The sequence below is a fragment of the Nomia melanderi genome, chromosome 12 (assembly GCF_051020985.1).
Source record: "Nomia melanderi isolate GNS246 chromosome 12, iyNomMela1, whole genome shotgun sequence".
Lineage (NCBI taxonomy): Eukaryota > Metazoa > Arthropoda > Insecta > Hymenoptera > Halictidae > Nomia > Nomia melanderi.
In genome coordinates this window covers 588379-710274 of record NC_135010.1, presented here as the reverse complement: position 1 = coordinate 710274, position 121896 = coordinate 588379, and the positions used below count along the sequence as shown (strand labels likewise).

Sequence of the window (121896 nt, the reverse complement as noted above, 5' to 3'; positions counted from 1 at the left end):
GCTCTTGGGCATTTTCTTTACCGATATAGATCATTGCACTGTCTATTCAGCCAGAGTAATAATAAGTCGACTTTTCTAGATTTAAAATCAGTTAGCCAATCCAACTTTCACAAGACTAATAAACAAAATAAAATAAAGTAAAGAAAACATGCTAAAAATAGAAATTTTCTACGCTGTTAAGAAAAAAAAATGCACTGTATTAAGAGAGAACACAATATTTATGTTAATGAAATAATCTTTTAATGATTCTCAATTTATTAAAAATGCTTTATACATTGATTTCTCTCATCGAGTATTAAAGATTTTGTTTGGCTTCATCCTGCTGTAGTTAACACGTAAACTGCTATGCCACTTAAATACAGATAATATACGTAGGTCTCACGCTAGCCAAGCTGACCTTAGATTTAAAAGTGAAGAAAGGCAAGGAGATTCTTCCACTCACTACGCTTAGCACTCGGCATACGCCAATAATAATCCTGCGTCGAAAGCCGAGCGTTGTGAGTGGAAGAGTTCCCTTGCCCCTTTTCACTTTTAAACCTATGGTTGGCTAGTTTAACGTGAGACATGCACTGTAGTTTCCAATGAATCGTGTCATATGTAACATGCGTTCGTGTATACACGTATAAGTAACGACCAGTAAACCATGACTAATCCAAATAGATATTACGAAAGATAATCAACAAGATTTAGTGAGCCTGATTAGTACCGTTGTAAAATACAGCATACACAGTAAAAGACAGAAAATTCAATTAGAACGGGATAGAAAATGATGTCTGCTTATTACCATCAACAAATAATCATAGAAAAATTCCAGATAAATGTATTTTTTGTACAACATTGTACTAATATTATTTAAAAGCAGTATACAAAGAATCGAAGAAGGGTTATTTATAATTCTTGAAACATAAATAATAAATTGTTAGACATGGAAAGTTCTGGTAACAAACCTTCTACATGGACTAGTTTTGTTAATAAAACATATAGACATAATATAGTCCCATTACTTATTTAGTAAATTATCAATAATTATAAAAATTGGCTAAAGATAAATATTAATTTTGTTACTTAAATCGCAGCCTAAAAAATATGTATAACATATTTTTATTTATAAAAAAATTGTTTGGCAATTAAATCTAGAAATATGTCAGATGTTGAAACAGAAATATTAGATAATTACATTTTTCTTCATTAATGCCTTGCATAGTTCATCTTCATATTCACCTTTACAATCAAAAAACAAATCCATAATTTGACCATTGGTACTTTTTTACAATACAACATATTAAAACATTAATATTTCGCCAATTGCTACTATAATATTTTTTTAAAAGTTTATCGACATCAGATAATTTTCTGTTTTTATTTCTATTATTAAGTTCATTGATTATACTCATTTTCAGAAATGTAACTCAATTTCTTCTTTTATATAATCACGTTTACTTACACCTCCTAAATTTAGGAGGACGTAAATATATTTAGGCCATATTATGTGATTTGTGTTAGACATGGCAATTTTTGAAACTATTTTGAAATATTTTATTGATACTTTTATTGCGTGAATCATACAGAGGACAAAGCAAGTTTTGATATAAAATGAATATGACCACTTTTAAAATTAATCCGAGTGTCGACATGTCGGCTTTTGATAACAATTCCAATTTTAAATATAGATTTCTAAAGGGTCTAAGTCGATTTTCAAATTGATTCTTCATGTAGAAAATTCAGAAATCAAGAAAACAGATTACAACAACATTTTTATGAAATAGTCATAACAAGTTCTAAAACTATGCATCTCTACTCATAAAGCAATTTTTACAAAAATAGGATATTAATTTACTTTCCTAGTTACTTCAAAGCTGATGAGATGAAGAATTTTTGTATTTGGCGCTTTCATCAGTGTATTCTTGCTGTCGCACGTGCAGCGCCAGGAGACCGGTGACGTAAGCGATACGACGCACTTTTTTCATTTTCCCGGCCGCATTCTTTGCTTATTCTTTAGAATGTATGTTACACTCTCGAATACGTGTTACGCATTCCTCAAGATTTATAATAAGTTACATAGTTCTGTGAAACAAGTGGCGTGTTTTCTTCCTTTCTTCTTAATAATAGAAACCTAAACTGAAATCTTGCTGAACATTTAGGTATGTTGTTCCGTCGTGGAACAAGGGGCCCTTCGGGATACCGAGGACCGCGGCACGTCGATACACGGTTCTGGTTTATGACACGGGCGCAAACACGATCGAGCGTTCGGGACAGTTGATCCGGGGCCCGGCTTCGGCCATTGTGCAAGTCAGCCTCGCATTTTCTGTCCCGTACAAAAATCGCCCCTGTCATAAACCAGACGAATTCTCGCGCAGCGACGAGGATTACCCGCGGCCATGGGTACGTGCCCGTACTTAGGTAGGCATGTACACATGGGCCCACGTAACGGGTTTTCCTTCGTTGTCTCACCAAATGTACGCGCAACAGCGAGGACTACCTGCGGACAAGGGTGCGTACTCGCATCGGGGTACACCCTTGCACGTTCGTCAAGGTAGCGGTATTTTCTCGCTGTTGCCAAATGTATTTTTTACTCGAAACTTCGTCGATCTCTTGTTCCCACTTCGTCAGCATCCCCTTCCGTACATCCGAAGGAGGGGCAAGAAAGTTGACTTGTGGGTGCAAGAGTTCCGACGAAGAGTAGTTATTCACGAACACTCGCAACGAACACTCGCAACGAACACTCGCAACGAACACTCGCAACGAACACTCGCAACGAACACTCGCAACGAACACTCGCAACGAACACTCGCAACGAACACTCGTAACGAACACTCGTAACGAACACTCGCTAACATCTACAAGAACGTCTGACATTCGAACATCGTCTTGCTCCATCGGTCGAGCCATCGCAAGATATTCGCACCACTGCTTCACCACCGGATCCAGGTGCCCAAAATTAATTTGGCGGGCACTCATACGAATAAAGCGAAACGCGTCAACGGACGAATCCACGTTTAGCTTCACGAAATTATACATATGTGTTTAATAAAAATAGTTCAATTTAAAAGGAAAATGAAATGAAAAGAAACATTTCATTCTGAATCTACTAGTGGATTTATCAATACATACAGATATATTTATTAATGAATCGAGATAAAATATACATATAAATCTTATTCTACATACAGAAATACAAAATATGTAACAAAATTTATCGCAAGTACCTCTACAAATTTCTATACTAAAAAATCTAATACATTGTAATAAGGTTTTCCTTTGAATTTACCTCTGACAAGACACTTAACAATAATCAATCAATCATTTAATCAATGGATAATGCTAGGAATTGGTCAATTTTAGGTCTGGCAGGCAATGAAAGTTTTTTGCAGGACATTGTTCTCCATGTTTTAAAAAATGGAACTGTATAAGTATTTATCTGGGAAATGATGAAAAAGTTATAAAAATATACATAAACTTTGAAAAGTTATTCTTAGTATAACTCGTTAATCATTGCTATTTTCTTTAGATGATGATTGTTCACGATTCAGCGTAAACGTATAGGTTGATTGACCGCGAAAAACGTGCAATGAATGAATAACGCAATTTTATTTACGATAATTTCACAACTAAGCGTATTTAATGAGCTGTACGATAAGCGGATCGTGAGCTAAAGTGATTATGAGCGAATTTGAAACACGTTCGAAGCACGTTTGAGGCACAACATTTTCAGGCACGCGGCATCGAAGGATCTAATAGAATCCCACCACGCGCTGGCTAGAGGTGTGCAAAACATTATTTCTCAAACAATGGTGTATCAGTGAAATAATGATCTAGGAAATAGAATAGTTTTTGAAATACAAAAACAGCAATCTAGAATTCATTCATTATCCTTATACTTACTATACAAACACAGTTCGAATTAAATATTTTCTAGAAAACGAAATAATGACAATTTGAAAAGCGTTGTTTTTAATATTTCTATAAAGTGACAAGAAATGGATACAGTAAGATAGATAAAGAAACAAGACATAATAGGTGTAAATTATTTTTTTACTGATTGAATAGTGGAAGATATTTCAAGGTCAACTACATTCCTTTAATAGAATTATATAATTTTAAATGGACTTGTAGATTTATCTTACAAAGAAGGGTATCGAACCTGGAAATTAAAAAGATTATGAAACTTTTACGTATAAGTACAATAAGTCAATTCTTATACATTGCAATTTTTTTCATAACGAATTTCACATCGAAGGAGCGAAGCCACCTCTCGACGAAAATGAAAATTTTTATTATCTTGAAAACGATCAGAATTAGCGAACAAAAGTTTCAACAAAAAATACATTGCGATTTTACGTCTATAAAGTTGTAAAATAAAATTCTTCAGAAAGTTCAAATTTTTCATAGTGATTGATTTGAAAATTTTGTTTTGCAATTTTGTAGGAGTAAAAGAACAATCAATTTTTTTGTTTAGTTTTTTTCCTATCTCTTACCGTTTTAAAGATAATCGGGAAAGAAACATTTGCATTTTTTGAAAGAGTTGGTTTTAAATCATTGGTGTGGAAGATATTTTAGTTTAACTGTCTGTCCTTCTCCCTCTGCCTCTCTCTCGTAACCTGTTCGAAAGAAATCCATTCTTACCCTTTCTGCGGGGGGTTGGGGGTTCCTCTTCAGAAGTGTCTGCAGAATCCAATAGTGCATAGCAAATTCGTGCTAGCCAACTCACTCTTCGTAGAAATGTGTAAAACAGAAATGCATACAAAGTAAATGCATTTTAAACCTTTTTTAAACTTTGATCATCATTTACAAGCGTTTGATGATACGCAATATTCAAAATTTTTATATCTACATATTCGAGGAACTCTCCTCTATTTTTTATGATAAGTTTTAACTACCTATCGTTTTTACTTTTCACGTAACGCTTGTTTCTCTGAAAAATTTGACCGTTCTTACAGAAACCCATTTGTTTCGAAAACTAGACGTGACCCAGCAATTTGGTTTTCGGATTCGTATTTAGGGCAAGGAACTCTATAAGGACCACCAAGTAGCTATTACAAAACAAAAATCGTGCTCCACAGTGTAATTACGCATTTTGAAGTTTTTGAAAAATGTAGAATCATGTTTTGCAAAATTTTGGTTACCTGCTAGGTGCAAAATTGGACATTTTCCATCACTCTCCTTTTTATCTAATTCCAATTTGTATAAATTACTGTATAAAAATTTATATTTTCATAAAAATTCGTAATCTAAAACACACAGTTATGCAAATATATCACGCAGTTCTTCTGATGAGAGTATGTCATCGATGCTTCCTGTTAATCTCACATTGTCCCAATACGAGATAATGTGAGAGGAATAGCTGATACGTCGATAGTCGGTTCTAATTATGGTGCGTTTGGACCAAACAAACGAATGCTCGCTCGCCTCCCACTCTATCAAATTCGTGCTCGGTTAGTGTAAACACCACCCGAGCAAATGTTCATAGTGAATTTGAACGAATGAGAAAAAATATGAGTTGAACATTTGCCGAACGTTCGGTGAATAATTTACCAAGCATGGATGAATTTTGTCTGCACTAAAGCTAATGCCTTTAACCGGATTATGAGATATTCAAGTACTATTCACCTCTCACGTTACGGCCGCTGAATTGTGACTTAAAAGTGCACAATGGCAAGGAGAGATGTCCACTTCCGGCGCTAGGTCTGGTAGTTATGGCGACTCAGTTTCGGCACGTTTTTGTTATTGACCGTTTGATTTCTTCGTCCCGCGGCTCGGCCAGTAACAAAAACGTGCCGAAACTGAGCCGCCATAACTACCGGATCGAGCGCCACGAGTGGACGTCTCCCGTTGTTCCTGTGTACTTTTAAGCGTATGGCCGATAGAACTAACATGAGAGGCGAATAGTAAGTATTTACTTACTAGTTACTACTTTTATAAAAAAATTGAAAGGAATAGATGTTTCGTACGTGAATATAAAGGGTGTCCATCAATCGGATGCAACAGAGTTTATTTGTGATAAGTTGTAGAAATTGACGGCGCGTACCATGCGTTACTTTTGTACTAGTAGTCCTAGTTATTTTTGTTCATCAAGCGGGCCCTGATCGATGGTAACCTGAAAATGCAGGTTAGGGAATTGTTTCGGGCATGATCCCGTAAAATTCTAAAACAGAATATAAAAGATGTTAAGTAACTGTGGAGGAGAGGTTAGATTGACACACCATGCATAAAGCGAGAAATAGCAGGAAAACTTACAAAAAACCTACATATAAAGAAGGCGGTGATGAACACTAACACAAGGTATACGTGCATAAGCAAAAATAAGGGTCTTTCGGCTGAAAACAAGCAAGAGGGGATGTACTTGTAGGCTTAGGTAAAATCCATTGGCATTGGGACCTTGATTTTGTATGGGATGTTCTCTTCTTTGAAGATGCATGTGTTAGCAATAAGTGGATTTGTGTGTGATGCTGCATTGTATTTATGCAGAAGTTTGGTTAAAAGTGATTTGATGTAGGATTTTTTAGTTGTGGTGTAAATTGCTTTGGTAAAGTGGTCCATTGGTAGGTTAAAGATGGTTTTTAAAGCTTTGTTTTGAATAGTTTGAATTCTTGTGGTGTGGATGTTGATGCCCACCATCCAGACGTAAAATCCATTTGTGAGGACTGGTCTGATACAGGCAGTGTATATTAATAGTTTTAAGTGGTACGGTAGTCTAGATTTGTGGTTTATGAGGGTAAGTGAGGCTCCGAAAGCAGCTAGTGTTGTGATGCACCTGTCATTTACAGCAGCCTTCCATGACAGCTTGTCATCAAACACAACTCCCAAGTATTTGGCAGTTGTGGACCATGGTATTATGGTATCGTTAATATTAATAGTGTATGGTGGTTTTACTCTTCCTGCGTTTGGGAGTGAGAAAAATTGCCTAGGTTTTGGAGGTGTTGAGACTGAGCTTACAATTATAGAAGTAGTCAGATAGCCTATTGAGGTGGGTTTGAAGATTTGAAGCTAGTTGTCTGAGGTAGAAGGAGCACCCATGATGTCATCAGAAAATAGTGATAGTGATGTGTTCGTTTGCTGGGGCACATCATTTATGTAAATTAAGAAAAGAAGTGGGCCTGGGATGGATCCTTTGGGTATCCCAGCGGTAATGGATTTTTTGGTGGATTTGGACTTAGCAACTTGAACATAGAATGATCTGTTGCTTAGATATCTTTTGATTAGTTTAATCAGCATAGGGTTTAATTTATTGGATATTATTTTGAATAGGAGGCCCTGTATCCATACAGTATCAAAGGCCTTATTCAGATCTAGATGTACCATGGCCATGCATCTGTTAGTATATAGGTGGTGGGCATGAAATTGGGAGGCGCGTGTCAGCTGATTGGCTATAGAATGGGAAGATGGGAACCTCAACTGGTTCTGGATTAAAATCTGGTTTTGGGTGATGTGGGTGAGAATTATTGCTCCTATTATCGTTTCAAATAACTTGTATAGAGTGAATAGAAGACTGATGTGTCGATAATTGTGGAATGTCTTGTATTCTTTACCAGATTTTGGTATTGGAATGATTTTTCCGGTTTTCCATGCTGATGGAAAGTAGGAGTTTAGTAGGCAGGTCCAGAGGCATGGTAACTGCCTCAATGTTGATGGATGGGTCAAGAATTAGGCGAGTGAATTTGATATTTTTGTGGGCAATAATGGCCACTTCACTATACCCATCCTGCCTATTTTGCCTTACAGCATTGTAATTGTCAAATTGGGGGTTAGTTGTTAGGTTGAGCTAAGTTTCTTGGATCATTGCAATTAAGATGTTATCCCTCACGTATGTCTCCAGTTCTAGGGTTTTGGAACGCAGGGAACATGCGTTCCATGTAACAAGTCTCCCTAGAAGAGGGAAGTTGAAAATGATATTTAAGGGAATAAAAGCTGTGCGGTTTCACAGAGGACTTCGATTTTTTCAAATACACAGTCTGTCCAAACCCTGGTGCGACAGAACCTTTACATTTTTTTTTCTGTAACACCATCTTATAATGAATGAATGCATTGTGAAGTTTGACATATCAAAAAAGTCCACGTACAACTTCAATCTGCTAGCACCTCTACATCATTTGTTATTGAGGTTACATTTGACAATGCTTCATAGCGCACGTTGAAAAAACTATATGGAGGAAAGGGCCAACATTAAATTTCGCTTTAAGTTATGCAAAACAGCATGCGAAACGTACGGAATGATGAAAAGCGTGTACGTTAGTGATTGCGTAGATCGTGCCTACGTTTTTAGATGGTTAAAAAGTGAGCATTCGAATACCGAAAACAAGGGACTTGGTCCCTTCTGCACGATACTGCACCAGAGCACAAATCCGAAATTTTATGCAATTTTTTGGCCAGAAAAGTTATCACAGTGTTGGAACATCTCCCATATTCGCCAGATTTACCTCCATGCGACTTTTGGCAATTCCTAAAACTAAAATTTGCACTGAAAGGAAATCGTTACTACACTATTCAGGACATACAAAGAGCTTCAACTGCGGTTTTGGAAGCAAATTCCGAAAACGGAATATATGACTGTGTTCAAAAATTTTTAAACTGCGTCCAAGATTTTATTGATTCAGAAGGAGTATACTTTGAATAAAAAAATATAAAAGGACCCAATAATTGTACTCTCACGTTTTTTCGGTACTAGTCGCACAAGATCTTGGACAGACTGTGTACATCAGTGTACGTGGAGAATTAGATATCCACTGCCTTGATGACTGGCCTGTCTTTTTTGAAGAAGCCCATGTAGTTACAGATGAATCTGTAGCAGCTAACAATGCGCCGGAAGAGAAACTTTCGACGCACAAGTGTTCAGTGAGATTTATGGTATGCGCAACGTAAAATGCTGTTTTTGAGAAAGTATCTTCAACGTTTTTATACATTTAGCGGATAGATCCACGTAGCTTTTTCACAACAGTCTCAGCGCAAGTAGACGTCATAAACTGTGGGTCATCGAAAGGGTTGCAGCTCGAGGTGCTCGAGTGAGGCATGCACCTGGACTTCGTCAACCAACGAAAGTCAGAGTCCGGTTACCCGGATCCAAGGCTGCACGCCACACTTAGATAGTTGTAAAATAACTTGATTGTTGGAAGCCTCTTTTCGGGTTTTCCATCAGTCGGCGGAAAGCTAATCGGGTTCCTCCTCATGAAAGAAAAAGTCTTTATAACGTTGAGTCCGTGGCAGCCGCGAGAAGAGTAGAGACAACGTACGATAGAGTTTTGGTTAGCCACACGCTTTAACATCGCCTCTCGTCAATACTTAGTTAGCTAGCATCTCCACACCACTCGACAACTTATGATAATGCTGTGACAGTAAAACTTTGGAAAACAAACATTGTGTTAGATCATCGCAATCACTGTTCTCCCACAAATCCTCCCATATCGGAGAAGGAAGAGGAGGATAGGATTGTATCGAGGGATATGGAAATTCTGGGGTCAGACGCCTTGACAGCCTGGCTGTAACTGATGTTTTTTGGTTTCAGTGTAGGGCTTGGTTTTCCCAGAGCAGGGAAGTTTGGGTTTGGGGCATGGGGAGCTGGTGGGTTGTTTCTGACTACAGACATCATTAACTGTGGGGTATTGTTACGTTTACTGACGTGAGCCAGTAGCCGAAGACATTGGGAGAAGTTTGCGGTGTGAGCTCCACTGTATTTGGTACAGTTGGGGGGTGGTCTGGTTCCTTAAGGCAGGTTCTGGTCTCGTGTTCCGAATCGTATTTAATACAACGGGGATCCTTGTGGCAGTTGATCGAAGAGTGTTCAAAGGCTTGATATCTGAAGCATTGGGTGTAGTTTTTATCGGTTGATAATTTTTGCCAGTAAACTCGATAACGGAACAGAAAACCGATTTTTTTAACGGCTGCTAAGGTGGTGGTCTGGCGAGGAGATTTTGTAAATTGTGTAATTTGGAGATTTTTTTAGGATTTTGAAGATTAATGAAGATTTTTCATTACCGCTGGTGTCAGAATTTTTTTCTGAGGATGAAGGGTGAGAGACATGGCACGTCTTCCGCACATAGTAGGTCGGTATTTTGTAGTTCGTAGTCAGTATTTTTTATGTTTATGGTCTGGCTTTGTACCTATACTGGTTGCTAGTGGCCTGCTGATGGTCGTTATAGCGTGTTGTGTACTTAACTCTTGCGTGGAGACTATAGGCGCAAACCTTACTGTTCCGGTGTCGAGCGACGAATCGAGCGAATTGTGGGGAGAAGAATTCTGAAGTTTGAAATATATCTCCACCAGCAGTCTTGGTTAGCCCCGTGTGTTGACATAAAGGGGATTTCCTTTTAAGGAGGAGTTTTGACGGCTACCACGATTGGCTGAAATCACAGAAAATTACTTTTACAAATCGAGGAATTTTGCAGACTGCTGTCCACTCTATACACCTTTAATGCATTTTAGAAGAGTGGAAGTTGTTAGAGATTCAAAATCATATTCAGGCAGCGGCAATTTCCAGAAAATTCTTTGATGGATCCCATTGTTAAAAGTTCCAAATACTTTGAAGAAAAGTCTACAATGCAATACGAGAAGTCTCAGTCTATCTAAAACCTGTTTAAATTTCTATGCATCCTTGTGACGACAGGGACTGTTTCATTGTTTGTACTTACGACTTTATGTTTATTACTTCCAGGAGAATAGCCTATGGCTTCTCGTAAAGTTGTCTAACACGTGCCGGGAAGTTTCGAACGCAGTGCTAAGACCTTTTTCCTTGCGGGCCCCTTTTCACCAGGAGCATGGCAACATGCACGCCGAAATAAGTGACCTACGTGCCAAAATAGTGTACTTATGCTCGTAGCCCAGTTACTAATCACAAATTTGCTTATTTTAACTGCCAATGCGAAAATCATTTACTTCTAAGATTTTTGGAAATTGCCGAAGACGTTCCCACCTTCCTTATTTGTCAGTGAGGAGAGTTTTTCAAAAACTGGCCGAGGGGCCAGCAACGAAATTCCATAGGCTCAAGAGCATTTCCAAGTGCCTTTATATAATTTTTCTGTAGATAATTTTAGTGACTAAAGTCACCACATAATGAAATTCCAAGCACCAGCAGACAGTCCACTTTTATTTTTAACAATTAATTCGAAGATATTTAGAATTTACAGGAGTGGTTGTTAAATTTTCTACACATATTGTTAATAATGCAGTGGGGTGTTACTCGGGCCGAGCATGAGTGCGTTACGTAGCCTTGAGCTCGCGTAACTGGATTCGAATTTTTATTGACTGACGAAAACTATCGCGCACTTTAGCTAGGTACTTCGAGCTACAGTCCTTCGACAATCCAAGATTTATGGCATCCACTTGCGCTATTGAGGTTTGTCGTAAGAAAACTACGAGGACTAATCTGTCCTCCGAGTAACTAAAAATGTTAAGACTATCTGGCTAAACCCTTCTATGCCAAAAGTTTCTCTTTCGGCACACTGCTAACCGCTACAAAATAAAGATACGTAATTTACTGAGTTAACTACCTTCGACAAGTATACACGCCATCTTAAAATCAAAGTGATAAGATTTCTTTCAACGATCAGTTATTTGTTTTTTGAGTTAAATATGTAATTCTTCTTCCTTTTGCTTCAATTATTCATTAGAATATATTATAGATGCATTTGACTTGCGTTAGACGAATATACATTTAATTCTTTGATTTAATTGCGACAATTATCAGAGATTTTTTAAATTAAATTCCACAGTTAACAGATTATATTGGGATATTTGCCCGATTAAGGAAAGATGAAGCGAAAAAGAGGACGCGGGACAAGATGGGACAATTGTATATTTTGTGTTATTATGCATCCATGTTACTAAAAATAAAACAAACACGTCAATTACATTGAACTGTCCTATATGTTCGGGCCACGGTGTATTAATATTTCTCGCGTTATTTTTTGTAATGACAGAGCGATACGAGTTTGAACGGCTTCAGATTAGTCAGTAGAAGGTATTCAAGAGAAATAGGGCGTGAAGTTATAAAAATTGTATATTTAATAAAATATTATTTTGCATTGTAGAAAGATAAACGACACGAACTTATGGGACGACCTAATACAATAAATCATACATTAGTGATGTGTTTTAAATATTGACATTTATGTAATCGAAAACAAAATTTCGAATGTTGAGATGAAGGCTTAACGCACTTGCAAAATTCATAAGTTATCGATAATAAAGAGTTTATTAACAAAAATATCAAAATAAACTATAACAAGAAAATTTGATATTACGCTATCGTACAGTAATCGCTCGCTCGCTGACTCTCATGAAAATTCGCCTAGTTTATTACTGTTAGATGGACAATTTCTTAAGATTTTCATTTATATGCTTATGAATAATCGTAAACAAATAATAATATTATCATTCATTCAATTTTGATCCCACATTTGAAACAACACGAAGACATTTTAATAACGTCTCTTAATTTCTAAATAAAATATTGGGGATGTAAAACATAAACAAAAAAACATAGTTGATCCGAAGAATCAATACAAAAAGTTGTTGAGAAAATTATAGAATAAAGATGGGATATCGTAAAGGGGCTGCAGATTTGCATGTGCCTAAATCTATATTTAAAAGTGACTCTTTATATAGAAATCCCTCAATCAGCATTTAATACCCGTTTAGGATATTTAAAACTTGTGTTTTTCATTATTATTCTATATGTATGTGACATGTACAAACTTGCCCCACCTTACTCCTATCGCATAAATAACAGCTTTAGTCTGAACTCACCATTACAAAACAAATAAACAATGCACAAATTTTTAAGTAGCATTATGTTCATCAAGCAGAAGATGGAAAATTTTAATCGAGATAAGAGTCTGTGGTTACCGACATACAATTTTGTGCAGTGTAGTTCAAAGACAGTTTCGAATTCTTAAATAGTATAAATGGTATAATTAAAAAATTTCTTCATGAGTTCTTATTTACTTAAAACTTCGTTTGCTCAATTAAATTGGATAATCCAGCTTCTACTATATTAGTATTCACGTACAGTGTGTAAAAAAAGCATTCGTACACCTAGTTTTTTGATGATAACTTTATGCAAACGAATGATACATCGATAAAAATTACTTCCATTAATAGTCTATTCTTAACAAATATAATGTGCAAATTAAACAAGTTTGTAATGCGTAAAAAAAATATTCAAGCCATCCGAAAGTTTGAAGATCAAAAAAGTATTTGTACACATGATTCTACTGCTAAATTCTTAAAAAAATACACGTGTATCGTCAAAACATAAATAAGTATTTGTTTATATAGCGGTCTTGGTCTTCTCCTAGAACCAGTTTGTCGTTGAATTTCACATAGAAATCACAACAATGAAGGAACGTGAAATATTCATATCCATGAGCGACCGAGTTATTTTCCTTCGAGAATGTGAGGAAAATAACTAAAATTCACGGAAAATCAGTCACGGTCAGGTTGACCGAAGATATTATGAATTAGAGAGCGTCAAAGCGTTATTAATGAAGCTACGAAAAACGCATTTGTTATTGCTCGAACATTGTCCACTGATATCGCGTCAACATCTGGGAAGATTGTATGTCCACAAACTATTAGAAATATTCTGTATTCAGCAGGGATATACGGTATAAGTGCGAGGAAAAAACCGTTCATAAGTAAAACAAATAGGGAGAAGCGGCTCGGATTTGATAAAACTTATGTAAATAAATCAATAAAATTTTGGAAACGTGTTATTTTTTCTGAGGAGAGTAAATCTAACATTCTGAATTTGGATGTTTTTCAATTCAAAAATCTATATGGTATGAGATTGCATGGCATACCATGGTGTTGGGAATCTTGTGTTTATCGATGACATGATGAACACGATGAATTATATCGAGGTGTTACGTCATAATTTATCAGAAAGTGTAGCTAAGTTACGACTGAATGATACCCACTACTTTCAACAAGATAACGACCTGAAGCACATCGCTAAAAAATCTAGAGAATGGCTGTTATATAATGTTCCCAAATAGTTAATTGCCATCATCACAATCCCCTGACATTAACTCAGTAAAAAGTTTATGGTACATATTGGATTTAGACTAAGAAAATAAAAATAACAAACAAAAATGATTTACAACGAGTGCTTCAGGAAGAATGGGCAAAAAATATTACAAGAATTAACTAAAAAATTGGTCGAATCCATACCACGAAGGCTACAAGCCATTATTGATGCAAAAGGGATGCGTTGCAAAATATTAATATCAGTGGAACTAGAGAAATTATGTTTTCTATCATAATTACAAGTGTACGAATACTTTTTTGACTTCCACATTCTCATATTTCTTGTATAAATTTTGTCTTATGCCTTATAAAAAGTTTTTAGTTTCCACATTATATCTGTAGATAGTAGACTAGTAATGAAAGTAAGGTTTGCCAATATATAATCCATTTGTAGAAAGTTATTGCCAAAATGCTAAGTGTACGAATACTTTTTTTTACTCACTGTATATTACTTTCAGTAAGAATGCATAATTAATTTTATTTAGAAATCTATCGTTTTCATATTAAATAATCTTCAATTCTTTAAAAGAATTAAGTAAATTAAATATTTAGTAATTATTTACAATACTGATTCCTCGCCGATTTGGATGACCTTCAAACATGTTATTAAGGTCACCAATCTGAACCATATTCCTGTATACATGTTACCACCGCTCGGGATTAATTTTCCAGATATTCACAAAAATATGTCCGGGAATGGGGAGCTTTCGTACTTATTTACAAAAAGTATAACCCGCGTATGACCTTGACCTTAACATATATTGTTAAGGTCATTGTTCTATACACCCAGGACTTTTAACTTTTTAGTAGTGAATATTTGTTCTAAAGTTACGAAACATTAAAGTTTCGCATTACGCTAAAAATTTTCATTTTCATCTTTATGTAATGAAGTTGTGCTTTATAATGTGTGTACTTGAACTTCATTTAGATAATACAGTTTGGTATTATTGTGATATTAGGCATGGGCATTGTTACCATCAAACCCATACTTTCAAATTAATAATAATTTTTATGTTCTATGTTTATACTTGTAAATAACGGTAAACTTAGCACTGATCTATTGCAGGTGTGACTTAATAGAGATGAAGTGGTATTTCACATAATTTCAGGATAAGCAGCATTTTTGATGATAAAAATCTGTTATAATTAGGATATAAATTAAAATTACGTATCTTTGCTCCGTGCTACATAACTTCATATTATTTTGTAGTTAAATTGTTTCCTATCAAAAAGCATAACGTTGGTTTATACCTTTTAAAACATCCTGTGAATATTCTGAAGAACTGACCGTAATTACTTTAATCATAATTTATATTATTTTTCTAGACAAAGATGCGATTCTTCTTCGTTTCGCTTTAGTTTTTCGTTAGAATATATTATAAGTGCATATGTCCTGTATTTCATGAGTATACACTTCATTATTTGATTTTATTGCGTATGCAAGAAGAGGTTTTTAAAACTAAATTCCAGGCTTAACAGGTTAATTAATTTGGCTCCAGGATGATTACCCTCTGCTCTCAACACCATGGATGTTGCTACACTCAGTTCCACAATATTGTATAGCGACCTAAATGTCTCTATTTTTCTTCTTTTGATTCTTTCATTACTATCTCTAAATAACGTAGCGTTTCTTGCTACTGGTGTACCTTAAATTATAGATAGAAGTATTGAATTGCTTAATGTTTATTATCAATAGTCATTTAAATTATGTTAAAAAATACTTTACCACATAAAATTGGAGGAACATTAAATTATAACAGTATATGTTTACACAAGATCGGAACGCTATTTTAATATGCAATAATCATTTTTTAATTACATGATAGCTAATTACTTGGTATGTAACTGAAGAATATATAATGCAACACTTACTTGAAGTACGTGAAATATTTTCCACATTTTCAAAATTGAAGCTTATGTTAATATTTCATTCGCAATTTTTGTTAAGAAAACGATCATTAATTTTATAATGTTTTTCTCATTTTTCAAAATATCAGTTATAAAATTGCAACTTAAGAATTTGTTTCACATTCTCGACACGAGATTTAATATTTGAATGATTAAGCTTTTCGATGACATAATTAAGAACTTCCGTTTGCCTCGCACTTTTTGATCAGTTGTTGCTGTTGCGCATAATACTATGTAATTCTAATCAATTTAGTTAGTTCATTTTACTTATTTTAAAGACTGAACTGCGAATGATATATTTTCCTGAATAATTAAGCTGCCAACGAAAAACTAGTTCCAAACTCGCTTCTAGGAAAAATGTTTAGACTCCTTTGCACAAACCCAGTGTTTTGATTAGTTAGTTTTTTAGTATGAAGATTTAATCCTTTTGTCCCTGAATATATACTTTTTTTTAATATTAACTTTGTGAAAAAAGAACTTACGGTTGCACAATAATCAACCAAAACACATGTACTGACAGTTGATTACCACGTAAGTTGTCAATCATAAGCAAAGATCTCCGTATGACACAATTTCCCTTTATCTATGCGTTTTCTAGCTTTCCGGTAATTTAAAATGTTCCTGGTACCTATGTACACTCCACGACAAACTTATAAGGCATCTTACAAAATCGCGTGTATTTAGTCCTGTAAGGAATGTTTCATCTGCTAGTGAATTGTTAATGTTTACTTTAGGAGATATTCTTTTGCGAAGTATTGAGTTTACCGTTCTCCGAATACATGTACGACCATAGAAATACTTTTGATAACCCGTGACAAATCTATCAGAGAGGCTATTTTTCTTATGGAAAAGCGAAATACAAATTTTGTTATTATCGTTTATTAATAATGTTTACTAACACCTTTGTTTTGTCATTAACGGGTTAATAGTCCTCTATTTCTTGTATATACGTTTTGGGGTCTTCACATGTATATCTCTGGTGAATATACTCCAACAATTCTCTGGTAATATTTAAGTCGGGAGATCTAACGGGCCGTGGTAAAATTTTTATTTTACTTTCCTCAAAGTACCGTTTAACTATACGGGCATTATACACTGCTGGTCGTCGATGATTTTCACATAACCATGGGTATTCATTTTGCAGTTAATAAATTTTTATTCGGTTTTCCCGTAATAGCCTATTGTCGTTCATACCATAATTCCACCACCATCCTTTTGCCTCCTTTGAAACATTATCTACTCCTTTTGTAGGTCGAGAACATAGTAAGGTAAACTATCGACCCCGTCCAAATTCAAACGTTTCTCGCCGGAAAAAATCACTTTCTTCCATTGTCAATGCACACGATGCTCCGCGAACTACAATCTTGTCTACTTATGCTGGGTAACTACCCACCTCTAACTGAGGTGGTTCCTTCATTAGTTTACATTTTTTAATATGTTCAGCTTTTTGTATGATTCTTTGAACATTATGGACGTTGGGATTTATTCCCGCTTCACTTGCAATTTCACATGCTACAAGAGTACGATTCGTGTCGTCAAATGGTAGTCCTTTCTCGCAATGTTGCTTTGGTAGGATCTCCAGGGTGTTTTCTCAATTAATATGTTTTGTTCTTTAAATAATTGAATGATGCATAACTACTTCTTTCAACTAGTTATGTTATTATTTTGATTGAATAATTTTCGTTTTTTAAATTATCAATTAACTTAATTTCGGCTTCAATTAATTTTCTACCGCGTGGGATTTTGAAAACTATACAAAATATTGCAGCAAATGGCAACTCTAATAACAAGCAACTGAGAACTGACACATAAATTTCGATAGAAGTTTACAGTTTTCCACTACTAAACAGCGACTGTCTTATAGTTTTGTCGCAGGTAATCAGAGATATTTTTATAATCGTACAATTTACCTAGAAATCTGTAAAATTTCTCCATCGCCTATGGCAGAGGAAACCTTTCTTTTAGAGCGAAGTATACGTGTTGTAAAGTAATTAGTAAAATGGTCAGTTTCGCCGGGTTTGGAAATATTCCCAGCGATAACGGATTATGACGCACTGTTGCAAAGGTCAGCGACAGATACCAGATACAATAAACTTCAGCCATAGCAGGTAGCATGCCTGAGTTAGCATGAATGCGGAACAATGTGAAAATACCGCTATTGTTGAACGGGATTGTGAGGTGTTTGAAAATAAAGGAAAAATATATTCGAAAAGCTTCTGAAAATTCTGAAGAAACAATTAATGGTTCTTATATTAGTTTCCAGCATGTATCGTGGTATAATGTATAATATGTTACGTCACGTAATAGTTGGCGGACGACATAAAACCTTGCCGTTTTACCAACACGAATACGTTTGTACCTATAATGTATTGTCCATCGTTTTTCCAACACCATAGTCAAAATAAATTATACAGTGCACTCAAAAGATCTTAATTACTACTTTAACCCTTTGATTGCAAAGTAAACACTCATCAAAACTCTTCTGCAGTCGAAACAGTTTTCTTAATTGAACAGAGATTATAAAGTGCAGATAATTTTAAAATGGATTATAGAAATCGATATTTTGAATCATTTATACCTTTAACACTAGGTTTACGGGCATTTATTGTACACTTCATTCTATTATTCCTAAAAGAATTGATGCTCGTTTATTTAGATTGTGAAAACTGGAGATTTGATAGTAGGTAATTGGGGTACATGTCAGTGTGATCGCATCAATCAAAATCGGCGTGAACATTTACAAAATAATATTTCTAAAATCCAATATGCGTCAATTTGACGCGTTCCGTATACCTAGTGTTAAAAATATAGAACCCCTCTAGTTTTTATAATATTTAAACAAAATCTACCGAATATAGACTGGAAGGGTTTTTAGTGGAGACTCTGCAATTCCAGCCCGAGAAAAATAGGTCCGCTAATATCAATCTCTGCTGACAAAAAGGAAAATATTTTTATAGATTGTAAGAAATAACATGAACAAGTGAAGGCACAAACTTTAAGCATGATTCCAAATTAATGGCTTCATGGTTTTTTTAACTAGTTATGACCGTTAAATATTTTAAAGTACCAGGTATTCAGGACAATCACCTTAACAACATATGTTAAAATAGAGTTATATAAAAGTTGTCTTTCCTCTGAATAATCATCTTTTTATTTCTTTTCTACAATTTCAATGTGTGTTTCCATAAAATATACTAGTGGGTTGGAAAGAAAGTAATTTCGGTTTGCACAAATAGATAGCATTATGTTTATTTTGATTAAAATCAGAATTGGATTAAAAAATTTCGTTCTGGAGATTTTTCTCTTAAAGATAATCAACGTTCTGGTTGATCTTCTAAAGTTGATAATGACAAAATGAAAGCCATAATCGAATCGAATCCTCATATAACTGTGTAAGAGATTGCAAAAAGGTAAAATGTATCACACACAGCAATTGAAAATCACATAAGATGTCTTGGACTCGTTAAAAAGTTTTATTTCACACTAGAAACCGAAATTACTTTCTTGCCAACCCAATATATTCCCAAGAAAAAGATTGATATATTACACTACGTGTTTGTCCTTTACTACCACAATTATATCAATTTGTGTTTGGGCCTGAAAGGGTTCAGCAGAATAAGGGGGTCAAAAATGCCCTTAGACCGATTTTTCTCGCGAAAGTTTTCTTCGATAGCTTATCCATAAGAAACATTGTACACCAATTTTCAGCCCTCTATCTCAACCACAAGTTTCTCATTTCACAACGAGACTCGGGTATCGATATAAGCATATTAAATTATAAGCATTTTACAGTAAAATGTAAATATATTCATTATGTTTAAAGAATAAGATTGAATTGTTAGATATATTCAACGTATGTATTTACAAGGAGAATACGAAGTAATCCCCATTAGAGTAAATGAGATCGTTTCCTATTTCTGAAAGACGCGACACTCGAAGTGTTAATTGCTCCAACTGGAATATCAACATAAACATTGCTACACGTTCCACCAAATTAGTAATTCAAATTGTACGTGCAATAATTTGTAACGATAATTAGTACAATAATCGCAATAACATCTACTATACTATTTTCCTACTTGTAGAAGAAATAACTACATACTTGCAATGAGTACATATATTTTACGCATTTACGACTTCAAAAAATATGAAATAGTTAATTTTATTCGACGCTCATCAAAGCTATTTCATTACTTATATGTTTGATTAACTGTAATATTGTTGAATATTTATTTGCTAAATAAATACAACAGAGTTTGAAACTAAGTATATATTTATTAATATGTATTTTAAGAAGGTGATTTACAAAACTGAACAGGAACACTGTTCGTTGCTTGAATGTTTACTGTGAATTACCGAATGACTCAAAAAAAACCTAAGTTATATTCAAACAATCAACAATTTATATAGTCTAAGTTATATTCAAACAATCTCGCAAATAAGAAAATTGTTGCTTTGGCAAAGGTTTCGTAAAAAAATCGGCTAGTTGCTCCTTTGACTTGACGTAATTTATTTCAATTTCCTTTTTGCTTAATTAATTTAAATTTTCATAAAATGAAAGCGTACATCTATTTGTTTCGACCGTTTATGATATTCAGAATTATTAGCCAATGTAATCTCAGACTGGTTATCTATAAAAATTGGGACGTTTTCACAATTTATCTTCAAGTCGTTTAAAATTCGTCTCAATCATGTAACTTCTTTTATCCCGTGAGATAACGCAATATATTCCGGTTCGATGGTTGATAGCGCTACGACACTTTAGCGCTAACTGAACCACGGTACTGGTCCACCATTCAATAAAAATACGAAGTCGTTCCGCAATTTTCGAGACTCTACGCATGCTGCGTAATCAGCATCTGTGAAACCTTTCATTTTGAAAAAACTCCCACTATTTCCGAATATAATTCCCAAATCACGCGTACCTACCAAATATCTTATGATTCTTTTTACAGCTTGCCAATCCTCCTGATCATGAGAATTTAAAAACTGACTCGCGTAATTTAAAGCATAGTCTATATGCGGACGACATACTCTTGCTGCAAATAGAAGTGAACCAACGGCTTCGCGGCATGGCACATTTGCTTCTGTATCATTTTGTTGTTCATTCTTTTGTTTTTTACGCAAATACAATCCTGGCTCAGCAGGTACACTCGATGAATTCGTTTCACTCATACCAAATTTATAGAGCAATTTTTCTATATACCTCTATTGATCCATTTTCAAAATACATTTGGTGCGGTCACGCTAAATCTCTAAGCCTATATACTCGTTCGCAAAATCAACCGTGATTTCAAAATTACTGTTAAGGTAATCTAGCACTTCATCACTCGCACTCTTATTTTCACTTATAATACTGTGGAACAAATTTTGACCTATATCAGTTTTTGCAATAACCACTATGTGAACAAGCAATTTTTATTTGAAATATAAATATAATTCATATATAAAAAATTATAATAAATATATAATTCATTATCTACTATCTGATGTAGCATATTCTAAAGACACATATCATTTTTATATGTATTTTATTTGTTTTCTAAAAGGAAAAACATAATTGTAATCAATTTTTTAAATGGTACATCTAATGATATCATTCTCAGTATTAAATTTGACATAAAAAACTATTAAACAAAATACGATCTACAATGAATGTTTACTGGAAGTATTTTTAAATTAACACTAATGTTCCGTCCGACGCGGAACAAAACGGAGAAAATCCTCGAAGGTTCGTTTATGATATGGACGTGCCAACAAATTTACTTTCGGGATTAGCTTTTTTCGAACTCAGTTTATTTATTTTAGTTACAAGGGGCAATCGCACCCTAAACCATGAGAAAATCATTTAGTTAATCCGCGCATCTCCAGACAATAGTTTTGGAATTTTTGTCGTTCGTACAGACAACCGACCATATCATAAACCGGGAATTTCCGAAGGGTCGACGCGAACCTCGTTCGTAACGGTTCCGCCAGCCATGCGTCAACTTGGAGGAAATTTCCAAGGCATCGGCAAATCTTCGAGGATCCCTCGCACGTGGCCATTGCCCTCACCCTTGCACCAAGAGGGCAGGCCAAGGGGCGTCGTCCAAGACGCCCCCGATTTTTGGAATTATGTGCTGATTGGGTATTTTCAATTTCCCAATCAGCGCACTCGACACAAAACCTGTAGGTGTCGTATAAAAACACCTACAGGATCGCACTCGAGAGGTTTTTTTCACTCAATCGTTCGGAGTGACATATCTCAAAGGTTTTTTTCACTCAATCGTTCGGAGTGACATATCTCAAAGGTTTTTTTTTACGCTCATTACAAGATAAGTCGCTCAATCGTTCGGAGTGACGATATCTAAGGTTTTTTTCGCTCAATCGTTCGGAGTGACAATCTCAGAGGTTTTTTCGCTCAATCGTTCGGAGTGACAATCTCAGAGACTTTTTCTCATTACACAACGTTCAGTCCATCGTTCGGGACACATAAGTCGCTCAATCGTTCGGAGTGACAATATCTCAGATACTCAATCGTTCGGAGTAACGAGATATCATTCATTCATTCAAACAGTAGTCAGTCCATCGTTCGGGACAACTACAACTAGTGATCTGATCTCAACCAGTCGGAGATCAGAATTGAATCAGTCGATTTCTGAAGAAATTCGTAAATCGACGCGTCGCGAGTATTAACGAGACCTAAAGTTAAAGCTGGGATTTACAACCCCAGCCGAGGAATTTAATCCGCGTTAGTATTCGTGTACGTGCGACGTCGCATTTTTCGGTATCTCGAGCCGGATCTACTACGCAACATTTTTGGTCCTTCGAGCCGGATCGTACTAGCCGGAGGTACATATTTTTGGTCCTTCGAGCCGGATCTGTGACGGTACATATTTTTGGTCCTTCGAGCCGGATCTGTGACGGTACATATTTTTGGTCCTTCGAGCCGGATCCTACGAGCCGGAGTTTCACAGAACACATTTTCGGTCCCTCGAGTCGGATCCGCGTTTGTGAAAATACAGTGCATAAGTGGATCCAACGGAAGCTGTCAACCGTCCGATTCAAGGTCTGACGGCGAGAATCCAGATTGGACGAACGACACGAGTCCAAAGCAGCCGAGCAGCAGGCCACAGAGCGAGGAACGACGAGTCCAATCTGTTGCGGGAAGTCTACGAACAAACACGTCCTCCGCATCAGTCAAGGTAGGCTCGTCAAGATTTACCGATCGAATCCTCTCGTACGATATCCTTGATTGCACTTTCCCACGTCTCGACTTCTTACCATCGAAATGGCGAACGCGTCAATGAACGAGTCGAGCGCAAATCAAGCACAAACGGTCCGCCTACTAAAAAACAAACGCCGCGCGTTCAAGTCGCAAATTACGTCCCTTAACAACGCGCTAGAGACGTATCAAGATTCCGCGAAGGAACGCGTAAAACTCCGTGAACGCGTCGAGAGGCTGCGAAAGCTTTTCGATAATTTCAACGACATCCAAGACCAGCTGGGGCTCATCGAGGAGTTCGAGCAAACGGAAGCGGAACGAGAAGCGGTTACAGAGCAGTACGATGACGTCATCGCGACGGCCATCACGATGCTACAAGACGCGGAGCAAGCAGGCAGGCAACCACCAACGGCGACAAGAAGCGTGAACGATTCTCCCGCGTTGTCAGCCTCGTCGTCCGCGATCGGGGTACACTTGCCGAAAATCGAACTGCCGAAGTTCGATGGCCGTCTTGAGAAATGGGTCGCATTCAAAGACGCATTCTCAACGATGATACATTCGCACCCGGGGTTGACCGATATACAGAAGTTGCATTATCTGCGACTTTCTCTATCCGGCAAGGCTGAATCCGCGATCGAGTCGTTTACGATCAGCGAAGACAACTACAAGGCAGCGTGGGATCAACTGATCGAGACTTACGACAACACGAGAGCACTCGTGCTGCAACATTCGGCGTTGCTTCGCGATACCCCCGTAATGATCGACGACACAGCCGAATCGATCCGCGACTTGATAAACCATATGCAGTCGCATATAAGATCGCTACACGCGCTGGGAAGATCGTGGGAAGATATCGCGAGCGATCTACTAGCCAGCATCGCGATCTCCAAAATGAGTACGGGGACGAAACGAGAATGGGAGCAAACTTTGTCCGACACGACGATGCCGAAAATCGCTGACATCTTTCGGCATCTCCGTAACGCGTCTCACCGATGCAGGACCGACGATGCGCCCACGAAGCCCCCAGTCTCGATCGCGAATCGTGCATCTCCGGCAACCGTCGCGTCATCGCAACAACCCGCAAAAGGGACACCGGGATTCCCAAGGAAAACGGCTGCACCTCCCAGGAAGCCGTCATCGCCGCGGACGGCCAGGAAGCAAACTTTCGTGGCAACGACACAATCAAGCTGCAAAATTTGCAACGCAGGTACGCATCGGGCGTACCAATGCGCCAAATTCCTTGACATGACGGTAACTCGTCGCCTTCAGGCAGCACGCAAGGCAAACCTTTGCCTCAACTGCCTCCAAGGAGACCACACCACCGAAGCCTGCCATGGAGGAAATTGTCGAGTCTGCCATGGGCAGCACAACACAAAGCTCCATCGGGATGCATCGCCGAAGGAAGAAGCCAGGAAAACCTGACTGCGACGGAAACGTACCGGACGGACATCACGACGACGACAAGGCGTTTCATTCATATCCGACGGGAAAAACGGATTGCTGGCAACAGCAGTCGTGCAGGTATTCGACAACGACCGGCAACCCGTTCAATGTCGGACGTTGGTTGATACCTGCTCAAATGCGAATTTCATAACGGAGGACCTCGCGAAGAAGCTACGTTTGCCGTCGAGTCGGGCATCCGTAGCCATTCAAGGCCTCAACCGAGTCAACACCGTATCAAACAAATTGGTATCCACAACCATTAAATCGCGGTTGTCCAATTTCCAGCGGGCACTAACGTTTTTCGCGATCCCGCAAATTTCTGAACGGGTGCCGGACGTCCCGTTAGACCGATCAAGGTTGCGTATACCGGCCAACGTTCCTCTGGCAGATCCATCGTTCCACCAACCAGGAAGGATAGACATGCTGATCGGCACCGGCCCAGCACTGGCGTGCCTCAGCATCGGTCAAATCGACCTTTCCGATCGAGGTGGACGCGATTTGGTTCTCCAGAAGACGCAACTAGGTTGGATCATCGGGGGAAACGTCCCAACCGTCGCCGCCACACGCACGACCCGCGAGGCCTTCGTCGCGAACCTGAACTTCAACCTACAGAAATTCTGGGAAGTGGAAGAAGGACCTCAGAGTCGACATTTATCAACGGAGGAGCACGAGTGCGAAGAACATTTCGCAAAAAACGTTCGACGCGACCATTCCGGACGATACGTGGTTGCGTTACCGTTTAACGAAAAACGGGAAGAACTCGGCGAATCACGCACGCGGGCCCTGCATCGTTTCCGTTCGCTTGAACGGAAACTAGAACGGGATCCGGAATTGGGGGACGAATACACCACGGTCATGAGGGAATATATAGCGCTCGGGCACATGACGCAGGTAGAAACCTTCGACGCACCGGGCTTCTACCTGCCGCACCACGCCGTCGTAAAACCATCGAGCACGACGACTAAGGTACGCGTAGTATTCGACGGGTCTGCAAAGACCAGTAGCGGAATATCATTAAACGACGCGCTAATGATAGGCCCTACGATACAGGACGACCTCTTTTCCCTACTCTTGCGCTTCCGGATGCATGCGTTCGTCATAACCGGGGACATCGAGAAGATGTACCGCCAATTCCTCGTTCGACCAGAGGATCGGGCTTATCAACGCATTTTGTGGAGAGATAATGGTTGCATAAGAACGTACGAGATGAATGTGGTCACGTTCGGACTATCATCGGCTCCATATCTCGCCATCAGATGCGTTCATCAATTGGCAGACGATGAGGGCGACGCATATCCGGAAGCAGCAGAGATCATCAAACGAGATCTGTACGTCGATGATCTCCTCACGGGCGCCGACACAATGGAGGAAGCGCGGCACATTCAACATCAAATCGGCGAGCTTCTTCAACGGGGTGGATTGAACATTCGTCAATGGGCGTCGAACGAACCCGCCCTTCTTAAGGGACTCCGCGAAGACCAAATCCACCCGAAGATCCTCGGCGATGACACAACGATGAAGGCGTTGGGAATATCCTGGGACGCCAGGAACGATGCGATTCGTTATGCGGTCGAAATTCAAGTCGTTGGCAAGGTCAGCAAACGGACCATCTTGTCAACGATCGCCAAAATATTCGATCCATTAGGACTTCTTGGACCCGTCACCATTATCGCCAAGATTCTAATGCAACGTCTATGGCAATTGAAGATCGACTGGGACGAATCGCTTCCCGCCAGCCTTTACACGGAATGGACCACATACGCAGCGCAACTCCAAGAACTGAACGACATCGAATTCAACCGCTGCGTGACCCTGAGGAACCATCAACGTCTCGAACTCCACGGATTCTGTGACTCCAGCGAACGCGCATACGGAGCCTGCGTGTACGTACGTACGATAGACGCTGTAGGACGCGTCGAAACACATCTGCTCTGCGCGAAATCCCGCGTTGCACCACTCAAGACGGTTACGCTCGCGCGTCTAGAGCTATGCGGCGCCGTGCTTCTAGCGTCCTTAGTCACCTCCATCCAACGGGCGATTTCGGTTAAGATCCATCAGACATTTTTGTGGACCGATTCCACAATAGTGTTGAATTGGATCAACACTCAGCCCTGTATGTTAAAAACATTCGTGGCCAACCGCGTGGCCGACATACAGGGCAAAACCGAGATAAACACGTGGCGCCACATCAAATCGGAATACAATCCGGCCGACTTGATTTCAAGAGGACTAATGCCCGCTCAATTCGTTCGAAACTCATTGTGGCTCCACGGTCCGGACTGGCTCGCGACGGAGCAAGCAAGATGGCCAATTTCGAGATACACGGTCTCGAGTGAGATACCCGAAACGAAAGGGGTGACATGTCTCGCGAACTCAACCGTTCGGAGTGACGAGATTCTCACTCGATACTCGTGTATCAAAAAGCTCACGCGAATCGTCGCGTATTGCCTCCGTGTTCGTCACCGCACCGCTGGTCCGCTTACCATCGAGGAAATTCGTGAAGCCGAACTCCGCGTCGTCAAAATGGTCCAATCCACGGCCTTCGAAAGGGATATTAAGGACCTGGAATCCGGAAGGCTGCACCCCAAGAGCCAACTCCGATCCCTTACACCGTTTCTCGACGAAAAGGGATTATTGCGCGTCGGCGGACGTCTGCAAAGGTCCGAGTTACCTTTCGCAAGGAAACATCCAATCTTACTACCAAAGGGTCATCACGTGACGGACCTAATTATACGCGAGACGCATGTGCGATACCACCACGCAGGCATCACGGCAACGCTTTGCAACGTACGGCAAACGTATTGGCCCATTGATGGGAAAAACACAACACGCAAGATTATCCGGCGCTGCGTCAGGTGTTTCCGACTTAATCCACCTGCCGTGGATTATATCATGGGAAATCTACCTGCGACGCGCGTCACCGCCGCTCGGCCATTTTACAACTGCGGCGTTGATTATTGCGGTCCGTTCTGGGTCAAGGAGCGGCGCTTCCGAAATCGGACCCGAATCAAGGTATACGTTGCAGTTTTTACCTGCTTCGCGACGAAGGCCGTTCACCTCGAAGTAGCCGGCGACCTGACCACCGAGGGATTCATCGCGGCCCTAAAACGGTTCATAGCACGGAGGGGGTTATGCCGTAACATCTATTCCGACAATGGCACGAATTTTGTCGGAGCCGACAACGAACTCAAGGCATTATATCAATCACTCTCAAAGGACGAGCAACTGCGGCGATTCGTAACGGACAAGGCGATCTCCTGGCACTTCATGCCAGCCTTATCGCCACATTTCGGTGGCCTATGGGAAGCCGCAGTGAAGTCCTTCAAACATCACGTGAAACGGGTTGTAGGCGACGAATTGTTCACCCTCGAACAATTCAACACGTTCGTAATCGAAGTCGAGGCCATCCTGAATTCGCGTCCTCTCACCCCCCTGTCCGCGGATCCCAATGATCCGTCCGCCCTGACTCCCGGCCATTTCCTGATCGGTGATTCCTTTACGAGTCTTGCTGAGATTGATTTCAGCGGAACACCGACGAACAGGCTGTCCACCTGGCAACACATCCAGAAGGTCAAGCGACATTTCTGGGCCAGGTGGCATAAGGAGTATATCCACCATCTGAACGAGCGGCATAAGTGGACAACCGGCACCCACCACATACGAGAGGGGACCGTCGTGGTCATGAAGGAGGACAACCTTCCACCTTTGGCCTGGCACCTCGGACGAGTGGTAGCTACGCATCCTGGGGCGGATGGGGTAATTCGGGCAGTCACCGTTCGGACCAGCCACGGGACCTACCGACGGAACGTGAGGCAATTGGCGCCTCTACCTGACTCGGAGTCAGATTAGCAGCACCGCAACGCTAAGGACTCAGGCACAGGATACATTGATCGTTCGTACCGATCAACGGGGGGGAGCATGTTCCGTCCGACGCGGAACAAAACGGAGAAAATCCTCGAAGGTTCGTTTATGATATGGACGTGCCAACAAATTTACTTTCGGGATTAGCTTTTTTCGAACTCAGTTTATTTATTTTAGTTACAAGGGGCAATCGCACCCTAAACCATGAGAAAATCATTTAGTTAATCCGCGCATCTCCAGACAATAGTTTTGGAATTTTTGTCGTTCGTACAGACAACCGACCATATCATAAACCGGGAATTTCCGAAGGGTCGACGCGAACCTCGTTCGTAACGGTTCCGCCAGCCATGCGTCAACTTGGAGGAAATTTCCAAGGCATCGGCAAATCTTCGAGGATCCCTCGCACGTGGCCATTGCCCTCACCCTTGCACCAAGAGGGCAGGCCAAGGGGCGTCGTCCAAGACGCCCCCGATTTTTGGAATTATGTGCTGATTGGGTATTTTCAATTTCCCAATCAGCGCACTCGACACAAAACCTGTAGGTGTCGTATAAAAACACCTACAGGATCGCACTCGAGAGGTTTTTTTCACTCAATCGTTCGGAGTGACATATCTCAAAGGTTTTTTTCACTCAATCGTTCGGAGTGACATATCTCAAAGGTTTTTTTTTACGCTCATTACAAGATAAGTCGCTCAATCGTTCGGAGTGACGATATCTAAGGTTTTTTTCGCTCAATCGTTCGGAGTGACAATCTCAGAGGTTTTTTCGCTCAATCGTTCGGAGTGACAATCTCAGAGACTTTTTCTCATTACACAACGTTCAGTCCATCGTTCGGGACACATAAGTCGCTCAATCGTTCGGAGTGACAATATCTCAGATACTCAATCGTTCGGAGTAACGAGATATCATTCATTCATTCAAACAGTAGTCAGTCCATCGTTCGGGACAACTACAACTAGTGATCTGATCTCAACCAGTCGGAGATCAGAATTGAATCAGTCGATTTCTGAAGAAATTCGTAAATCGACGCGTCGCGAGTATTAACGAGACCTAAAGTTAAAGCTGGGATTTACAACCCCAGCCGAGGAATTTAATCCGCGTTAGTATTCGTGTACGTGCGACGTCGCATTTTTCGGTATCTCGAGCCGGATCTACTACGCAACATTTTTGGTCCTTCGAGCCGGATCGTACTAGCCGGAGGTACATATTTTTGGTCCTTCGAGCCGGATCTGTGACGGTACATATTTTTGGTCCTTCGAGCCGGATCTGTGACGGTACAACTAATACTACTGAGTATACTCGAATATTCGTTATAGTTCCAGTAAACTTGATTAGTTTTTAAAAACATTTCACATATCTAATACTTTCAAAATATTAATAATCGACAGATAATAAAATTTATACCGACCATCTTGAATGATTCGATAGTTTTTGTGTTAATCATCGTAATAATATTACTCGTATATTTGTATTCACATATTAAACAGCAAATTATTTAAAACGGAACGAACGTGAAAAGCTTTCTCATAACTACGATGAAAATTTATAAAACAATTAAACATTATATATACATATAAGAATCTTCGCGGATATTTTCTTACCCTGTCCCAAAGAAAAACCGATCTCACGCTTCTCACGGGGGGGGGGGGGGGGGGGGGGTCCTCTTCAGAAATGTGTGCAGAATCCAATGGTGCACAGCAAATTCGTGCTGGCCAACCCACTTTTCGTAGAAATGTAACAGAAGTGCATACAAAGTACGCGCATCTACCCTTTTTTAAACTTTGATCATCGTTTACAAACATTTAATGATATGCAAAATTCAAGATTTTTATAGCTACGTGATCGGGCAAGTCTCCTTTATTTTTTGCGACAAATTTTAACTGTCTATCGTTTTTAGTTTTCACGCAACACTTGGTTTTCTGAAAAATTCGACCGTTTTTACAAAACCCCAGTTTTTTTCGAAAACTGGACCTGACCCAGCAGTTTGGTTTTCGGATTCGTATTTAGGGTAAGGAACTCTATAAGAATCGCATAGTGGTTATTGCAAAAACTGACATAGGTCAAAATTTGTTCCACAGTGTAATCAGTCCGTCACCAACGTACAAGGATAAATAAACCACAGCATTTTGTATAGTACCCACAAAGACACACTTGTTACTTTCAATATTTTTAAAACTGAATTTTTCCAAAAACTGGACAAACTTGTTATTCCAACACCGTCGCGACTGCTTCAGCCTATAGAGGTTCCGGTGACGTTTGCACGCCAATTTCTTGTTTCCTTCCATAATGTGACCGTCAGGTTGCTGCACGTATAAATCCTCTTCAAGATTTCCATATAGAAAAGCAGTTTTCACATCGAATTTATATATTTAATAATCTTCTTTTGCCGCCATCGTTAAGCGAATACGGATTGATTCGTACCTTGCTACAGGTGAAAATGTTTCAAAATAATCAATTCCTTCGCGCTGTTAAAACCCTTTACTACGAGTCTCGCTTTATACCTTACGATGCCATCCAAATTAGTTTTTATTGCAAATATCCATTTGCAATCGATAACGCGTTTACCGGTTGGCATGGTTGTGAGACTCCAGGTATTATTCTCTTCGAGGGCTTGTATTTACTCATTTATTGCTTTCTGCCATTTTTCCGCATCAGGACTCGCTATGGCTTCGGTGTAGATCATGGGCACACAATCAGCTATGTACGCAATAGGAACTCCGAATCTTTCTGTTGCATTTATCCGTCGGCGGTCGCGTAATTGATGAGTTTGTGGCGCAACTTCTACTGTCTCCTGGTGATCAACAGGATGAGTTTTTTTATTTTTCAGTCTCTCTTCTAAAACTCGCGGTTTCAACTTGCGGCTTTGTTCGTCAAGATCGTCTCGCGGATTTTCTACTGCGTCATTAAAACCAAAATAAAATATAAATTTTCCGCGAAGCTTTATCCCATAGTCCATAAGTCGTTGACTCACCATCGTAGCTTACGAAGGTCATCGTCCTGCTTTTCCTATCGAATTTCATTCTTTGTTCCTTCGGAAAACTCAAATATGCATTGGCACCGAACACACGTAAATGTCCTATGTTTGTCTTTCGATTGAACTACTTTTCAAAAGGGGTTTGTGTTCCCCTTTGCGGTATGATCGTTCTGTTTAACACGTAATACGCGGTGTGAATTGCTTCACTCCAAAGTTCTATCGCAACGTTCTTGCCAAAAAGCACTGATCTCGCGCTCTCTATGATCGTTCGTATTTCTCGATTAGCTTGACCGTTTTGCTCGTGTATATACGGTGACGAAAACTCTTGGATAATACCTTTATTTTTCATATGCTTAGAAAAGTTTGCTGCTGTATATTCTGTGCTATTGTCCGACCATAACACTTTCACTTTGTTTCCTGTTTAAGTATGCACAACATTTTCAAACTTTATGAATTTCTGAAACACTTCTGACTTGTGCTTCAAAAAGTATACTTTTCTGAAATTTGTGCAGTCATCTTTAAATAACAAGAAATATCTTGATCCTACCGGTGACTCCACATTGATTGGACCACAAACATCACTATGAATTTTCTCACCAGCCTTGAACATGCTCGTGTGCTTTACTAATGCATGTGGTTTACGGGTTTGCTTCCCATCACACACGTCTCACAAAACAAATCTTTTTCGATAGAAAAATCTTCAATACCCATAATTCTACTGATATTTATTAAAGTACGCATATTTATGTGTTCCATTTGCTCATACCAGAGCATATTTTTCTGTGGATTTGCTTGAGTCACATTGCATTCGGCTGGTAATTTTACCTCGAACCGCATTTTAAAGAGTTTACCGTGCCGAACTCCGATAGACGATAATTTGCCATTTTTGTCATTTATCGCAAGGATTGAAAATAAATTTCGTCTCAAGTTTGAAACAAGCAGTACGTCTTGCAGTTACCTCTCTATAAACTGACCGTTTACTTTTTCATGGATTATCACGGTGCTAACGCTGAGAGTAGGTAAAATTTTGTCATCGGCAATTTTTACGGAATAACTTTCACTGAGAAGCTTAAGAAAGGAGAAGTCATCCCTTTTGTACGTCATGTGTTTGCTTGCACGCGAGTCCGCTACCCATTCACTCTATTCTTCATCGGAAGTACTTGAGAGGAACGCAGTAACATTGCCGATGTATGCGTTCGCTATTTTAGAAGGATAATTAGTCTGGGCCTCTATCGAATTTTTCTCTTCCGCTGATTTCTTCGGACACTCTCGAACCCCAGTGTCCCTTCTATTTGCAATATGCGCATTTTGTTCGCTTCTTCAATTCTTCTATGTTCTTTTTATTCGCAGATCTTGCTGTAGCGCCTTTTCCAAATTTGTCACCGTTTTCTTTTTTCTGCAAGTTGAGAACGTAAACTTAAAGAGCTAACGATGACGCATTCTCTTCAATTTCGCATAGACACATGTCTTCTCGAATTAATCGTGTAATCAGATTTTCCTTTTCTGTGTCTATTTTGGGAGTGCATTCCCATGCCATTCGGAAAGGAGAGAATTTTGTCGGTAAGCTGCATAATAATTTTGATACCACTGCTACTTTCGATGGCGTATCATTCATACCTGTGAGCTTTTTGCATATGCACTCAAATTTTTCAATTTGTACAGCCATCAATTCACCACCGCTTATGCGAAACGTATAAAACTGCTCCCATGCATTTTGTGTCGCGTCTTCAGTACAGTCACCGTTCAAATTTCTTAATTTATCTCACATTTGTTGTGCAATCGTACAATTTATCAAATTTGAATGTAGGCTTTTCTCGATCAGAATAAGTATAATCATTTTTGTTTGTAAAGAAGCTTTTTTTCATTTCTGTCACTTATTTAGTTTCTTTTCTTTATCTGGTTCTGTCGTTGTGGCGTCTATGAATTCTATGAGGTCTTTTGCTTCAAGAATGATAGAAACCCTAAACGTCCACAATGTGTAGTTTGATCCGTCAAACTTTGTCAGATTTGCAGAATCTCTTTCCATCCTAGTTATTTTATTTTTTACACTTAACACGAGTTACACACGTAGCGTGGAGTTTTGTAAAACCTTATACGCAAATGCCTTTTTTTTTACTTTTTACGTGGGAGAACTTTACATAGGCGAACTCAGCCCCCTGAGGGGGGGGGGGGGGCAGTGTCGAATTCTTACTGACTAAACCCTCACCGTCTTCCATCTGCGGACCGAAGTGAGGGAGGGCCGGCGCCTATCTATCGCTTCCACGCTCTCCCTCTGGTTTTAAACGTCCCATACTACATACCCTGAAACGACGAGCATGTGCTGGGAAGACCACAGCACATGCCTCCCCCCTCCCCGGGCCTTATGGAGATGAGCCAGCCCCAGCTGACCCGCCTCGGCCTGGGACGGACGAGCGTGGAAGGTGTCGTGCTAGGAGGCGATCTTTCCGAAGTCGTAATAGGAGATTCGATTCGAGCGTCTGGCGCGACACCGGACTGTTTTTGAGAAGTGTTTAAAGCATGTGGCCCGATGGTGGACCATAAATTAAGTGTCCCATCGCTGACGAAAGTGGGGCTGCAATCAGTCACAGCCGAACCATCGCGTAGAATAGATCTTGTATTTTAAACCGTATCACAATAAACGTACTCCTTATTTTCCATAGTAATCTTACTTTTTCTGCCCACTGCACCTCTGATATAAACCTTAAATTACTACAGGAGGTTTAACCGTGGGAGGATGTTTCCACCCTCCTCCGGATGGAACCGCCTGCGCATCATCCTTGTCGATGGACACGGCCTTTTTCCTTCCCTTAGCTTTTAGAGCTGGAACCGTTGACTTTTTAACACATTGCGCACGGGTGACGAGATATCTGGTCTTTAGCAAGCTGGACGTTGTGGCCGGGCGATGAGATATCTCGTTTTCAGGTTTCTTCGACTCAATCAATGATTTAGGGAATCAAAAATAGATTTTCTTGTTACGTTACCAGAGTAACGAAGTCTCGCGTATTCTCCTAATAAATGGTTAGTGAAAAAAAAATTAATATCGACATTCCGAGAGCGTAAAAGTCAGTCAGTCAGTATAGCTATTACATCGGTAGCTCTGTGTCGATTGTGTATCGTACTTTATAAAGTGTTTTATTGTTGTACAGCATTTTGTTATTACAAAGTTCGCGTTTTAATTTGTAAGGAAACAATTTTTTTTAAATCATTTATATTTTCAATCTTTTAATGATAATTTATGATAAGAATTATTTTATGAAATAGGCCCTAATTCCAAAATAGAAGCAAAATGACGCATAGAAGTAAAGAAAATGAAAATCAAAGTGAATTGTTGTTCGATAATTTATCGGATGCACCAGATAACACTTTAGACAAAAATGAACTCAGTGATAATAGCGATATTCTTGAATTGAGTGATGTTATTAGACATAGAAGAGGACAGAATAAAAAATGTAATATTTCAAGCGAAAGTGAAGATTTGGATACGGAGGCTGATGAGCCTGTAACTGAAGAATGGACAGAAGAGGATACTTTTCCAAATTTGGAACCTTTTACAGGAATTTGTGGTACGTTTACATCATTACAAAAGAACTGTAATGTGAAGGAAGCAGTCGATTGTATATTTGGCAATGGATTTTTCGAAATTATTTGTGAGGAAACAAATTGTTATTATTTACAAAGTGTACATAAATATAAGTCTAATTCGAAACAAGGAAGATGGAGGAATGTCTCCTGTTCATGAATAAAAAAACTGTTTGGAATATTTATTTTAATGGGAGAAATACGAAAGGACAAGATAAAAGAATACGGTCCATTAATCCATATTTGGCAACGCTTATCTTTTCAAAATTAATGAGCAGGAACAGGTTTGAACAGGTTACGAAATATTTATACTTTAACGATAACATGAAAATGAACGAAAATAGTGATAGGCTCTACAATTAGAACCTGTTTACAAATATCTAATAGACAAATTTAAAACTGTTTATACTCCTCATCAAAACCCGTCGCTAGATGTCGCTAGAAGCCATGATCCCTTGGTGTGGAAAATTAAAATTTGGGACTTACAATCCACGAAAGCTCACCAAGTATAGATTTTATATGTAATATAGAAATTTATTGTGGACAAGGCAAGAAACTGCAGGACACTGTGGCAACGATTCTTAGACCGTATTTCGGATCTTGGCACCATCTTTATATGAACAACTATTATAATACTTTGAATACTGCCGAATTCCTATTACGTGATATTTTATTACAAATTTGGAACGACAAAAGAGAAGTACGAATGATTTCGACAATCCACAAATTTGAAATGGTCAGTTGTGTTGGAAAACACAAAACTATAAGGAAACCGAAATGCATTGCGGATTATAATTTAAACATGAACGGTGTCGACCTCGCTGACTAATATCTCTCTTACTACTCAATAATGCGAAAAACAATTAAATGGCCGAAAAAGGTGGTATTATACCTCATCAACTGAAACAACATACATACTCTTGAACCAATAATAGGCAACGCCAAGAAGAAATTCCCAACAAAAAAAATGTAAAGTCTGTGTGTCCAATGGAAAAAGTAGCGAAACGAGATATACTTGCAAATTGTGCCAAACACCATTGCACAAAGGAGAATGCTTCGCCAAGTACCATACTGTAAAGGATTATTCAAGTTTGTAAAATAAATAATAGTTAAAATGTAAAAAATGTAAAACATGTAATAAAAATATATAGTAATATTTAAGAATACCTTACGTGAATATAATACCAAATGCGAATTAAAAAAGTGCATATATGCATCGTATAAATTGTTTCTGGAGCATCCAAAAATATGCGGGCTCTGGAAGCGCGTTGCGCGAGCAGAACGCCGTACGCAATGTGTTAAATACAGCCGGGGCCGTATTTGTTCTATTGCGTGGTTCGATTCGAACTCTTTGTCCTGGCATAAAAAGCAGTTCTGTTTTTCTGCCTTGCATTCCGCAATCATATGCCCTTCTCCGCCGCACCGGAAACAGTTTGAGGGTTTATCCTCCTACTTTGGACATCGGACCTAAACATGTCCAAATTCCATGCACTTGTAGCACTGGAGCGATTTGGTCTCCAGTGGCGTCACTATCGTGGCGGACCACCCGACTATGAGCCGCTCCAGTGCTACAATCTTTTTCGCCGTTGCTGTTGGGCATTTGGCCCACACTGTACCCATATCACAGAGAGCGAATTTTATCGTGTCTACCCTAACGTCTGACACATCACAGTCGCCGTTAGTGGCAATTGCCGCGGCGATTTCCTGAGATGTGACAGAGTCGTCTTTTCGCGTTATGCGGACTTCCGACATCTTTTGTGGTATCGTGATCTTTATTTCCTTTTTGTCTTTGAATACGGTCCCCATTGAGGTTGCCAGTGCGGTGACCTTCTTCCTGTTACCCTCTCCAAGGACCTGCAAGATCATCCCCCGGTAATAGCCCGTTTGGGTATGAGTTCACCAGGCCTTATGCCTATCCCGTCTAGCCTGATCTTTTCCTTGGCCTTCTTCATTGTTTCGGCCATTGATGCCTTACAACCAGGGACTAGGCTGACTGCGACTGTGGCAGTTTTGGGCATACGCCCAATCTTGGGTTTGCCCTTCCTGCTAGTCCTCCCCTTCTTATTCCTTCTGGAATTTTCGGTTCCAGAGGTGGTCCCATCAGCATCGGTTAAACAATTGCATATACTTGGAAGGGCGGGAGCGGATTCCTGTTCTCCTCGGCCCTCCATCCTTCTCGGTGTCGGAGCCATAGGGAGTGGATATATCCAAGGCCCCTCTTCTATGCCTTTTATTCTCTTGACACACTCAGCAAACGTTAACGATTTTGCCAAGGGTCTCTCTTCGCCGACGGTGGGGGCACCCTTGCAAGACTGAGTACCAGGTACTTGAGGAGGTATACTCCGGGTCTTAGTTGCCTGTGTGCGCCCCATCCTCCTCGATTTCTCGAAGATGTACTCTATTGTTCCTGTGAGCCGCCGCATTATCCTGTACTTCATGTTTTGGAGGTCCTGTCAGAGGGTTACCTGCTCACTCCCCCGGTCCTCCTCTTTCCTTGTCTTTTGGGCCTTAGCCGGAGCCAAGTGTAGACGCTCCCTCAACTGGGCTATTTCTCCCCTTAATTCTATCACAGTTCGCTTCAGGTTCACGATCATGCTCTCCTGGTTTGCTATTTTAACTAGCAGACCTGAGTTTTGCGCTCTGAGTTGAATCACGTCCGTTGGTGCGTATGAGCGGGCGTTTAATTCCTCGCTAAGCATTTTTGTGACCTTAACGCAGAGTCTAAGGTCACGTTTAAAGTTACCTTTTAAATTTCCGCTGTAATCAGCGACGTACTGGACCCTATCTTGTAACTCGTAATCCCGAGAAATAAGGTCAAGAGTCGATGTAATTGATCTACTTTTAATTCTACTGTTATCAGCGTTATTTGTAGATGGCGAAAAGAATATATTTAAACAGTATATATTATATTTAGGAAGAAATCCTCACAAATTTCATTAAACAACGTTTTACAGTTGAAAGTGCTGTTATCACTCAAAATAATACAAAAATATAGCCAATAGCCTACTCTCTAAAATTTGGCCATTTCTGATTCTCGTCTTTTTCAAGCACGCAATTTATAATTAATAGACATTCTTTACAAAATTGAAGAATTTTATTCAACATCAACTACTCGTTAAGCATTATGGTATTATAATATTATGAGATTTAAGAAAATTAGCCGATAGTTATGTATATATATTTTTAAGTCTTACGGATACTTAAAAGTTATTAGTACCAGTTATCACATACTGATCATTATATATAGCGATATATCTGCTCTATTAATTAGATTTTGTTATAGTTTGTTACTTTTGTTATACAAACTATTTGTATTATAGTTTGTTACCTCTATCGTACAGCGATTTATCTTAATATTGGCCTTTTAAGATAATATCATCAACTACTTCCCGAGAAGCACACATTATTTAATATGGAACCAAAAAATTAGAAGTCTGTTTAGAGTCCTGTCCCCGACCGTGAAAACACAATTATAGTGACACTCTACGTATCATTTAAGCAATTGTAGCCTTCTTACATTGTCATTATTACTAATTTTCTTGCAGGTGTAAATACGCCGTTTGCTCCTACTGATCCTTTAAGGTAGAGGCCCTTCCTGTGGCTGTCACCTCGGTGTCTGCGTCCGATGCCCTGCTAGTGTTGGCACTAGTATTAGGTGTTCTTCGGTGCAGTGCTGCTTCCCCCTTAACCCTGGGTGCAGCCCTAAGTGCTCCACGTGTTGGGCTTGTGGGACTTTTGGTGGAGCTCCTCGAACGGAGTTCGTATATTGAGCCCCTTGCCTTACTCCTTCTCGAGTCCTCGGTCGTGCTATTGTCCTCGTTTTTATTCCCGTCCGGTTTTTTTGTTTTGGAGATGCGAGTCATCATTTTCTTACCGACGCTTTCCAGGTGGTGGCAATCCAACCCTACTAAGCACCGAATTCTTAGTACTGAGGGCAGGGTAACCGGACGCTTTACTCACTTTTCACGCGCAGGGCATATACCCCGGGGCATCCCTCAGGGGTCGTCGTACTAGCGACCAGCTCACCCGCCGACCAGCCCCCCTATATGCAGATGCCTAATTTGGCTTTAATACAATACACTTAGGCGCAGTGGAAGTGTACTGGGCCCATAACCTGTTGAATATTTATTTGCTAAATAAATACAACAGAGTTTGAAACTAAGTACATTGTTGAATTATTACTAATGTTAAGCTAGAAAAAGCAGAAATGCCGAACGGTCATATATCTATCGTCTAAACAAAGGCGATAGAAAGGCAACAAGATGTGTCCGGGTTTTGTCATTCGAAGTCAAGAGACTTTTCTCCAGGCAAGGTCATAAACGGTCTTGTAAAGAAAAGCGAACCCCAACTTACTTTTGGGTGTTCCATATTCATTCGCATTCGAGAACTTGAGAGAGCTAGACGTGTTTTTCAAAGCTATTATAATAAAGTCACACTGCATATATAGGAACGCTCTTCGTTGCTTGAACGTGTACTGTGACCTACCGAACAACTAGAAAAAAAACCGAGACGCTCAGCGAGTGCAATAAAAATGGTTGTCCTATTCAAGTAAAACTGATCTTTGTGAGGGAGGGAACTGTATCAACGGATGCACTTTTCTTGCCATTAAAAGTATATTTAATGCTTATTCTCAACAAATATTTTATTTGAATAGGTCCATAAGTAATACAAAAAACAGTATTACATACTTTTACAAAGTCTATAAATTTTTATATAGTTTTGTAATAGCACTATGAAAATGATTATTATTAATATGAATGAAACTTCAAAACGACACAGTATAATAAATAAAACATAAATCTGTTATTTAATTTAAATTCCTTTTCCAACTCAAACATATGTACCTAATCTAAAACGATACAGACAATTGTATTCAGATATTTAGTGAAAATTTTAATTAGATTAAATTAAATTTAACTTTGAAAAAGATAAGTATACCATGTCTAAAAGCTCTGGAAAGGTCGATAAAAAAGATTAAAGTGGTAGAAAATTGAATTTGACAATGTTTTCAAAGAGCGAAAATATGTATTTACCAAGTGTTCCCTCCGATGCGGAGTACAATGGGGCAAAATTTATCGAAGGTTAGTTTATGACATGGACGTGACAAAAAGATTGTTGCCGTGTTTAATTTTCTCGAACACTTTCGAATTTATCTCTATAACCGGCAATTTCATGTTCACGACAGTAAAGTTTATTTTTCGAGTCATTTCCGTTCTTGTGCATTAACTTTAGATTTTTCATTTCGTTCATCCTCAAGATTAGCAATGTCATAAATCTGAAATTTCCGAAGGATCGACTGAAATACGTTCGTAACGGTCCTTGCAGTCAACAGTCGACCTGGAGGAAATTTGCGCGTCATTGTCAAACCTTAGAGAAACCCCCCAAGCGTCGAGTTGAAAACATCAAATTTTAAATGTGCGCTGATTGAAAAATCGGAAAACCCAATCAGCGCACTTGGAACGACCTCGAGGTGCCTCGATCAGGTACCTAAAATTATAAAAAGGTAAGTACTCAGCTCACAAGAATCATTCATACAAGTTCAACCGAGTCAATCATACGAGACTCAGCTTACATACATAATCACAAGTCCATCGTTCAGGACACCGCGAATACTCTTCTAAATTTCGGGAACACTACAGTCGAATCACCTAGTCCATCAGTCGGGATCTAACGCTGTCGATTAAATTGTCCGAGATTAATTTGGTGGACAAGTGTGAAGAAGAGCCGCGTACCGAAAGGTTACTTCGGGATTTACGACCCCGAACAGAATCAAAATTCGCGCGGTAAATCGCTACACACACGACACACAAACGTTTCAATTGATATAATTTTAGTATTTTATCCATATCATTTTTGTTTATAAAGCAACTTCAACGTTCTTGTTATTCTTTAGTAAATTTTGACAATAATCTCGTAATATTTATCCTCATTGTTACTGAATTTTATTATACATTTTCGTAACTGACGATGATAGTAACTGGTACGACTCATGCCTTCGTTCTTTTAATAAACCCTATAATTTCTTATAGGGTTTAGGTTGATACTTTTTATGAGTTCTCATATAATTCTATACTCTTTCAGCTGGATGGTTTGATTTGTCATCAATATTTCAATTTCTTCAGTAAACGACATGTTTTTAGCAAGATATAAAAGATAATGTTGTAAAATATGTGTGTATAAATATTTCTTGATAGGTCGCGATCACGCGCGACATATGTGTAACGCAGCGATCCGTTTAGAAAGGTCAGCATCGCGATGTGTGACGCTCTTCATTATCATTATATAATGACATTAACATATATTTGGCGTATAGTATATTCTATATAAAATATCACACATATATGATATTTGTGTAAAATGCTTTGTTTGGCTTATTTACTATGTTTTAAATGTGTAAAAATTATATACATAACTTATCACGTGAAACAATTGCAAGAAAAGCACGCACAGTAACTGTATTTCAAATTTGATCATGAACACCAACATGTTAATAATATTATTAATTTGGTGCAATGAACTAAACAGCTCATTCTCATTCACCAGTTCTTTAACGCATTGAATGCCGGGGGGATCACCGGTGACCCCCAATCGAATCGGATTACTATAATTCACTCAGTTAAACTATGATTATTTGAAACGATTTCTATATTATAAATAATGCTGCCTAATGCGGTCACATTCAGCTAGATGAACATGCAATAATAATAATGCAATTCAATCAAATGATTTAATATTACATCTTTTCGATTTGGCCATTTTGCTGTATGAAATCGTGCCGCATTCAACGGGTTATAATTGTAATAGTAAGTATTAACCCTAAATCACTAATTTATCAGTAAAGTAACTATCGAAATTAATATCTATTAATGCAAAATAATATGAAATGCTTTATAATTTTAAATTACTGTACATTGTGAAAAATTAAATGAAGTATAAAAAATTTGAACGCAAAGGTATTTAGCTGCGCACGTTTATATTAGGTAAACTGCTCAAAAAGAAACAAGACATAACATAAATGAATGTAATGAGGTCGACTGTGTTTTGTTAATAACCAACGGTTCGCCTCAAACACTCAAAGAAACAGAATCTAAAATGAACCGTAAAAAAAGTGAAACAAAAAGTACCCCGCTTCAACGCGGAATTATTGAAAATTCTGAAAAGCAGGAAAATCTACAAAGGAAATAGCAAAGATATTGGAATTGCCTCGTATTGTAATACAATATACATTGAAAAGGTTTAAGTTAGATAAAATAATTTTAAGTAAGTCCCGACTAGCAAGACCAAAATTAGTATGAAATTAATATCCAAGTGTTTAAAAACTGTTATTATATGTAAAGAGTATCCTACTAATTATATTAGCCTTACGTGATTTCAGTTTTAGGCAGCGGTAATTGAATTCGTTTATAAACGAACGAATACTTTAGCGTTCAAATTTTTCGATGCGTTGTAATACTTCATTAAATTTTTCACAATATAAGAATTAATTTTTTAATTTTTTACTTAATTGTTTCTGATAGTTCAACTTCTGGAAGATACACTGTAAATTTTATTACCAAATTCATACGGTTGCATATCGTTCATACCTATTCTTGTTATTACACATTTTCCGTTTTTTGCGCTTTGCAAAAATCACTTCATTCGATTTTCGTTACGAATAACATAAATTATCTACATATCCATATTTAATTTTCAATCCTATTATTCTTGATAGTGCCTCTTTAGTTTTCAATGCTTATTGCAGTCTTGTTTATCTTCTGTTTGTAGTTTGGACAAACGTTCTTTTTTTAATATTCTAAAGCATAAGGATTAAAGAAGTAATCTGTTGTATATGGGTGACGACTTCGCGATCCTGATTATATTTCATTTTGAACTGAAAAAAGCTTCAAATGTTATCGTGTGTATTCCTCTTTGAAATGTATTTTTGAAGCATATTTATAATCTCTCTTTGCATGTTTCTGATCATTTTGTTCAGATAATAATTATAGTGTGTATTCGTATTTTTATTTCCACTTCATCGTAATACTGGTGAACGTTCGCGGATATAAACGCTCACAAAATAAATGTCATCTGAATTTCCAGAAATATTTCATTGATTACCTAATTGGTTAATAATTTCCTTAGTATTTATCGTTTTCTTATAATACAATCAGGTGAACTTTAAAAATTCATTTGCAACTGTAATAAATATTAAGCGACTTGGATTATCGTTTTCGATTATTGTTAATTTTGTCATACCAAACTAATTATATGTATTAATTTCACTTGTGTGCATGTGAGTTCGCAATTAAATTCTCACCATTCTTTCGTTTCATCAAGTTATTATTTTGCATAAAGCATTCTTTATACGATTCGATTTCTCTTATATTGTACGGTTTATTATTCACAATCGTTCTTTCTCAATTTGTTTTTTTTTTGTCGCAATTAACGATATACTTCCTATTATTACAACCAGATACAAGCTTGACAGAGGAGTATGTATTTTACTCACGTACGCTTCCTACGTTCAATACACTGCTTGCATTCCTTGAGAGCAATGTACAACGCGTGTCTTAAAAAAACAAATCGTTCATTTATTAAAGTTCCTTTAAATGCTTTATAATTAGGGAAGAGCTTGAATTATATGACCTAACAAATAAATTCGATATTTTTTTATTGTATTTATGACAACAAGCAATTCTAACTTTTAAGAATAGTATTTTTGTTCGATGTTAGACGTCTTCTTATTACAAAAATAGACAGTTATAATTCGTAACGCATTGCGGATAAAATGGACTATGATGTTGCAAACATCGATTATTATTCCTTCTTCCAAATAAGTCATTGATTTTATTTCACTATATTTGAAAGCACCTCCCTTTTACAGTGTTTTTAACAAGCTTGCAGGTATATCGGATTAATTCTTCTATACTATATATACTTTTTATATTTTGTAGCTCTGGGAATTATTTAACAGCATTGGTTTGCTAATATTGTTAATCTGATTTATATTGTTCTGGAACTGTTAATACAATTTGGTAAAAGTATTATTAAATATATTATAAGATAGGAATAAAACACTCTTTGCAAGATGTAGTCAAATATAACAGGCACGACGGATTAAGATGTCCTAAAGAAAGTTATTTTAGCACTATTTAAATGTATATTTCCGTTTTCGATCTCGTTTCTAAAATATTTCGATCACGTTCACAGTAAAAACTGTTTAATCACGCATTTGTTGTTGCAGTAACCTTTGCATAATTCTTGCAGGTTTTTTTATGCTGAGAACGTATCTTATCTAATTTATCAGGTGCAGTTGCGGAAAAATATTATTCTGAATATAAGAGAAAGTACCAAATCAATCAACCTAAAAGTTATTCATGTGTTAACAGTAAAAACTGTACGAGCATTTATTGCAGCAATTGATTCTGAGGAAAGTTGTAATAGAGATATTTTTCAATTGAGAAATAAAGTATTTTTACACCAGTGAGTCTCATTATCAACGCGCGCACGTTTTGAGGTCAATATTTAATTGAAGGTAATATCGAGCTATGATCTCATATTAAAAGTGACTTGCAATATTTTCTACTCTCCGGAATTATTTTCGTTTCTAAATGAAGAACAAATTCCGTATTGTAGGTCGCACTGATAGTTTACGTGTAAATGGAAAGTTTTCAAAATAACCGGACAAAAATGTACGTAATTCTAGTTTATGAAGTAATCTGTTTGTTTTTTTAAATTGTTCAATGGTATTTTAAGTTTTATAATATTACAAATATACATATACTGAGGAGAGTCTACAGAATTATTTTACGTCAGGTTCGGTTTAATTTTTGTAATTAATACACGAATGCTTTAAATTAAAAGTATGATTTAAGAAGAAGGGAACGGGTTTTAACTTTGCATTCAGCGTACGAGGATCAGTGAGAATTACTTATTCATAGTTGCAATATTAAAATTTATATAGTTATTTACTTGCCCGATCTTAACCGTTAATTTAAACATTATTTTTAAAATGTATTCTCGCTATTTAGTTTTGACATTATAAAACCATGGATATAGGTGAAAATGTGCCAAATAAAATCTCAAAACACTTTGCCTGAAAAAGTTGATAGTATAGATAACTGTATAATACGAGCAATGTGTTTATATGTTCATATTGTGCCTCAGATATTATGAGAGCAATATTTTTAATACCTTGTTACGGAATTGATAAAGGTATGCAAAATAACTGTTCTTCAAAGAAATCGCGAAAGAACATGCCCATGATTTTTTATTCATTTATATCATTTTCAATAAATCATCGTTGCTAATCATTGTATTTAACTTGTTGCAATTTAAACTTTATAAGACCAACTTGTTTTTGTACGTTTCTTTTGTAGAAACATCCCTCATTTTAACGTTTCAATGATTTGTTAACTGAAATCGTTATCTCTTTTGATGTTAATCGTTGCGATTTTAAAATAACTGCAGCATTATTTTTTAATATTATAGTATTCTGGTATGCACCGTTGTACCATTTCTTCTCTGGTTCATGTTTACGCAATAACTAACTATCTTATTCTATCTGTGTATTATTCCAGAACATATAATTTAACTGTTTCAATGAAGATGGTTTCTTTAATTATTTAAATTCTCCATTGATGTTTTTTAATGAATTCCTTTCTCTCTTTTGAGTCGTCTCTTTTTGATTTTCAAGCATTGCAACTCACATCACTGTATTATTTGTAATCATTGCTATTTAGTTTCTATATTATAACGACTTCATCTTTATTTCCGGTGATATATTTTATTAAATAATTGACCAGTATATGCTAAGTAACGAATAAAAATTGCAGCTCTTATGAGAAATAGTCAATGATATCTAGGTAAATGCTCGTACATAAATTATTTTACTTTAAAATATAAAATATTCTTTGAATTTTGTGAATTTTTGTAAATATTTAACGTAAATGTGTCAACATAAAATCTATGAAACTATTTGTTAATATATTATTTAATTTTCCTCATTATTGTAATAAGAATTGCACTTTTCATATTTTATGTTTTTGTATTTTCCTATCATACTCTTACCATAAATATTCTATGAAATTTAAATGTACACTTTATGCATTTGTAATACATACTGTTCAAAAAATTATAAAATACAAGGTTATTTCAAAAGAAGATTTCATATAAACTTAGTTCCGTTAAATACTTTAAAATTCTGGCAATAGTCATTCTGTCATAAATTGTGATTGATACGTAAAGCATTATTTCGCTGAAAAAAGTAATTAGACTTTTATAATACCAACTTTCTTGTATACTATTTTAAATTAATTCGTAAAATGTTTTAATAAACATGCTCGATCATTCTAATTGTTATACACCCGCCCCTCCAATTAGGTGGCACTTCTTTTAATTGAGTTTCTGCTTTATGTGGTAAATTATTATAACACCACTTACATGGTGCTGTTTATACGTGATATTAGTAGCACTTAATAAAATTTACTTTTGCTTTTTAAAATTATTTTTATTACTTTTTTGTTATTTGGAAATGTGTTTCTAAAATTTATACTAGCTTTCCTTCCCAGTATATTTTCTGCATTTGCAGACTCTATTTACACGATTTTCATTCGCGTGAAACGAATCCACATGGAACGGGTATTCTGCATAAATGGTAAGTTGGAATTTATAAATTGTCTACACTATTCGTTGTTGTGCACATCACGATATTATACTGCTTCGCTGACTGTGAGTACACCTTGCTAAGATTTTAAAAATTTATTTATATTTTTTAAAAATTTCCTCTTTTTTTGTTCGTTTACACTAGAACTAATAGACTGTTTTCTTCGTACAATGTATGTATGCATAAATTCCATTCTTTTTGAATCAACTCGTTTGTAGTCATTTTATACATTCATGTAATTACAACAATGCTTTGAAAGGACTACACATTTTTTCGTAGATAAATTGCCTTTCCCTTGCGTCAGATTTCGACAACGTACTACGAGAGTATTTATTTTCAGACTTTGTGTTGTTTAATATTTTTGTAGAATTTATTGTACGGTGACATAACTTTTCTTCATTATTTTCCAAATTCCTAAAAGATTATCTTTCTTGACTCAGTTTAATCACAATTTTTTTCCTATACCGTTATTCCGTCCTACTTTGCATTTTATTTAGAATATTGTAAAACATATTGCATATTGGTAAAAAAACGTACAAAAATATTTCGTTAAATGTTTATGACTTCCGATAGATTTTATTTATTTAAAAAAAATGTCTCCTACCATATGATTTTTTCTTAGTGCTTAAATTATTTAAAACAGGACGATCGTGAAAAGCTTTCTCGTAATTATTATGAAAATTTATAAAACAATTAAACATTATATGCATGAGGTTTCCTCTTCAGAAATGTCTGCAGTATCCAATGGTGCATCGCAAATTCGTGCTAGTCAATCCACTTTTCGTAGAAATGTAACAGAAGTGCGTACAAAGTGTGCGCATCTACCCTTTTTTAAATCTTGATTATAATTTACAAACATTTAATGATACGCAAAATTCAACATTTTTATATCTACATATTCGAGGAACTCTCCTCTATTTTTTATGATAAGTTTTAACTACCTATCGTTTTTAATTTTCACGTAACGCTTGTTTCTCTGAAAAATTTGACCGTTTTTACAAAAATCCAGTTTTTACGAAAACTGGACGTAACCTAGCAATTTAGTTTTCGGATTCGTATTTAGGGTAAGGAACTCTATAAAAGTCACCTGGTGATTATCGCAAGACACAAAAAGAGTTCAAATTTGTTCCACAGTGTAATTGACTAGTTAAGATAAATTTTCTGCGTGAATAATAATAAGCGCTTGATCCTTTATTAAATAGAGAGACTGTATGGATGAAAATGTTGTTTGAACTTCTTAGATTATGTAACAGAGAGATGTGCCAACAAAATTATTTTCGAGATTAGCTTTTTTCAAATTCAGTTTATTTTTTATTACGATGGGCAATTTCACCCTAAGTAATAGTAAAGTCATTTAGTCATTTCGTATTTTTCTCAAACAACAGTTTTGGAATTTTGCTCCGTTCGTCCAGACAACTGACTATATCGTAAACCGGGAGTTTCTAAAGGTGTCGGCGAATCTTCTCTTAATTACGCTTGAATTATGCGCTGATTGGACATTCGAAAATACCCAATCAGCGCACTCGATACGACCTAAAGGTGTTGTATAAAAACACCTACAGGATCGCACTCGTGACACATTCCGCAAGAAGAGACTTCGCGACAATCTTTCATAACACACTTTACACTACAAGTCCATCGTTCGGGACACATCTTTCGTAACACAGACATTCGACACATTCCGCAAGACACACATTCGACAATCTTTCGTAATACTCTCCGCTACATTACAAGTCCATCGTTCGGAACACACGTACTTCAGCTTCACACTCCGAAGAAGCATCTAGTTCGAAATTCGAGAATTCGTTTGTCTCGAAACGCGTAACATAAAAACGGGTTCTCAATATCGTGAGAAACCGGTGGTCTGATCTCAATCATTCGGAGATCAGAATGGAAACAGTCGGTTTCTAATTAAGTTCGGAAATCGAAGCGTCGCAATCATCAACGAGACCTAAAGTTAAAGCTGGGCTTTACAACCTCAGCCAAGGAATTTAATCCGTGTTTGGTGATCGTGCACGGGCGTGCAATCAACGAGGTTGCCACGCTAGCGACATAACATTTTTTAAAATTCAATACTTGCAGCAGAAGTAGAAGAAGCAGTCTTTTAAAATGAGAAAACTAGTAATTGACCATATGTTAGTTAACAGTTGACCACTTATAGTAAAACTTAAAACACTAAAGGGGATTACTTTAATATCGTTTATTTTCGACAACAATACAAATTAAAAATAAAAAGATAAATACAAATGAAAAGAAGTTAATTCCACGTTGGGAATTGGAGGCATACAACCAATGTTAATGAAATAAATTGTTACTTTTTACGATAAATAATTTAATTCAGGTAAAACTGTTTCACAGTTGAAACATTATTACTTTTAAAAACCTTATTTTTTACGTTTTCCTGAAAAATGGCCAACTATTGTAACCGTGTCAATTAGTAGTGTCTTTACCTCACATTGCAACATACTTTTGATTTACAGAAAAAGTTTGTTCATTATCGAATAGAAATTGACAATATATTTTTCTACTTCCGGAAACCATTAAATGTAACAGGTGGATGCTTTTTGATATGACCTACTTTTCCCGGATATTACGTAACACATTAACTTTTATTCAGTTTTAGATTTTTCGTTAGCTGTAATCAATAAATAATGTTTGCAGAATATTTTTCCACAAGTTTTATGTGGATATTGCTTATTTATACGTTACGTGTTTACAATCTGTAAACAATCTTAGAAGAAAAATAGGTGGTGAATGATTTCCGGTTTTAATATGCAGGATATATGTTTGTATCCCAAGTTGTATTTGAAGTACTTTGGCCCCTTTTCTCTTGCTCTGAAAATTCTTCACATCGTATTTTAGGAATCTACATATATTGCACAGAAATGTTTCGAATATAAGATGCATATTCTTTCTGTTCTATTTCTTGTTATTGTATCATGGTTACTTTTTTCAGATTTTCCTTTTGAGTTATTTTAGAAATCTACCTACAAATTATTTTCAAATTCTTGTAGTATGCTGAATTGGAAATGTTTTAACTTGTACTTTTAATGTGATATACTCATTTGTATGTTTGTTTAATATTTTGTACTTGTTAATATGCTGTTACTTATTTATATTATTTATATGAATATTTTTCTTGTAATATAATTAATAAGTCTGTAATACTTTACACCGCTACTTATTTTATTAAATACTTTTACTTACATTCACAAATATCGAATCATGTGAGCTGATCGTAGAAAGTTTTATGAAGCTTAATCTTCTTAAGACACGCAACAAATTCGGCATGTTCGAAAAAGTTTATGACAATGTAACTTTCGTGTTATTTATCACATTAACCATATATGGCCCGAATTTTCTTTGTGAATAAAAGAAAACGTATGTAGTGCAGAATTAACAAATATCAAACTTTAAATACAAATTAACAATCTATTCAATAGTTTTAATCTTTTTATTATAAGGAGTATACTTTGTAAGTTTAAAAATGCAATGATGTGAAACATTTACACTTGTGTATACATAGGTATATAAAAGTAATATACAAAGTTAATTGGTCTCACATAACTGGTTTTTAAACGCCACGATTTTTAAAGGATTTCCGATGATCTGATGAAAAAGTGTTTCGAAATACACTTAAAAATTACACACATCAGGCAGACGGCGATATAGCGAAGACATCGATAGTCGAGCCATGTGGTCGAACGCATTTGCACGTCAATGTGTTTGATTGCTGTTTGTTGTAGAGCACTGATGATGCGCGATAATCTGATATGGAACAATTACATTGGTTTCATATTGGACATTTTTAGTCCGGTGAAAAAAATATATCACAATCGCACGATAGTAGCAGAATAATGAAACTGTTTTTATATAAAATGAAAAGGATCATGATTGACACGCGGTTGATCAGTTACTTGAAAAACGCTGAATTGAAGTAGTTTTTAAATAATGTTTCTAAAATCTACGGGCAGGGGTATGTTACTTCCACTTTATTACATATTCTAAAAAATCGAATAATATGCTTTCCTATTTATATTACGTATCTGTATTTATATTATAATTTTCATTTTCGTAAAACTTGTTGTATCCTGGAAATATCTCTTCTAAGCGTAGTTTGTACATAGTCAGGGGATCTTTTTAGATAAAGTAGACCGAGGCGAATCAGATAAGAATAAGAATATTGGCCATATTACAAAGTTACGTTGTTATAGAAATAAGCATGCTAACCATTCATATTGCTTCATACATCTTCCCTACGACTAATCCAATACATCTCCAATTATTTCAAACGGTTGTTTGCCAACCGCACTTGACAGAATCGACGCGAATGCGTGCGTACGTAACGAATTCGTGGCTAGTTTAAAATACGTAGCTGGTATTTTGTATTTAAAATGGCAAGGTAAGCATGGAAATTCAAATATGTTTATTATTATTAGTCTCTAAGGTGTCTAAATGCAGTATTTAATATACTTTAGATTATTATATTGTATTTTATTCATTTATTTAATTCCCTTCGGGATTCTTAGGAATGGGGCTATTCGGATCAGCTCGAGCAGGGTGAATCGGATCTCTTTTTTCCTTCCTTTTAATATGTCCTTTATTATAATTACCACAATTATTTATATATAGGCACACAAAAAAAGATAAATCAGGGAGCACGGAGCCTGGAAAGATAAACGATACACTGATAAGAGTTAACTCCAAAGAACTGACCATATGTCAAGCTCCGGTAATTTATCGCATACCTTGCACAACCCTACGAAAAAGACTCACTTGCCGAATAACTAAAAAACCAATTTTACATTTGACATCACTTGTCAATAAAATGATACTTGAAAAACAACAAAAGAAGTGTAGGTATGGATGGTCGAGCATGTCTGTGGATGGTCGATGTCGCTTTGCGATTGGGCGACGCCGGCTTGTTTGGAAGTGAGGGTGATTGCGTGTGGAAAAGTCGAGTGCCTGAAGAAGCGCGAAGGAAGAGTGTTTAGGACTGAGCAACTGGGACTGTGAGAATGAAAGGTTAGGGTATGAGTGAGAAGGATGTAAGTGTAAGAAAGAAAGAGCAAATGGGGTGTGCTTTAAAAGCGAGTGAGAATGCGTGCGCGGATGACTTTTGGGAACGATTAGCGAATGAGCAGTTGTGTGATTAGTGTAGCGATAGTATTCTTTGTGGTCTGTTTTATAGTCTTAGTTAATAAATTGTTTTTATTAGTAACTTTGAGTGTTTTGAACGTTCCCAATGATCAACAATACGAAACTTCCCACAGAAGTTAAACACTAGGCCAAAGAAGGGTACTGCTGAAATTTTTTGGTTCAGGTTCGGAAAGTTGATAATGAAAATTTTTTTATACACCTATTATTAACAGAAATTCAGTTTCCATACCAGTAAAAAATTATTAGAAAATTTATCTCAGAATTTGGGAGGAATCACATAATTCTCACTTTTCTGTTTTTTGCTTATAAAACGAAGGTTTTTAAGTTTTCTAATAATTTTTTACTGGTATTGAAGCTAAATTTCTGTTAATAACAGATTTGTAAAAAAATGTTCATTCTCAGTTTTAACTATTAGTTTTTCGCTGTTAAATCTGAATTGGTCCGATTCGCATCGGTCTACCGTATTAGTAAAATGTAAGGGCGATGGTTCTCGGTGTGTATGAGTTGATGAATGAGTGTGTATGTGTATTGTGTGTGAAAGGTTTTGAAAATTCTAGAAACATATAACATGTTATGTGAAATCAATATTTTTGGAGATCAATAATTCTAGAATGTTTCAAACGTAGCTGAAGTATGTAATGTATGAAATTTGTGAAAACGATGGAAAGTTCTAGAAAGTGTACGAATGAGATGAATGTATATGAATGTTTGTATGACTGAGATGAACGAGAAATGATATTTTTAAAAAATTTGTCAAATTTTCAAAATGTTACGAAATTGTGTTTTGCAATTTTATATACGTGGATGAACAATGTATTTTTTATTTAAACTTCTTTTCGCTATTTCTTACCGTTTTTAAGATAATTCACAGGAAAGGAAAATTAAAATTTTTTTGAGGGTTGCTTTCACCCCTTCAAAATGAAATTGGCCCCAAAAAAAGATTTCAATGTATTAGGCTTCACTTATTCTACTTACACACAAAGTTTGATAATTTTTTGAATTTCCGGGTTCGATACCTTTCCTTGTCAAAATGAATTGCGCGATTTCAAACTGTCGCTTTTATAGTCTTATTTATCTCTTGGCCTCGACAGTTTCTCATTTACACAGAAACTCAGAAATATAAACACATAGATACATATATATGTAGGTATTCCTTCGGTGGAGTTCAATGGGATGTTATAGAGCACAGACGGTTGTTACTACGGTGTGCTGTATGGTATAATTGGGTGGAATCTAATGTAATCCCGCGAGAAGGTTCCGCGTAATAAATTATATAATTAAATGTATATTTTACAAAGTATGACACTAAATATTTACAAATCGATTGGTATAATTAGTTCAATCTTGCAATTTGGTGGGTTTTCTTGAAACATACACCTATATTTACTCTTTTGGAAACTGATTTACTTGATGCATGCCTGGTTTCTCTTCCTCTTTCTTCAAACGCCCCTCTTCCACACCACTCTAAATCTATTTATTTCTTCAGTTGTTGTTCCGAAACTAGTTTTGGAACATTATATGAATCGGCGTTCTACATTTCTTGAATCGCTATGTTTTGTCGATGATATGTTACTGTTTCATTAGGAAAGCTCCTTCAAGAGATGAGTAGGTAGGAGAAGCGTAAAGTAGCTCAGGTGAGTGTGGTAAATATTTGTGCCAAGTGACAAAAGGCGATGAGACCAGGTCTAGTACAAATTAGAATCAGTTACAATTAAATTACATGATGGTTTCTTGTCCGTAGTGTCCAAAAGACTTTTATTATTTAAGAGTTTGACAAAAGCTAATCCAAGACCATGATTACATAAAGTGTCCGGGTTAAAGATAATGGCTTGAAAGGAGTACAAAATAATAAAAATATATGTACTTGAAATTGATTTAATAAGAAATTGCTTAGCTTCCTGTTTTACGGTATTTTTGTTATATCCATTTTTTGTGATCCATCTGCATATGATAATAATGATAAGTATGCAATTATAATTATTACATTCATTATAAATGATCATTTCTCAACGCTTAAGGGATTAATGTTTATTTATCTTACATTTTTATATTTATTTATTTTACATTTTTATATTTATTTATCGTTCTGCTCTATTGCTTATGTTCATTGTGTATCTATGCCTTAATATTTTTTTCTGAGAATTAGAATTTGTTTAAATTGTTTTATCTACTTGAAAATAATAAAATACATAAATGAATAAAAATAAGGAAATTTGTTGCAAGGCAAAACATGCGTATTAACATTATATGCATTCAATACAGTTTTAGTTTGTCCCAATTATCCTGAGCTTAATGCTTCGTCAGATTACTTCTGCCATCAACTCGAATGACCCAATTTATTCCATTGAATATTTTTGTCGATGTTGTAGCTCGAAAAATGGTCTGCTTCATCGTCTCATAAATCATCAACTAATTCCCTATGGGATCAATACATTCATACTAACTCCAAACGCATACTGTGTTCTTGGATTCTGAGCATTACCACTGCTGTATCATCATTTGATACTTACTAGCCTTATAAATTAATATTAGTTGATATTATTTTTCTGGGGTCAAGATAATGCCTCATGGTAAGTTATTGGAATATTATGTGCCGAGACCCATAATTTTCAATACATATTTAAAATCATGAAAGCCCAATCTTTTCTCACTTTTTTATGCAAAATTTGATTGTTCCGATTTATACTGTAATACACATATATATTTGAAGCACTACCAACATTATTAAACAACTAAGAAAAATCATAAAATATATTTATAATCCACAATTTTAGTGAAAGTAGGACAAAGCATAAATTTGCAACGTTCACATCCTTCTTGGATTGAGAATCTTGCACGTCCCGCCGTACATTTCAACTCCATATATATCACCCTGAGAGATACGCTAGTTTACAAAGCAACTGCCCACAATGAGCAACTTCATTCGCAATTTGTCATTCTAGTTGTCGTGTATTTTGAAAATTTTCGTGTATGTAATTTAAGTAGTTTTTGGCTGAGATTTTCAAAAAGTAATTAGAAGGCAAAACAACTTTATTTCTAAAAAAATGTTACATATATTATTAAAGTGGAGCTTAAACAATAACTCACTAATACACTCACTTGTAAATTCTACTTGTAAATTCTAAACCTTCCATTCAAGATGCAAGTATACTCAAACTGGTGTTTGAACTCTTTGACCCTTATATATTTTTCAGATGAAAATTTATCTCTGTTTTATCTGTATATTATTACGGACTTGGGGTTTGTTTGTTTGCATTTTCGTGAAAATACAAGATAATGTAATTGATCTACTTTTAATTCTACTGTTATCAGCGTTATTTGTAGATGGCGAAAAGAATATATTTAAACAGTATATATTATATTTAGGAAGAAATCCTCACAAATTTCATTAAACAACGTTTTACAGTTGAAAGTGCTGTTATCACTCAAAATAATACAAAAATATAGCCAATAGCCTACTCTCTAAAATTTGGCCATTTCTGATTCTCGTCTTTTTCAAGCACGCAATTTATAATTAATAGACATTCTTTACAAAATTGAAGAATTTTATTCAACATCAACTACTCGTTAAGCATTATGGTATTATAATATTATGAGATTTAAGAAAATTAGCCGATAGTTATGTATATATATTTTTAAGTCTTACGGATACTTAAAAGTTATTAGTACCAGTTATCACATACTGATCATTATATATAGCGATATATCTGCTCTATTAATTAGATTTTGTTATAGTTTGTTACTTTTGTTATACAAACTATTTGTATTATAGTTTGTTACCTCTATCGTACAGCGATTTATCTTAATATTGGCCTTTTAAGATAATATCATCAACTACTTCCCGAGAAGCACACATTATTTAATATGGAACCAAAAAATTAGAAGTTTGTTTAGAGTCTTGTCCCCGACCGTGAAAACACAATTATAGTGACACTCTACGTATCATTTAAGCAATTGTAGCCTTCTTACATTGTCATTATTACTAATTTTCTTGCAGGTGTAAATAAAGTTCAATTAAAATATTCGGATTATTCCGTTTGTAGCGTCTTTGAAATTATTTAATTCGACAGATACAGATGTACTTGCTCGAAATGATATTTGTAGCGGTACGTGGCTCGCAGCGTTGGTAGGAAATAGCATTGACCGCTTACAGACGTTTAGGTATAGGCAATTAAGCCTACCCTAAAGTCTGTAAGTCGGCGAAAATATTTTACACTTTTTACACGTGCGTAGCTGAATAGGCTACCCCACCATAAACGCTGCCAGCCATGTCCCGTTAAGGCTTCTTCGGCCGCACGGTCAGCGCGGCTCGGAAAAAACATTACAAATTAGAAATGCACAATTTTTCCCCTACCAAAAATCGAGGCGACGTTGGAGAAGGGAACTAGCTCCACCCTCGAAGTTTCTAAGGGGTAACGCCTTTCCGAAGACTAGTATAAATAAAGCGGAAAGGCGCAAGGAAGCACCTTTTTTACATTACATTACTTTACATTACAACACATTACCCGTTCTGCCTCCGAACACTCATCTACGCAAATAAATAACTTGTAAACATATTTGTCGCGAATATTAAATTACACTCTACATTCCGACAATATTACTTTCTTGGGTTTATTTTAATATTTAAAAAAACCTTTAAAGCATGGAATAGATACACAGTTCCTCTTCTATTTAAAAAAATACAATTGTACTGTATTTGGTAAAGAAATCTATTACGTAATCCCATGAGTAATGTCGTTTTCTTAATGCTAACTTCTAGCGTAAAAAATTAATACTTACATTTTCTTATTCTCTATTTACTATTCTCATTTTTTGTTTCATTTTTTAATGCCATTTGGAAAATCCATTGATTTTATTTCTCAAGATTTCAGACAACAGTCATTTTTTCCTTTGAATAGAAATTTTATGTTTTTAAGTAACAGACCTTGGGTTAGTCATGTTGGAAAATCATTTAAGTTTCTTGAAATATTAACATAATCCTATGAAACCTCATATTTCCATAGCTTTCGTATTGGAAATTTAAAAATTGCTTTCACACCATCGTTAGTTGTCAAATTTAATTTTAGCAAAATTGTATACAATAAATGAATGCATTATACTGTAATTCATTGTTTATTAAAATACAATAGTTTTTCCTGTTATGGGTATATGCTTCAACGTAGTAGTAAGTTTCAAAATGTCATGGGAATATATAACTGTTTCACATATTTCAATTAAATGTGTGAAAATCATGCTTAAAAATCACTAAACTATAGAAGGATGTATTTCTTAAATAAAAATATTCTAGGATATTCAAATAAATGAAATTACAAAATAATTTTGTTGTACTACGTATGTCATATACAGTTTCTATAAAATGAAAACTATTTTATAAGTAAAGCAAGGTATTTTTTGATTTCAAACGTGCACAACTAATCTTAAATAATAAGTAATAGCTAATCGACATATTTATTAACGAAAACAAAATTTGATATTGTGTTTGTTTTTATATCGTTAATTAATTAAAATGTGAAAGAAACAAAACGATTATTTTTATGAATAAATTTGCATTATTGTATTTCTGTTGAAAGCAGAAGCTATCTGTTTGCATTTAGAATAATTAACTCTCGGACGGCTGACCAATTTTTAATGACGCCGTAGGCTGATATTGAGTCCCGAGTGACCCATACAAAAATGTTCGTACTTAATCTATTTTAGAATTAATTTTCTTACAAAAATTATACATTATTGCATCATTAAACTATTAATGTTACTCTAATATTAAACTAGATAATTGTTGAGGTGTATGCCTCCCTCGGGGATTAAAATAACTTCACAATTGTTGTTTGAGCATGAGTTTGAGATGTGGAAAAACAGAAAAGATGGTGAATTGTCGTCGAAAAAGATGGTCCTGTAAAATAAGGTGATCACGGAATGCAATAATTAACAAATTCAATTAATTAACACAATTGATTGAAAGAGAGAAAATGAAAATGATTACTGTAAGACAGGATTTTGTAAACGTTAATACAAATGAAGAACTTGGTTGAATATTATTCTTTTTAATGCAAAGTTCCTTGCTCGGAGACTACAGAAAGAATACCCTGAGAACGATACTATTTAAGTTGATGGGCCCTTTCTTGTCAACGTAGCTCTTGCTTTTTTATTGCGCTCCGAAACTCGGGAACGTTTTCTCTTAAGAAGGAACCGATTGACAAAACGTAGACGACCATCGTTCGATTTACCTTTCATTCAGATTATCTTATATATAGAGGAGCTTGAGATTGAGAATACAATAACGAAACTATTTGAAATAAACACGTGTTTCAGTGTTAGCGTCGAAACGATGAGTAATGAGCAATGGCCGACGGATCCGCAGGCCCGAGGCATCGAGAGATCTAGAATCCTGTCGACGCACGCGTCAATCATCTATGTCCAGTTGAAAAATTGATTATCTGCGCATAGACCCAGCTAGGCAGGGGTGAGATGAGAATGCGTCAGAGGTGCTGCCACTACGCTCTTTCAGAGGTGTACCAAATCACTCTTTTTCAAACAATCGTATACGCTTTGTACAAATTGAGGAGTGCAATCTTTCTTCCTAACCATCTATGTTGACACTTCAGTACCGAAGTGTAAAACTTCCCGAAAAGAAACGCAACAGTTTTCGAGCGTGTCCAGCGGTAATGCGATTTGGTAATTGCTGTGTGAAAGTGGCCTAAGGCTGTTGCAAGCCCTAAAGAAACTATGAAAGAAAGCGTCCTTGTTTAGGTTTTAACCCGCGGCGATCTTTCTTGACCTGCAGAGTCAAAAATTTGATTAACTGTCGGAAGAAGAGGTTTGCTGCTCACGCGTTTACCGTATACGTTTTTTTACATTTTAAATTTACCTACAGTGATGGTTGCTGAAATTCCATAAAAATCTATACGGCATAATTTCACTGCACGAACACTACACCTCTTCTCCTATTACTCGCTGTCTCGAGCTCAGTGTAATGTAGACCCAGTAGTCAGGGATAGAAAATGAATACAATGAGGGAAATAGAGAAAGTACAAGTCAAAGAAATGCCACATGCGTCAACTATAAACATGCAATGAAGAAAATTTCAATTGCAATAATTTTAATCTTACCTTCTCAAATGTAGTACCACTGAATTTCTGAGATTGTTGTAATTAAAATAGGTTCATTTTAGATCTAGTTTGGACTCATTTTAATAAGAAGAATCTCCACATTCCATCGGTACTACAGTTGAGAAAATAAGATTAAGATTATTGTAATTGACATTTTCTTCATTACGTGTTTATATTTGACGCGTGTGGCGTCGCTTTGAAGTCCCGAGCCTTGACCCTCGATGCTCAACGGACTGCGTCTATCCCGTTTCTGCTCATTGTATTTATTTTCTGTCTCTGTTTACTGGGATCACGTTACACTAAGCTCGAAACAGTGAGTAGTGGAGCAAGAGTAGGGATGGTGTAGTGGAATTTAGCCGAGCAAATGTTATGGAATTTAAGCGAGCATTACTCTATATCAATCCTCTGCCGTTGTCAGGCTGTGCGTGAATCAATTCCTGGAAGCAGAAAACGAGCTTCGTCCTGTTTTTACTGCTCGGTTAAATTCCACTGCTGGCACTCTAAATTGTGGAATTTAAGTGAGCATTACTGTACTCAGGTTTAAGATATTTCTAACGTTCAGGGTGTAATTTAACCACTGCCACGCTCGCTGCTCCATCTCTGCCTCTTGAAAAATATGTTTTTTTTTAACGAAGGAAAATAAGTCACGTACACCCGTATAATTGTAGCTGCACGGGTGGCGTGGGATTCCACACATCGGAATGCCTTTACTCACTAAAAACTCTTCAGCCTCTGATCTCTTCTGGTTCCAGAGCTAGAAGTCAGCCTCTGGAATCTCATGTATATGATTGTCGCCGGGGGCAACATTAAAATATCTTGTAGAGGATGTCATTTTGAACAACTTTTTCCTATACATACAATGACCGGTCGCTATTAGTTTTCGAGTTAAGGACAAAAATATGTGTCGTGAAATGCGGTTTCCTGCACTTATTGAAGCGTTTTGGTATAATATGTAGGAATTAATTTCATTTAGATAGCAAACGTATTAGTAGTGTTAATGTTTTCCTGACAAGGATGTATAACTAGGGTATGACATACAACCTGCGGTATCATATTATCATTGTAGAAATCCTCTTAAATTTGGTAGAATTATTGACAATTGTAACGTGATAATATGGGCAAGATAAGGTTAGGTTAATAATATATATCAAGGTTATAAAAAGGGTGTAAAAGTAGCGCACATGGAGTACTTTGCCGATTTTTATAAGATTGCCAAATGTTGATAGAGATAGATATTTTTAATAACTTTTTCCTGTGATAAAAGTGTCTATATTTTTTAGTTTCCGATTATCTTAGAAACTAATGCCGACTTAAAGTGTATCATCTGTTAGTGCATATATAGGAAATTGTTGATCCGTGACTTCTCTTGAGATATTTTGCTGAGCGATTCCCTTCATATATTCATATATATTTATATATGCCTTTGTCTGGTTATTTAATGGTGACTATGCAATGAGTTGCAAATATATATTTATTATTTAGATCTATAATATGACCTATATTTTGTTCTTAACACGTAGGAAACTATGAATATTTGTATGTCTTGCTGATGGAAGTGTGGAATGTCGGTTACTATACAAAGAGATATTGTCATATTAATTTCATTATGAAAAACATTTTTAAATTTGCATTTTTTAAGCAGAACTTTAAAGAAACTGATTATACTTTTCTCAAAATTTTAAAGTTAACATTTTAAAACAAAATATATAAAATAAGAATTTATTTGTCATTATATTGTTCGGAAGTAATGTTCAAACTAAAATTAAAATTGTCTCAGAAAGTTAAATTTTTTCTTATTAATATAAAGCAAGAACAAACTGTATATGATTAGTATTTTTCTAGTTAAAAAATATTTTTGAAATTTTTGAACGCCGAGGCGTAAAATATTTTTGATAAACGCAGAAATCTGCATTATCGATCCACTGACAGAGTAATACTCCATCTAGAGGAGGGAAATGAACACCATGCTCTCTCTCTCATAATGTGACAACGTTGCACGGTGTGCCGCGATGTTTTGTTGTCACAGTTGCCTCCTACCGAAATATACGGTCAGAAACTACCTGCCTCCTAGAGCTCTTCTTTCATAAAACAGAGTATAGAGTATGAAGAATTTAATTGCGATCATCAGAACCTAGTACAGGATCGTTCAACCCTGCATGAGTATTACTTCAGTGCACAAATATTATTAAACGATTTTCTTTGTATGTATAACTTTTTACCGCCTGTGCCGATTACCCACAAGATAAAAGTGTACAGGGACAAAGGGACTCTTCGACACACAATACTCGAGTCTGCCTCGGTTTTTCGACATGTTGTAGTTGACGCGAACGGAAAGTGAAGCGAAATTGGCGTAGCTCTTAACATTTAGGGTACATAATTTTAAAGATACAAAAAACCCGATCTGTACGAAATTAAGTTTGGTGGGTTCAAAAATACCCCACCATACATTAACCATAAAAAAAGTGGGAGGATTTTAAATCCACTTAATCCCAAAGTGTTAATCTTTTAGCTACGGCCGGACTAACCACGGAGCTGTACCCTGACGTATATGTACGGCAAGGTTTGACGCGGCTGCGTATCATAAATGTACTACTACAATTGGAGACTAATAGAATTTTGACTGTGTAATTACGTTAAATTAGACTATAATGTGCATAGTTATCGATGGCAGAGAAAAAATTGAGCCGTTATAGTGGCGTACCGTTTAAAAATATGACACACACGTGAGTCACTGTAATGGCGTAAAGTAGCTAAAAGGTTAAGGAGCATGCGCTTTCCCGCACTCCATTGAAACGAATGCCTCTAACATATTTTACCGCAGCTCTGTCCACGGGCAACCAAGGCTGCTTCTGCTCATGAGAAGACCTACTGAACGATTTTGGTCTAGTGGGTATGGAGAGATCCGTTTACCAAAAAAGGAAGGTGATCTACGGGTCACCAATTCCCCGTCTATGTACGATAATGTCTCTAGTGATTCTGTTCATTGTCCGTCCACTTTGTTTACAGAAACCATTCAGCTATTGAAACATTGTTCTTGATTCTCTTCAGAAAAACTTCCTGTTTTTCCCAAATAAATAACGAAATCACAGCAGTAGGACGTTTTCACATCGCTTGGAAACCAAAGTTTCATTCCATATTTCCTCTATTTGGTGGTAATGTAAACTTTGAATAGACATCGTCATCCATATATCATAAGTTGTTCCTCTATTGTTACTTTATATGAAACACTAACAAAAAGGTTGATTTAAGATTCTGAATAATTTCTCCATTTCCTGAATCGAACTAGTAATCAGTAAATGATTTAAAAAACCATTTATTTCCTTATGTTTACATTATATATATGTAAATTTATGGCTGGCGAGCGATAGCCATGTAATGCCAAAGCTCTGGGTACGCTCTCTTGACAGAGACTTTCTTAACTTGTCCGAGAGGAAAACCGTTCTCACGTTTTCTGCATGGAGTTTCCTCTTCAGAAGTGTTTGCAGAATTCAATGATGCATAGCAAATTTGTGCTAGCCAACCCACTTTTCGTAGAAATGTTCGTACGTAGTACGCGCATCTACCCTTTTTAAAACTTTGATTATCATTTACAAGCATTTAATAATAACACTGTGACACAAATTTGAACTTTTTTTGTGTCTTACAAGAATCACTAGGTGATTCTTTTAGAGTTTCTTACCATAAATACGAATCCAAAAACCAAATTGCTGGGTCACGTCCAGTTTTCGAAAAAACTGAGTATTTGTAAAAAACGGTCGAATTTTTCAGAAAACCACGTGTTACGTGGAAACTAAAGACGGTAGGCAGTTAAAATTTGTCGCAGAAGATAAAAGAGACTTGACAGAACACGTAGCTATAAAAATTTTTGAATTTTACGTATCATTAAATGTTTGTAAATGATAATCAAAATTTAAAAAGGGGTAGATGCGCGTACTTTGTACGCACTTCTGTTACATTTCTACGAAAAGTGGATTGGCTAGCATGAATTTGCTATGCACCGTTAAATTTTGCAGACATTTCTGAAGAGGAGACGTCCCATAGAAAGCGCAAGAACGGTTTTCTTTTTGGACAGGTTAAGAAAATCTCCGTCAACAGCGCGTGTACAGAGCTTGGGTGCCACAGCCATCGTGCGCCGACCATGGCTAGTCAGGGCCGTGTCTACGCGTTGTATAGACCTGGACCCAGCCTACTTCTTATATGTATATATGTTACGGTAAATGTGATTAATCCGGTGATTATGTATAATTGCCGGTTATTATATATAATTACCACTAAGTTTGGTAAATGTGATGAATTCTTGAATTTTTATCAAATTAACCGGCGAGTTTATATAATTCCCAACTCGTAATGGCGAATGTGATAAAAGTCGGTTACGCGTACATGTCGCAATCGGACTTTGTCAAAAAGTCTGGCCAACTTTGTAATTCCAAATGTCATAACAGTCTAATATGTCTAAATAAGTAAACTTAAAATATTGAATAATTTGTAGTAGTAGCAATAAACGTTATTTGGAAAAATGTTTTTTTTTCTAGAATATGGGTTTAACTTGTTTTTGATATATAACTGTTTCGTATGAGTTCTAATAATAAAATTATTTTCTCTACTTAGGTCTTTCATTTGACAAGACACGTCAGTCCCTTATTCAAATTTCGTTCAGGCTACGTCCATGTGACTTAAAATAGCCATTTATTGAATTTTTAATTGTAAATTATGAAATATTGTTATTCGCAGCCTCTTATGTCATAGTGTTCAACGAAAAACTATCTTTCTACTTTCTGACTAGTAACTACTCAACACACCGTGCTGTACTCTACTAGCTCAATCGGTCAAGATATTTATCACATTCGCCATTACGAGTTGAGAATTATATGAACTCGCCAGTTAATTCGATAAATATTCAAGAATTCATCACATTTACCAAACTTAGTGGTGATTATATATAATAACTGGCAATTATACATAATCACCGAATTAATCACATTTACCGTAACATATATAATGGTTAATTGTTTTATAAATTTGCGTTTAATATATATCTATATGTTTCAAAACACAAAAATGTTTCGAGAAATTAGAAGAGCAAATCGTATGCAACGAAAACTCCGCTTTCAATACAGCATACGCGTTTATGAGTGCACGAATGAAAGAAAAATGTCGAATTGGTAACTTATTTCTTAAACATTCAATTATCTCGGAGAGCAAAAATTTTACAACTTAATTTTTCACGCGTAATCAGGTAATCATCTTAATCAGGCGTAATTTTTGAAATTGACTTTCGGCCGCCTAAAACGGCCAAATCGGTCACTGTGCATCAAAACACACATTGAATCGCTCACTTGCGGAAGATCTCACCTGTAGCAAACATTTTCCATTTACAAGTACTCTCATATATACGTTTTCCACTTCTCTGAAATCTACTCCCCATCCATTCGCACAATCACATCGCATTGCCTTATAAAGCATTGCTATTATCAATTCTGAGAATTATTCACTTACATAATTATGCCATCTCACTCGTACCAATTTATACTCTGATTTTCACTTGTTTAAAAATTTTCTTTAATGCATACAACATTGCCTTATAAGGTAATCACAATTCTAATGTTCAGAATTATCAATTAAACATTGCCTAAACTCACACTCATGCCCATATATGTACCTACATAAATATCTGTCAGAGGAAAATAGAGAGATTAGACAAAAGAATAAAGACAGACAAATTAAGAAAGCCTAGAACTGTTGGAAGAGTAGATGAGTTGACAAAAATATTAAAAAGTAAAGGAGGGAGATGAAATTATGAGAGACGTAATTAAGTAGTTGAGAAAGTTGAAGAAGCATTTTGTCCACTGACAATGGAGGATGGGATACGAAACAAAACATAAGGAATACATGAGGCTAGTAAGTAAGATGTAGAAATGAGGGGAATTTCCATTATGATGGAGATCAGAGGTAATATACCCGATATATGAAAGAAGAAAGAAAGGTTTAACTAAAAACTCCCGAGAAATCTTGCTGCGGAGTAAATGTATAAAATATGTGTTAGAATTTTAAATGAAAACCTGTTACAGCAGGTGGTGGAATAATAGGGAGACGAACGGGTGGGATTATAAAAGGAAGAAGAACAGTGGATACAGTATATTCGATGAACATCATAGTTCTTAGAGAACTAAGAAACAAAGAAAGCAAGTTATTTGATTTTTTCATAGATGTAAAGATGGTATTTGATAAAAAAGGGAGTCAAAAAATTCAAACTATACTGAAGAAAACCGGGACGAAGAAAAAGATAAAAAATGATTAAGGAAATATATAGGGAAATGAAAAATACAGTGAAGGCCGATGGAAGGAAAACTGAAGAGTTTTGGACAGGAAGAGGGATAAAACAGGGATGTTCCTTAACCATTTCGTCCCTGAATATGTATTTTACAAACTACACAATGCCATTAGAATAACTGACGAATTTTGTGAAAGAAAAACTTACAGCTGCGCACTAATCAACCAAAACATATGAACTCATAGCTGATTAGCAATTACGCTGTCAGTTTTCTACCTTTCCGGTAATTAAAAATGTTCGTGGTACATATGTGTACTATTCAGAACGAAAGGGTTAAGCTGAACCTTATTCAATATATTAATGTCGAATTTCTAAAAGAAAATGGAGTAAGAAATGGAAATGCGGATGCTAATATCTAGAGAAAAATTATAGGCACTGACGTACATGCATGGATGATGTATGTAGTACTAATTGCGGAAGTAGGAGATATGTAGAGCTGAACAAAATTATTAGGAAACTGAAAAAATGCACGAACAAAGCTAACTTCGATCCAACGCATTGTCGTAAAGTGTGATGGTGTTTGGCACAAATGGATGAAATTGAAAGAGGGAATAGATAAGATAAAAAGAAAGCATCAAAGCTGTTTGAAGCATTAGAAACATGAACATCAAAGTTTAATCGTGGTACAGTACCGGGCGCTATAAAACAAACATGCGCTCGACCTATTAATAATTAGTCAAAATATTTCTTTATTCGTACATGCAACTTCCAGGACAATTCATAACGTACCATACAACGAGGCACAGCTTATTGCTAAATTTCTAAATGTCTATTCTCACAGCATTCTTCTTTATCGCGTTTTTTTATTTACAATTTTCGAGAGAATAGGTTATGACTCCTTGTTCAGTTATTTAACACGTGTCAAGAATTTTCGATCGTCATGCGAGTATAATGCAGCCCTGACGAGATGGCAGACTATTACCAACAAGCGGAAATATCCGAGCGGCAAAACGCTTCTCCACTCACAATGTTCCGGCCGCTTCAGTTTTCGACGCATGGTTATTATTGGCGTACGGACTGAATGCGACGGAGTGCGATGTAACGATAGGAAACGAAGTTGACTGCACTATGGGTTTTGATCTCTATTGTTACATCTCACTCTGTCGCATTTAATCCCGGTTCCGTTCTTTGTTATTGCTGTACGCCAATAATACCAAGCGTCGAACACTGAAGCGGCCAGAACATTGTGACTAGAAGAGTCGACTTGCCGCTCAGAAATTTCCGCCTGTGGATAGCCTGTCATTTCATCATAGTTGGACTACAGTAATGCTCGCCTAAATTCCATAATTTCGGGTCCCAGCAGTGGAATTCAACCAAGCAGAAAAAACAACAGGAAGCTATTTGCTTCCAGGAATTGACTTAAGCAAGTCTAATAAAGGCAGAGAATCAATATAGTGAGTGGAAGCGGGATAGACATAGTCCGTCAAGGATCAAGTATTGAGACGCGGACATCACTATGTCGCCGTAAACATGAAACGGAGAAAATTTCAATTGCAGCAATTTTAACCTCATCTTTTCAAATATAAAATCCAGTGAATTTCTGAAATTATTGTGATTAACACATTGACTGCCATGAAAGTTTCGACCGTTTTGTATCGTAATACTTATTCTTTCATAACAAAGGCAAATGATAATAAAAATAATTAATAATGATTTGGTATCACAGTACTCATATTATGTTGTTATCCAGCTACTTATGTTATCAAATATTTTTATTTGGCAGCAATTTTCTGATTGTTATTGTTATCGAGCAATTTGGAAGCTCTAGTCACCTTGACCACCGTAGCAGTCAACGTGTTAAAATGAGATCAACCACGATAAAAGTCGGACTATTGTTACACACTTATTGTAATTAACGAAATTAAAGGTTCATTTCCCCCAAATCGATAAAATTAGACCGACTTTAGGTCTAGTTTGGACTCGTTTTAATAAAAAAAATCTCAACATTCCATCGGTACTACGATTCAGAAGGTAAGGTTAAAATTATTGCAATTAAAATTTTCTTCATTGGGTGTTAATATTTGACGCGTGCAGCGTCGCTTTGAAATCTCGCGCCTCGACCATCGATACTCGATGAACTGTGTCTATCCCGTTTCTGTTCATTGTATTTTCTGTCCCTGTCTACTGGAACCCATTATAGTGAGCTCGAGACTCGAGAGCTCTGTGGAATATAGCCGAGTAGAGTTTGTGGAATTTAAGCGAGCAACACTGTATATTTTTCTATCTCAGAACCTCTGTCCGCCAGAAACACGTTCACTTGTATATACAAAAGCCATATCATCGCGTATCAAAATATGCATCAACAGAAAAATTTATTTTTCCAGTATGACAATAAAAATATAGCTCCTTTCATAAATACGCTTGAAAATCGCCAGAAGCGTCATCACCTATGCGAGCAATCTACCATCATAACTCGCGTGGTTAACGCCGTGGCCTCTAATTTTTTATGGCCGCAGATACAGTCAGTCGTCAGTGGTCAGTCATCAATTACACTGTGGAACAAATTTGAACTTTTTTTGTATCTTGCAATAATCATTAGGTGATTCTTATAGAGTTCCTTACTCTAAATACAAATCCGAAAACCAAGTTGCTAGGTCACGTCGTTTTTAAAAAAAAAACTGGATTTTTGTAAAAACGGTCAGATTTTTCCGAAAACCAAGTGTTACATAAAAACTAAAAACGGTAGGCAGTTAAAATTTGTCGTAGAAGATAAAGGAGACTTGCCCGAATATGTAACTACAAAATTTTTTAGTATTGCGTATCATTAAATGTTTGTAAATCATAATCAAGATTTAAAAAAGGGTAGATGCGCACACTTTGTACGCACTTCTGTTACATTTCTACGAAAAGTGGATTGACTAGCATGAATTTGCTATGCACCGTTGAATTTTGCAGACATTTCTGCAAATGTTTAATTGTTTTATAAATTTTCATAATAATTATGCGAAAGCTTTTCACGATCGTCCTGTTTTAAATAATTTGCTGTTTAATACGTGAATACACATATACGAGAAATATTATTACGATGATTAACACTAAAAGTATCGAATCAGGGAAGATAACCGGTGTAAATTTTATTATCTTTCGATTATTAATATTTTGAAAGTTTTAGATATCTGAAATGTTTTTAAACATTAATTAAGTTTAGTGGAACTATAACGAATATTCGAGTATACTCAATAGTTTTAGTATTAATTATAAATAAGTGTAAATAGAATAAATAAGTGTAGATCATAATTATGCATTGTAGATCTTACTTTGTGAAGTAGCTTCTTTCGTCAAATTTAATAATCTATTCAAATTCAAAATGATATCATTAGATGTACCATTTAAAAAACCGATTACATTGATGTTTTTCCTTTTAGAAAACATGCAATTTTTATTTGAAATATCTTGTATGCGGTGAATATATATAAAAATTATATGTCTTTGGAATATGCTACATCAGACAGTACATAACGAATTATATATACGTAATTAATTATATAGAATGAACACAAATTTCAGAAATATAATACTTTAACTTCTGCTCCCAACACATGATTTATAGCTCTTGAAATCCCCTGGGTTGCTATACAATGTGTTAGTGCTGCATTCTGCCACAGAAATCGTGAGATATATTAAGCAATTCAAAAAGTTTTCGTTTTTGTTACAAACAAAAGATTGGCACCATCCCTTACAGTGGGAAATTCTACAAAAAGCAATATGTTTTCATGCAATCACAGCATTGTGAGGACCAGTGACAGCGTGGGTGATTAAGCTGTGAAAGGGATCATAATATCAGTAAATACGGTAGTACTAAAAGCTTTCTCATAAATATTATGAAAATTTATAAAAAAATTAAATATTATATATACATATAAGAAGTGACCAGAGTCCAAGTCTATACAGCGAGTAGTAACGGCCCTAACCAGCCATAGCGAGCGAGCAATGGTTGGTGTGACGCCAAAGCTCTGGCCACACTCTCTTGACGGAAACTTTTTTAACTTGTCCGAAAGGAAAACCGTTCTCACCCTTTCTACGGGAGGTCTCTTTTTCAGAAATGTCTGCAGAATCCAACTCTCTTCTATTTTTTACCACAAATTTTAACTGCCTATCGTTTTTAGGTTTCACGTAACACTTGTTCCTCTGAGAAATTCGATCATTATTACAAAAATCCATAGTTTTCAAAAACTGGACGAGACCCAGCAATTTCATTTTCGGACTCATATTTAGGACAAGGAACTTTGTAAGGATGACTTAGTGGCTATTACAAAACAAAAATCGTGTCGAACAGTGTTATTGTAAAAAAGGGATATGTTAATGTATTTACCTACTTTTACTCAGGAGTTGACGAGTTGGACGGTATAGGGGGAAGAGGTTTTCGATGTTTGCGTTGTATCGTGCAGCAAATTTTTAGTACGCGTAGCTATTTCGGCCGGAATTGTGTGAGGCAATAGGTAGTGGTCCTCTTATTCCGATCATTTAGACCCGCACTTCTATCATTCATCACCTGAGGAACCCATTCTTACTTAGGTAATAAAGATTGGTACGCGTGGAGCTAGTTATTTTACATGTACAGGGTATAATAAAATTATTACACACAGATAATAAGGCATGTACAACTCACTAAACTGAGTGAAAAAATTCTTAATAACATTGGTCAAAAACTCAGTAGTTTCCCAGATAAGAATAGGTTTAGTTTAAAAAAAAATATATGGAGATTGATTCAAGAACACCGAATTATCTCGAAAAATTTCAGTGATACGAACAAATGTGTCAAACAGAAGTTACAAGGTATTAAAGACTACATGTCATGGCGGGAACTATTTAATTGTAACGTAGCCGTGAATCGTCCTGCAAAATCGTCCTGCAAAGATCACATCATAATTCTTACATAGAACCTCATATTTTCTATTACGTATTTTTGAAGCCGACATTCAAGCGTCCCCAAACCATAGGTATAAAATTTTCCGCGTAAGCCGTTATCACAGTTCGTAAGTAGTAGGTAGTTATGATAGTCCGCGGACAGAAGTGAAAGTTGAAGGAGCTTCCTTAGATCTACAAAATCGACTAGCAATGACCAGTAATCAACTGAGGAAATGTATCCCGATCCATTACGCATCCTCTTCTTAGCGTATGTAAAATATCTTTTTGTCTTTACAAATACCGTTCCAATAATATTTTCATCTATGTAGGCTACCTTTTTATATTAGCGTGGAGAAAATCTGACACCTACCGAAGCTTCTACACTGCCACCTATCGAGTTGTGGCAGAAAAGCCCTAGAAGAAGCTCTCGACCACCTCTGGCCCCGGCAAGCGCCCTTGAGCCCGGTCGGTGATGCTGGTGCACCCATAAACATAGGCGCGCATCGCCACCTGCAGCTCGAAGGGAACTTCGTTCGCCAGAGCCAGCGCTGTTACGGTAGAAATGGTGCGGTAACCGCGGATGACTCTTATGGCCATACGCCTCTGGACAAGGAATTATTGCGCAGGTTAGCCATCCCGAAGGGGGCCCCGTGCAAGGCCATGGACCGCACCAATCTCGTGTACAGACGGCGCATTAAGTCCCCCGGTCCCTGAGGTTGGGCAAGGGACGGCCTAGAGCGGCCGCCACCCTTTCCACTCGGGTGACGAGGCGGTCGAAGTGCGCTTCGAAGCTCTAGTGGCTGTCGAGGATGAGCCCCAAATATTTCATCCAAGAGCTCATCTCTACTGAGGCTGCACCCATCCGAACCCACAACCTGTCTAGAGGTCTCCACCGAGGCCGGCCGTGAAACCACACAGCCTCGGTCTTCACCGGGGCTATCCTCAGTCCCAGGTTGTGGATCCTCGCGAACGGCTTCCACCGCAACCTCCGCTCGTCGGTGGGTCCTCCCAAAAGTGCTACCGACGACCACTACCACCGTGTCGTCTGCGTAGCAGACGAAGGTGGCATTGTACGTGAGCGAGGCCTGCAGGATCGTATTGTATCGGAGGTTCCACAGTATGGGGCGCAAAGCAGATCCCTGTGGAACCCCATGATCCACCTCCCTCCCCAACATGCCGTATCGGTCAGTGTATTCGATCTCCCCGTCCTGCAGGTATGACCCGACCACCGGTAGGGAGGCATGATGTGTTGCACAAACGTCTCCCCAATGGCGTTCAGAGCAGGATGTGAACACGTTCACGATATCGAGCAATATCACCAAGCACACCTCTCCCTGGGTGACTGCTGCTTCCGAGAGTGTCCGTACTTGGTCGACAGTGTACACCGCCGACCTGCTCTCCCGGAAGCTGAACTGACAGTCAGCCAGGTCGGGTCTGTCGCGGGATAGGTGCTCGACGAGGAGGTCAGCGACTATGCGCTCGAACATCTTGCTCACCTCGCCCAGTAGGCATATTGGCCGGTAAGTAGAGGAAGAATCCTCAAATCTGTCCTACTTTTACAGGAGGAAAACATCGTCCGGACGACGGCGTCGAGTATCCGTATATCAAGCATTTCCGCCACGGGGGGGGGGGGGATGAACGGAGCCGCCCATAACTATTTTATATGCCCCACCTCACGGATCGTCGTGTATGGTACTGAGGAGTAGCCTGTGCGAGAGATGGAGACGTCACAGACGTCTCCCATGCCTCGGCGAAGCGCCGCCGCCGAAGAGTTCACGGCATCATCCGCCGAAGCGTCGCCGTCCGAGAAGGCCCAATAGCCATGTCGGTCCAGACGACCCCCACAAATCCCCTCCCCTGTCCCAGGAAGGAGCAAGGAGAAAAACTGGGCAGGCACTACCACGTCATCGTGACGGAATCAGCCGCGTCTCCAACTCATAAGGGGTGGTCACGATTTGGACAAACATGCTCTATGCCCTTAGGGAGCGGCCCAGATTAGCCTGGAGCATTATCACGATTGCTCAAGTTTCATGGCTTCCTCCTGGCCTCCCAACCCCCTATTACAAGCGTAGCGGTGGACGCGGCAATTTTGGCATCTATGTCCTCTAACGCTATCGCGTTGACCCCCGCACTTTCCATCCTGGGCGGGATCCTTCCGGCTCTCCTGCGCACGATACCGTCGTTCCAGCGGCAGATTATGGCGTCTCTCCAACAACAACACTGCTGATGAGGTCAGAAGGACCACCACCAGACTCCCCCCTTGACGAAGCGGCGTCGCCGCTACTGGCACCGCGCGAAGTCGGCGCGGCGGTGGTCCCCGCGGTAGGAACCGGAGCCGCTGCTACGCGCACCTTCTCTCGCCTTTGACGCCGCCGCATGGCGCTCTGTGTTTGGCCCATGCCGTGGGCAACCGGACACAGCCATTCCGTGGTTGGCGGCGACCCCTTGTCCATACAAACAAGGCATCTAGCCGCCGATTTGCAGGCTGCCGCGAGATGGTCCGCGGCGCCGCACCTGAAACAGATCGAACTACACTCCACCGTGGAAGTACACCACTGTCTAACGTGCCCAGAGGCAAGACAGTGGTAGACAGCAGCAGCCTCGGCTCTAGCGTCTTAACTTAGCCCGCAGGCCACCCCATCTGGAGGGAGAGGACACCTTACTCAGACGGAGCCGAGACCACGAGGGACAATGACGGTCATCCTCGATCACGCCTTAAGAGCGGCTATCTGCAGGGCCCATGTGAGGTTTCCCCTAAGGCCCTTAGAGATGACGGCCACCTTCCCTACCCCTGCTGTGGATTCCATGACGGCAGCCGCGATGTCCGCTGTCGGCCGCCGGTGAAATTCTTCCTCCAGCCTCTGTCTGTCGGGGAGGGGGATGGAGAATCTTCTCGAACTCCAACACTTCCGCCTCCAATTGCCGGACGTCGGTGGCCGCCCTCTCTTCTTGCATCCTTTCCCCGATCCGCGGCTCACCACGGTCTAGGTCGATAACTCCGACGCGTCGAAGTCGGCTCCCGCATCCTCGTCGAAGTCTAGGGAGATGGGTAGGGTGTATCCTGCCACTACGCGTCGTCCATGTCAGCGCCCTTCGTGCTGGTGCCTGGACTGGAAGATGGCACAACCTCACCCCGTTGTCACTAATGACAATCGGGGAATAGTCCCATTCTACGGTGGACTCGCGCGATCAAGACCGTGATCTCGGATCCGTGATCCTCTTCAATACTACGCTAGGTATTCCTCCCTCTCGCTCCTGATCTCGTCGTCTGTTTTTGTGTTAAATGAATCTATAATTTATCCCACGAGCGTGGTCGGAAGAGAGGTCACCCGAGGAAGATTGTGTACGCCCGGGGGGTCGCAAGGTACCCCGGAGTTGATCGCTAGCGACTGATGTACCCACCAGCCACCGCGTGCCGCAGCTTGAGGCTAAGGATTTTTTATAGAGGTTGCTATGTAGGCCACCTAGATTAAACTTTTTCTTATCAGTCCACACAATATACTTCCTTTCATTCATCCAAGTTACGTGCAATTCCATTTATTTTGCTTTATTTATTACAATTATAGATGGTTATTTTTTCATACGCGTATATTGGATTTAGAAGCTCCAACCCATGATAATACAACGACTTGACAAATATTTCTTTTTTTAACGTGGAGAAGTCCTTCATAGGCATTCCGCATCTTCGGCAGGCTGAAGGGGTGGGGCTGGGGGGGAGGTTACGGAATTATGCCAGATTTTACAGACTAAAACCTCTACGGTGGCAGTTGTTCGGATCGTGGAATGACAATCTGGAATTCTTATCGATATCGATGGAGAAGCATCTCCACTGCTAGACTTACCTTGAGCTAACATACCTAACCAAGCCTTGCTATGAACGAGGTACCTAGGTATGGAAGATACTGATTATTTTTGTATATGAAATAAAACAGTTTCTATCAATACACCTGGGATAATTCGTATGATTGGCTTCGTAGTGGCAGTAATTGGAAGCTCGCATGCTGGGCTAGAGATCTCTTCAGGATCTTGGCATGTAAGCCTGGAGAGCTAGTAGAGCTTTAGAAAGCAGCTCCGCGCAATAGTCTATTTTCACGGGTCTCGTTACCCCTGGGAGGCAATGTTGGTAATGCTTCGGCCTTCGTTGATTGGGCCTCATCCCACTTCTACGCCCTCAGGTGCCCTCTGAGGTAGGCTTTCGCGGTAGGTACTCGCACAAAAACTAGGGTTTCCTCTGTTCTCGTTCATCCCACAATGGTAACAGACCAAAGTTCTCTCCCTACTTATACGGTGCAGGTACTCATCAAAATAACTGTAACCTGTGACCACCTGCGTCACACTATAAGTCAAACTGCTACTTGTTCCATTGCGGCAGGATCTCACCAACGTCCTCGGGCCTGTGCCCTACGAGGATCCTCGCTCGTCACTCGGACCAGACGGCTAGTCAGACCAGTCGCCTCTGACCATTCGTTTCAGCGGAACCATCTCATCGCCAGCTAGAATATGATAAATCGGATATGACAATATGCTTGTTTTAACATCCGAGTCTGGAGGTCAAATAAAGAGAATTTCGACAACATGACTGTTGTCACGGCAAAGACGGTGTGAAATCCTCATATGACCATGATGACGATTGCTGTGTGCCACCTCCCCAGGTTGTGGAGACTGTAACAACTGATCAGTAGATCCTTCAGCCATTCAGATGCCCTGTAAAGGACCATAGATTGTATGATCCTCATATATAAACCGAACTCCCGACATTCAGATTTAAATGTGACGGCATTTCTAACGCAGGTCACTTCATTTACCGAACTAACTCGCGCCACGACTGACGTAGACATGAAGAAGGAAATTAACACGGCTTTTTACGCTTGGCGGAAGCAACTCCTCTATATTGTGGGCCCTAGGCCCATGCTTATAATGGGTTACAAGCAGTGGTAGGAGTGCTGAATCAGGATGAGCAGATTTCATCGGAGATGACACGATGGATTTACTCGGAATGGTATGATGAGTTTTCTTGGGATGACGAAGGGTGGTCAAGGTTCTACGGGAGAACTGTGTACCATGTTCGTTTTTAATCTTTATTATACATATAAGTCTCCAATTTTTTATAAAATTCGAAATTATGTGCCAGTAATGTTTTAGCGTTTTAGCAATTTGTTTAACTGATATATTGTAATAGCTTCAAACATTGTATTAGTTTACTCCTTTTAACAATCAATTAACATTCTTCCACAGTCCATGTTTAATATTCATTACTTATTGTTTCTTAAAGGTGCTTGTGATTTGTGAAGGAACTGCAGAATCACGCGATCGAACTACACAATTAAAACATCTGGCATTATATATCCTTATAACAATGTAACCGCTTTATAAGTTCGAGATAAAAGCTGACTCTATCATTTTAGAATAGTCTGTATATAGTTTTTATTTTATATTTCAAACTGGCAAGTTTAAAATAATAATAATGAATTTTTAAAAAATTCAAATTTTTTTAAATTCCCCCCATCAGCCCTTGTTGAAAAATTTAATTTTGCAATTTCATAGACGTGAAAGTTCAATGTACTTTTTGTTTAAACTTTTTTCGCTATCTCTTACCATCTTCAAAATAATCCACAAGAAAGAAAAATTTTCATTTTTTCAAGGGGTGATTTCATCCATTCAAAGTGAAATTCGACACGGAAAAATATTGCAATGTATTATACTTGACTTACTCTACTTACTATCGTCGAAGCAAGACGTCTTTACAAATCCGTGCCTATAAGCATATTATGTAACGTATATTTGTAAACTGTAATTGGCAATTTTAATAACGTAAGAAACGGCAAAGGTTTGCCTCTTAGCAAGTTTTCACTTGTCAATTTACTGAAATAATACAAAAAAAATCATGATATTCAATTAAGTAAAGAAAGAAACAGTTATGTCATAAGTAGTAGAAAAGTTTGTATAATGCACAAAAAGAACTGATGGCAACAGATCTACATAAACAAAAGCATACGAAATCAGTTAAGAAAATAAAAATCAAGATAACATTTATGACAGGCATTAGTGTAAAAGAAGATATAACTAAATGGCTTATAACTGTAAATATACAAATAACACAGACATATCAAGTATTAAATAGAGTACAAGAAATGAAACGAGAGAGAAAACCGTCACTTATATTTGATGAAGAGAGTATAATCCATCCATTAATAAGGACTTTAAACAAGAATGTGCAACCAAACCATTATATATTATAATGATACAATTATTTTATAATTTTATACTTTTATAATTTTATAATTTTATAATTTTATAATTTTATAATTTTATAATTTTAAAAACATAAAACTATTTAAATACAGCAAATGTATACAAATAATCGTAAATCAAGTGACTGTTCAAAGAAGAAAGAAATAAACAAACCCGCATATGCAAACGATGGAATTACGCATCTTACCTGTTACAACGGCTATGCGTTTTGAAAGGAAATCGAAAAAAGAATATTTCCTACCCTTCTTCACGGAAGTAGGTAATACGAGACAACCTACACCACGCTAGCGATAAACAAAACACGGATAACGAATATACAAACGCTGTCAACATTATGTCTGACTGCACAATCGCATTGTCTATAGTCAATAAAAATGAAGGAAAGAAAGAAAAAAGTAAAACAAACATAGTAGCGTAGGCTGCAGTAGCAAAAAGTAGAACGGTAACGAACGATGCACGAACGTATTCAGTTGTTAATAATTGGATTCTACAAAGAGTACAAAAACTAATGGAAAAATGAACAAATGTGCATTCAACAGCAAACAACAAATAACACTGGTCATGAACCTGATAATACAATTTCCATCTATAATACAAAATTCCCAAAAAATAATTTCATGGGATTGCAATAGACTAAAATGAAAGAAATGCGAATTCGAACAGTTCTTCAATTAGCACGCGATAGATATGCCTTTTATAAGAAACACAGAATTCAGATATTTTAAAATATATCCGTATTATATTATTCAGCATGAAATAAGTGTGGAAGAACAAGACGAAAAGCAGCAATCTTCATAGGCAAAGGAATAAAATGTTATGAAATATAAGAAATAAAAGTTTATACACAAACTATTACAAAAAATATATTTAGGAAAACAACAAATTTTTGTAACATCTGCGTTACATCTCTTCAAATTATACGTTAACAGAAAAACAAATGGAAGAAATGTGATTAGATGTTAGTATAAAATATACAAGGTTCACAAAATGAATGGGAAATATTTTGAGGGTGGCTTCAGCACATGGAAACAATGGAAAAAGTTCGGATAAACATATGCTTTATTTCGCCTTGTTCCCGAGACATAGCGAATTAAATTTTTGACAAACCATACTTACTTACCTTCATAAGAAGTGCTCGAAAACATAATGGTATTAGTGCGTTATATCTAAAAAATATTTATGACATAGTAGAAAGTTATACCAATGAAATATTTTTTTCTAGTATTCAGAATTTGTTCAAAACATCGTACTGTGATGCTCGAATCAACAAAAAAGTAAAGAATCGTTCTGCATTCCGAAATCGAAAAATTATTTTTTTCGAACAAGGATAAATTTTCAGTGCATTTCATAGATCCTACCTCTGTTATCGAGTGTAATTCTTGTAACAGCTTTTTTAACAATATTTAGCGGCAACTCATACTTACATGATTCTAAACAAGAAAACCATTTATATTAAAATCACGAATAAGATAGTGCAGCAATTACAGTAGTTGGTAAATGACGAGTAGCAAAAGTAAAGAAATCGTAAAATCTATGTTTGACACTATTCAGTAGGGATTTAACCAATAGAGTACAGTACATCCAATGATTACGCTCTAAAGTTTCTTATTTTTTCCTTAATGCCATCAAACAGGATATTAAAATACCACAATAGAATAGAATGCACTGATATGTAATAAAATGCATAGTTCTTCAAGGAGTTTTTAAAATTTAATTTCTTACATAATAAGGAAATTTTTGATGTAACCTTTGTCTATTTATAACTAAACCTATTTTTATTTCGGAAACTATTGAGTTTTGGAGCCATGTTCACTGAAGTTCTTTTACTCACAAGTGAATTGTACGCGCCCTACCATTTGTACGAAATAATTTAGTTACACCCTGTATATATTCCGGATAGTTCCATATTTTTGACATGCCTAGTACTCAGTTTCCACCATCTATACGGTCAATTAGTTGATAATAACCAATCGACTAATGCAAGACTGATCCGTGTGGATATTCGATGATCGATTAAGGACAGTATACATACTAGCAGGTGACAATTCAAGGAGCCATATGAAAGATGCCAGGAACATGTCTCCTGACAATTACAAGAGGTAGCGCTACCGTATGACGAATAAATTAATTTTAATCAATTTTAATTAAGTTTAATTGTAATTAATACTCTTTGACTGAATTATTATTTTTTTCATATCAAAATAACATATAACTCTCATTACATATCATGGAGAATCTTAAATACTTTGTTATTAGTATTTTCTTAATGTAGAGTTTACTGTTCGATTTAATCATGATGACTAAATTATAACTTTTTAAACTACCTCTAAAGTAATTTCATTTCTAACCAGTAATTCTGTAATAATCTCTCCTCAACTTGCCACTACTTAATTAATTCCATTATCTGATTTATAGTATTGATTCGTATAATTGTGGTACGATGATCGCATTATAAAAGAAAATTATATTATTATGTTCTTCATCTTTTTAGAGAAATGTATGTAATATTTAATAGGTAATTTCAGGAGAAATGATTAAATTCTCTTTGACGTGCATTTAAATGCAAATTCAAAGAATTAGAACACTAGACTCGATTTCTAAACAAACTTTGATTATTTTCTGACACAATTAAAGATAATTGAAGTGACCATCTCTCCCGGAATTTCCCTATGTTTGAAGTTACCGTAATACATAAATACAGAACAACCTAGTGAGATTGGTTTATACAGGATATTAAAAATAAATGTTACAATATGTATATGGTAAAAAAGACACACCATACCAAGTGAGAATGCCTTAGTAAACATAAGTGAAAATCTTAACCGTTTCTGAGATATTATAAATGTTCCTATACATATATTAACATCGTAATACCAACTTCGACTAATATGTGCGTTTACACTGTATATACTTACATAATTATAAAATCTTCATTAAATGCAAGTAGGCGAGAGTCGTACAATATTGGGCACTTTAAATTATTTACAATAACTTGGTTAATTTTTAATAAAAATCAGTCTTAAAAACACAAAATTTGGTAAAAATAAAGATAAGCATCACAGTACAAACCATTTCTTTTGTTTATCTTTTGCCATAAAAATTAATAATTCACATGAACAAAAAAGTCGAAGTATGCAATATACCAAAAATTGTTGTCCAATTGCGAACACCTATTTACATAATTACTCGTAGTAGATTTTAAATTTTCAATAATTAATAATGCCGGTAAAACAGTTAAGTGCTACAAAACTTTTATTTGAGAGTATTTACAAATGTCACCAGTAAGATAGTTGATGCTTTTTTCGACAATATATTCTGCTTTTGGATGATATTTCAGTTTTTTAGTTATTTTTCCTCAAAATTTCCGTCCTTTCCTGATATTTTCCACGGTTTTTGAACGGTTTCTCTGCTTTTATTTTTCCTGTTTTAATTTTGCTCCCATTTGTCAGTTTCTTGTCGACCGAATGCGACGGAGTGCGACGGAACTATAGAGAATTTTGTTTTCTGTCATTACGCTTCACTTCATCGCATTCGGTCTCGCTTTCGTCCTTTGTTATTACGGCGCGCGCCAATAATGACAATGCGTCGAAAGCCGAGGCGGTCCGAGTATCGCGACTGAAAGAGTCCCCTTGCCCCTGTACATTTTTAGTTTAGCGGCTTATGGAACTAACGTGAGAGGCGTATAGTACACACAGCGGCTCAAAGTAAAACTCGGACACTTGTATATTTTTAGTTTATGATGTGATAAGTAATGTACAGACCGAATTAACATGATGACTGAGTAAGTTTTATTAAGCTACGGTTATAGAGATACAAATCCATGAAAAATAAAAAAATATGATAAAAAAATAAAACTTGGACAATAGACAATTTTTATCTATACATATGTTTTATATTATTTTTAATATTTAGTTGGCAGTCTTTGGTTTGTTTTGACAACTTTCAATCTATTCGACATTGATCCCACTAATTTGTCACAGTATGAAGTGTCAATTTTTACCCATTCTTCTTGCAGCGCCTTCTTCGAGTCTTTCGCATCAGAGATGATGTGGTTTTTTAGTTTTTAGTCGAAATATACCCATAAATTCTCGATTACATTTAAGTCCGCTGACTGAGGAGGTGTTTTGATGACGTGTGGACAATGATGAAGCAACCATAAACGAACATTACGAACCCGATGTTTTGGGTCATTATCTTGATAAAAACTGAAATACCATTATTTCGTCAATGATGTAAAGGTTTCCTGGCCCTGCAGCTGACATGCATCCCCAAACCATAATAAAGCCACCCCCATGTTTAACAGTCGGTCATAAATTATCTTCTTGCAATTCTTCATTGGGCTTTCTTCAAATGTATCTTTGCCTATCAGAACGAAAAATATTGAATTTACTCTCGTCTGCGAATAACACAGTCTTCCAAAATGAAAAATCTTTATTTTCTAGAGTTTTCCGAGCTGCAATCTTTTCGAACGATTCTTCTGGCTCACAAAGGGTTTTCTTTGGACGACTCTGCTATTGAAATTATTCTTCCACAATATAATTCTCACTGTTTCGGGATTTGTTTCTTTTCCAAAGTGTCTCTTTACTTCTATGGCTAATTTTGGCGTACTCAATTTTGGTTTCTTTTTTACTTGTCTTACGATCCAACGCTCTTCGGATTCTGTGAATATCTTTCGTTGGTTTGGTTTTGGCTGATTTTCTACACTATTTCTCATTTTGAATCGTTTTATTATGTCGTGAACTGTAAAGTGGCTTCGTTTTGCTATTTTTGCAATATTTCGGATCAATGAACCGTCTTTGAAATGGTTTATAATCAGCTCTCGAGATTCTAACGACGTTTGCCCAGATTTATTAATGTTTAGATTTTGGCACGAAAATTCACAAAAGGAAACGAATTTCTACGGTTTACGTCATGACCAACGCTGGTATGAATGATACTATATGACAAGATGACCTTAGAATACTTAGAATACTTCATTTCTTTTCGTTCGTTTCTGTATATACAGTGACTCCCAAAAATATTCGGACACTAGTCTATGATTGTCTTTATGACTTTATATTTTGTTTGTTTACCAAACAATCGTCCCGATTATTGTTACTAATAACAAGTCATTTAGTAAGGTTGACAAAAGCATAGAATTTATTTTAAAAATGTACATACATTGCGTAATAAATATTGCCAAAGAAAACAATACCTCATTTTCAGCTTTCAAAAATATTCGGACACGTGTTACATTTTCTTGTTCATTTACTTTTGGTAGTTCGATATTCGAAGAAAGCGGAGATGTTTCTTTATAAACATCGATTTTATGTCCGTTAGATATCCATGCTCTTACATTATTCCGCAGTAGCAAATGAGAATTCGCTCAAAATAAGTCGCGAAGACGGAAGTACATCGTTTAACATACGGCAACTTGTGATTTCCCACCGGGAAAAAGGAAAAAGTTATCGAGAAATTGGTGAAATGCTTAAGATAAGCAAAAGTACTGTTGCGAACATTATTCGACGTTTTAATACTGAGGACCTTAGAATTATTATAAATATATCATAAATTATATAAATTATGCAAGTGTTCGAGTTTTACATTAAGCCACAGGTTGGATCACGAAGCGTGATCAGCTTAGATTATTTTGCTGCTAGTGGTTTGAGCAGAAATTTTGTCAGCTAAAATAACGTGGTTCAAGGGTAGCTTTAAGATGATTGTACCAAATTTGTGGTCAACCCTGTTTGTCCGGAATTATCATACATACTGACTTCTTGAATTCTGTCTTATTCTTCATCTGCTCTTATTTCCTCTTCTGTTTATTGTCTTTTATGTTTTCATCTTCTGTTAGTTTTAATTTAAATTTAAATTTATGGTATTTTAGAATACCATAGTCTGTAAGCACTCTAAGTATATCCTATCAGCACATATCTTTCGGTTCTTGATTCTATCTTTTTGATCAGTCCTAGTTTCTTGGCAGAGGCTTCACTTCCAAAAGTTTGTAACCTCGAGAGCAAGGTTCCTTTGTTCTCATTTCTCTATCGGTGTCACTTCTTCATTTGCCGTAGGAGATCTATTCGTCAGACATGTAGCCATATATAAAGCTTCGCCACACATCTCGGTGTTTAATTCAGAATCAAAAAGCACTGCCCTTGTTTTTTTTAAGTATAGTCCTGTTTAATCCTACTGCTTTTACATTGAATTGCGGTGTCTATGGAACAGTCCAATCAAATTCTATTTCTTTACTTTTCGCCCAACTCAATAACCTTTCATTTACATATATTCTCCCATTATCATATCTAATTTTCGACACTTCGCTGTTCCAGTGAGCCTTTGATTTACATACAAATTCTATCAAAGTTTCTTATACGTCTAATTTATTTCTCAGTAGTGAAACTTCTGTATAATGAGTATATTCGTCTAAGAACGTTACCAAATATCTTTTTCCATCCCACGTTTTAGTTTTCACTAAGCCACAGACATCAATGTGAAGCAATTGCAAGGGTCTTGACGCCTTCATTCTTGTAATTCGAAATTCTTCTCTTGTCCGCTTTGCCTTGAGGGATGTCACACAACTTAATTCGTAATCCCTTAGACTGGTTTCATATAGCTTTATTGTATCTACTCTTCTAAGGAGTTTCAACGTTCCTTGTTTGCTAATATTCCCGAATTTTCTGTACCATTCTAGAATATTATCTGTTTTAGTTTCGGCCAAATTGTACTTTTCTTTTCTTTCACGCCTCACAGTCACACAATACTATCTATCATTGGATGCTTTTCAGTTCTCAGGTTTTTAGGAATTATCCGAAAAAGTAGTATTTGTAGTTATGAATTCTAATTCTTAAAAGTATTGAGAAAGCAAAAAATCCAAGTCCAAAAATATTTCATATGTACAAGGCCGCAGTCCTGTGTATTCAAAAGTAGATTGTGTTAAATTAATTCAGCAGATAGAACTGTAAGCTGTTTTGACGAAACTGGTAATGTCTTTTTCAGATATGTTTTAGGGATGATATTTCCGCATCCTGACATTGCAAGTTTCGTTGTATGCCGTTTTAAATAGTCGCATTATCACCCGATCCAAGGCCTCCAATATGTGCGTTGTGTGTGGCGGTAAACTTAACATGCGAACATGATGTTCTTCCAAAACAGAATAACTTTAAGATCTTTGTGACTTACACTTCCATGAAGTTGAAGAAGTACCGGATTTTCTTGACTAAGGCGAGCCCTTTCAACAAATAGCTGCAGCCATTTTAAACAGACTTAGCAGTAATCTAACCACTTCCTTACGTTACAAAAATATTGCTGAAGGAACCTCCTTTTCTAAAACTGCATCTACGCGAGTTTTATTAGCAAGTACAAATAAGAGGGGATGAAAATGTTTTTTTGCAGCATTTATGCTTAATAGAACGTTCATATTTTTTCCTCCTTCTGACAATGTATTTTTTTCCTCGTTCTGAGTTAACTTTGGTACTATTATCATGAACAGCAGAAACACCTGTTTCATCACGGTAATGAATTCCATTAGCGAAAACATTATCTACTGTGTGAGCGGTGGTCTAAAAGCTTGTGGTATAATCATTTATTCTGGTACTCGGAAAAACAATTCCTGATGACGTGTCATATATTCGCAAGAAACCTGTTTTCCTTCAGTTTTCTTTTGTTTATTAAATTGATATAGTAATTTATATATTCAGCCACATCACACAGAGATGCCATTTGACGAAACGGTGGCCAAAATTAATACTTACATAGGATTTTCATAAACATTGGTATTCTTATGTTTTTGGGGTTGGTGAATTCGAATATTTCATCAAAAATACAATATTCAAAATGGCGGGACTAACATCATTGATCTAAACATTATTTTAAACTAATTTTTGTGAAAATTGATTGTCTTCAAATTTTTGACAAAAATTATTTAATTAAAACATCGAATTTAATACGATGATGTTAATTTTAAAACGGTTTTGGAATGATGATTTCATTTAACAGATTATTAAATAAGTCTGTGTCAGTATTTTACATAAATTTTCCTCTTTTGTATTAAATTTTTTCAAATATATTAACCAAACAAATGTTAGAGGTGTCGTTAATATGGTTTGATGGGACAGACCGTGTGTATTCCTTCTTAGCACTTTAAATTTAAATATCTTCAAATGGCGCAAATGGTAAAAATACTAGACATCTTACTTGATATCAGGAAGCTTGGCTCAGCATGACACTTGGCGACACTCATTTTTGTTTTCCTTTCGAAAAGAAAACTAACATTAAAATATGAATAAAATTTATGGTACGTTGAGAAGGGAATTACAAGAGTAAATTCAGATATATTTTACTTTGTTTTTATGACTAATGTATGCTTATATCATCTGTTTTAACAATAAAGTGTTTCACATAAGAAATTTCCTTAAATAAATTTTCCTTGGCATATTAAATGTACTCTAATTTTCGAAACATTAAGAGGCTAGAAATTTCGTCAACTTTAATGATCTATATCTCAATAACCAGTGAAAATGTTTGAAAAATCTAAACGATATTAGATGCACACATCTACTATACCAAAAAATAGCTGCTCCATCGTTCGAAAACTGAATTTTGATCATTTCTTTATCAAAAAGCACTACGTATATCGTATACTGATTTCAAAAATACATTTTTACTTAATGGCATGAACTTAGCGTCAAGATCTGTTAGCATCAGAGACGTGCCAACGTAGCTTACTGGTTTGATGATACGCGCTCGCTAGGCGTACTAAAATGACAACACCGGCCGTGTTTCTATGTATATAAATTCTTAGTTGAACAAAATAATTAAATTCATTAAACAGATTCATACTAAACCTAAATTATCATTATTTATAAAATAATAATATTTATTGTTATATTGCATATAAAACAATAACATGTAGGAGTTTGAAACTAAAGCTTTAGTTTAAAAACTAAAGAAAAACCGATCACACGTCGCACGCACCATCACTTACCGCCTCTCTCTCTCTCTGCAACGCCCTCAGGCGACACCATTAGGGCGCTACCGTAAATGTTGCTTACAAACATGAATGTAAACAATAACATATATATATATATATATATATATATATATATATATATATATATCTACTTTAGAATATAACTTCTAAAGTAGACAATACCTTTTCCTCTACGCTCCTATTGTAACACAGGAGTACCATAATTATAATGTTATTATAAATAGTAAAAGGAGAAATCTATTGTTTCCATGCAGTATAGTAGCTCCCGAAGCAAGAAAATCATTGTTTTTAACCGAAACAAAAAGTTGTTTATAATATTGGAAATATTAATTTTTCGGTCCTTATTCATTAAAACTTTCTTACAGCATTTTACGAGTACTATTTATCTTAAAAGCTACAAATACTTTCTTTCATCGCCCTATATGAATATGGATATTTTCCACTTCAACTTCAATTTCAATTTCAATTTCAATTTCGATTTCGATTTCAATTTCAATTTTAATTTCAACTTCAACTTAACGTACACTTCGAAACCACTTATCTGCTGCTGTTATCGTATGCTGAGCCTGTTGACAAATAACGTAACGAAGAAAGCATGAAATTATAAATCGTGGCAATCATTTGTTGTTTTGGCATAAATAAATGTATTGTTTATGACACGACGACTCGTGTACAGAGGGCCTTTGCCGCCAAGCGTATAACCGGTGTACAAGTGTATCAGATGTATCCTGTCACGATTCAACAACTCGTGTACGCAGAGTCTAATTATTTAACACTAGAACTACCGAGCATTTAATACGATTCATATGCAACCCCTATAATAATTGTAACAATAGATTATTTTTGGTTTCTTCAGATATTCATTATAGTATTCAAGTGAAACTATTTATTTTCAAAATCATTTCGAGTATTCAATGCTTTTGAGATATTAATAATTGCGAAATAGAAAAATCGAAATCAGTCATTTTAATTGGTACGATAGTTTTAGTGTTAAAACTTACGTTCTATTGGTTCCGACTGAAACAGTTATGAAGCACCGAAATGTATTCTACAACTATTACTTTTGAATCTACATTTTGGTTCTATATTCCAAGCATAGTTCTATTTTACATAATAATTACATTTTTGTTAAGGTTGAAGCGATTGTGTTAATAACTGTTATGTAAAAATTACAATTAAACTGAACCATTGTCAACCAACTAACACGAAGTCAATGTGTGTGTACCCACACAATCGATAAATGTATCGATTTACTCTATGTTGTAATATACATAATTTATAACTAATGCATAAATATTTTGGGATTATAAAACATGCGTTACATGAGTATTATGTACAATTACTGAAATGCAGAACTGAAAAATAACAATTATAGAACAGATACAGAAGCGATATATCTAATAATTGTGACACTATTTTTCGGGCGCGTAATTTTCTTGAAAACTGAAACCAATATTATAACTGCTTTCAATTCCTGCTTAAAAACATTTAACATAAGAAAAGAGGTAGTTACTAAGCATGTTTGACAATAAAATATATGGTCCACAATGTATTAACATTATGATAGACTTATTATTTTCTTCTTGATATTTACGGAATCCATTTACCCTTCTTTTATTTTTACACACACTTACCATTTTCTTATGAAATCGCTAATTATCTAAAAAATTTCAGGTAGTCGAATTATTTGAAAGTCATTTAAAATTCTCTAATTATTGAGAAACCAATTATAAATCTTACATGTTAATGTATATTTACGTATGAAAATATTGATGATTGAAAAATAATTGAAACTTCAATCTATCTTCGCTACGGTTTTTTTATTGCTTGCAGTGTGTCGTATACTTATGTATCATATAAGTATTGTAATTTCCTTTAATACTCTGTATATTTGAATAAACGAATTTATAAGCGGTAGTGTATAAGTATCGAATATTACTGTTAACCAATGCTTGCGTAAAGAGGTAAACATCTTTAAGAAAAGCTGCTTAAATAAAAATTGCACAACAATTATTGCTAAATAATTTTTTTATGGAAAAATTTAAATCATTATTGTAATAAAAGCTTTGTTCTTAAGCCTGAATGTTCTAAGTATAAAATCTCGTAATCTCTCAACAGCTGGTTAAGACCACAACTCCTGCAGAGTCTCCACTAGTGTGTAGTTATTATTTACGACGTGGGCTCAAAAGTTTCAAGGATATATTAGTAGAATAGTTATAGTCTAAGACCCTTAATGGATATAATTCTAGTGAGGACACATGAAAGGGGTAGAGCATAAATAGATTTATAACAATTACTTAATGAGTGTAAGCGGTAAAAAACAGTAAAAAGAATAGTTTAAATTACATTTCACGTTACTCTCATTTTAGCATTCATTTTTCAAAAACTTAATAGTATAGGTAATTTGTTATTGATAACAATTATGATTTTCAGAAGTCTTTGTTTTCTTCTTTGGAACTTCTTTAGAAAATCAAAATTTTAAGAAAAATTAAAAGTAACTTATTCTTATAATAAAAGCCGAAAATGAGATAAACAGTATTTATCACGGTTACTTAGATTTTTTATTCAAATAACTGTTTAATAAAATTACACACATTCCTTTAATATAATTTTTTAGTATAAGTGGTTTACTAATTGTCAGTTAACCGATTAACCGCTCCTACGTTTGGATACAAAAATCCTAGATAGTGAGAAATTCCTCCTATTTTGTACAGATGTTGATTTCATAGAAAATGATTAATTCCGTGGCATTTCAAAATATAATATAAGTTTTCCCGTTGTCTTATAAACATATACCTCTAGATACCGAATATAAATTGTCCTCAATAATTGTAGTAGATGCTAAACTTTGTTTTATTTCTTCTGTTCCTATAAATTTACTGAGTCTTAAAGGAGTTTTAACGAAAAATTAAGTGAAACATCTTGATATTTTTTTATTTATTTCATTAAATTGTTAAATAAATTACTGCTAATATTTAAAATATTTTTTGCTACGTTTTTGGATAAAAGCTTTAAGGTACGTCTCCTGTAGTAATTAAATTAGCATTTAATCGATTTAATACTCCTACTGCAATCTTACATTGTTTTAAATAGTCCGAATTTATTACTATTAATTTCATCCTTTTTTCGCCATTGAACATTCTAGTTTAAATTAGTTAATGGTTTTACTATCGGATCTTTGATTCGCAAAAATCATTCAACTGTTATTAAAATGCCATTTCACCGAGTTCTAAAATTTAACAGAAGTGGTAATTCTTGTTTTACTACTATTTTTACGTAGCTTCGACAAATACAAGTTTACACTGGAGATCGTTTAAGTAATAACACGATTTTTCGGATTTTATTAATAATTTCATAAATATTTATTTTAACCTTTTCAATGATAAGTCTTTCATCAGAATACTGATTGTCATCATTAATTTTAAGTTTTGTATCCGATTTATTGCTGTTATTTGAATAATTTCACAGATTTGCTTTTTTATAAAATGAACTTCGTTTATTGCTAATTAAATAATGTGATTATAGCACTCTTCTGGATATACCTACTGAAGATATGGCGGTAAATTTTTTCACCACCGTCAGTTGTGGCTGAAACAATGTTCTTACTAAAATCAAATTTGAACTGTTGAAGTTTCAAATCCATTACCCGTAATACTTTATTAGTTAGACAAGAATACTGAATTTGCTGTGATTTTAAATTATCGAATTCATTATGAGATTCGTCGTGGTCTTGAAACAGTAAAATTATAAATTAAATTACTGAATTAAAAAAAGGTTAAAATAATTACATATGTAAGTAAATGTACATATTTTTTCAAATTCCTGAGATTTCGAAGAATTTTTCTCGAAAATCAGAAATCTCGAAATGTACGAAATAAAAATACTTGAAATTTTCTTAAAGATCTTGCAAGTATTCACAAGATGTACCTGCAGATGTATCCAATAATCAGATATACTTACATTATTGTTATGCTAACATTTTTGCATAAAACTCCCATTCGTGAATGTGTATAGTTATTCTAAAATGTTTATTCAAAAACTTCTTCCTACATTTCCAGTTATAATCTAAACTAAATAAAAATTCTAATTCTTGAAAGCCTGACGGATCCATTCAGATGCTTTCTCGTTTATATGTGTCCTAAAGATTTTTCATTCTTTTACGATGCTTTCCGTTTTTTACTAACAAAGTTTACTCGAATAATACTTTTCTACTTTTACGAGGATTGTGTAAATTTCTTTTTCACAACTGCGCCCACACTAGATATTGTCATGTGTCATAGTACAAGCTCAGGTTTCCTTTATCCGATTTTTCCTTCTCACTGTGTAACACAGCTCGCCCAACCGGCTGGTTGTACGTGTACCAACTTCATTCTGGGTCACTAAACACATAAAAATTGCATACGGCGTACGACTTTAACCAACGTTATTAAAGTTCTTACGTAGAAATTTCTAAAGGGGTTCTTTTGAAACTTTCTAGTGCCGGTTTTCCCTTAAATAGAAGTACTTGTTTCACGGATTCGGTGGGAGGAAATTGCATCGCCATAGACGGAGAAATAAAATTAGCAGAAATTTTGTTATATACTTATAAATATTTTCTGAGAAAAGTAATATTTCAATTCGAAATTAAGGGATCGTCTGAAAATTATAATTGAAAGTGATACTTTCTTAACCAGTGTTACGTTGCCGCAACTTACGCAAAGGTTCTTGTCCCGATCGAAGAAAGAAGACAAGGCGAGAGATATGACTATTACTTTATTTTATACAAATTGAACTTGTTGGTACAAATACTGATGGAATGATTGGATCTTTAACGTTTAGTCGCCTCGTAGCGTTCTGTCTGATCCTCGTCGCGTTTCTGTTTATGTAACCTCGGATTTTTTCGTATTGTTCAGTTGCAGTTTTAGGTGGAGAAAAGCTGTATTTTGTTATTGGTCATGGGTGTGTCTATTTTATGACCCAGGTATGGAGGCCGTAAAAATTAAGGGGATTTCAGGAAACGTCCTTACTCTCTCCGCGCTAGCTGCGTGGTTATGAATTATATTTTGGGACGCATCTTCGCCGCCTGTTTATTTATGAATACACCTCGAATGTAACAAGTTAACTGCGTTTGACGAGTATACACGCCATATTAAAACACAAAATGCTACTAATTTTTTCAACGATAAATTATTTATTTTTTAGATAAATGTGTAATTCCTTTTCGTTTTGATTTGGTTTTTCGTTAGAATATATTATAGATGCATTTGCTCTGTGTTTGACGAGTATATATTTGATTATTTGATTTTATTGCGCGCCGCAATGAGAGATTTTACCTAACCTAAATTCCACAGTTAAATAATTAAACCTGCATAATTTTTCAGTACATATAATACGAGGGTTAGAAAAGATACAGAGTATTTAATATGTACGTATATTTATGGAAACTTGTAAGAAGTTTACGTATGTCATGATATAAAAATCTTTATAGACCATAGAATTAAAAGGCCATACATTAACCATTTGATTGCCATGAAAAATTTTGATATACGTTCGAGAATTTCCAGATAATTTTAAACAAAGATACATGATTATAAACAAAAATTCGTATTTCGGTCAATTTTGATCTAAAGTTTATAAAATTTGTGCACAATACTAAAAACATCTTAGACTTCCTTTATTAATAATAAAATCAAAGAGAAACTTCTTGACACTCAAGGAATTAATACTGTGATAATATAACAAGAAATGATTACACTGTGGAACACGATTTTTATTTTGTAATAGCCACTAGGTGGTCCTCATAGAGTTCCTTACTCTAAATACGAATCCGAAAACCAAATTGCTGGGTCACGTCCAGTTTTCAATAAAACTAGGTTTTTGTAAAAACGATCGAATTTTTCAAAGAAACAAGTGTTACGTGAAAACTAAAAAAACGATAGTTAGTTAAAATTTGTCGTAGAAAATAGAGGAGACTTGCTCGAATATGTAGCTATAAAAATTTAGAATTTTACATATCAATAAATGTTTGTAAATGATGATCAAAGTTTAAAAAGTGGTAGGTGCGCGTACTTTGTATGCACTTCTGTTACATTTCTACGAAAAGTGGGTTGGTTAGCGCGAATTTGTTATGCATCATTGGATTCTGCAGACATTTCTGAAAAGAAACCCCCTGCGGGAAGTGTGAGAACGGTTTTTCTTTCGGACAGGTTAAGAAAATGTCCGTCAAGAGCGCGTGTACAGAACTTCGACGCCACACGGCCATCGTCACTTCTTATATGTGTATATAATGTTTAATTGTTTTATAAATTTTCATAATAGTTATGAGGAAGCTTTTCACGATCGATCTGTTTTAAATAATTTGATGTTTAATATGTGAATACACATATACGAGTAATATTATTAAGATGACTGACACTAAAACTATCGAATTAATCAAGATTGCCGGTATAAATTATATTATTTTTCGGTTATTAATATTTTGAAAGTAATAGATATGTGAAATATTTTTGAAAATTAATTAAGTTTACTGGAACTGTAATATATATTCGGGTATACTCAATAGTTTTAGTGTTAATTTAAAAATACTTCAGTAAACATCAATTGTACATACACATTACATATATAATCTTCTAGTATGTTAAATATCAACACATTTCGTTAACATCAGAAGAATCAAGTGGATCTAAAAGGTGTAATCTGTACTTTGCAGGATTAAGTTTTCTTATAGCGTCCTTTCGATCTGCATGGAATACAGTATTGATTACATTACCCACTTACTAATTGTAAGGATATACAATGTGTGCATTAGTAAGTAGTTATATGAGTCATATGTAAAGTATATATGATTCGGACTTCCCTTCTAGATAGTTAAAAATTTCGATTTTTCTGTAGTTAATATATATACAAAAACATACAACGGTAGAATTAAAACTACAGAAGTAACTAAAATTAGTTAACATAAACAAGAGACAGGCTTAATAAAAAATTTCATTTGACAAATTATTAATCTCGAAGGTAATCATATATACGGTAAATAGGTAATATATTTATTTTTTGTTTAAATTCAGACGATTATTTTTATCTTTCAATCCACTTTATGTTCCGATTAAAATGTTTTCTTTACTGCATTTCCTTTATTTGTTAAAATGTGAGTTAATAATGCATACATATGTTAAATGTAACCGTAAATGTGTTTGGTTTCATACATAGATATGTCTTGTTTTTATGGATGTAGTTATAAATTATTATAAATGCACATAACTGTGATCAAATCTGTATAACATTTGGCGACATAAATACTTGAAATACTTTTTAAATATTTTAGATTCTACTCGGTTTAAATAAAATAGCATCTTAAGCAGGAGGTAATAAAATATTGTATCTTAATAATATGAAATATAAAATACCCTGCTTTATTTTTTATTTCTTTCACCTAAAGTGACTAATCATAATTGAACATGTTCAATCTTGATTTTTAAAAAAATGCGGTCATAAATGAAACGAAAAACTAGTATTCTTCATACGTGTGCTATTATCGTATTTTTTGCTTTTTATTTTTGCACGTAAACGAATCATTCAGGGAGTTGTACTATTTGTATGATTTGTAGTAAATACACGACATACGAAGGGAGACTAAGAAACTATTTTACTTATAAATCTATTGTATGTAAATCAATAGTTCCTCCAATAATATTTAAAATAAACAGAATAAATTACTAAAGTATTGCAGGATAAAATCTGAATACAATATTGCACGGTTAAAGACATGAGTTCCAGAGTGGCGAAAGAGTGCTGGGAGAAGAGTGAGGATGAGTTATGTAAACGTAACCGTGCAGATTTTAAATAAAAATCGTGTACGATTGTGTTTTCAATATTCTTGAAATAAAATATTGGGTTATACAAAAAATGATGTTAGTAAATTTAAAGAAAATATACGTCTTTAAAAAATAATAATTTTGTTCTCGAATTAAAAGAATATATTTCATGGTTCACAAATTTAGAAAAATTTTGTTGGCAAAGCTTCCGTTCAAGTTATTTATAGCCTTTTTAAATCCAACATTGCTTAGTGATACTAAGAATGAAAAATAACTGAACATACACGTATGAACAAATAACTAAACTTATATGTTGGAGCACAATAGTATTCTGAAAATTTCCTAATTGAGCACAGTTACGACCTTTGATGTTTAAGGAGTAGCCTGTCTCTTTGGCAATACGAATCTACTGTTAGTAGAACGCATTCCTTTCTCGAATTCTGTGTCTGTATCAGGTTCCCAAGTGCCACGAGTGAACACTGTCATTAGAAACAGTTCTAAGGAAACAAGGTTGAACTTGCTATCCTACTTTTTTTAATTAAAAAATCTCGTCATAGGTATACAGTTACTATTTTCTACAATGTATGTATAAGTTGAAAGCTATTTAAAAGTATACTATTTTAAATGACGTGCCTTGGACGATTTCGTCATTTGTTGAGAACAAGAATACAATTCATAGACTGTGGAATCGAATCGGTCAGTCATTATCAAATGAACTATAGTAATTACAAACGAACATATGAATGCTTTCTGTACAGTTATCTGAAGTGTTCAGAATAAATTGAATTCCATTAATCTCTTAATATGCATGTTCGTATTGTATACAAGCATGGTAAATTAAACTTCATTAATTTACTTAAGTTAAAACTATAATTTATTTTCATTTGTTCATAACTGAATGATAGCAATTTAATGTTGGTAGTCGAAGGGGAACAACACTTTACAATATTCGACTTGAAGGTTGTAAATACTTAACTTGGTATGAACTGTGGGCTATTTAAATAGCTACGTGCATTGTAGTGTTAACAGTTACAGATTAATTGTTTGTAAATATCAACTCATTGTGTGTGTGTGTGTGTGTGTGTGTGTGTGTGTGTGTGTGTCAAACGTTTTGTGAGTACGATTGCCGAAAAGGTGATAAAGGCAAAAAAGGAAAAAAACACGCACATGTGTAACTGATGAAATGGTATATTTACAGTTTATTAATGAGAGAAATACAGTTGATGAGCAGTACTACGTCGAATTGATGAGTAGCACTGAGATTTGAGTATGAAAAATCAGATTGAGCTAGAAATGTTTTGGATAATTTACAAAACACGTGTACAGCGATCGATGGTATGAGCAAAAGTGATAAGTAATGGCCGACGGATCCAGAGGCACGCGGCATCAAAGGATTTAGAATTCTGTCGATGCGAGCACCAATCATCTATGTCCGGTAGACGAAAATTGATTCCATACGTAAAGCTCCGGCCAGTCAGGGGTGTGACAAGAGTGAGTGTCAATGATGCTGCCATCGCGCGCTGGTTAGGGGCATTTAAAATATTTTAAAATATTTATTACTTTATTTAATATGAAAATATATAATTTTTCTTCTTTAATTTATATGTTTATAAAATATATAATTTTTAATTTGTGACGTTACATATCAAGTGGTTCCAAACTTTTGATGAAGTTTCCAAATTCTTCTTATATATATAAATTGGTATGTTACAAATTATTGATAATAGTAATGAATCGTGTAATAAATCCAAATTTACTGAATTGAACATCGAATTTATATACCAACTGCCAAAGACCGAGGTTTACTTCCAAGCCAACATGAAATTATCGAAACTAATCAAAATACTATCGAACATTCGTTGTACAAAATTAAGTACAAGAAAACTAGGGCAATTAAGTAAAATTAATCTTCTTCAAATTACTCTCGAACAGATAATTTGATTTCCGATTCTCTGTCACACGACTATTGCGATTATTTTGGAGCAGTGTTAATTTCAAACTCCATATCCATTGGCCTGAATAGTATTATGCATCCACTTGGAAGTACAGAAACGTCACGGCTCTACAAAAATCGTCGACAAAGTTAGTTTGGTGCGTATGAAATGTTGAATTTTTATTACGCGCAAATATTTATCTTCATGCCTGCGTTACATTTTTATTTTTGACATAATCTTGTTTAGGATTCCATCATCTATCATTCGATTAATGTTTTGCATGACAAGTTTTTTCAAAATCGTTTATTTTTTGACAGTTATTTTGAGCGTTTTACAAATATAAATTTCGTTGATTTTTCTATAACAATTTGTGCGAATTTTGCTGCAAAAACCATTCCTTATTCAAATCAAACTTTTAGAAAGCAAAATATAACATCGGCTAAAAAAACGTCGTTCTCAAACTCTTTAAAATAAGCCATGTTAAATATCTGTGATATCAATTGATAATTATGTTCTGAAGTCATTAGTGGAAATGAATCCATGCTTATCATCAAGAGAACTTCCTATCACTATGGAAGTTGACCATTCAATGATATTGCTACAGCTTTCTAAAATTAACAAATTGTGAAAAATAGACAAATAGGTACCACATAAATTAAGCGTATGGAATACGCTAGATCGACTAAACGTCTGTTTATTGTTACTAACCTGATCTCCCCGAAAAACATTTTCTAATCGAAAACGGATTCTTCATAGCATCGAAAGAAATCAAATCGATTGCTTAACGCTAAAACTACTGCACAAGTTAAAATAACTCATTCCTGATTTCTTCTTTTTGCAATTATTAAAAAGATAACAGATGTTCCTCTAAGAAATTATTAAGGAAATTGATTTAACAATATGAAAACTGAATTTCAAAGCAATTAAAGTATCAGTAGATGCACTCTTGGAGGTTCTATGGAGGAATTTAAAAAAGTTAATTAAACTACTTGGTAGTTTTAGTGTTAATAAAAGCGAGGCACGAAGATGCCTCGTAATATGTGAACGGAGAAATTCACTATTTATTTTTGAAAAGTGCAGAGACAATTACAGCGGAGAAATACTGTCAATACATTATTGAAATACACGATAAGTTAAAATATCTGCTGCCATCACCCATCAATTAATGTGGACATATAATTTTATATGGCAACATTCGACTGCATATATTAAAAGAAACAATTGCAAAATTGAATACATTCAACTACGAAATTATGCAACATTCGCTGTATTCGCATGACTTATGTTCAACCAATTTTCACTTCTTTAAACATTTTGAACTCTTTTTACGCAATAAATTCTTTAAAAATAATGGCAGTTTTAAAACTGCAATAACAGAGTTTATTGATTCTAAAGACAAGAATTTTTTTTTAACAAAAGCATTCATGCGTTACAATATCATTGAGGAAAGTATATTAAAGCAAGTAAAGCTTATTTTGATTAATACGTTGACGCTGATACTGTCATTTACGTTTTGCTCCATCTAGTGGCAAAATTCTTGAAATTTTTGATATTATTCAAATTATCTATAAATTAATTAATTTTCAAGTATATAGAATTATTGTGTATTTACCAGCCTAATTTAACGAACTGCGTATGTAATGATACACACGTCTGACGTGCCATCAAAATGTGCCACCGGTGGTACACACCATACATTGACCTATTTGGTCGTTTTAATTGCTCAAAAGTCAATTTCAGAAATTTTGCTTAAATTGCTCAATGTTTATTCCCTTAGATAGTTGAATGTGTAGGAAGTAAAGTATTACTATTATAGTTTGTCTTCCTTAGAGCACTTATGACCTATGTAGTGTATTTTGTTGAAAGTTCGGAGTTTTTGTTACACACTATATGCGCTTCCAAACCTACGAATCATTGAAAAGTGTGTGGGCCTGATAAGTTTAATGCGTAGTATCAAGAGCAATTCGTTCTTGAAAATCTCGAACTAAATGTATTATCGATGTTATTCATAATACTCATTTAGAGTTAGTCTAGTTAGAGTAAAACTAGACATTAGTTTTTATTGCTTCCGGAAATATCAGTTTCGAAGAAGGAAGATGTGAAATAGAAGAGAGTGTCTTAAAAATAAGACGTCCTTTTGTCCATTTTGGAGTCCTCGATTTTAGAAGCAATTTTTGTTTTAAATGTTACCTTCTGATAAAACATTAATATCCATAAATTATTAACTTGGATTAAAAAATGAGATTCTGCAATATAAAAAAAAACTGTTTCTAGGGGTTTTATCGAATTTGAATTTATACTTTCAAACGGGTATAGCAGGGAAGCTTTGGAAAAGTCCGCAATTCGCGGATAGCAATTAATCGCTCGCAGTTTACCGCTGCATCAGTTTGTCGCATAAACAACTTATACCGACAAATGATTCACCAAAAATTCCCTTGAAAGTCATACATATCAACATCTCAATTTAATTTTACTTTACTGAGTTACCTATATATCAAAACGGGGGAACAGAGGGATGGGGAGTCGCAGGGCCGGTGGGCAGCAAGGTTTATGCCTCGTTTGGATGTAAATTATTACCTCGCCCAGCTTCTGACTGAACACGGCCTATTCGGGTCCTATCTCCATAAAATGGAGAGGGTGCTGGGCCCGGGCTGTGTCTTTTGCAACTCCCCGACCGAGTTGATGCTGCAAAACACGCTGAACTGTACGAGAATTGTATTTTCCGCGGAAGCGATCCTTCGTGATAAACTGACAGAATTGGCGTCGAAGGAGATCCTGAGGGCTTAAGACGGCGTGGAGGTTTAGTGGGTACAGTGATGATCGCTTAAATTAAACAAAATCTGTTCGGCTAAATTCCACTGCACTATCCCTACTCTTTCTTTACTACTAACTGTTTCGAACTCAGTGTAACGTGATCCCAATAAATAACAAAAAAATGAATATAATGAGGGGAAGAGAGACATACAGAGACCAAAGAGATGCCGCACGCATTAAGTATAAATATGCAAAGAAGAATAATTTCAATCACAATAATTTTAACTTTACCTTCTCAATTGTAGTACCGAATGGAATATCAAGATTCTTTTCATTAAAATGAGTCCAAACACTATGTAAATTGGTCTAATTTTATCGATTTGGAGGAAATGAACAATTAATTTTATTAATTACATAAAGTAATTAACTAAAAATACTCCGATTACGATCGTGTTTGGATTTTTTTTAATGACAACAATTTCACAAATTCACTGGCATTGCATTTGAGAAGGTAAGGTTAAAATTACTGAAATTGAAATTTTCTTGATTGCATGTTTGTATTTGACGCGTGCGGCATCATTTTAGAGTCTCGCATTTCGACCCTCGATTTTCGACGGACTGTGTCTATCTCGCTTCCACTCTCTATATCGATTTTCCGCCTTTATCAGATTGTGCTTGAGTCAGTTCCTGGGTGGATATAGTGTCCTCTTGTTTTCTGCTCGGCTAAATTGCTGTGTTTGAACTCGACATTCTGGAATTTAAGCGAGCATTATTGTATTATGTCGTGACGTTAAGTCCCACACACGGGGGAGAAATATAAAAAGTCATTCCTCCCCTGCGGTGTGTAAAAGCTTCCTCCACGCTACTAAAGAAAAAATATATCAAAACGGAAACAAGTATCACAATTGATTTACACAATTCAAATACAATTCCGCAAATGTCCGCATGGATAGTAAATATCTAGGTATTACTATGAAGTATTTACAACACCAAGAAGAGGGGATTTTTTTCATTCATAAAGAAAATCCTCGATTAAGACCCATGTGAAATTTCAATACAGCAGTGAAAAATATTATCAAGTATTCCTATTTATTGAAGTAGGTGGTATTTTTTAAATATATCTTTGCCTATACTGAATCGGTTGATGTAAATTTAAAAAATGTCAGTTCAAATTTGCTTTTAACATACAAAAGTATGGACTGACGTGTTCATGGATATTAGTATATTTAACATCCCATATTTCGAAAGCTAATCTTCCAACTCAAGTTAAGAATTTGTGGCGATTAATGTCTCATCCTAAGGTAACATTTGGAAGAAAAAATGGTTCCATAATCGTGAGCCCCAAAATGAACAATTTCTGTAGTTACTTTTAGTGTTTGTAAACAAAAAAATAAAAAATAGATAATACTGCTCTAAAATATAGACATCTGCGCCCACCACTACGTTTAAGCATGTTAAGAGCAAAAACAAAATGGTACATTATAAGAAATTCGATCAGATTTTTAAAGATGGTTAATAAACTATACGAAGAAAGAATATACATATTTCAAATGCGGTGAAAGGAAATTTATAACGAGTTTAAGAGGAAGCAAAAATGAACTCAAATGATTTAGATCTACAATACTATGAACTGCAGAAAATGCATGACTCTAGAGAAATCGTTCTGGTACATAATTTCAACGGAAATGGATACTCTTGTTAATACGAGAAGCCCTATTAGTTCTGTGCAGGAAATATTTATACCAAACTGTTCTGCGCATCAAAATAATGTTATCGATACTTTTACATAATATACTAGAAATCACTACAGTTATCTTTTATTGTTTCATCTGTTGAAATGAGAATACCTACATTTTATAGGAGATAATACTGTTTTAAGTACTCCATCAAAAAACGTAATACAGAATACTGTTACAGAATGTTTAAACATGTATGTGTGTAAATCGATAGTTAATTTAACGAAGCAGGAAGGTTAATCTTGAACACATTATTTAAAGCGAGGTACTATCACTAAACCAAAACGTCTGGACCAACCAAAAGTGAAACCTAATCATAATTATCTAGAAGTTAAAAAGCTACAACCACTGGATTTTGTACCGAAGTGAGAGCCGTACTTAGAAACAGAAAACTCAGAGAGATTTTAGATGATTTATTGGGAAAAGGACATTAATCATATTCAGTGAATTTGAATGTGTGTTTTCTATTGTATTTACGCGCAAAAAGAATGGAGAATGTCACCGCATGTCGATTGTGGTATGTAAAATACATATATACCATTGTGTTAGATAATTAACCAATTTCAGCTGCCAAAACAGATTTAAATATATCGAAGAACAAAGAATGTTTTAATACTTTACATCCGAAACCTGAAGATATGACTGTGAAATTTATAAAGTATTAACTATCTATAATTCCATGTGGCCAATTTGAGTTTTTAAAAATTATATTTGGTTTGAAACCTATATCTAAATCGTTTCACGATACATAATTGCTTTAGTTAATTTAATTGACACTGTTTACGTAACAGTGTATATCGATGATTTTTTAATAGTTGCGAATTCAATTGAACGTCGTCTTATCTAATTAAAGCTGTTATTACAGTGAATAGTTTATATAAGTTTGTTGATAGTTTAAGAGTAAGTAAGTTGAACCCTTTCGCTACTAATGCTATATATATATATGTGAGATTTCAGTTTTCTTACCCGAGCCCAGCATCACACAGATGTGACATGTATTCTTTATCAGTTTTATGATAATTGATTGCACTAAATCGTCTTACAGACAGATTGATTCAGTTACACGGCAATAAAATAGATTATATATAATATGTTCTTGATTTGAGGATAATTACAGTTTTCCATTCTTGAGAAGCAGTTGAATTGTTCAGTTCAAAATTAACGATAATCGATGTCATACTAGAACAATACGTGAAACCCTCTAAAATCCTGGTAGCCAGTATTAGCTAATGAGTTAAGTTTCTGTGTGCAAAATTGGAATATTTGCGATATCTACGTAGTTAGTTCAGGTAGGATCAGATTTCCAAAATCAGGTAGGGTAGAGTGAAGTTAAAACCCCGGCGGGTAAGGAGTCCCGAATTGAAAATTATTATTTGTTTATCAATTAACTAATCGTTTCATTACACAATTCAGTCAACAATAGATATTAGAAAATATTGGAAGTGTTTTCATTCTATATCAAGCAGTTTTACGATTAATATAACGATTTCGTGCGTTTTTGTCTCCCAAAAATTATTGTTTCACAACGAATTAAAAAATGTATTAAGATTTTTTATCAATGTACATATTGAAAAGTTATGGGGGTACCAGCGGGGCAAAAAGATCTATCATCCCTTCATTTAATATTTACTTATTCCACTGTTGCACTATGAAATAACAACTAATCTCGACATTAAGTCGTTAAGTGCAATTAAATACGTTGCAAAAGGGATAATGGAGAACAAAATGAAATTTTCTAATGTAGCTAGAGAATAAGTGGTAGAAAATAAATCGTATATGCGAAACAGGGATTTATTTAATAAATATCTGTTGATTAGAAAAGAATTTCTTACTGACTTAATTTTATATCACATGAAAAGCTAGTTGTAAAACAATAGGGACTACTCGTGTATGGAATAATAATTCCATTTTGAATTGACAAACATTTTATATTATAACTTAATAACCAATAACACTATCAATAAAAAACAGTGTAAAAGTAAAGCAGGATAATTACGATTTACGAAAAATAAAAAAAAATATCTCTAGGTCATAATTTATGTTTTACGATCATTTATATGAAAAATGGGACTTTTATTCCCACCCTCCAATTGTACACTTTTCATGGCATGGCAATGCCTTACCAAATATAAATTACTAGTGTGATTGTTTAAACAACTCGTATTTCATTCAATTTTATTCAATCTCTCCCAACTTCTAAAACTGGGCTTATCTGGTTTTTGCATCAAGATCTTCGATTAGGAAAGTCGATATCAAATTATATTTAATATTTTACTTTTGCGAGCGTGCAATAGAAGAATAATGTGAATATCGTTTGTTTAAATTATAAACTTTAATAATAGTATAGATTTGAACTAAAATAATTTAGAATATATTTCTGTTTAATTTGATTCAGAATCGTAACTAAGTTTCTTAGTTAATTGTTCATGTTTGCAAGAAATACGTGTTTTACGAAAAGATGTTTCGAAGCTAGCAAATAATTCCGCTACTTTGTAACATTTTGACTTAAAAAAACATAAATATAGAGCTGAATGTCACACTTATGTACATAGAAAAAATCAGAATTCTTCACTTAATAGATATCAATAATGATAACAACATAGTACACTAATGTATGCTTTCTTATTAAGAAACAAGATGTACTGCGATTATAATTGTATTATCTTGATATCGACGCGTAGTTCTATGTTTACTAATTATAATTGCAGGTGATTAACATTAGCTAATAATAAAAAGATTGAAATGAATTAAGATATAGAATTAAAGTGTAATATATTTTAAAGAAATTATTCGAATGAATAGAAATACAAAATAATTAAAAAATGATTTACATAAAGAATTATATAAGGATGGAAATAGAAGTATATAAAAAAATATTAAGAAAGAAATATATAAATCAATTGTTTTCCTAAATTATAAATACTCATGACAGTAACAATAGTTTAGAAACATTTCACAGTTTCAATGTTTAATGACGACCGTGCGATTATATTTGTAGCCGTCTCGCAGATTCGTCTGCATACCGTGCGTGGCAAGAAAGACGGCATGCATGATGACACAGTGGCAAGAGGGGAATTCCGCTGTGTGCGTTGCATGACCCGACGGAACTTGTGTATGTGACCGGTTCGCTCAATCGCACACTAGAGTCGAAAATGCAACGGATAGAGCTCCATCGATTCCGACCACTCATTGTCAGACCCGCATTCCTTACACCTGTCGTCTTTCCTACCACACACGGAATATATGTAAAATTCATTGTAGTGGTAGACACATTTACTATCTGGAAAACTAAAACAGAACGGTGCTTTTCACCAGAGGAAAAAGTTGTTCGAAACATTCATTCCTGCAACATTTATCAATTTCATGAAAATTGGTTCTACTATTAGTCTTCTGCAGTATTACCTAATTTAGTAACGATATTTTGATTAACTAAACAAACAAATCATTTAAGATTTAAATCATAAATTTCATTTTCTTAATTTCTTTAAGAAATTGACTTACATTACACTGAAAATATATAATATTGTAGAAAACAGAGAACGTTACAATGTGAGTGAGAATGTGTGTGCCATGTGTTGTAACTAACAATAAGCGAATAAAACTTATATCTTAATTTTTGAAAAATAAATACATATCAGCTACTTTATATCTAGGACTAGCGATATTATGGCTCCTTAACGTTGATGTGTAATGGAATTTTGTGTAGGAACATGCAGGCTTGGTCTTAGCGTCTGGTGAACTTTGGCGTCTAATTCTTAAAGATTTGAAAACACAGGTGTTTCTCAAGATGCAACTCCTGGCAAAAAGTTTCCGATCAAAGGTATTAATACAGAATTTACGGCAGTCAAAATACAAACAACATCTTATTCATGTAACATGTAAAAGTTACATGAATATTACTATTAATATTATTTATTACACTTTTATTCATGTAAAAGTATCCGATCAGTAGAAATACTGAAAAAAAGTTTCCGATCCGATTTATTAATACAAATAATTTTGTGTATTAGTATTTCGTTATATCCTCACGTTCACGTATAATTTCTTTAATGCGTCCTGGCATGGAATCGATACGATTTTTACAATCTATAGGAGAGATTTCTCTCCTGATTGTCGTATAGCATGTCGAAGTTCCTCTTTGTTCTGTGGTTCTCTTTGCTGATCAGTTCTTTTTAATTTTGCCGATAAGTTTTCTATGGAATTCAAATCTGGACTGTTGGCAGGCCATTTCATTGTTTTAATACTGTTATACTGTAAATAATCTTTTACTGTTTTGCTACGATGACAACTGGCATTACCGCGTTGAAAAGTAAAATTTGAAGAGTCTTCAATCCTATAAATCAAGAAATTTTCTATAATATGGATATATGTTTCTAAATTTACATATTGATAAAGAATGCATAATTTGCCTGCCCCTTTCCATGTCATACAACTCGAAATCATGTGAGATTCTGGATACTTCTTTTTGAAATTTAAGCAGTTTTTCTGGAATTTTTCAAAATATGTTTTCCAAACGAATATTTCCGTATCATCAGGTTTCAATTATCACGTGACTCATCACTGAATATTACTTTATACCAATCCTCCAATGTCCAATTTGCATAGTCCCTACAGCATTATAGTCGCTCCTTCTTATGTTTTTTTGTTAAGAAAGGTTTCGTTTTAGCTTTCCAAAATGAAAAATCCATTTCGTGTAGACGATTTCTGACAGTACAATCAGGAACATTTTGTGCCCATTGTGCATTTATCTGTTTCGAAGTTGACCGTCTCATTGTTTTAACAATTTCACGCAATGTCCTATCGTCTCGTTTAGTCGTTGCACGAGGACGGTCACATTTCTTCCGATTTAATACACTCCCCGTTTCTTCATACTTCTTTTCCAAATCACTGATAGTGCTTTGGCTGCATCCTACAATTTCTGTCACGTTTCTTTGGGCGTTACTTTTCTTAAAAAGCTCAATTATTCTTAACTTTATGTCGTTGAAATACAACTTATGCAATAGAATATTACAGACTTTTAAATTATTTATGTACTGAATGGAATAGTACTAGAAACTGAATTGTCAAAAGTGATGACTTTATATTTACGTTTCTGTGGTGTCCTCTTGTGTACATTTAAGTTATATGCTTCTAACATTGAAGGAGCTACTTATTCGAGTTGTGATCCGAAACTTTTTCTCAGCATTTCTACTGATCGGATATTTTTATCCATGTAACATGTTTCTTTTCTCGTTACTTTTATATAATAAATGTAAGTTTATGTTATTTTGCTGTTTGTTACTCTATGATAAGCTCCTTATAATTTCCCATAAATTTCAACTACATACAGTAATATTTTATACTTGTAAGGCATGAATAATTTCTACAAATTCCATATTAATACCTCTGATCGAAAACTTTTTGCCCGGGGTTGTGCTTAAGATTCAGGCTAAAAAATCCTTTAGGGTGAACACGACATTCAACACACATAAAAAAGTACGTTTAATTGTTTTAATTAATTGTGTTGATTACTCTGACTGTTTCGATTATGTTCCTTATATATGTGATACATTTTTACAATAGACCTGAAGCTTTCATTCATATAAATTTTATTATATGAAAATGTGCAGAAGTCAGTCATATTTATGTTTTTAGTGACACGCATCTCTATCTTACGATCAGAATTTTTCAACGTTTGAAGGTATTTCCCAAGCGATAATTGTCTTGATGAATTTTATATGTTACGATAAATTTAATTAATTCAGCAATTATGCATAATCGGCAATGGTAATTACACATAATCTCCTATAAATCACTGGTAATTATGTACAACTCCCGATTTATCCAATGAGGTTAAAAGATCTGTGCGGAAAAAATAGTTTTATCCACCCAACACGTCAATTCGCAACACTGTGCGGGTAGGCGTTTTGACGCTTAACGTCCGGAAACGATCGTGCCCTGGTCATTAGGTCACTGACGCCTAGCCGTGGTCGCGGAATGTATGAGTATGCGTGTGTACGTGTATGCGTGTTTGTCAAAATGCGTGAGAGTGAGTGACTGGCTGAGCGAACGTAACTGTAGGAGAGAGAGTGATTCGAGCATAAAAGAGCGAGCGAAGAGAGCGTGTCGAAAGAGAGCAAAGTGTTTCTTTGTACAATAGTGTAATCAGGAGTAAATATCCGGTCCTCGGAAGAAATTGACCTTACAGTAGATATTTTATTTTCATATTCGTAATATTAAAATTATATCACATCAATTACATTTTTAATGTTTTTCAAGCCTTAAATAAATAAATTAGAATTAGATAAATTAGAAAATTGATACTCTGCTGCACTATAGCTGAAACACTTTAAAACACTTTGTTGCGGCTTCATACGGGTCTGGTTTATAGCTGAGACGGAAACGTTGAAACACTGAGGGCGTTAAGCCGGGGTCTGACCGGCAGGCCCTCGTGAAAGCCAGATGAAAACTTTTCGTTCCGTTAAAAGGTGTCCCTGCCATAGACTAGGCAAATTTTCACGCAGCGGAGAGGGTCACTCGCGGACATGTGCACTCGCACACGAGCCCGAGGTAGCGGGACTTCTTGCTGTTGCCAAATTTCGTGGATTTTTTCACAAAATGCTCGTCGGTTTCTTATACCCACTTCTCGGCTGTTCCTCTTCCCATTTTTCTTTCAAATTCATTTTCCTTAGAAATGCAAGGGCGCCGATCAGATCAGTCACTCAACACAGTCTGTAAAAACATAGTTTGATATGAGAAGCGTCGGGAGCTTGGCAATAGTACTAGTCAATTTCATATTATTGTATAATCTTTCCAATAGTAGAAGGTGGCCCTTCAAGCCCTTGAAAATTATAGTCGGCAAACCGTCATGCAATCGTCAACAGGATTCGGCGAACTGTATTCAGCATCCACGACGAACATTATATGAATCTTATAGCTGTGCACTAATCAATCAAAACATGTGATACTAACAGCTGGTTAGTACTTAAGCTGCCAGCCATAAGCAAAGATCCTCGTGTGGTACAATTTTCTTTTATGCAGTTTTCTGGTAATTTAAAATGTTCGTGGTACTTATATGTACCATTCGGGACGAAAAGGTTAAGGAATGTTTCAATGAAATATATAGTTAAAAAGAATTATAAAAATTGAATAAATCTCAGATCTAAAGTTTTTAAGAAAGTTATCGTTTTTCAATATTACAGTTCAAAGCGCTTTGATAATAAACCGAAAAATCTTTATACATACAAAATAAGTAAATAACAGCACTACGAAATTTTAATGCCACAGTAAGGGTTTCTAAAAAATTCCTTAGTTGATGTAAAGGTTCTTATATCATTGCAATAGAACTTTGTAATAATTGCATTTCATGTAAATATTGGGCGATATATGATAGTATATATGATATAGTTCGATATTGCGTGAGAATATAATTTTGTAATCATTTATATTAAATTCGTAATTATTTTTATTACTTGATCGTTTTAATTGTAAATGTTCATTATATTTAAAAACCGAGGATGATCTATTGCTATTCATATTGCTGAACATCTCGAACTGATTAACTCGGTGCACCTTCTAAACAAACGAATATTTCTTCACAGACCATTGATGATGTTGTCCTTTGTCAAGATCGATAAAGAAATAAGTACATTACACAACGCGAAACAAAATTTTGAAAAATTTTCTTTGTCAGTTTTATAGATGTAAAAGAACAATATACTTTATTGTTCAAACTTGGTTTACTATCTCTTACCGTTTTCAAGGTAATCCACGGAGAAGAAAAATTTTCATTTTTTGAAGGTGTACTTTCATTCCTTCGAAGTGAAATTCGATACGAGAAAAATTGGAATGTATTAAGCTTGGCTTACTGTACTTACAGACAAAGTTTCATAATTTTGTGAATTTCCAAATTCAATACCTTTCCTTGTTAGCCAAAAGGAGTGTTGTTTCGTACCATATGACTTATATGGTGCATTTTTCCATACATTAAATTCAAGGAGTGGTATCTCACTTGTTTCGTTCAATACGTTTGTTGCTACCCAGAAAATATTAGAGACTTCTTATGTGCTACTGACTGCATCCCTTTTAACAATAGATAAATTATCAACAAACTCACAGGCTCTCACTGACAATGCTGGTAAACCTCCGATGTTACAAAAAAAAGGTAATACGATACTAGATCACAGTGGCACCGAAAAACGTTGAAGGCTAGCATCGATTGTTTCTGTAACTATGAGTATGCCGTGGTAATTTGTCTGTGTCGTATGCCTCTGTAAAAAACGTCGGAGCACTGTCGATGGGTAGGACACAAAATGTCCTATGTCATGTCAATGGTCCTACAATAGTGGTAGTAAACGTGACAATGTGTGATCCGATAATTATTCTGTAGTTACCTTGAACAACCTATAATATTACTCGTCAGAATTACAAAGATAACTTATGATTGTTCTTATTTTTCTTTTAATTATTTATTCTCGCCAACTTTGGACATTAATTAATCGGGCTTTATAAATTCCAAATAACTTGAATTATTTATTAAAATTAAAGTGGACTGTATTATTAACTGGTGCTTGGAGTTTGCTTATACGGCGAACTTAGCCGTTGAAATTAATACACAGAAAAATAAATGTAAATTAGATTTACATTCATTTTTACGTATAGACATAAATTAGAAATGTTTCTGAGCTTGTGGAGTTTTAAAAAGCTTTAGATAGTCTGTGACTCCTCGTGTTGCATCGTAGAAATTAACAAATTTTCTGGAAACCGCCACTGTCTGTCACGGTTGGAACTTTCTAACAGGTCTCTAAAAGACTTTGTTGGTGCTTGCATGTAATACTAGGGTCATATTGTTGTCCGCATGTTTTCTGGCAGTAAGGATACTTGCGATCAACAAGCAATGTGCAATGTATAGAGAACTGGTCAACGAATAGCGAACAGTGTTTGCCTGAGAAGTAGTACATCAAAGGAATCTGTTCGTGACTTCAATGCGTGTCTGGACATGCTTGTAACACATTGTGACATGTTCTTGGTTAAATTACGGATTAAACGAGAACTTTGCTTTCACTGTAGGTAATATTTCGATTTCTCTGACAACTTATTTTGTTCAAATATTTAATTGAACATTATTTATTTGTGCAACCCAAAATATTATTATATTATACTTATCATTGAATATTAAACTTGTCGAATGATTTATTCATTAATATTATTTCTTAAAATTTATAAAAATGTGTTTCATTTATATGCCACAGAGAAGTACTACATAGTGTTGCTGCTTTCTCAGGTGTGGTGGTGTGGAGTCCTTCCGCTCGTTTACATCATAATTACTGAAAATCCTCCTAGCCTGAACTCGAAAGATTTTTATAAATATTTCGTACTAAGTCTATAAATGTTGTACTAAAAGTAAAGGAAAGCTTATTCATAATACTGATTTTTGCAACATATTTCAAAATCGTCGAAATCAATGTTTAAGTTCCATTTGCTTAACTTCAATCAAAATGATGTACACTCTCTGACAAGAAGATAGCACGCGCGAATTATCTTTAATTTCACGTATTAGTTTTGGTATTGTGAAAAATGTGCATGTTATGTGAAACGAACAGTTTACTAATATGTATACATATATTTAACTGACATCTTTTCGACGAGTTGTTTTAATGTACATACAAATGTATAAACGAATACAGAAAATTATAATACACCTGCAAAGTATTTTATAGTATGTAAGTTATAGATACAGAAATATAAGAATAATGTGATTATAGATACTTGTTTTTAATACTAGAACTACCGAGCATTTAATACGATTAATATATAATCCCTACAAAAATTGTAACAACAGATTATTTCTGATTTCTTCAGATATTCATTATAAAATTTAAGTAAAATTATTTATTTTCAAGATCATTTCGAATATTTAATGGCTTTAAGATAACAATAATTACGAAACAAAAAAAACCGAAACCAGTCTTTTTGACTGTTACGTAGTTCTAGTGTTAATAACGGTTAAATTCACTGTGATTCTCGGTTACTTATGCTGTCCTTGTTATTAAAAATTTGTATAAATTGTGGATTAGAATATATTTTCCCATACACGTTTGATGTTGATATTTAAAACTTTTAAAATTTTTAATTGTTTACTATTTGCACAAATAGCTCGTAATAGTAATCCTCAAAAATTCTCTATTATGATAAAATCAGGAGACTACGTCGGCCACTCAATAATAGAAATTTTCTTATTTGTAAAATAAGTACTCTTGTGCAATATTTGTTGTATGTACGACAATATTACTTTGCTAGAACACAAACATTAAACTAGCAATACATTATGCATACTCATCAATTTAATTTTCCATTAATTGTAGATTATTTGCATTATTCATTTTTTCTGAAATGAAATTAATTTCTGTTTATTCGTTGTAACCTATACCTACCCAAACCATTTTTCTATCTCGTCTCATTTGACGCTCAATTTTTATTAATGGTTCCTTCCAAATATCGTGATAATAATACATATGCACCATTATCCAGATCATTCAAATTAAACCAAGATATTCTCCGCCAGTATCTATATATTATACATTTGTTCCTTTGCAAATGTCAGACGATCTCATTTATGCTTTTGTTTCAATTATGGCTTCACCTTTATTTTTATTTGATTTATAATTTTACTTGCTTGTAGCACACGCCGAACATTTCGAATATTAGCTTCTACCCCAGCTTTACGAATAATTTCACATCCAATATTGCAAGAGTTTAATGCGGCGCGAAGTATTACTCTTATCTCAACATTGCGATAATAATGCTGATATTCCACTGCTTTTTTTTTACCGCAGTTACCTATATCTTTTAATAAGTTATATAGATCGTTTCTGCTTCGATCTATTTCTTAGCAATTTCTGAAATCTTTAATTTCTACTTTTTCAATTCAAAGATTGTGTTTACTACAACTAGCACGCAACTTTTTATCACGACTCGTTGTCAAATACCAATATCAGAACTTTTCTGTTACACGAATATCGACTGGGTAGGGTAAGGGATGCAATGATTGCGTTCTGTTATGGTACAAACTGACAAAATGTGACGCAATTTAATAAGAAACGTAGTCCTATGGTGACTCATCGTATGACAGAAAAGAATACTGGATATCGGGTTCTTTACTGTATTATGGAAACTTTAACAGAAATTTACAAGTAAGCTATGCAGTTTCGATCCATGATTCCTTTCAGATTATGTACCTCTGTAATGAATAAGACAGGATGTATTTTGAGAATGCTTGTTCACAGCTTTTTCCATTAAATGAAAGATGTAGAATCGTGACATGACCTTTGAAACACCTTATTTAGTAGATATAGGTTAAGTTACTTTGGTGCAATGCAGATGTACCGTCACAGATCCGGCTCGAAGGATCAACAAATGTTACGTAGTAGATCCGGCTCGAGGTACCGAAAAATGCGACGTCGCACGTACACGAATACTAACGCGGATTAAATTCCTCGGCTGGGGTTGTAAATCCCAGCTTTAACTTTAGGTCTCGTTAATACTCGCGACGCGTCGATTTACGAATTTCTTCAGAAATCGACTGATTCAACTCTGATCTCCGACTGGTTGAGATCAGATCACTAGTTGTAGTTGTCCCGAACGATGGACTGACTACTGTTTGAATGAATGAATGATATCTCGTTACTCCGAACGATTGAGTATCTGAGATATCGTCACTCCGAACGATTGAGCGACTTATGTGTCCCGAACGATGGACTGAATGTGTGACTGTCGTTACGAAAAGTCTCTGAGATTGTCACTCCGAACGATTGAGCGAAAAATCTCTGTGTAATCGTCACTCCGAACGATTGAGCGACTTATGTGTCCCGAACGATGGACTGAACGTTGTGACTGTCGTTACGAAAAGTCTTGTAATGAACGAAAAAACCTCGTGTGTCGTCACTCCGAACGATTGAGCGACTTATGTGTCCCGAACGATGGACTGAACGTTGAATGAGTGAAAATTCTGAGATGATCGAAAAAACCTCGAGATTGTCACTCCGAACGATTGAGCGAAAAAACCTCTCGAGTGCGATCCTGTAGGTGTTTTTATACGACACCTACAGGTTTTGTGTCGAGTGCGCTGATTGGGAAATTGAAAATACCCAATCAGCACATAATTCCAAAAATCGGGGGCGTCTTGGACGACGCCCCTTGGCCTGCCCTCTTGGTGCAAGAGTGAGGGCAATGACCACGTGCGAGGGATCCTCGAAGATTTGCCGATGCCTTGGAAATTTCCTCCAAGTTGACGCATGGCTGGCGGAACCGTTACGAACGAGGTTCGCGTCGACCCTTCGGAAATTCCCGGTTTATGATATGGTCGGTTGTCTGTACGAACGACAAAAATTCCAAAACTATTGTCTGGACACGCGCGGATTGACTAAATGATTTTCTCATGATTTAGGGTGCAATTGCCCCTTGTAACTAAAATAAATAAACTGAGTTCGAAAAAAGCTAATCCCGAAAGTAAATTTGTTGGCACGTCCATATCATAAACGAACCTTCGAGGATTTTTTCCGTTTTGTTCCGCGTCGGACGGAACAGCAGACTACAATTAAAATCACGTCTTTCATTATATATTTCGAGGCTTTTCAAATCGGAGGGGAAACTCTTTCTAAATAATTACTTAAACTTTATCCAGAATCAGAATCCGTATTATAATTCCCAGCAAACAATTTTCTTATTATAACTGACTTAAAATCGATATCCCGATTGTTTGAAATAAGTAAGTAAATAAATAAATTTATTAATATATAATAAATTCAGAATAAGATTATAACAGAATATATTTTCTGACTACGTAAAATGAAATCGTGGAAATTAATATGCATTATGTATTAAAAAATAAAGGAATAATTTACGATGTAAAAAATGTATTGCGTAAATGAAGGGATGATTGTAATACTATTTATTACACCTACGAAAAATCAGCACAGTATTATTAGAATTATAGACGATTAGACGTTTAAGAAGCCGCAGAAGTTTATTGTATAATGATCGTCCTTCTGCTTTGCTAATATTCTTACACCACTGACGAAACTATGACGCATCTGTTTTGAAACGTTTGTGAGAGGAAGTGTGCTCAAGATGCGTTTAAAAACCACAATGAATTTAGTAACAGTTATCTTTATATTATTTGTATTTTTATATTTTTATTTTATAATGTAAGTAACTATTATTTTTATATTTCAATGCTAGCTGAAAAAGGCGTATTTTGCATTTCTCACTTCCAATGTTGAAATTGATGGTTTGGGGAGTGTTGAGCGTTGAAAGGCTGGTCGGCTAGCAAATGTAAATTTCACATACGGAACCATCGAAGCGTGATGAGGACCTCACTACTACTCTTGTGGAAATTTCCGCGTTTCTGGCACAGTCATCAGTTGTACAGACTAAAATACTAAAAATTTCGTTATGGTACAAAGTTGGTGACCTACTGCGGATTAAAGAACATTAGAAATTTGACACATAAGCACTCGTATCACAAAATGAATTCTTTATATATCTAAACATTATTCAAATGACAGATGTACTTAAATATCATATTTTATATTATTATAATATATGTAACATGTGTTATACTCCTGTTTGTTAGTTCTAGAGTTGATACATTATTCACTTTTTAATTTCTGTAATTTTTGTTTGATTTAATTATCGAAGGAAAACTATGTTAATGTTAGAATTATGAAAAATGTTAGAATATTATATAAATATTATATATATCGAAATCGTTACCCAAACAATAAACGAAACATATGTAATAAATATATATCGACGTATTTAACATATTGTGTTTTGTTTATTGTTCGGGTAACGATTTTGTTATTGTAATATATCCATATTTTACTTTTTTATTTATTATTTATTTTTTGTTTACTTCATAGTATTATTTGTTTAAAACCTGCTAACTTGAACTGATTCTATGTCAAAAAATAAGTCAAAAGTATTAAGTAAAAGTTTTTCAATTGAGACTTCGTTTCGAAATAATTGATTTTAAAAATCTACTCGATATATGCACACTCGACCAAGCCTCAACTCAACGGATATCACTGTAGATTGTATTTATGCTTGAAAACCACTGTTGTGTTTGTAAACGTTATCGATGTTATTATTTCTTCCATTACTCTTACTTTACTTCTACACTCGACGAATGGAGCTCTTGCTTTCTATCCAGCTACCGATGTAACTACATACAGTAATCAAGAGTATACGGGTATAATTTTTATGTTAAGTGTATGTGGCGGTAATGCTTCGGTCGCAGCTAAATATTACAAAGACTGATATCCAAATCGCTGACATCCCGATATGAGAATTATTCAGAGAGCAGAACGGACTGCTGTAAAATACGATTCTCTTCGTCGACATGGAGATCACATTTGTCGAATTAATACATGTGTCAAAGAAGGAACGTTGGAAGACATAACGAGCGAGCCTAGCACAGTATCAGAATCTTTTCTTCACAACACAATTTTAGTACCGTCCATTGCAGCGAACCTGACACTCATTTGAATAGTCAGATTCGAAGGCGTACGCCTTACCCACGCGGAATTCCGATTCTGGTGTATGATTTGCTGAGGCGCTCACGCACACTAGTCGAGTCCCACGTCAAAGAGGCGGAGAGCTACTTCCAGACCGCAATTCGATGTCTTGGCGCCACAAAGAGGGGCGGTGGGGGGGGGGGGGGGGGGGCAGGCGGACCTACCGAGCGACTGTCTCCACATCTATGACATCACAATGCCAGGTTCATTGCAACGGACGGTAGATTTACTGTTAGTCGCATACTACATGAGAATAAACTGTATCCTTAATACATTTATAAAGTACAAAGCCTTAGAAATCGTGACTATGTTTCAAGAATGGCAATTTGTCATTGGTTGCTAGAACAAACTCCTAACGATGGACACTTTTTGTTAAGAAGTTTATAAACAGATGAAGCAAAATTTAGGAGAGACTAAATGTTCAATGTTCACAACTCGCATTGATGGACATCTGATAAACCCGCATGCTATTTTGCAAAGTAATTTTTAAATGAGATTGGGTGTGAACTTTTAGGTTGGTATAAAAGGTGAGCAATTTATAGGACCTTATTTATTTCCTGATACGAGGGTCGTTCAATAAGTCCTTAGAAAAATATAGAAAAACAAGCTATTTTAAGTAGATTTTTTTTTATTTTTCAACATAATCTCCTTTCAGCTCTATACACTTTTCCAATCGTTTCTCCAACTTTTTTAAGCCATCTGAAAAGTAAGATTTCGGAAGGTCCTCAAAATAGGCATCTGTTTGGGCGACGACTTCCTCGTTCGACGTGAACCGTTGTCCGCCGAGCCATTTTTTTAAATTTGGAAATAGAAAAAAGTCACTGGGGGCCAAATCCGGTGAATACGGTGGATGTTGTAATAATTCGAACTTTAATTCCATGATTTTGGCCATCGAAACTGCACAGGTGTGCACCCGTGCATTGTCTTGATGGAAAAGAATCTTTTTCTTTTTCAAATGAGGACGTTTTTTCTTGATTTCTTCGCCCAACCGGTGCAATAACGACGCATAATACTCTCCAGTAATTGTTTTTCCTTTTTCCAAGTAATCGGTGTAGATGATTCCGCGTGCATCCCAAAAAACCGTGGCCATCACCTTGCCGGCCGACTTCACCGTCTTCGGCTTCTTCGGAGCCCTTTCGCCTTCAAAAACCCACTGTTTTGACTGTTCCTTTGTCTCTGGATTGTAGTAGTGTATCCACGTTTCGTCCACAGTTATGTATCGACGCAGAAACTCGCCAGGATTGCGACGAAAAAGCGCCAAAACAGCCTCAGCGTCGACCACACGATTGCGTTTATTCTCCACTGAGAGCAAATGCGGCACCCATCTTGCCGAGATTTTTTTCACACCTAATTTTTCGTGCAAAATTGAAAACACTGTACCTTGCGATATGCCTGTGACCTCAACTATTTCGTACACTTTGATTCGTCGATCACTCAAAACCATATCGTGGATTTTGCCAATCATTTCGGGAGTAGCCACTTCCACTGGACGTCCTGAACGACGTTCATCTTTTGTGGATGTACGGCCACGTCTAAACTCATTTACCCAATTATAAACCGTTGCAAACACAGGAGCAGATGTGCCATGAACTTCATCCAACTCAGCTTTGATCTCTTTCGGCGTTAAGCCTTTCAAATATAAGTGTTTTATCACCGCTGGAAACTCACTTTTTTCCATTTTTCTAAATAATCAAGAGTTTCTTGCTTCAGTCGACAATAAATATGAAACCATGTGATGGATATAACTGAAACTTTGACAACTGTCTAGAGAGTCATGATGTTAACTAAAAACAAATGATTTTCGAGGCTACGAGCGCCAACTCTTGGATTTTCTAAGGACTTATTGAACGACCCTCGTAGTGTAACGTTAAATGCATATTTACATTTGTTGCGTGACGTATTGCCGGAATTATTGTACGATGTTCTTTATGCGATACGAATAAATTTGATCATTGAACAAGATGGAGCACCATCGCACTTTAATCAAACAGTAACAAATTTTTTAAATGAGATATAGAGGAAAGTAGGGTAAAACGAGACAATAATGTTTTTTATAGATAAACAGCTCGTATCGAGTTGATATCGCATAGCATGGTTCTAATAAGTCCTAGATATAGTTGGGATTGACTGCAGAACAGTGCATGAGTTATTTTTCGATTAAGAGCATTAGGAAGATATTCAGTGAAAAGTTTTGATGTTACGTAGACGTTTGAAGCATTCTTTTTACCTTTCGATTAAAAAATTGAATAGGATAACTACAGTACTGGATTCTACGTTCCTTAAGCTGTATTTTTAACACTTAAGTTATTTCTTCATCACATGTCAAACTGTACATTTTAAATGCTTTTCTAAATTATTATGCACGCGGCAGAACGAAACACTTTATGACAGGGGTAGCAAGAGTCCCCTGTAATTGTCTTGATATATAGCAAATTAGAATCGAAAATAAGATATAAAATGACCAATTCGACGCAGAAAAAGAAGATAACACCTCTATTTGTGCTTTCTGTTCATAAAATCATATATATTTTTCATTCATTTATATCAGCTAACAGTTAAATATATTCAGCTAGTAATTTTGATTTAATAAAAATAAAGATTTTGTAATTGTATATGAGTTGACACGAATGGATATTTCAATACCTTTAAAGAATTGTATTTTCCATCGTAATTAATAAATATTTTTGTTACAAAAATCTTTTATTTCGTTGTAACCTAGGTCTACAAAGGTCTATTTAAGACTTTCAAAAAGGGTTTCACGCTTTTTTTTGCAAAAAGGGTTTTGTTGCTTCAGATACTTTGTTATTATGATTTTTAAAAAACGTCTCCTTTTACCCTACTTTCCCTATCATTGTTAGTTCGGCCGCAGTGGAAAGATTGGGTAAAACTTGGCCACCACGATCTCCAGACATATCATCGTTGCATGTTTATTTGTGGAATCATGTTAGGTCTATCATAAACACTAACGGAATAACGAGTATTGAACGTTGACGTTCACTTTGAAATCGATGATGGACAACAAAAGCAATTCTTTTTGTTAATTAGTTGATTCTTGGGAAGTTCGATCAAGATTTCAAACTTCTGGAAGAAAAATATCATATTTTTTTATTTATAATACTAAGAATATAGGACGGCCATTACCCTCATTTGCATCTACATTCATGAGCATTTGACGGCTGTAGACGGCATCTACGTGAACGTATTAAGATAAAGTATTTCGTACATATTATCAATGTGTACGAAAAATTACAAAATGCAAAACAGCACCTTAGAAAATGTACGCAGAAATTGAATCTAAAGAGCACAATTACGTTTGAGAGATCATGGACATCATGTGCAATAATTTTTAAGTTAATAAAATTTTTTAATAATAAGCATGTTGTTGTATATAGTATATAAATATAAAGGACGATTATTCATATGGAAATGAACGATCTACAGTGATATCCGTTCAGTTGAGTCTTGGTTGAGTGTACGCGTACCCAGTAGATTTTTGAAGTTAATTTTTTCGAAAACAAAGTTTCGAATGAAAAACTTTTATTCTATATTTGTATTTATTTTTTGACATAGAATAAGCCCCTATACAGTTGTACTACCAGTTGCATGACACCCTGTATACGGTAAATAACACTTCAAAAAGATATATAGAAAAAATGCTGAAACATCCATTTGTTAAAATTATTCGTATGTAAAATAACTAAGTATAATTGTTAGTAATGATTTTTATTATACCAAATATGTTGTAATATATTGGCATAAGTGAAGCAAATATAAAAGAAAAATGTTGTTTAATATTTCATCTGAGTTCACTGTTTACAAGATGTGTATCCTATTATAAGTTTTTCCAAAAAAATTTTGAGATAATTCCCTTTGATCAGCTTTTCTTATATTGCATACTATTCTTCTAAAAACAAAATGAAATAATATGATTAAAAATAGTTTTTATCGAGTAGAACTAATGCACTGTATCGACTTACCCTTAACGACGCCATTGTTTAAAAACATCTCTATAACAATTGTAGAGCATTTAAGTAAAGTAATTGTTGGGGCTCGTGGTGGATTATTTAAAGTCAGCCCATATACGAGTGCATATGGACTCGGCATAACTTTCGTCACTGTGTGAAAATCTGCCTGGTTTATAGCAGGGACATTTTTAATGAAGCTAGAATCAAAATCTGGCCGCCGTGAGAGTCTGCTGGTCAGGCTTTGGCTTAACGCCCCCTAATGCTTAGCGCCTTTCGTTCCTGCTATACAACCAGACCCGTACAAAACCGTAATATACCGCCCACCTTGAAGGACTAATCTTCAACACGTATACTATTTACAAAGGAGCGGCATGATCCTAAGTCTAAATGAAAACTATACGAAACAAGTCGATGATGAATATGTACAAGTAACATTATCTATACTATGCGCGATTACATAGACTGTACGTTGTGCATATTACAGAGCCTACTTAATAAAGAAATGATACTAAATTATGTCTAAAACCTATGCTATTGAGTATATATACTCCGCGACAAAATGATAGAACACTCTTGGATTTTCCGTTTTTCTCAAATTCAGTGATGTTTGCAAATATTTGGTATATACATCTAAAACAGTACTCCCTCCTTTGTAATATACGAATCGACTACTATTTGTATTATCTTTGGGAAATTATTTGTTTATGTTTAAAACGGGAGCGACAAAATAATAGGACATGTTGAAGAAGCATGATAATTTGATTCAAAAACAATTTTATTCAAATTTCAATAATGTGTCCATTTCCCTTTTCTTTCTATGACTTCTAATAGCCTTTTCGGTAGGTTTTTGTATAGCTTTTTTATCAATTTTTTTAGGAATTGAATTCCACCCTTCCTCTGTAGTGATTTTTAATTCTTGTAGGGAGTTGGATTATTTGGCACCACGATAAACGTGACGGGTTAATTCCCCCCATACATTTTCAATAATATTTAAGTCGAATGACCTTGCTAACCACCGTGAAACCTCGATATAAAATCAAAATCAAAATCGTGTCAAAATATGCTTTGACAATTTTAGTAGTATGTACAGTTGCATTGTCCTGCTGAGATATGAATTCTTCGCCACTTATGCGTTTTTCATGTGTCATGATTTCCTTATTTCTTAGATCGACGTAATCTCTTCTTTTCATTTTTCGATCTACAAATCGTATGGATGCCTTTCCTCTGTACTCAGTTGCACTCCAAACCATAAGTCCGCCTCCTTTTATTTGTCGACTCATTTCATATTGCTGTTCTTTCCTAAGATCGCCTCCACTTTTCTTCCACCTTAAGTGCTCTCGAGCGAATTGCATTCGATTGTTGATATGTTTTTTCGTTAATGGTGATTTTTTCTGCAATTTTCGTCTTTGAATGTTTTTGAATTTCTGTAAAAGACGTTGTACATTCCGCACATTCGTAAATATGTCTGCTTCCTGTGCAATTTGACGTGCTGTCAACGTTGAATTTGATGCACCTTTTAAAATTGACTGCGCTCCGTAATCACTTATCCCACGTGGACAATCTGTCGCTTTCTTTTTGCTATAACTTTTTCGATTTTTTAACACATTATGAATAATATTTCGAAATACTTGCGCCGCCTTTTCTTAAATTCAAGATCATTGTTATCTGTGTTTCGTTCAATTCCTTTCCACGTCCCATTTTTGTGATTATTAACACTGCAGGATACTATTCCGGACGAACGCCCCATTTTTGTAGGAACAAAATCCTGGACGCGTCTTCAATTTGTAGGGATGAATTTTCCGGTAACGGGGAGATTGATTCTTTAATAATACTTCCGCTGGTTACAGTATTAAATATATTTCGACTGATATTTTAACCCTTTGCGGACGAAGATTGTTTTTAATACACAAAACCTTTCGCAGATTCTGCTAAATTAAACGCTGAATACTTAAATCATAGAGAATAAGGAAACTGTGTACTGATTTCTTGCTGTTCGAATAGTTAAATCATTTGTTTGTAACTTGGTATTCCAAACGTGGAAGTTTGATCTCAGCAAAATGCCGACATTCGTCCGCAAAGGGTTAGACGTCCGCTAATCGCACTCCAAAGTCTCGCCCAAAAGTCTCGTCTCCACGCATTTCCACTTGCTTTTAAAACACACCCCCATACGTTCTGTCTTTCTTCCACTTGCACCCTTTTCACTCGTACCTTTCGTCCATAGCCAAAATTCACGCGGTCACGTATACGCTTTTCTCACGATCCAGTCGCTCCGTTCGAAACACTCTTCCTTGCATTCTTTCAGCCACTCAAGATTTTCTAAACGCAGTCACCCTACTTTCCAAACATACCGGCGCCGGATCGTCGCAACATGACCCGGTCTCCCGCACGCACGCATAACGAACCACTCATCTCATCACACTATTTCTTATTAACTATTGCAATGAATTATTTAATGCACTTATGACTAAAGTATAGTAATTACTCACAACGTTATTCGAAATGAATCTGTCGACTATTTGTCAAATACTGACTGAAATATGAAACATGTTCTATCATTTTGTCGCACTTGTTTTAAAACGAACAAATATAATTCCTAGAAGACAACGTAAACAATACCCGTTTCTTCGTATGTTACAAAGAGGCAGGTACTCTTTATAAATATATATACAAAATGTTTGCCAATATCACTGAATTTGAGAAACACGGAAAATCCAGAGGTGTCCTATCATTTTGTCGCGGAGTGTACAAGTTGAATGAGCGGTTCGAGCTCTATGCGGTCCCAGAAGGGTAGATCGTCCTTTAAGGGCCCCATACACGCTGCAACATACGGCGATGCAAGCTGCAACTCCAGTTTCACAATACAAGTTGAAGCGTGTCTAAGACGGAGTCAGTGAATCGGCAGCAGCGGTAACTGGCGTTAATGCCGCAGTTAGACTTCTGTATTAGTTGAACAAAGAAAGACGGTTTAGAATAGAAGAAAACAAACAGTTGAAAAATCGTCATCACTGCTGCTGTCGTAAAACCACTTTAACCACGTATAGTTCGTCTAGAACTTAAGTGGAGTCAAGGCAAGAATCAGGAGTCCCATAGGAGTGGAACGTATGCCCCCTTTTTATCTGCAAAGGTGAGGGATAAAATTTGGCTGATTTTGAATCTGGCTATCAATAAAAGTTTGTTACACGACGATATTCTTTATGTTTTATGGAATCCAACATACATAATTATTTACCTGGAAGATGGTGTGAAAGTTATAAAATGTAGGCGTAAACGCCTATAAACTATTGGAATGATTGTCCTTAGTAAAACTCGAAAATAAATTTATTATATTTTTACAATCACAATTATTTTTGGTTGCCTTATTCAACTGGTGCGCAATCTCCCCTATTTGACAAGGAATCGACGAGAACACCGGCTTCCTCTCGTACACTTGCAGGTCACCGACGAGTCTCCTTCTATCCTTCCCTAACTGAGACACACGGGTTAGAATTTCAGCCCGGCGACATCTCAGATCCCATTCTAGCTCATTCGTGAGCACCTCCATTGAGAGCTACCGTACCACCGTGAAGCGATTGTACTGGCAGCACTCGAAGCTTCGCCGAACGCAACCGAGCGCGACCGTACAGCCGCGGACCGACGCAAACCATCCGAGGCTCCAGTCAACGCCCCGTGTTTATAATTTCTCCTTTTCAAATTAAGTCGCGTAGGTTAAATGTCTCATGTTTATAGCCCCTCCTTTTAAATTTAAGCCGTTGACGAACCCGGACTCCGACCTGAGTCCAGCACCTGCCCCCGTCTTATACATAATACATCCTCGACGAGGTAAAAGTATTTGTAACGCGTAGAGCGCGAAACCAAAGACCATGTA

The 121896-nt window shown here is 35.7% G+C and overlaps 1 protein-coding gene and 2 long non-coding RNA genes across 3 annotated transcripts; 2 read left to right on the top strand and 1 right to left on the bottom strand.

The window, feature by feature from the left end:
- Window positions 1-5807: 5807 nt before the first annotated feature.
- On the top strand, window positions 5808-70789 carry LOC143175131 (uncharacterized). The gene is made up of 3 exons (XR_012999790.1): window positions 5808-5885; window positions 70404-70639; window positions 70701-70789. It is a non-coding gene; the product is annotated as an uncharacterized LOC143175131 (long non-coding RNA).
- A 2502-nt stretch (window positions 70790-73291) lies between these two features.
- LOC143175150 (uncharacterized) lies at window positions 73292-74237 on the top strand. The gene is made up of 3 exons (XR_012999824.1): window positions 73292-73521; window positions 73842-73964; window positions 74052-74237. It is a non-coding gene; the product is annotated as an uncharacterized LOC143175150 (long non-coding RNA).
- Window positions 74238-114694: 40457 nt separating this feature from the next.
- LOC143175159 (histone-lysine N-methyltransferase SETMAR-like) lies at window positions 114695-115834 on the bottom strand. Its single transcript, XM_076372790.1, has one exon. It carries the CDS (start codon window positions 115742-115744, stop codon window positions 114695-114697), a length of 1050 nt encoding a protein of 349 aa, XP_076228905.1. The 5' UTR covers window positions 115745-115834.
- Window positions 115835-121896: the final 6062 nt, after the last annotated feature.

Bases quoted from the DNA above. Each gene is read 5' to 3' on its own strand.
- LOC143175159 (XM_076372790.1), bottom strand. From the start codon at position 115,744: ATGGAAAAAAGTGAGTTTCCAGCGGTGATAAAACACTTATATTTGAAA.